This window comes from Cydia splendana, chromosome 5, assembly GCF_910591565.1.
Source record: "Cydia splendana chromosome 5, ilCydSple1.2, whole genome shotgun sequence".
NCBI lineage: Eukaryota > Metazoa > Arthropoda > Insecta > Lepidoptera > Tortricidae > Cydia > Cydia splendana.
Genome location: NC_085964.1, coordinates 14099996 through 14221891, shown reverse-complemented (window position 1 = coordinate 14221891; position 121896 = coordinate 14099996). Strand labels below are relative to the sequence as shown.

The 121896-nt window shown below is 36.8% G+C and overlaps 2 protein-coding genes across 7 annotated transcripts; one reads left to right on the top strand and one right to left on the bottom strand.

Moving 5' to 3' along the window:
• The first annotated feature begins 2038 nt into the window (after window positions 1–2038).
• LOC134790789 (sodium/hydrogen exchanger 9B2-like) lies at window positions 2039–72333 on the top strand. 5 transcript variants are annotated; one of them, XM_063761722.1, is made up of 13 exons: window positions 2039–2785; window positions 25362–25606; window positions 45152–45243; window positions 52677–52776; window positions 52874–53022; window positions 53133–53364; window positions 53730–53899; window positions 60359–60573; window positions 60911–61082; window positions 68601–68755; window positions 69210–69374; window positions 69660–69870; window positions 71064–72333. In XM_063761722.1, the coding sequence occupies exons 1-13, from the start codon at window positions 2510–2512 to the stop codon at window positions 71276–71278; spliced, it is 2397 nt and encodes a 798-aa protein (XP_063617792.1). In that variant the 5' UTR covers window positions 2039–2509; the 3' UTR covers window positions 71279–72333. The 5 variants fall into 5 exon arrangements, with proteins under 5 accessions (XP_063617792.1, XP_063617794.1, XP_063617793.1 ...); XM_063761724.1 differs by lacking the exon at window positions 2039–2785 and adding an exon at window positions 6567–7070; XM_063761723.1 differs by lacking the exon at window positions 2039–2785 and adding an exon at window positions 14432–14638.
• Window positions 72334–75911: 3578 nt separating this feature from the next.
• On the bottom strand, window positions 75912–113947 carry LOC134790760 (G-protein coupled receptor Mth-like). Of its 2 annotated transcripts, XM_063761682.1 has the most exons (9): window positions 112479–113947; window positions 108832–109085; window positions 107077–107257; window positions 102705–102783; window positions 89881–90065; window positions 84562–84754; window positions 83805–83995; window positions 82643–82669; window positions 75912–76244 (listed from the first exon to the last, which is right to left on the bottom strand). In XM_063761682.1, the coding sequence occupies exons 1-9, from the start codon at window positions 113419–113421 to the stop codon at window positions 76105–76107; spliced, it is 2193 nt and encodes a 730-aa protein (XP_063617752.1). In that variant the 5' UTR covers window positions 113422–113947; the 3' UTR covers window positions 75912–76104. The 2 variants fall into 2 exon arrangements, with proteins under 2 accessions (XP_063617752.1, XP_063617753.1); XM_063761683.1 differs by lacking the exon at window positions 82643–82669 and having other exon boundaries at window positions 75913–76244; window positions 112479–113946.
• Between the last annotated feature and the right edge of the window lie 7949 nt (window positions 113948–121896).

The following is a 121896-nucleotide window of genomic DNA, read 5'->3' as shown; positions in this document are numbered from 1 at the left end:
ATTCATAATATAATACGAGATACCTATTACCTATATTGGTATGTTGTCTTTATTTATTTTAAACGTATAGCAATAAATCAGTTACTTCGCACTTATCTAGTTTTATTTATGGCAACTAATGAAACCGTTGACTTAGTACTCCCATTTCTATTGTGCTGATAAGCTGTGTGTTTTGGGATGTTAATTTTAGATTGTAGGTAGCACAATATGAACTTGATGTAGGAAACCATACAAATTTAGTTTACAGGCTACATTGTAAATTGTAGCTTATCGTACTATATAAATAAAGGCGAAACTCTCCAATCTCTCCATGCAATGCACTTGGGCGGACCTACTTAATCGTATGAAAAGTTCATAACATTTGAGCGAGCATATTATAATAGCAAGGCTGGGGAGTAGCAAGATTTCTTCTTCTTCTTTATATTTAAGAGCTGTGCTCTTGTCGGTGGAGCAATCTCCAACTCGTCCGGTCCTCTGCCAACTCCTTAACCTTCTGGTATGACACGACCTGAACCTTTTCTTTTATTTGGTTGAAATAATTTATTCTCGGTCTTCCTCTTCCTCTCTTTCCCTCTATTTTTCCTTCTATGATGTTCTTTAGGGACATGTCGTGTCGTAGCAGATGTCCAATTAGTACTCCTCTTCTATTTTCTATTGTCGCTATTATATTTCTTTTCTCGTTAATCCTATCTAGAACCCTATCATTTGATATTTTTTCCGTCCAACTAATCCCTTCCATTCTCCGCCAACACCACATTTCGAAGCTTTCTAATCTTTCTCTCTCTCTCTTTGTGTCAGTGTCCACGTTTCGCAGGCGTATAAGGTGATGCTCCAGATGTAAGATTTAATAAAATGTTTTTTAGTGTTAGTAGACATTTTTGATTTGAAAATATGTTTAGCAAGATTTCAAGAAACAATACATTATTTTGATTTAAACACAGAAGGTATAATAGGTATAGGTATACTTAGGTACGTTGTCATTTCTATTCATTCTGATATTAAATCAGAAATCAGTAATAAGTTGACAGAGGCGTACCTACCTGCCTTTATCTTGGGATGTTTACTTTAATGCGACATTTTTATTTCTAAGATACGAGCCACGGCAGGCATGCATTTATGCATATACTCCCTATGTTGCCAGTAACCTACATTTTGAAAACAACGCCATCTACATCAGCCTTGTATAACTACATAGCGCCGAGGATGGCAGTAGAAATCAACGCCATCTATAAATTCGAGTAAAAAGTAGAAAGAACGAATGAATAGCTTCCTTACTCGAATCAAATAGTTATAGCTAGCTTTCAAATAACGCGTTGTCATTCATTTATGAGAGAGGGTGTTGTTCCACTAATTTAAAATATTTGTAGACTTAACAGCAGCATCGCAATATCATAAAATCATAAATAATAAAAATCGGCCAAGAGCTAGGCTAAACTTATGAATAAGTATCATGTAGGTACATTACAAGATTACAAACATAAGTAGCGCTATGTACGTATTTTTACTAAGAATCCAACGATATCCCATACCATTGGGTTGAAACAAAAATTAAAAAAAAAATATTTTGTATGGGAGGTACCCAAAAAAAAAATTTTTTAGTTTTTATTTCACCGTTCTTTTGTCAAAGTCATGCATGATTTATGTATCCATGCCACATTGCTGCTTTGCCGCGGACAGACAGACTGACATGGCGAAACAATAAAGGTTCGTAGTTGACTACGGAACCCTGCTCAAGGCCGATTTTTTTTTCATACATACATATATGTATTTATTATGGACATTTTAGTCTAATGTATAGGTATGTACGTTTTTGAACCCCAACCCTATATTACTTAATTGCGATAAATAAAATACAGTTACACCTGTGTAACCAGGACTGACCTAGGTATGTGCACAATGTTCTAATAAACATTAGTGTTAATGATCTTGACACAGTGAATCATATGTAGGTACTTCTTCTATCACAAGATTCCTTCAATTAATGCGAGTACGAAGCGATGGCTGCCGCGTGCCGCTCACGGAGCGCGCGCGCGGCAGTCCGATCGGACCCCGACGCTCGATTACACACTCGCGTGTATTACACAAAGTCTCAACCGACCTGCAGACATAAATAGTGCTCGTGTAAACACTGGATTTACTGAAACGCGGATCCATCGCGACAGTGGCACGGAGCCTTCCGCCCTCGAGCCGCCGTACCGTGCGTGCGAGCACTCGCGACCACCTCGCAGCCGCCTGCAGTGCGCCGAGGTACCTACTCGGCCCAACTTCGGTTGAAGGCCTTAACGTGACCGCGACGAGGTGCTAACATAAAGACCCTACAGAGTCACGTACTACAAGCAGCTGAGTTCTATGTTATTTTTTATCACTTCCCATTCACCTTCGACGCAAATCTTATCTGTAAAAGCCAAGAAGTACTTTTATTCTCATGTCGTTTTTCTATATTTACAGTAAGTAAATATATCACGAGATATTTGAATGGATTTGTTATATATTTTCAAATAATCTAACAATGAAGACGAGAGATCGTCGATTAAAGTACGACTCTCGGGGAGCAAAACAGGAGGTCAAAGGGACTAAGCAAGAAGTGCAAGGATCAAAACAATACAATTATGGAGTGAGTGCAGAGAACCGTGGAAAGAAGTCAGATGTTCGAGGGGACAAACGTTCAGCGAATACAGAAAACTCAGCTGCTCGGACGCGTGCCAAGCGGTCTGGGGTGGAAGCTGTCAAATTGCACCTGCAGGCTACCGGGGGCACGGGCCGATCATCCCGCTCAGCTACCTCGGTAAATTTGTTAATTTTTATAAAATTATTATTTCCACAGACCCGTTAAGTACTTAAAATGTTCTTACAAAGTTCGAGAGCAAAGTCATTACAGATGTTTTCACAGCCACATCAACAAATAATTTAAGTAAGTAGTCACATTTTGCGACGCGGTATAATCTATTTGTGTAAGTACTGTACGTTGAAGCAGGGGCTGTATTCGTGATACGTACCCACAGGTGTCTCATGATACTATAGAATGATATCCTCTCAGATCACATCACATGATTCACTTTATCTTATTTATCGAGATAGTGCCAAATAATAGATGATCACCGTTTCTACATAAGTGAATAGCCCATTGTAATCGGATAGTATTTTTTAAACCTTTCCTACGACCGAATCATAAATAAGAATAACTCAAGAGCGATAAAGCTTTAGGTGTAATAACTTTTACCCAACGTTCTGAGAAGTAATATCTTTGAATTATTGGAATTTACCTGTACATAAGTAAGTAATATAAACATATCTACACAATAAACCACTTATACTGGTCTGTCTATTGACAGACTAGTATAAGACGGTGGCTTTACATCTAAGTAATAACTTTGCAGCTTTTAAATTAAGGCTCGGTATCTATATGTACTTACTGGTAATTTTGTCAGTAGATTTATCTGTTTGTTCATTTACTTCGAAAGGGTGTTTACATTAACTATATACCATCGGCAAAGAAAAAGATTAGTTAGTGTATGATCTTTTAATTACAGGCCAATTCGAACGTGTACTGACATCAAACCGATTGTTGAATTATATTGGAATCGAATCAGTTAGCTGTCAACGTCATTCGCGCGGGCGTCTCGTTCGCACTAATAAGTAAGTACCTACGGACATGTCAGAGCGAAATAAACGCGCGAATGACAGCTAACTGATATGATTCCAATGTCATTTAAATATCGTTTTGATCTCAATGCACGTTTGAATTGGCTTGTTAAGATTGGAGCACAAAAAATGTGTAGAATTATGGGCTTAAAACCGCGAAAATGGTTACGAGTAGTACGGGTATAATCGTTATAAATTGTTAGTCGTCAAAATAAAATACCACCACCTATAGTTATATTAAGTTTATTGCAGTTTAAATTTGTCCACTGGTGCTCAAGTTTATCTTTTAGCTCTACTACACACTGTGACCGCGATGAACGAAAGTTTTTACCACGCATAACTAAGGTGATAAGCATTACTTAAGCAATGTTGTGAACGGTCGAATTATAACTATTATTTTTTTAATTCTTCCATTAATACATAATAAATATATTTATATATAAATATATTTATATAAATAAAATACTTAATAGAGGATACTTTTACCTCCAACCTTCCTATTACCGAGTACTTATCATCATCATCTTCCTCGTATTGTCCCGGCATTTTGCCACGGCTCATGGGAGCCTGGGGTCCGCATGGCAACTAATCCCGAGAATTGGCGTAGGCACTAGTTTTTACTAAAGCGACTGCCATCTGACCTTCCAACCCAGATGGTAAACTAGGCCTTATTGGGATTAGTCCGGTTTCCTCGCGATGTTTTCCTTCACTGAAAAGCGACTAGTAAATATCAAATGATATTTCGTACATAAGTTCCGAAAAACTCATTGGTACGAACCGGGGTTCGAACCCGCAACCTCGGGATTGAAAGTCGCACGCTCTTACCGCTAGGCCACCAGCGTTTCCACCTCCTTTTTACTGCACCTAGTGAAAGACCACGTTTCGGAGCCGTAAGTCATCACTGGTAACACACATTGATTAAAGACTTCCGTTATTTACATGATTGAGTAATAAACATTCAAACACCTTCTTGATATGTATCAACTATCAGCAATGGTTAAGTGCTTACAACCACTTGAAATTTAATATACATACCTACCGAAGGTTTAAGTAGGATAAATTCGTAGTTTCTATTGGATTATCCTATTGTATATCAGAATTTACGAGTACCATACAAATTGTCAGCAGATAAGGTAAACATGTGACAGCCGGTATAATCCTGTACAAGTCGCTCGTGTCGTGACGTAAGATCCATGACGACTCAAACTCATTTTCCTTGGCACGTAGTTTTCGTCATTTCCCTACTTGACACCAAACAAGCAGCTGAGTGCCAGCAATCATAATGTATGTACCTGTACCAGTTCGACAAACATTTTTACTGTGTAGTTATACAACAATGTAACACGAAGTCATGTATCAGATTGAATGTGCGTAACTTTGTATTATTTAATATATTTAAAATGTATGTGTGTTTATTTAACAATTGCGTTTATTACTTTTCGTTCAATTAAAACCTAATGGAAGTAATGGGACTTTAACCTTTGGTAAAAGAAAAAAAACTATATTTTTAAGATAACCCAAAAAATACCCAGTACTTTTAAAGTATTACAAACTTTTATTATAAATAACATTGCTGTCAATTGAATCACTTATTCCAATTCGAATTTATACATGAGAGAGAGATAAAATATGATTTTTCGTCTTATTTTATTGAAAGTTTTGATGTGGGTTTGTCTAAAACATAACTTATGATCTAGATAAGTTCCGATATGACACTGATCTGTCAGTGTCAAAAGTGATATTACTTCTACCAAAAACGTCACTTTTGACACTGGTCTATCAGTATCATTTCGGAAACAGATCGAATAATTTTAAATTCGAATACGCCTGTTAGACGTTCAAATCATATTATGGGTTCCTTGTATAGGTACGATTTAAACGACTAACTATTTTATCGGTGATTTCGGTGTTTGGTAATAAATATTTAAACCTACAGGAAGCAATATCTTAACATGCAGAATTTTATTGGATTCTCGTACAACTATAATGTTGATAGTACAATTTAAAAAACTCGTTGAATCAATCGTACCGAAGACAGTCCCTTCGAGAGAATACATTTTGACTAAGTTATTTTAAACCCCGAATGCTCAGCTTCATACATAATATGGCGAAGATGCTGAATTTTTATTTGCATATTCAAACACAATAATTTGTAACTGCCTTAAAAGTAAAAACTGGTACAATATAACCAACTTTAACATATGCAAGATACTTATTAACTAAGTCAGTTGTACTTTGTACTGGTATATCAACTAAAACATCTGACTGTACTGCATGAAATTGTTGCCTAAGTGGTTTTAAATACCCATAAGAACTTGAGCGCACCCCACGTTATTATTTTATCGTAGAGACGTCGCCTCATTTCCAAGTTACGGAATTTCATATCCCTGAAATGTCTCCTCATTATATGTTCCTCGGATTCATGTCACACTGGTGTCGTTCTAAACACTCGTGATGTCAATAATATTATATATCTATAGGTACATGTTTATATATGTATCTATACCTACTCATTGTCCACTTTTGAATAGCAGTAGGTAAGTTGACTATCAAGTAATCTTTTCAATTTGACCTAGGCCATTAGAGACTCGACAAGTTCCATTTATACATTGCAAACAATTTAGGGCCAAGGACTTCTTGAAATAAGTGTGTATTTTAAGTAAATTGTTCTCTTATTTACCATAACCTGTTTACTGCTCATGTCTTTTGTCAGTATTATGAATTTCACGTGACTCGGTAAATAAAATAAGACGGAAAAATTGCGAATAAACTAGTTTATTCCATCAAACATCTGCAGTCAGAGCATCGGATTTGTTTTAAACATAAATTGGAATTCAGTCCCGTGGCGGCGGTTCATTAACGCTATTGCTATAATCAACGAAACAAAGAGAATCCCTTATTTGCTACATGCTTGACGTCATTTCTACGATCGGTAGCCGTTCCATATTTTAGTAGAAGGGTGTTAAAACACGTGTTTTATGAAAAAAATTGGAGGTCGACGAATGAATAGTTACGTGAATTATTGTTAAATGCCCTTAGTCGGTTGGTCACGTAGATTACAGACAAGTCAGATTCCGCAGCCACCACCCGCCGCAATATCGCCAGTCGCCGACGTCCGCAGCCGCGTGGCGCTCTCATCTTACCCTTATCACCTATCAAGAGAAACGGTGGCCACTTGATCCGCGTGACTAGACCATCCTGATACCTACCGCTGTCGGTGACCGCGCTATCACAATCGACGATAGTTGAGATACTGCCTTTATTGTGTTGTGACGGTTTTATTGTTTTCGCATTAAAAATGTCATTTACGACTTCAACTGCTGTTATATAGTCGAAAACACAAATAATATCCACACTGTGGCTTACGCGGCACGCAGGTTTATATTGATGTGATCGATAAAACAAAACATTGGAACGTCCACTAATCGGTAAGTGAGCTGCTACAACAGCTATGTTTTTATCTGTTTAATATTTTGTTTTTTAATCGATACATCATGCAATAAGGGAGTTTAGACCAAAAAATAGTTAACGAAGTCTAAATTTCGGTTGTTTTGGATATAATATGCTTTATTTACAAGGCAATAATAGCTAAATGTAATCCGGAAGCATATACATTTATTTTTAATAGCTTCATTATCATTACTGAGGTTACTAGTCGCGTATATAATTTTTGTATACAAACTATAAGGTCTGTAAGTATTATGTACTGAAAAATAATAGCACATTTTCTTTAATTCATTATTAATGTTTTTTTTAGCAATTTGATACTGTTTAAGTAACATTTTTTTTACTGTGTTTTCAATCGTAGCCGAATGGACGTTTATCAATATTTGTTTATTGTGAGCATAATATGCATCTGGCAAACAGACAGACGGACATAGCAAAACTACGAGGGTTCCTAGTAGACTACCTGTTGCAAATCCAAAATTTTAAGACAAGTTGGAGCTAATTCGAAAATTCCGTCGTCCTAATCAGTAAAGTGTAATCTAGTACATTTTTACACAATTTGATGTATATTAACCACAGCCATGCCCCTTTGCTTGATTTTATTATTTTTTATAATTATTATCAGAGGTATAAGCATTACAAAATTTGTATGGAACTTGTTTTTGGTTTTAACAATTATAATTTATAATAATCAAAAAAAGTCAAACGAAGTCATAGCTATGTTTGATTTATATATATCAAACTGTGTAAACATATTTCCTTAATGTTAATATCCAGAGAGAAAACTGGGGCCTACGTGTGTGTATGAAGAGGTGATCGTTATATCCTCTTAACGAGGTATTAACATGCTTACCTGGAAAAAATCTTATAGGACAACATTACAAGTCGCACTTACGCTTAGGTATTTAAATCAAAATAATCGTCCTATGACTATTGACACATACTGCTTAGATACTGTTTTTCTGGATGGCCAAATTATTTCTCTTTTTATTCAGAAGTAGAGAATTTAATAGCGACTTTATTAAGTTTTACTCTCAATCCCTATTGGTATTGTAGAACAGGAAAAATCTAATAAAAGTATTAACCTTCATTTTAGTCATTAATATTGATCAAATACTTTACTACTTCGATCAAGCCAACGTTCATGATTATAATTATTATGATGAAGAAACTTCTAAGGTTGCTGATTTTGATTTGGGCTAACTGATCCTTTTCTGCTAAACCAAAATTATTTTAAAAATTCTTTTCTGCCCATTTTTTAATTAACGATTAAGGCTGCTGAGGCCCTCAAAACGCGGAAATACGAGGGTCTCGATGCCAATTACAACTTTGTTCCTTTCAGTGTCGAGACCATACGTCCGTGGGGCCCGGGAGCTTGTTTGCAGATTTGGCCAAATGGCTGGTAGATGTTACTGGGGACAAAAGAGCTGGCAGCTTCCTCGCTCAATGAATAAGCGTTGCGATTTAGCTAGGAAATGCTGCCAGTATCTTTGGCACTATGCGCCAGGGGCCCTCTTTAGATATAGATCTTTAGTTTTCAATTATTTTAATTTTGTATTTATTTATATTTACAATTTATTCACTTATATTACGAGGTCTGATCGAGAAGCTCAGCAACATGCATGTGGGTTGTCATATAGATGGAGTTAGCGTCAATAATATTAGCTACGCGGACGACATGGTGTTGCTGAGCCCCTCGGTATGTGCTCTCAGGCAAATGCTGAGAACGTGTGAGTCATATGCGAAAAAACATGGACTTATTTACAATGCCGGTAAAATTGAATATATGGTTTTCAGGTCACACAGGATGAATCCCAATGTGTACCATAAAATACATCTGAATGGTAAATCACTGGAAAGAGTTACACAATTTAAATACTTGGGACACATCCTGTGTGAAAATTTGAAAGATGACCTCGATATTGAAAGGGAAAGGAGGGCGCTGGCGGTGCGGAGTAACATGTTGGCCCGTAGATTTGCTCGCTGTTCTAAACAAGTCAAAATTACCCTTTTCAAGGCGTACTGTCAAGTATTTTACACGAGCAGTCTATGGGTCAACTATACTCAAAAGGCATACAACGCCCTCCGAATCCAATATAACGACGCCTTCAGGATGCTGCTGGGACTGCCCCGTTACTGCAGCGCTTCAGGGATGTTCGCCGCGGAACGAACTGATGACTTCTATGCCATCCGGCGTAAACGAATAGCGTCTCTGTTGTGTCGGGTGCGGGGCAGTCACAACAGTATACTTTAAGGTCATAGCAGAGCGGGTGGATTGTACCTTCTTGATATTTTGGGTCGATCTAATAATAACTAATAGTTATTTAATGTAGTAGTAGTTATTAACGTAGTTATAAGCCAAACTAACAATTCTATGGATACGAGTATAATTTATCTGAAATAAAGAATTAATAATAAAATAATAATTATGTTTATGCATTCTGTTCCAAAAAAAATAACGATGATTATTGTTTACAGATTATGGAAAAATTTATCGTTGTTAATTAAAAAAATTAGGATGGTCTCCAATACTGCCAAAAACATTTGATTGATTAATTATTTAAAAGTTCTTTCTATAAATAAAATCATGTGTTTGATGATCAAATCAATCCAAATCCATTTGTGATCAAACTTTGATCACAGTGGATGCAGCAGGCAAGAAAAAATATTAGCCTGTCATAAATTGTATTTTACAATCATTTTTAACACTAGCGCTAATAGAACTAAATAATATTTGTAGACTTTTTCTTACTTTACAACTCTACACTATTTACCTCTACACTACTTTTTCTGCCTTTCTCGTATCGATTGAGCCAGCAACAGCTTTAGGTACCAAAGTTATTTGAATTGAACGCGTACACTTGACACTTGTGTCGCGGCGAGTTTTCCATCTTCAAATAAGTTAAAGATCGCATAGTTTTTTTTTATGACGGACTTTCTAAAGAAGTGGGTAAATTAAATTACCCAATTTTTATATCAAAATTTAACTATTTTACCCGTACATATAGGTTTTGATTTTTTTGTGAATATCAAAGAAGTTATTCCCTTTAACGAACTTCTACTACTTATTTACAACGAAGTGATCGTGACGAAGTGAGTTAAGAGGTAATCTACTTTTTAATTATAAACAGCAACTTATTTGCTTTTTGCTATTTAAGACACGTTATTCGGATAAGAAACATCTGATAAGAGATGATTCTTGACATCTTTGTCTCGTAAGCATTGTTCTTACCGATATACCGATATGGACTGGACTCGAGATAACTATCTATCATGTGACAGTATCCTCTTAAGTTTGATCAAGGGCACTTCCCCCTTCAAGGGTTTTGATGACCTCCGCATTTATCACTAGAATCTCATAAGATGTATTTGAGAAAAACAAATAAGTAGATGAATGGAAAAGTACGGTCTTGGGTCAATCAACTTTTCGATCTACATTGTTACGAACCCGAAAAAAAGTGTTTAATAAATACTCGATAATTCTTCTCAAAATTCCTCATGGTAAGTACACACATATTCACTTATTCAGGTAACTTCAATATTGTTGATTCATAAATTAAAGATAGACCAAATATGATTTTTGCCGAACACGAATATTCTGCCGAATGGTTCGGATCTTACCGAACCGAATATCGGCACGAATTACTCGGTCCATATATAAATAAATAAATATTAGGAGACATCTTACACAGATCAAACTAAGCAAAGCTTGTACTAATGGGTGCTAGGCGACGACATACATACTTATATAGATAAATACATACCTATATACATAGAAAACACCCATGATTCAGGAACAGATATTTGTGTTTATCACACAAATAAATGCCCTTAGCGGGATTCGAACCCAGGACCATCGGCTTCACAGGCAGGGTACCTAGCCACTAGGCCAGACCGGTCGTCAGATATGTATAACATTCTTATAAAACTTACAAAAAATAATTTACTTAGCAGCTAGACCTAGATGTAAAGCGCTTTGTAGACAATTCTCTAGAAGCAACAGCAAATTATCAAAAAAACCCTATGGATTGTGCAAACACAACGGTAACGGTAACGCAACGGTAAGGCAAGTGACATTACTTAGAGAAACATCAGCATTTTATTATAATGGTTTGCGCATTTTAAAATTAAATTAATTATTTCGCCACGATATATTTTCCCACCAATATACAAATGGGAAGATATATTTTTCCTATTGTTATTCTGCCCCGACAGACAGGCGACAATATTGTAGCATAGTTTGTTACTAGAGATGTTGTAGCTATAATATGCTAAGTAGGTAACCTATTTTTTAAAGGGCTTAGAAGACATTTTCATACTTTTAGCTTTTTAAAGTGTGTTTTAGACCTAATAGTACGTGATTTCTTTCTATCGACCGAAAGTCAAAAAATCAGGATTAAAATCGATGAAGTCCCTAAAAAATACTAAAAATTGCTAATAAGAGTAATACGTTTTTGGTAACCGTATTGCGATCTAAAAAAGCAGTACCATTTTTCAAAAACTCAGCTCCCTAAACCTACGGCATCTTAAATACCATAAAACCAGGGTTTTAAAGGTGACCCAGGATACCGTAACCATGACAACAAGTGACATGAAAAAGTTGATTCACCCAAATACATACTTATAATATTTATAAGTATTTTATTTACAAGTTACTACCGATAAATACCGGCGCGACATTCCCTGCTAACATTGTTTTGGTTTAATACAAAACCCTCTTACTTCGCTCATATTTTACTATATTCTTTAAAAAATTGTACAAACGATAACACAAACGATATCGAAATCTAAATAACTTAATTGAAAATGCTTATCAATGATTTACTTATACAATAAAAATACTAATTCGAATATAAAATTTTATGATTATTGATATTATACTGTAAAATATTATCAGTTTTATTAACATTTCTAATAGCCTTGAAAACGTCACTGCGACTGTGACATCAGCACGGTACAGGAATATTAATTAGAGAGGAAAAATTATAGCGCCTCACGCATCATAAGTAGATAAACAGGACTTGCATACTGAAGGCCAGTTCTACTTGTTTGAACGATAGTCCGTAACATGACGCATTTTTGTTACATGTCCCGATGTCACGGAAGGCCAATTTCCCTGTGCAAAATGTGTTTAGGTATGTCAAATTCTCTGCTTAAAAGCCAATAGGAAATACCTACCCTATAAGTTTTTGTTTGTTGTTGTTCTGAAAAAATCGCACTTACTGCGATGTAATATTTTACACGGGTTCTAAAGTTTTCATTTTGCTACAAATTATTTTGTAGACATTGTTTCTTTTTTGCTAAATTTCACGCCCATGTTATGTTATAGGCTTTTAATGTTCGTTTTTGTATGAAATAACCTTTAAACGTGTAACATTGTATGTTATTCATAGTTTTGATGTTTGTTGTTGTATAGAGTTTTCTGTGTACCACTGGTTATTTGTGTACGTACCTACTACCCAACCCTAAATAATACTCCCATCATATTTTATACACTTGCACAGAGGCGTGCAGGCAAGCAATTCTATATGGCCAATTTACTAAAAAATCTATCCCATCAAAAAATATTACATACATGTAAAAAATCGGCTCTACTTTGAAAGAAAAAACTCTTATCTTAATTTGTCAATCAAAAGAAAAAGTGGTACCTATCCATGTATGGTATGCAAACAGAGTTACTGCCTTTCAACTATGAGTAGCAGTGACAGATACGAGATTTCAAAGTAGTGCCGAAATGCAAGTCTCTCAACGCACTAGTTCTGCAAAAGTGTAAAGGGGCCCACTGATTAACAGTCCACCGGACGGTATCGGCCTGTCAGTTAGAACAAAATTTTGACAGTTCCGAACAACTGACAGGCCGATACCGTCCGGCGGACTGTTAATCAGTGGGCCCCTTTAAACCCACCCATAGAACTCAACTGTCATAAATTTTTACGTTACTTATTACTATTAGCCCTTCAAGTGGCGGTCAACCCGTGAATGGTCGATGCGAAAACCAGTAAACTGTCATCCACCAGTGAGTGGTTAATGAGGTGTTGACGTATTTAGAGGTGAAATTGAACGCATTTACGTATAGTTACGCTCTTCTAGCGCCCAAAATTAGGTAGCGAGTTAGAGAAGGATAGCATACCATAAGAAACACAAAAACACTTCGTATAAAATTTGTTGGTGTTGACCATTGATTCGGAAGCGACCTCCTAGTCCGAGGTCAGTCTCGTTTTTTAAGAGGTTGTTTTGTAAAAGAAATTGTATGTTAGGTCTTTTTTACTGATTTAATCTTAAAGATAAAAGTCTTCCTTTGATAATTAAATAGCAATTACCTCCAATAATCTATTAGTTTTATGGTGGTAGTCATTTTTAACAAGGAAGCTGGAAAACTGTCATTCTTCCGGAGTTTGATTACGTCTGGCCAAATATATAAACATTAGAATAATTGGATTGCTATATTCAAATAGCCTATATAACGCTGATTCTAACAATATGTAATTTAATATACTTACTTTCAAACATAGAAAAGCTTAAATCGACGATTTTGTAAAATTTTCTTAATCTGCGCTGACCACCCACCGGGGCCCCGCCACTTGACTACTTTTCGCGTTTTCGGTGACGCCACTTGAAGGGTTAGGCATTTTTTAAAGAAATAAAATGAATTGTCAATCACCCGGCTACATAAACTAATAAAAATAATCTATTCTCTTTTTATTAGGAGTTGATAATTTTATCTACTCCTATTTGATTTGATCCTAATACATTCTAATGGCCATTACCGTAAGTACATTGAACATTTGGAATACTCCATACCAGACAGTTTACACGTGCATATTACATCGTATCAATAATAACATTACGTTCCATTGCGTCCCAATCCTTAATTTTTGCGTTTATTTTATTGACGTCACAGTTCAATAAAACAAATAGGCATTACTCGTATTAGCGGAATCGTAGGCATTAGTGGGCATTGCTCACGTTTATTGCTATCATGTGATTCTGTGTCATGTTATTTAATTTGAATTAATTGTTAAATTTAATACCTCCACATATAATATATTCCTTAGCAAAAACATGAGTTTCCTGGTTTCGTTTTTTCTTTGCAGGATTGGGCATACCTCAGCCTTTCAGGCAATCTCTTGCTCTGCGGACTTTGGCAGCAATTTTGCCACTAACGTTTGTTAATAAAATATATAGCAAACAAATATCTGCGTGACCATCACAACCCTTCTGATCAATTCCGCAATGTATTTTTAACCTGCAATGTGTTAATCACATGTTTGCGGTATTGATTGGAAGTACTCACGATAATTTACAATACTGAGATGTTGTATTCTAATTGACAAGACATTGTCATAGTCGCCGGGCTACGCGTGACGTTGAGTAGGTGCCACTTACGCAGGGACGTCGCGCCGGCCAGTGCGGCGCACTATCCTTTTAATGTCATAGTTATTATCAATATAACAACAGTAGCACACGCACGATAAAGAAAGCCACTTAGAGTGGCCACAGTTCTACTAGTGACAGTGACTAAGGAAGAAAACAACGTGTTTGCATAATGGTCAGGTTTGTTTTGTTTACTCTGACGCTTGTATACATTCTCTGTCAGTGTTTTCTATGGTCGGAATATTTATGTAAAACGCATAATATTTCATCTACATTTTTAAATGCTATCCATAAAATATTGATTGTGGTGTGGTTCAATTGTAAAGATTATTTTGTATAGTTCAACTCACAGTATTAATACCCTATCGTTTATAACACATATGTGTAATCGTATGTGCGACGTGCGTATAAATAGGTAGGTATAGCGTGCTCGTTTATTTATTAATCTGGTAAACAATGCAGATCTCTTTTACTTGAAAAAAGCATTAGCTTTTTTTAGACTATATTTTTCGCGTATTTTTATGATAACGCGTTATTTTACATACATATATAAGGACAAAGTTTGTATCTTTCTGCAGACATTGTTGTATTCGGCGTATTTTTCTACGAATACTGTGACATAGTTGCCCTATTCTGCGACCAGCTTTTTGGTTAACTAACCTGATAATAACTACTTACACAATAAAGTATATGTAAGGCTAAAATGGCAGCTATTATTTAAATCAGGATATTATTAGAGCTTTTCGAATCCTTAATTAATTACCCTGATTGCACTTAAAAGTATATACCGAATAATTAAAAAACATTGCTGTATTTTGATATGTTTAATGTAAGAAACCATCGGAAGTTTGTACAAAGTGTTTGTTAGTCACAGTTAGTCACGTGGGTAACGCTACTAACGCTCGAATAATAATCAAATTTGCTTCCGAGCGCTCCACTTATGAAGAACCGACAGAATTCCTTCCAAGACCCGTGACTAAGTACTATGCTAAACTAGAGATTAATACATTTCTTACCCATTGATTGACCCGAAGTGAGGCGTTCATGCTAACTCTATAGCGATGTGAGTATTTAATATAGTTAATAATTACAATGTTTATAGTAAATTAATCGATATGTTAGCATATTTAGATATTCGCTTAATGAAATGAGTACGTAACATATTTAACAAGTAACATATTTATACTGTTACAGTATTTGGTCCGCCAGGTACCTACGGTTTAACGTGGTCCGGGTGCCTCTAGATACCATACCCGTTACAACGTATAATGTAACTAACAGCCGTTATACACTCGGAAGCTACGGCCCTTATATAGATGCCTCCCTAGAGCTGAACAAGAATATTCTTGTCATTGCGTGAAAATAGAAATAGTGTAAGTGTGCATGAGAAATTACTCAAATAATGAAAAGCCTTTTTTATGGAAAATATACTTTGCTTTTAAGTTGAAACTGAATCCAAATTTTACAACATTTTTTAGATATATTAGTTTGTGACTTTGAAGGCAATATAAAATAATGAATAAAAAGAAAAGATAAATGTGCTTAAAGTTTCTTCACCTTCACCTTATCTAATATGTACACATTATGATTTTAATGCATTTAGTATAATTGTCTGACTTGAAATACATACCAGTATATACTATAGAAATATTTTAAGTAAGATCCAGTAACACCTTCTTCTTGTATCCACAGACAATGTTGACATAAAAATGTCGTGACGACGCAGTTAGATGCTGGGCGCACGAATGACTGTATGATGGCTTCAGCGCATCAATACCTTGGATCAGTTGGTCGAATGTCAAAACTACTTGCAAAAGACATACACCCTTTCGATTTTAAAGCTTATTTACTCCCACAAATATGCGCTATTGTTTATTGACAGCCACGGCTGAAAGATATTAACGCCGTGCTGAACGATTAAATGTCACTACATTAGTACGTTGTTCATAACACACGACTAATAACGACAGCAATTAATGCTTAGGTGTTAATATCACGTTTGAAAGTATTGATGTAACAATTAGTACCTAAATGTACTTAATACTAATGAGACCTAATGGCGAATAAGTAGGAGACAAATAACATTGTTTCATATTTAGTCGTGCAAACGTGGCCATGCTGGGAAATTTATTATTATAGGATATCTTTCTTTGTACGTCCCTTTTCCCTTTTGCCAAAAGAATGCGTATTCAAAACAACATACATAGCCAAATTATAAGGTATGTACAATAATTAATATGTACAGTCATCAAAACTATAAGCTTAGCAAACCCTCAAAGAAAAATGTAAAGTACGGTACTACATCTGTCGTAGTGCATATAATGATTTCCATCGTATTTTCACGGAAACGTACGAACGTGTCTTGCTATTTCAGTCAGTCTCGATACAAAACTGAAGTTGACTGACATTCGGCCGTATTCGAACAATGAGATACGTCAAATACTAGATATTGAAACGATATGGATTGGATATGTCAGTGTCAAACAACTGTCAAAATTGACCTTTCTTCAAGCAAAAACATCACCTTACGCGATATACACAACCTTTCTTATTTTTAAAGGATTAACGGTCAATGACATGGTGCGTTAAGATTGGTTGAATGTCAACCAATCAGTGAGTGTAAAGTAAAGCGTACTTACCTTGTACAACTAGTACACAAAAGACACTGTACACTTTTGGTTTAGGAGTACAACTAAGCGGAACTTTCTAGTCAAGATTTACATCATCTATTGCCTCATTTCCGAACAGGGGCGTGAAAAAGTTTTTTTGACAAACCTGTCAATTTTGTTGCTGACTGTTCTTTTTCCAAAATCGTTTAAGGTCAATCGTCATTTATTAAGACCAGTTTCGTTCATAAATAAACTACATATTATGTATGCAGGTAACTGACTTTTAATAGGTAAGGAAAGACACCGTAGTCCGATTATCGTTTTCCAAATATTTTACTCGTTTATAATAGTTATTTTCGCAAGTTACTAAACCTTCTTTGACACTTTTTAGTGTGTCCAAACTTCCTAAATCCTACAGTCAGTATCCACTTCAATTTAACTCGAACTTGGGCTTAGAAGCAAGTTCATCGTTAATGAATTCAAGAAGTTTTCCGGTGGGAGTTAGCAACCTTGTCCATTGTTTGGCGACTCTTTTTGAATAATAAATAAAATAATACCGCCATGTTTGGGCTTCATACTTAGATACCTATATAATTTTGCTCCAATTGCCCCTGAAAGTTATGTTAAATACGAATCTGAAAAATACAGATACTTACACTAACAAACTAACTAACACTAACTAACAAACGTATAAATATAACAAAGTCAACACAACAGTGTTCTTTGCTCAGAGGCTAGGCCTGGCGATTCGGTGGGGGAATGTCGCCAGCATTTTGGGGAGTTTCCCGGAAGCGAGTGGTTTTAGAGAGATTTTTTACATGTATTATTGTTTCAATTTTGTCTAGTTGTAGCTTAATTAGTAATAATTAGCTTTCAGTTTGATTTGTTTTTTTTGTTTGGAGGTACATAATTTTATGCACGAGTATTTAGGCTATTTTAATGTAATAATTAATTGATTTTAATGTTGGTACATTTGGCCAGACCTAATCAAATGACTGCCACCATAAAACAAATTGATGATTAGAGGTACATACTTAATTTTTATTTAATTATCAAAGTAAGACTTTTAATTTTATTAATAAAACTAAACTACAAGTCAACACTAACCTTGCCCTTCATTCCCATCAGACTCCGACAGAATTTCATCGCTCCAAACTGTAATCTGGGAATAAAGAGAATTATTTTAATTGTTATCACTAAATTATAAATTACAATACGTCTACCTACCTATGAATTTATATGATTGATCGGGAGTATCGGCCCCTGGGCTCCGAAGCAGTAAGTATCTGAGTTGAGATGATAGCTAGGTCGCTCGTATTAGCATATGATAGGCAGCAGTGTGAAGTATCTAGTTTCGGAACCCTCCATGAGCGAGTGCGGCTCAACTTGGCCGGAAACGTAATGCAATAATTTATAGTTTTAATAAGGATCAAAAATGGACACTTGTCATTTTTAGGGTTCCGTACCTCAAAAAAACGGAACCCTTATAGAATCACTTTGTTTTAATTATAGGTAGGAAACAGCCGTCAAGGAAGTTGATGATTCGTTGTTATTTCTTAATAATCATTACCTTCCCAGACTGGCTTATCCTCATTGCTAGAATAATGATGTAATCTTTTTTTTTACTGGTTGTATTTTTCTATTGCCACTATAACAACAAATAAAATAAAATAAATTATTCATCACTAGTAGACATTAGAGTCCTAGGCACTACCCTTGTCAAGTCATTGTGTTAGTTAGGTAGGTACCTACTTATAGCTTTGCAGTGTTGTACTTGTTTGTGCTCCTAGTAGGTCTTTTTTTCATAACCAGCATGAATCTAAAAAAGTATAATTTAAATGTGTTAAGGGAGTTTTTTTTTTATGTTTAGTGCATGTTTGCCGCGACATTACAAGTCAAAAGACTTGTCACCGATAGGACCTGTCATTTTTCAGCATGTTAAATAAAAAATTGACTGAGCAATATTTACCGATGATACATTTAATTTGTATAAAAATAACGTAAATAACGTTTTAAATAATGCAAACTCAGCCTACCCCCCTGTACCCTCAGAGTGGTCACTACAGACTAAATAAAATACAGTAGCGTAGTTATTCAATAGCAGTAAAATACAGTAGCGTCCATTCTCAAGATTTAGCCATCTTACATATACCTATGTATGAAAAATGTCATCAACATCAGTGCTGGTAAATCTAAAAAAATTAACTTCATGTTACACCGGATACAGTTAAAAGTATCTATCTATATTTTAAAAATAAAAACTTTGTATGTACCTTTGGTTAAGTAGGTAAATAAAGTTTTCTTTTAAAAAAACCACAATATCAATTAAATTAATAAAACATCAAGCTATTGGCGTACTTACTGCCTTTTCACATTTGGTGAAACTTTATTTATCTACTTAAGCAACGTGAGTCAGTTTTTTGAGGCTTTTATTATAAGATGAAGTTTTTTATGAATGCCAGTGAAATAAATAAATGATTGCAATATCAAAAAAGACACAAGTTAGTAACTGTGCCAAATTATTTAAACTTTCCCCGACTAGTAAAATCTACGATTCCAAACACTGTAGGGTAGGTGTAGGTAAGTACTCGATGGATATGTATATTGGGAAGTCAAGTAAGTATGTAATACATTCAAGTGTTCAATGTGTTTTTTTTATTATAAATAATAAAGCTACTGTTGCATAGTCAGTAAAATGTACATATTTAACAACAAAGAAGACACAAATAGAACTCATAAGTAAGTAATGGTTACCATTCTCGTTGAACCATTAACTAAATGTACAGTTGAGGTAATGTTATGTAAAGTGATACATTTATTCTGTCATTGACGGCTAAATATTGTAATTAAAAACAATGTGCCGCCATCAGATCACAATAACTGAGTTTATGTTCTTTTTTAGTTCTTTAACTTGAGAACATTATAACATTTGTTAGCCCTTTTAAACATTAAGGAATAGATAGGTAGGTAAACAGCTATCTATGCCTGCATTGCCTACGGTTATTCAAAAAAAGGCATGGCCTGAGTCTTACAAATTTTTGGTCAAGAGTCAATGAGACAATGTGTGCACGCCGTCTAACATAAAACATTTTTTTTTATTCTTTGTGTTGATGATGATTCCTGAAAATTGGTAAAACATTGGTATAGTACCTATTGTATCTAACTAATAACAAAGATGTTTTCATAAATTCTTAGAGACAACAAGGTATTCGAGTTTAGATACTTGTTTCTTTTGTAGAGTAGAGGCCATTATCCTTTTACGTTTAAATTGGAGTGTCACAACAAGTAAACCGTCACAACTAGCTTCGGGTGAGCAATCCAATTAATGTCGTTGTGGAGCGATAAGCGTGGCGCGGCCGATTGACGGCGCGGGCGCATGTACACAACGCAGCCGATGGGACTCGTGGTCGGATCCTCGTGAGCGATCACATGACTGTGATGAGACCACTTAAGCAAATAAATTACTGGAGTGCTACCCAACAACCACTTCTGTCAATAGCTTCATACATTTACTTTTTCAATTTAATGCCGATCGTTAAAAGAAACAACTGATAAGATGTTGTTGCACAGTACCTTGAGATTTTGGACTAAACCGAGCTTATAGTGATCTGAGTGTTTAAATGTTTTCGTTGTCGAACTTCGGTAAATGCATTGTTATTTAAATATAGGTAGTCAATTAATAATACCGATTCAGTAATTAAGTGTTAGTGGATGTGACATTTAGAAATACTTTGGCCAGTTATCTTAAAACATGTTACTTTATGTGTAATGTGTTTTTAATTTCTTATTTTAATTAATTAAAAGTAGTGCGTGATAAATTGATAATTTTTAATTTATTGTTAAATAGTAAGTAAATATTTGGCATTTATTTTAATTATGTGATTTATCATATATGCTCCAACATCTACATAATTATTTCTAAGTTAGTATTTAGAGCGATTTATACGCTTGCTAATAAACGGAAATACTCGAATGTATAAGAGATAGCTGCAGTATATAACTTTATCGTTAATTAATAAAGAAAAAATCTGAGTTTTGAGACACAACGATGTGGGCAGGAATGAAAATTAGGATAAGAAGTATATGTTAAAAGCGATTTTTTGTTAAATTTGCTCTAATCCAATTTACATCTTTCAAATCTTTTTTTTTTTGCAAAGCTATCAGAATAAAGTTGATAGGTATTTTGGGAGTTTGGTAAAATAGACTTATCAGTAGTGTCAACTATTTGAAATTTAATCCATCAATTTAAACAAAAAAGTAATAAGCAAGCTTGTATACATATACAACGTCACTATGCAGACACATAAAACATTATTTGTTTCTGAGACGGTCAAGGCATGTTATGACTTAGTCAAAGCCTTCAGGCTTCATAGCTGAAAGCGTGATGCGAATTCAGTCGCAAGACAGTTGTGTCTGTAACTGGACACCGCGCGTGGCCGCGGCGCGCGCAGCTTTTTGAGACCTATTGCGTTCGCGCAACACCGGCGGGTAGTGATTCAGGAGTTTACACCTAATCGATTTGAAAAAAGCTAGTAGAATGGCTACAAATGGAATGAGGTGCGTAATTATTTCAATTTCAATTATTTATTTAATTCGAATCCATAGATCCATAATGTTAGTATTTACAACAAACAACAAATCTTAAAATTGATTAAGGTTAGTGACATACAAAATAATAATAATAAATCTAAGGCGTAGGGATGTGACGACCCCATCGCCCGCTGGTTTTACCAGTGCAATCAGTCAACGCAGGGCAGCTTGTGGCGAGCTGTTGGGGATTAGCGACCTCACGTACCCGAGTGCTCCTGGAGAGTTCTGTTACCCGCAAGGAGGGTGGGTGGGACAGGATTCTCTGCCTCTGGCTTGCCTTAGCCGGCCGGCCAGAGTGGAGTCGTTAGAGCTATAAGCTCCAGGGGTGGAAGTGAAATATGCATAAGACGCGAGTTGGCACAGTGGCTGTTAACAGCCACTGGGTAGAAAGCGGCGCACACCTCTCGACACCCCTGAGCCGCTCACACCGGTGTTGCCCTTGAGCCATCCTAGATGTCGCTTTTTGTGGGGGCCCATCTTGTGAGGGCGAGTCACCGTCTGCCGGATATAAAATTGCATACCGTTTTATTAGGCAGGCGTCCGGTTTTTTACCCCATAGCTCAATTCTTAGTCCATCGCTTTCACCCAATAACCTAGTTCATTTTAGATTCCATCAACTCTCAATAGTCCTTACACCCTGGCGGGTGCTGCCTCTGCGTGCGTCCCATGACACGGGCAAGGGCAGCCTCCGCTCGGTGTACCCCTTACATTTCATTAAAGTGTCAAAAGGGCCTCTACGTGTTGGCTTCGGCTCCGCGCACGCCTCCCAAAGGTCCGGAACACCATTGTTCCGTGATGGGAAAGACATAAATCTAATAATATATCTACAAGTACTAAAAAAATAATATAACTAGGCAACCTAGATGCACCATTTCTCAGCATCTGTGGCTGCCACATGCAGTCCATTCCAGTGCATGAGCAGTGGTGCATCTATCTTACCTGCCAACGTTTTCAGGATGCTATTGGTACTGCCACACAGTCTCTGCATAAGTGACGCCGATCTGTTGCGTATAATTGCAAAAAAGTCATCCGTGGGCGCCTCCGCGAACATTCCGGATGCACTACAGTAACGTGGCAGCCCCATCAGCATCCTGAAAACGTTAACTATTACCTAGTATACGGTGGTTTGGATTTTGGATTTCTCCGCCATCGTCGATTATCGGATCGCATCAAATACTTTTTAAGATATGATAAAGGTGACATTCGGGTGGCGACTGCAGCAGCATTATTCTGTTGCAACGTTAATGCTGCAGCACTGTCAATTTTCGTGATAAAATGATGTGTCTGATTTCCATACTAAAAGTAAAAATGTAAAACTGTCTATCAAATTGCGTTTTTTATATCGATAAATTTTCGCGCTCGCTACGCTCGCGTTGTATTCGTATAGCATAGTACGCTCGCTGAGTATAGCTGGCCCACAGGCTGCAGATGTAATAAACAACAACAAATAACAATTATACACGGTGTTTTATGAATCGTATTGAAATATTTTTGTGGGATAAAATACGTTGGCTAGGTACTCGTATCTGTTTTCGTTCGTTCTCTACAACCATCGTAGTTCTTTATGACGGTATGACATATTTCTCTTATTCGATTAATAAAATAATCAAATCAAGAATCCGAATTACATTCGCCTAGCTGTGTGCCTAAAATATACTGAATTCAAATAAATTCGTGATGAGTTAATTGCCCAGCAAAAGTGATGATTAATAAAATTATTAACTAAGTTTTTACATCGTTACTAAGAAATTGTAGAAACTTACTATCTCCTAATTTTTACTATCTCCTCGATAACTCGTTAATTATTGTTTTACTTTAATAAATAATAATACTAAAATATCTTAGGATCATCTTATCATTTATTAATGTAAAACAATAATTATTTTTTAAATTTCCCTCTCTTTCCGCTTTACATTAAAACCATATTTAAATTGCTTATATTCTTTACACCGTGTTTTTTTTATTTCCGTTAATTTCAAGGGTGCATTCCTGAGCTTAAATCAAGTAACTTTCTCAAAGACACCGGTATTCTAATTAACTCCATTTCGGAGATAATCAATAATTGCTTATCTTTCTAATAAGGCACGCTGTACACGCTCGTAGGAACGAGCGTGTACACTTAGGCCTTAGGGCCTGTTTACTTATTGATTAGTGTTTAGTATGAGTTCATACATTTGCTGTTAAACATAAGTACTATCTTTTACTCGAACGATCGATGTTCGAAATGTCATTAAGAGCCCGTGCTAAGACAATGTGCACACTAGCGCCACTGCTAAATAATCCTGTATATTTAAATTTAACGAAAGATATTTAAAAAAGGAGGCCGCTACGGACTGTATTTTGTATTTAAGTACCTTTTGAATATATCAAACTAGTTTTTATGTTGCGGGACCATCCAGGGCACAAAAATGATTTGGAGGCCTTACGTATCTTGTAAGGACCAAACCTATCTGCCATTTTAATTTGGCAAGCTATGACCAAACAGTTCATATAAATATAATCAGTTTAGTTCGTTAATCTAAAGTGCATCCTTATTTTACAATCCTTGGTTCAGTCGAGACGCCAACCTATCAAGAAACTGCATGAAATGTCAATGTCTGGGGGCCGATTTTTGAATTTCGAGCGTTCGATTTCGTCACTCGAAAATCGGTGGAAAACAGCGAAATGTTTATTTTTGAAATACGAGCGATAGAAATTGGGAATCAAGTGGTATTGACCACTCGTTTTCAATTTTATTAGTAGAATTTAAATGCCGGTTACTGGAGATATTATTGAACGAAATACACGAAATCGAGCGGTCGAAATTCAAAAATCGGCCCCCTGCTCTCAAAACAATCGATTAGAGATCATTTCTATTGATGCCAGGAATTAGCGCATAATTACTGCATTTTTAGAGTTCTGTAGTCAACTACGAATCCTTATAGTTTTGCCATATCCGAATATATCGCCATATCGAGGTACTGTATGAAATGTCAATATCATCTCTCAGAACAATGCGAAGAATAATGTTATTTTTTATCGAACTCATCATTTACTTTTTTAACTAAAATTTACAATGCAATAACTATGAAGTGGGCCTAAGCCATATGTATAAAACACAAGAAAACGGAGAGCTATATATCGAAGGCCAATGAGACCTGGAAGCCCTTAAATATTCATCGCGATGGTCAAAGTGTTTTTTTTTATATTTTAATTAGAAAGAATCTCTGATTTTCCGTGTATGTTGGACTCGGTTCAAATTTTTAACGTAGATGTAGGCTTAGCAAGCACAGAAGCGCCGGGACAGTATCTCGTCCGCAAGACTAGACGACCCGTCTTTTTCTTACAGCACTAATTAGAGAGGGATACTACATCTACGTTGAAAATGACTGAGCCCAAAAAAAATAACTTTTTAATATTCGGTGAATACGAATGTATAGTATTCGTTTCATTAAGTACTACTTTTTACCGACCGCCTTAGTTAAACCTATAGCCGCTATTAAGCATTCCATAGATTTTCTAGTTAAAACTAAAGTATACTAACCACTTATAGGTTATTTTTGACAATTCCAAAAGGTTTCAGCTATAATTCAGTACTCTTTGTATCATAATAAGTGCGCTATACTCTTTTGAGAGTGATCCCTAGGTCTACTGTGAAAATAAGTCAATAGGAAAATGTAGTAGAAAGTGTGGCAATAAATTTTTCACTGTCACTTTCAGGTTCGAAAAACAAGCATCCGAATGACTGCTATCAAGGAGTATCCATTCGACCTGAGCGACCTTCAGAATCAAGAGGCTAACCCTCCCCCGCCGGTGTCCGAGCGCCCCAAACAGCAGGCAGCCCCACTGCCGCTACGGCCGTCTCTCGTGACCAACCCACACACTTCAAACCCGGACAACAAGAGAAAAGTCTCAATTATGGCCGACGAAAACAGCAAAGACAGAGAAAATGCACCTTCCGAAAGGTAACTTTTTTTATTATACTTAAAAGTCAAAATAAGTCTGGTTCCCCTTCATAAGTACGCTTTAGGATTATTGGGAATACGTACTGGTATATTTCACAGTCAAAATCATGGGTGGATGTGTTGGCCCGCTCTAAAACACAAACATGTGCGACAAATGACCTATTATTAAATCGAATATAATATTTTTAATACAGTTGCTCAAAAAGTGCTACTTTACGTAGCTGTTTAGCGTTCGCAAAGTTGTTTTTGCGAACTAGTGCTTTTTACTTTTCCAGCTTTTTTTTATTTAATTCTGACCGTATTCGATACGTCCACACCAAAGAGTTTGGATAGTCAAAAAAAAATTATTTTGGCATTGCACATTTATTACGTACAAAAAGTATTGTTACACGATATAAAGTAAATATTTATTTGTTATTATATAAATAAAACGTTATAAAATACGATATTTCACTAAAAAACTTTTTTATTATTTGGCTAAATGGAACAAAATCATTTTGGCGTTGGCGTTTGTCGTTAACAGAAAAAATGAAAAATTAAAAAGTAAAACCGGCGCCCGCCATTTTCACTTGAAATTTAGTTGTATCAAAATAATTATCTTAAATTGCAACTGTAAGAGTGTTTTACAAAAACACTCTTACAGTTGCTGTTAAATGAGTTATTGTGATTAATTTAGGCAATGTAAATCAACGCTGAACGTAGTTTATAGTGCTGAATAATATATAATATACAATATCATTCAAGTTCAAGGGAAAATTCGTAAATGTAAGTGTAATACTCATGTTACCAATATTTGTTTTATTGTGATTTTTTCGCAAATGTATTAAAAACCGTCGTTAAATGTACGTGTGAAAGTGTTACATACTTTCCACACTTGCATTGAAATGTACTATTTCATACTCTTAAAACTTTATCTAGATCCAATTAATTTTAAGCTGTGTAATATCTAAGGTGGACCGGGATAAATGCAACTATGGGGTTATTGCGTGTAGGTATTTGAATTATTTTATTAAACAACGTAAATTACAAGAGCTCCCGTCATTTAGTGATAAAAGCCGTAGCTACAGTTTGGAAATAAAACGTAACATAGAGGGCGTTCTGACCAATCGTATCAAAATATAAATAATAGACGCAATATCCCCATAGTTGGATTTATCCCGGTTGACCTTCCTTTCCTTTGAAAGCAAATAATTAATTATATCGATAATTTTAGTGAAACTAACGACCAGTCTGATGTCTGGTGTGTATTTTAGACAATGTAGCTAAATATAATAGATTGATATTGCATATAGGTAGGTACTTACTCGTACACTTACACAAGTAGGTACACAATACAGGCCTGGCATCCTAATTCAGCCATATTTTCTGTTCCACATACACACACAAAAATGTAATTTAAAAATTCACACTGCTATGTTTCGGTAAATTCATTATTTTTGTATTTTTTAAAATTGTCTCACATTTCTAATAATTTCGGTAGTTTTATAAAATTCTTCAAGAAATAATTAAGACGTAAAAGTTTTATTATTAAGTATTTTAGATTTCACGCACAGCGCTTAGATAGTTATTTATTTGCAATATTATATTTATATATTAAATAATTTATATGTAATTGACATGAAAAAACTATAGAATATTGATCTTTATGCGTATTGTTACCAACCATAAACAAAACCATTACTTATCTATGGTATTGGTATTTATAATAAAAAAGAGGATAAACATCTACTATATTTAGTTTTGGCCAAGGACCAGCTAAGGACTGTCTCATTTCATACATAATACATATATATATACATATAGAGACAGAGAATCATACTGTATTTGTCTTACGCTGGTACTAGAGTCAGACCGAGAAAAGTCTGCAGCGATTTTGATAGCCAATGCCATGCAAGTGTCATTTTAAAGTTTTTAAACGTCAAACTTCTATGAAATTATGACGTTTAAATAACACTTGCACTGCGTGGGCTATCAAAATCACTGCAGACTTTTCTCGGTCTATCTATTATACTACTTACTGGCACTCAAGAGATAAGCATAGTTTAGTACGATGGAAAACAATTATGCACTACATCATCTTTAATGATTACAGTATCAAAATAATTCATCTTAAATTGCAACTAAAATAAGAAGTCAGTGTTTTGGCATAAAATGAGTGATTGTGATTCATTATTGCAATGTATTGGTCTAACTCTATCATCGCTATTATAACTTATAAGTACTGAATAAAATTGACAATATCATTTAAGTGCAAAGGGAAATTCGTGAAATATATTAAATAGGTACCCAATTTCTTTTTATTGATAATAACGTTTTATTTAAGTAAAAACTCTTGTTTAGAAATTTTTACATCTTAGTGTCATCCCGTTTTCTAAGATTGATTTGAAAGGGAGCACTACGATGTTGCCACTTTTTTGTTTCTTGTCGGTCTATACAACTTAACGGCATTTATTTTTACCAGTGACTCGTTTCCACACTCACTGTCAAAAGTGACTTTTATGTTTGAAGAAACGTCACTTTTACACTGACATATCTAATCCATACCGTATCTAGACGTATTTGACGTATCTTAAAGTTTTAATCGGGCCGTCAGGCAATGTGCCTATTGATATTTAAGAGTATTGAATAGGTCTAAAATGGTTTACTATAATGTCTTCCTGGCACAGGCCACCTTTAGCTTTCTCCATAGCTCCCAGTTTGTGCCTAACCAATCATTTCTTCTGAACACATTCACCGCTGAGCTACGGTCGTAGCAATACGTCGTAGCCAATAACATGGGTTTCCCGGTATGCAGAGTAAATGTTCGTAGAGGCAAAACGACAACGTGTCGTGATTAGCGCTGAATGGGTTAACCTTGGGTTTTTACTCTCCCCTAATTAAATATATGTAATAAAACACTATAAATGTATCATTGATAATTGGGAAAAAAATCTATATTCGACCCAATTAAAAATAATAGTAAATAACAATTTGTTCCAAATTTGAAAACTTTATGTATTAGTGGCTAACCGGAGCCCGATTATTAAACTAATCAAATTTGGAACTGTATGCAATATATGTATGGAAGTTTAAAAAATCACTTACATTTTCAAAAACTATTTATTATTTTTATACTTATTTTTGGTAAGGCTTAGGCTATGTTAGCCACTTACCACCATACGGAACGTATGCTTGTTTGACATTGACGTAGTAAAATAATTTGATCGTTATTGGTTATCTGTAGCTACCAGCTGACACCGGTTATCTACAAATTTTTAACAATGCGGCTAACGTACCTAACTTAATAAAAATAAAATAAAGAAGTAGCTTGCCTGAGTGCATAAGGTTCCATATTTGCCAAACTGATAAAAAAATCACTAATACATAATGTTCCATATTAGTCCAATCCTTTTAGCTTGTAACGCATAGTGTTCCATTTCAGGAGCAAACTTTCACGACATCATACATAGTCATTTGTATATAAATGCTTACATGTTTTACCGTAAAATCTCGCGGCATCTGTTTTTCTAATACTCAACGCTGGAATGTATTTATTGCACTAAATATAACAACGAAAAGCTAATTACAAAGTAGTCAATCACACTTGCAAGTAAAATTGCCGGACGTCGGTGGAAATGATAACGTCATGTGGACCACCAACTAGTTATAAGCTGAAAACGTTCAGTAGTATTCATTGTTTCTACCTCTTACAAGTTCAGTAAAACAGATGACGCTTATATCAATCCACGAGGATAATATTATTACGTTCCAAATTTGTATCCATATGCGGTAAAGGGTTAATGTCATCTTCCCATCTTATTTTTGGTTTTCCATCTTTAACCACGTCTTGGATACCATTCTGTTTTGTTGCTATATTTCTATCCCTCTTGTTTCTACCATCTCGTGTCTTAAAATATGTCCTTCCCACTCCAATTTTAGCTTTTTACCGTTTTGGTCTTTTGATATGTAGGTACACCTCCTAACTAGTCCAAACAAAGTTACCGAGTCAAAAATTGTGTTCCTAACATTTCCCTCTATACCTTCTTATTGCTTGGCCTAGTTAAGTACTGATTTAACTTTGGATTTCTTTCTGATTTGAATGAACTTCACTTTGTCTTTCCTTTGGATGAATATGGTATTTGACTGTATTTAAAATAAATTATTTTATTTCACCTTGCAAGAAATAAAGCACCAGAAGATTAATAAAGAAACATAGACAGCAGTTATTTTTAGACACAATTTCTATTATAAAACCCGTATAAAACAATAAAGAGTAGGTAATTTGATAGTGACGTCACATGCTAGTGTTTCATATCAATTCCATAGTAGCAAATCGTTTTGACAGTTCGAAAAAAGAAACTGATTTAACTAGTAGTCAAATACAAAAATCCATCCTATAGGGGGATTTTTGTATTTCGTATTAACATACATATTCGGGATAGTTGTAACAATTTTTGATCGTTATATCCAACTATTATCTAATTAAGCAACAAGTTTACTTTTGTCTGATTTGCTTTTATCAAAACTACAGGCGTTTGCTTACTGTGTGTAATCTTCGTGGAGAGTTCGTGTCATCCACGATGACGCGCGGCGGATTTGTCAAATCTAACCTTTAATGACATGACAATAGAGTCAAATCCTAATGTCTCAATATGTGTTGCATTCTGTTAAGGGTTAATATTTGTAATTTTCATTATATTGTATGGTAATACAATATATATACTATTACTCATACTTTATACGAAACGTAGATATCAATCGACAAAGTGTGGCATTTGTTACTACAAAGTACTTAAATTAAAAATCGGGCAAGTGCGAGTCGGACTCGCGCACGAAGGGTTCCGTACCATATAAAAAAAAAACAAAAAAAAAGCAAAAAAAATACGGTCACCCATCCAAGTACTGACCACTCCCGACGTTGCTTAACTTTGGTCAAAAATCACGTTTGTTGTATGGGAGCCCCATTTAAATCTTTGTTTTATTCTGTTTTTAGTATTTGTTGTTATAGCGGCAACAGAAATACATCATCTGTGAAAATTTCAACTGTCTAGCTATCACGGTTCGTGAGATACAGCCTGGTGACAGACGGACGGACGGACGGACGGACGGACGGACGGACGGACGGACGGACGGACGGACGGACGGACGGACAGCGAAGTCTTAGTAATAGGGTCCCGTTTTACCCTTTGGGTACGGAACCCTAAAAATTGACGAAATGTGTATGGATCACTTTTAAACAATTTAATTTATTCTTATTCTTATTCTTAATGAGAAATTTATCACATTTCAAAGCTTCACATTAACGTTGGTCATAGTTTTATTTAATAACAACCAGGAACTTAACTGGTATTAGTTCATTTTGGTACCTATATCTAGATTCTAGGTAAAGTCTCGCAGGAGGTGTAAGGATACGTTCTAGTCCACCGTTGCGTTACTTAATAAGAGAAATACGCACCCAGTGCCGTCTTTATAATATTTAGCGTAGGTACCTTTCACTAGCAAGTCGTACACCGTTCGCAGTAAATTAGTCATCCGTCTCTTGCACACATCACGTGACTGCCTTGGGTAACCTAAGGAGTAAGGACCACGTATATTAGACCTCTCCCAATAGTAAAACAACCTTTATTAAACTAAATATTATGCCTAGAATCGAGGGTCTAATCGTCTGGGCGTGCTATTTGTATTAAACATAAGAAAAGACTGTGCCGTTCACATAAGGTTTATCTCTAAGCAATTTAATTTAGTCATATGATAATGAGACATGTTTATATTTATTTATAAATACGGACACTTCATTATGTATTAAGGTTACTACATTGGCTCATTGATTGTTCAGAGAGTAAATGATTTTGTTTATTGTAGCAATGACAACATAGCACAACATTAGGTACACGTCTCGATTATTTTCAAGGTGATTCTTCTGTAAAAATCCATAGTTACAAAAGTATTTATTTTCGTATTCTTTCCATAACGTTCAAAATATTGAAAATGTATATAATTACACAAACGGGTCTACCGCGATATAATTTAATTGTTTTTACCTTAAATTCCGACGTTTCAGCTGAGTTGCACCAGCTGTGGTCATGGAAAGACCACATATTATTATATTGAAAATGTTACAGATACCTAATACCTAAATTAATTAATTTAGTACAATGACGTGATTGAATGCCCCCGGTGCTGATTCAGGGAAATCTGGGACCTCCCAAAAGATTTTTTTTACCTACTTACATCAAAGCAAGTACCGCGAGCACATCCTGCATTAAAACTAAAATAAAGCCATAATTAAAAATACTTTATATCATCAATCAAGTACAGTAAGCTGCAGATGCCTAATACCTGCTGCTAAGAGATAACAAACTCCTCCTGAATAGAAACTTGTTTGCAGGAGGGAGGGTCAGTTTTCTTTTGGAAATATATAATTTGTTGAACACATATCATTTAGGTTTAGGCGTTCCGTTTCCTGCATACGATTGTTCGCCTTTGTACTTCCATTACTGTAATTTATTTTTGTAAACCTGTGTTGTGTACAATAAAGTGATTACTACTACTACTACTACTACTACGATTGTCAACGTGGCTAGGTTTGGCTCGGCTATGGTTTAAACGCCTACTTTCCATGCCGCGAGTCATTCATGGCTTTACCCAATGAAAATGTGGATGGTAGTAAATTTGCAGGCGCATAACAATAATATAAAAAACACGAATTTTGGTATACACTGAGACTCATTAGTCACATCACCATCAAATATCCGATAAATACTCATTTCTTTTTTGTGCTCTGCATGATGGGGGGTGAATGCCATAATCGCCACGCTTGGCAGGCGAGTTGGCTGGCGATCGCAGTCGAGTACACCGAATTTGAGGGACGCTGCTGCCCGTACCCATACCCGGGTCCTATGTTCAGCAGTGGACGTCTTATGGCTGAGATGATGATGATGATGACCAGACATAGGAATCCGCGGGGCAAATTGTGAATTAAGACTTTATGTTTGTGCACTTATGGTACTAATTACAACAAAATTTAGGCTGTTTTAAAACGATTAGGCAATTAAAAACTAATTTTTAACTATTTTGTTGTAATTAGTACCATAAGTGCACAAACAAAGTCTTAATTCACAATTTGGCCCGCGGATTCCTATGTCTGATGATGACTCATTTCTTATATTCATAATATTTATTTATTTCTTATATGTATTTATTTCTTACTTTTTGCGGGGTGATAACAATATATAAAAACAGTAACATTAATCTAAAAAAACATCTTTCAGTTTAATAATGGCTACAAATATAATGACCACCAAAAAATACTTTGATACCCTAAATAAAAAAAAACATGCTTACCAAAAAAAATTACTGAACACCAAAAACATAAGGCCTAAAAATACAAAAGTACCACCGTTTTAATTACGACTGCCCTTCAAATTGTATTCAAATACCAAATATATTGAATGACCACCAAAAATCATTAATGATCACCAAATCTTGAAGACCAAATTAATGCGATATTTTCACCTAAATAAACCACTATGATTACCAAAAAATGTATACATATTACCAAATAAAGTAAACTGATGCCAAAATTACTACCCCCTCTCGCTCAACCCCCCGTACCCCGCACCGCATACCTACCTAACCTAACGTACTTTTCTAGTAGCATTTCGTTATGCTACTAGAAAAGTAAGTTAAACTGCTATCAGTTAAGTGGGTTAAGTTAGGTTAGCACTGCGACCCTTACAGAAACGAAATGGTACTATAAAAGTAGGTTAGGTTAGGTTTGAACTGCGACCTTTACAGAAACGAAATGCTACTATAAAAGTGGGTTAGGTTAGGTTAGAACTGCGATCCTCACAGAACCGAAATGCTACTAGAAAAGTGGGTTAGGTTAGGTTTCAACTGCGACCCATACAGAAACGAAATGCTACTAGAAAAGTGGGTTAGGTTAGGTTTCAACTGCGACCCATACAGAAACGAAATGCTACTAGAAAAGTGGGTTAGGTTAGGTTTGAACTGCGACCCTTATAGAACCAAACTGCTATCAGAAAAGTGGGTTAGGTTAGGTTTGAATTGCGACCCTTACAGAAACCAAATGCTACTATAAAAATGGGTTAGGTTAGGTTTGAACTGCGACCCTTACAGAAAAGAAATGCTACTAGAAAAGTGGGTTAGGTTAGGTTTGAACTCGACCCATACAGAAAATAAATGCTACTAGAAAAGTAGGTTAGGTTAGGTTTGAACTGCGACCCTTACAGAAAAGAAATGCTACTAGAAAAGTGGGTTAGCTTAGGTTTGAACTGCGACACTTACAGAAAGAAATGCTACTAGAAAAGTGGGTTAGGTTAGGTTTGAACTGCGACCCATATAGAAACCAAATGCTACTAGAAAAGTGGATTAGGTTAGGGTTGAACTGCGACCCTTGCAGAAACGAAATGCTACTAGAAAAGTGGGTTAGATTAGGTTTGAACTGCGACCCTTACAGAAACGAAATGGTACTATAAAAGTAGGTTAGGTTAGGTTTGAACTCGACCCATACAGAAAATAAATGCTACTAGAAAAGTAGGTTAGGTTAGGTTTGAACTGCGACCCTTACAGAAAAGAAATGCTACTAGAAAAGTGGGTTAGCTTAGGTTTGAACTGCGACACTTACAGAAAGAAATGCTACTAGAAAAGTGGGTTAGGTTAGGTTTGAACTGCGACCCATATAGAAACGAAATGCTACTAGAAAAGTGGGTTAGGTTAGGGTTGAACTGCGACCCTTGCAGAAAAGAAATGCTACTAGAAAAGTGGGTTAGATTAGGTTTGAACTGCGACCCTTACAGAAACGAAATGCTACTAGAAAAGTGGGTTAGGTTAGGTTAGAACTGCGACTGTTACAGAAATAAAATGCTACTAGAAAAAGGTGACGAAGTGGATTAATTAATTTAATAGTATTTTATTAAATATTTGCACATTTTTAATAAAAATGTGGTTATAATTTTGGTGGTCATAAACTATTTGTGGGTTTACAATGATTATTTTGGAGTAATTTGCTTTAATAGGATAGCAAGATTTAAAAATGTGGTTATAATTTTACATTAAAATGGAGTTCTAATTTTGGTGGTCATTTACTATTTTTGGGTTTACAATGATTATTTTTGTGTCATTTTCTTTAATAGGATAGCAAGATGTAAAAATTTGGTTATCATTTCACATTAAAATGGGGTTTCAAATTTGGTAATCATTTACAATTTTTGGGTTAATAATGATTAGTTAGGTGTCATTTCCTTTATAAGGATAGTAAAATGTAATAAAATTGGTAATCATTTCACATTAAAATGGTGTTATAATTTTGGTGATCATTCATTATTTTAGGGTGGTAAAATATATTTTTTTGGTATTAAATTTTACTAAATCTGGTGATCAATTAAATAGCAGCCTTTAATAATTACGCAAGTATTACCCCTTACACTGCTTAAAAAACCTAAGAATTGTTCAGAAATCTTAGTTAAGAATTATTACTAGACACTTTGTCCATACAGGCCTATTCGGATTTCGAGATAATCACAAGATCTTGAGACGACTTAGAGATCAACTAGATCTACATTAGATATCGACTAGATGTGACTTGGATAAGTCATAACTTGTCGAAATCGTTCAAGAGGACCTCCAGAATCGCGAAAACGTCAAATTTGACATATCTCTCTTACAAATATCTTTAAATTATCCGTATCGTAACTTGTTGAAGTCTAGTAGAAATCTAATTCATTTTCCGAATCGAGCCGATAGAACTCGGTATACATCTGCTTAACCATTAAAATTTAATTTCAGAACCACATTCGCGCCATTCGCTATAATTTTAGGGTATGATTTTACGCCCCAAATGTCAGTGCTCGACCAAATGTCATAGAGGGACCCTGGCAGTTTTTGACGCCGCCATTAATTTTTTTTCTCAATATAGCCGACTTTTTTGTTTTAATTTTTTCAAGTTTGTCCTAGCGCGCTGAAATGTTGGTCACGAAATCTCGGGGTCCCCTAAATACCTATGAAAATTTTTTTTTTTGGAAAAATGCTACAATTGCGGGAAAACTGGCCACTTTTATTTTGTATGGCAACTTTTAAACGGTGCGTGATAGGTGGGGGGTGCTCGACCAAATGTCATAAAGGGCCCCGAGACAAAACAAACTGCATTAAAAAAAATCAAAATAGCCTTTTTTTTTTTTCAAGTTGGTCCGAGCGCGCTGAGATTTGGCATGGCGGGAGAAAGAGGCCTCTAGATTCCTATGGAAAAAAATTTTTTTGGAAAAAGTCCAAGATGGCGGAACAATAATTTCCATGTTGCAGGAATGTTCTGACAACATTCTCGAGAACGTTTCCGCTTTTTGGGAATGTTCTGCAATTTGTACATTGCTAGCCCCAACTAATGCAAAAAGTATTTTTTTTTAAGGTCCGCATTTCACAACTTATATAAATTTGTAAACAGACTTGGCAGTAATAGAGGAATTGTGAGTTTCAACAAAGCACTAATAGACGAACAACCTTATGACACAAACCTAAAATGTTTCTAACATCAGACTATAAATAATTAAGCGCATTAAGACATTTAAACGCCCGTGCGAAATCGCCTTTTCATACAAATGTAGCCCTCATTTTGCTCTCTGGATATTAACATTATTGAAAATATTTTGACACCATTTTTTGTAAATAATATCAACCACAGCTATGCCCCAACATTTTTTTTTTTCGGTTTTTTTAATTATTAAAAGAGTTAAAAGCATTTAAAAAATTGTATGAGATCTGTTTTTTTGCTCCTAATTTTTACAATCAAACGTCACCGAAAAAAGTCAGACGTAGGGGTACAGCTATGATTAATGTACTTACATGAAATTATGTAAAAATATTTTCCATAATGTCAATATCCAGAGAGGAAAATGGGGTCTACTTTTGTATAGAGAAGCGGCCGTCCCCTTTCTTCGCATCATCTATTTATATCTGGTTTGGTAGGTAAGTACTTCGCATGCATGATCTTGTTTTATATGTACATATTCCCATCGCGAGCTGGCGGCAGTGTAGTGTAATTGAGCTCACGAGTAACCAGTGAAACTGAAAGTATATATCACGTACTAAGCTGTGAATCTCGCGGTCATAATTACACTGGTTTTTACAGAGTTAATGTACCTACGAGTAAGCAAGGAATGAGAACTCTGATTCTGCATTTATCATGACCAGTTTTTTGTGTATCAGAGTCACATGATTTCTAGCGTGATAATTGTCAAGTGAATATTCGTACAAAGCAAAATTCGAATAACAATAAAACTCCACACGCTCTATTCAGTATATTTCGTCACGGACACTTTAGTTATTTCGTCATGGAGACGATTGATTTATTACCGATATATTCAAGCATTATTACACCTACCTATATGTATTTTGTTTAATGTGTGCAATAAATACAGAATCGCTAATAAATAAGTGCATTCCCGCATTTAGCTTATGGGGATTAAAAAAATTTGGCTGTTTCATATATTTTGGCTGGTCCATTTTCTATGGGAGGGTAATTTTTGTTTTTCGCGATTTCGGGGTTGGTCCCATAGTAAACGTTGCTCAGTGTAATCCAAATCTCCCTGGCAACGGGAATGCACTTATTTTTTGGCCACCCTGTATATTACTGGACTTATTGGAGTATTGGGTATCCATTTTAAGCACTAAGCAGAACTGTCTGGTAAAAATTATAATTTTAAATTTAATCTAATCCTAGCTCCGAACATTGTTTTCTTATGTTCGTCCGACATTTTTTAAGCAATGTTCTACTTTATTTTGCGTTCCAACTGTACCCTTTCTCAAACCACCAATTGATTTAACTCCAACTAGTATCTGGGTTCCTAATTGACTATATAACTTAAATCTTTAATATTTGGCGGGTTAAGTTTGTTTAATTAATAGCTTAAGTGTTGAATTGTCCTAAAAATATTGCATTCGTTAGACTGTATCGTTAAGTATAGGGACAGATAAAACCTGGTCTAACTGTTGGCATGTGTATTATTTTGTATTACTATGTTCTAAGAGTTTGATCTGAGGGTATTTTTAACCTATATCTGATTTAAGAAGGTTTGACATTTTTTTTTACTTTAGGGACTTTATGGTGCTTTTAACACCGTATAGCAAATACAGTGCGGACAAGCCTATCGAGCTGAATTTGAGACTATTTCACCGACTCTTTGGTACGATTTATAGTAACAACAGGTTAATAGGCTGCCAAAACATGTTATCTAAGTGTCCTCTTCATGACTATTCAATTGAGCAGCTGGGGAATAAATGTGGTGAATTTTTATTTTTACATAAAAACGATTTTTCACCCCACGTTTTGGAATCCCTTCAATTTCTGATGCAAGCGTAATGACGGAGACAGCTAGAAGAATAATCTTAAAACCAAAGCCTAACGGACATTCATGGCGTTGATCCATCGCTAGAGCGGGTCGATAGAAACGCTCCTTGATAGTTATATTAGATGTCAAAGTCATAGTTGTCGTAAGTAGCATGCCATATTCTCTAAAAGGCCACCATGCACAGATCCTAAACTTTTTTTTTAACGAAAAGAAATGCTTAGACTATGTCCAGATGTTTCGCTATACGAATCATGTGTAATTGCTGTTTCCATAGTACGATTTTTTTTGTGTGATATTGTCTTGTTCGCAAACCGCAAATTTTCTTCTAGTATTTGTCAGCACTCGCTATTGTTACTCGAGAGGATTGGGTAAATTCCGTCCAAACCATATGCTTTACGTCGCGCTCCCAGGACGAAATGTGTACCTTATTAAAGCACTAATTAAACACATGTGTGGTTTTGAAATAAAAATATAATACCAAAAAAAAAACGGCTAAGTAAAGTTGTCCCTATAATTAACGATACAGTCTTATTATAAATTCCATGTTAACTTCCTGGAATAAAAGTGACTTTTCGGATTAAATATCTTATAGTAACTACTCACCTCAACAACTCCGCATGATATACTTTATACCTATCTGACAGTTAAAGAGGTTTATCAAGATGTTTGTAACGATTGAGTACACATTACGGTAAAAATCTATTAGAAACATAAAGTAATGAATTGTAACCGTAACGTATGATTCATAGCATTAAAACACCGCGTGTCCTGTCAGAGGGCGCGAGGTTGCGATCGTGCTCGGGTGTGGGTAGTGAGTACCTCGCCAAAGCGGTGCGGGAGCCTCTGCTGTAGGTACCTACTTACGAGCGTTGTTTGGAACTCTCGTATCAACATATAGCAGACTTCCGCCGCGTGTCGCCCAACAATCGATGTATTTAGTCGTCGTCCTCGTATCGGCATAAACGCTGCTGTAGCCGCGGGCTGCGTACGCGAATTTCTATGGCACAGGGCTCACTGTTGTTCATAAGTGAGTTTTTTACATGTCGGCCAATGACCGGTCCGCCGGCCGGTGAAATTCAGCTGCGCTCGGCAGTCACGTGCCCGGGGTGAGGCGCGGTGGGCGGCTCAGCCGCAGCCGAACCTTCGCTTATTATAAGATGCACATTCGCCGCGACATAGGTATGAAGCGCGCTGGGCTCCACAGTATGCCTCCGCGCACACGACACTACCGCTAACCTCACGTCTATTGAACAATCCCCGAGTGCCATGTAGGATGTCTCACAGCAGCCTTAGTAATTGTCACTACGACAGCTACTTACCATCCGATTCATCCCTTGAGACAGAAGCTCTCACTAACCGGCATTGGTAAGTTTTATCAAAATAAGCGTTTTGTAGCTTTTCGATTTTATAACCACATCAAACAAATTTACTAGTAATTATTTATATTATATCACACATATTATAAAAATGAAAACTAATACCGTTATTAATTAAATAGAACATCATTTAATACGCTTGATATTCAAGAAAGCATAAAAGCGGGTAGTATTTATTTGTTAGGAAAAAGAGTTGTATATTATTCAATTACCATTGAACCTGATCACGTATTTTAAACTACCTACCCGTTTTCTTTTCCCTTAACTATCTTATCTGTTCTGTTTTTATCTATCTGTGTAAATAATTAAGTCAGGTTGCATATTATGTACTTAATCATAATTGGTAAGTTACATGCAGCTGGTGTTAAAAAACCGGCCAAGTGCGACTCTGACTCGCGTTCCAACTTCCAAGAGTTCCGTACATTACACAGTTTTTAACAATGTATTTTTATGTGAAACATGAGTGAAATGTCTTTAAAGTAATTAAGTTCGAATCACGCTCGACTGTACATTGCTTCTAAAACTTCTAAACTGTTTATCCTAAAATTATAAAAAAATATATATTTGAGGTTCTCGCAATGAGCTTATTTGATATGTAACACGATATAGTTTAAAAAATCTTTATTTTTTAATTTTCTCATTTACCTCCCAAAAGTGGCTCCCATGTTAAAATTCATTTGTTTACCTTACGTGTCCGTCTTTGGGTTACAAGCTTACATGTGTACCAAATTGGTCCAGAAGTTTCGGGGAAAATAGGCTGTGACAGACGGACAGATAAACGAACGGGTGATCCTATAAGGGTATCGTTTTTTTCCTGTTGAAGTACGGAACCCTAAAAATGAGTATGTGTTTATTTATAAAATGATTGATAAATGAAAATGACATTACAACTTTCTGAAATTCTATTAGTAATATTAGACGACTCCGCCACTCGAGTGTTTAAAATCCGATTTGCGATGGTAATCTAAACTTAATTTTATTACCAAAACATCAAGTTGTATAAATAGAGTTACAATTACATTAAGTAAGTACTTGAATATATTATATACAAATTATATTTAGACATGAGCACAAAAATAATTCAATTAATGTCAACTGAAAATATATTTTCTTTTATTAACATAATATTATTAGACTCAAAGACTTACTTATAACATAACAATAAAAAGCCGACTACAACTAAATATAAATAAACCTAAAACCTAGGTGCTTAAGTAAACTAAACTATGAAATCTCCTTAACTACTCGAACAATGCTCCATCGCTCCCGACTCAAAGGTGCCCATCACGCTTGCTGCGTTTCCGCGTTGAACCGCGATGGACAACCTCTATATACGCCAGGAACGAGGGAGACTGAGGTCGAGGCCCCTCTCCTGCAGGCGACGCTCTAGCTCCCCAAGAATAATATTACATTACTTTAATCAAATGACAATAGGTGGTAATTGTTTCTTTACTGACCTACATTAACTTCCTTTAAATACGAACTTACACGCATTCAATTGTTAATCTTAACCTACGAGTACCGTCTAATATTGCGTAGCGTACAACTCTATTACCTTAATTGCACAGAGCTTAACTCAGCATTGACCACAGCTTATAAATTAAATGCCGTATTTCTGGTTGTTGGCCAAATTCTGTTGAAACTGACCGGGTATGTTAAATATCTAGATTTCGATTTTGTAATTAGGTAACTGCCAAAAACTAGGTATAATATTTACAAAACGTTTACATCTCAAACGCAACACAAGGGACAAGTATAATTTGATTTCTAGATTGTGACATCGGAGGTCTTAGTATTACTAGCGAAGCGGTCAACGAAGGATTCTTAATAGGCACTCTGTTAGGTTCGGATTACAACCAAATTCCAAGACTTGAATGAGCATGACATGTACTGAACACGTGTAGGACGACACCTACCTACCTACTATGATAAAAAAAACAACGGGTTGCACTCCGGGAGTGCCGGCAGAAGTGAAAGCTCGATGACATTGTAACAGTTTTTCGATCAGGTCACGTGTCCGTCTTACGAAGCGTCTTACGTCTTACGCTGTCGCGAGTTTAACATTTTTTCCCCATCACAAAAAGTGCACAACGCCGCTAAAGAAGTTTTCACTTCAACAATAAGAGACCAATTCAAGTATTAGTTATTAGATCTCATTCCGATATGATACTGATCTGTCAGTGTCATATCGGAGTGAGATCTAATAACTAAAACTTGAATTGGACTGTAAATTTGAACTGGGCCAACAAAAAAATGTTACTCGCTTAGAAAATGAAAGACCAACGTCAAGTAAATGCGCATTTCACTTTTTAGAGTACGCCATTGTATGTGTCACGCGTAACCACTACTAAACGCTTTATGTTATGGCCTCTAGGAAAATTAAAATAAATTAAGCACGCCTAATGTTTTAGGTTCAAGCTTACCTAGATTTCAATTATGTACTATGTTACCCGTCGCTGACGACTTGTAAAGTTTTTGACGAATGACTCTCAACCCACATTTCATAAATCACGACTGATATGATCTCCTAGGTAGGTACATTATCATTTCGCACGCACGTTCAATTGTTAAATAAAACATAGACGCGTTTGACTATTACGTCATCTTCGTAATCAAACTTTCCTATGCCAATATGTCAGTGTCTTAGCACTCATGTGGTATGCTCAATTGATGTATTTTAAGAGTATTTTCCTGTAACTATTATGCGAATAATACGTTCTATTAATCGTTCGCACAACCATGACATTTACGACTTATAATGGCGCGACAAACGATAATCTAAGCCATAACTGAAGCTTCTTAAAGGTGTATATGGTGTGGTCGTGTTCATAGGTATAACAAGTACGTAGTGCCCAATGTGACCCACATAGGATCAACAATTCACAAGCTAGCACATGACGTCTCGCGGAGGCTTGCCGGCTGCCGTGCCGCGACCCGCGACGATCGCAAAACGTAAGATCCCCGTACACGATCATACTTTTTGTGCAGTAGATATCTATTTTCCATCCCGTGTACAGTTTTAACAAAATATATTTATTGCATTTATATAATGGAACTCTATTTTATATCGTAGGTATGATACATACCTATAATAACATAGACGGTAATAGATATGTAAGTTCTTTGTTGAAAATTTCATTTCCTACACAAGATTTTATCGCTGACTGTACTTTTCCATCAATTCTTATCACTCATCTTCTATACTTATAGAGACGCTAAATGTCTGTCTCTACGTACTTTTACCCTGAAGAATAATTTACCTACCTACCTTTTTTAATATACCTACTCTTATCCTCAATTGTCTACTACCAGGAACAAGGAAGACAAGTCTACTGACTTAGGTACAGGCCAATTCGAATATACACTGACATCAATCCGATATTAGAATGATATTGGAATCATATTAGTTAGCTGTCCTTAGCGCGTTCATTTTAGTGCGAACGAGACGCCCGCGCGGATGAAAGCTGATTCCAATATCATTCTAATATCGGTTCGATGTCAGTTACCTACATAGCCTCCTAAGGCCCAAGGTCCTACCTATAGTACTTCTTCAGTTCGATAAAATTTAAACCATATTCGATTGGAACAGAGTTGCATTTCTTTTGTTTCATTAAATTTTCAAACAAATAAAAATCAACTCTATTTCAGTATCAAGTTTTGGGTTTTTCATTTGTATGGTTGGACCTAGGACTTAGGAGGATAGATGGTAGGATCTAATAAATGTACTATACGCGTGCGTCCGTGAGGCACAAAACATACGTCCACCTAACCGTAAACCATATTAAATTTACGGTAAGGAAATAAAAAAAATGTGAGACTGTGACGAGGACAAACAATACTCATAATAGCACTTTCTACTGAAAGATATGTACATAAGACTAACCCGTTCATCAGTTCCCCCCACCCCTCATGCCTGATCCATTTAAATACCTACTAGATTCATGTTGGCCTATTAGTTCGATAAACCTACTGATTTAAGTTTCAATATTCTTTTTAATTTATCACGCAAAAAAACGAATTCATCTACGGGAAGCCTAAAACAAGCATTCCGCCATCGCTGCGGCCAACTCATTCCTCTCTACACGCCTGAACTAAGGTCGATATAACAACTTGATAGCGAATAAATCTAAGAATTTTATAATTACTTATCTACGTACATGCTCATTTGCTCAAAGATATAGTAATTATCAAACTAAATAGAACGACAATATTTTTAACAAACTTATAAGTGTTATAAAATTAATATAAAACTAAAATTAACTACAATTAATATAACTAAAGCTAAAAAAATTACCAAGCAAAGTTTTGCGCCCTTGGTAACTGCCCAACGACAATATCAGTAAATATTAGACTACTTCAACGTTAAATTTACAATCACTTCCGGCTCGGTTCGGGAAATGAATTAGAGACTCACTAGATATGAAATAGTAAAGATATGTGACGTTCCACTACAAAAGGTACTTTATGGCGGCTAACGCCGCGATTCGGGAAACGAATTAGAGATTCACTAGATATGAAATAGTGAAGATATGTGACGTTCCATGGAAAAAGGTACCTTATGGCGGCCGGCGCTTACGTCGTATAGCGCCGCAATAATATTGGAGCGGCGCTAATAATAGCGTAAGCGTCAACCGCCATAAGGTACCTTTACCCGTGTATATCACATCTTTACTATACATATCTTTACTATAACGTATCTAGCTAATCTCTAATTAATTTCCCGAATCGCGCCGTTATTGTCGGTTGTTAAAAGACGCTACTGCTCGGTAACTTCAGAGGTATCAGCATCGCTCATCTCATTCTTTTTCGTTTATTTCTTATTTTGTATCAACATGCGTCGGCGACGAATGGGTAACAATAGCCAAAGACAGGGAAATGTGGACTAAAATGGAGGAGGTCTTTACTCGTCAAGAGGTCTTAATAATAAAATTACTAAATTATTATATAGAATTATTACCGGTTGAAACATACATGTAAATTAGATTGATAACAATTAACTTAATTCTAATGAATATGTACATTAATATGTACTATAATGGTATTATTTAGGTAATAATTTCCTGTCCCTCTCAGCAGAAAAATGACAAAAAGTGTCCTGCAAAAGTGAGATGTAATATGTTAAATATGTATGTAAATTTTAGTGTGCAATGCTCGTCCTCGGCCGAAATTTCCCATTCATTGAATGCTACCAATTTAACTAACACGATATAGGTGTATTGCACACCATGATAAAGCAAATATCAAATTTAGGAAACACAAACGCGTTTTATGTATCAAACTTGCCGAGCATATCATATGTATATAAATTTAACCAAAGTATTACATATCTGGATTCTAACAGTGCAACCATTTTACGTGAGAAATTTTAGATCGTGAATAATAAAACTTTCCGAAATATACAAAATAAATTAATTTATGACTAACTAAGCATGTGCCTGTTGACTATGTTAAGTATATGTGATGAGTATGTTAAAATTAATACTGGCAGCGTATTTAACTAATTTAATTATTACTATCCGTCGTCAATAATCCGATTAACCTGCCAATGTGAAAAAACTTACATTAATGGGCTTCTTTCGGGAGACTTAGCAAATTTAATTGTAGTGTAGCAAGAACCTAATTTATATAACTTTAATTTTTAAAAACACGCCTACGAAGCATTGTTTTACATATGAACACAATAAGAGCTAAATTTCTGCTTCAGTAAAATGACTTAACTTTTAATTTGTTTAGTTGAAGAGTTTAGTCTAAATGTTTGAAGAATGAATACGTCAAATTAATTCTTTTTTTAATATTTAAATAATTACTTAAAATTATCTTTTGAAAAGGAATGGCCGCGTGTCAAGTCAAGCGGAGGGGCCATCGCGGCGAAAGAGCAACCTCCACAATGCTATGGCAGGAGACTTGGATACATCTTGGGGTAAGTAATTTGTTTTTAATAATAATTGTAGCATACTTGCTGCCTTGTATAGTCCGACAAAAAACTGTAGAAAAAAAATGAGGGCGCCACTTCCTACGTAACTGTCACATTTTTGACGTAAAATGCATGGCAACAATTTAGTATGGAATTATTTTAGATCTATTCTATTTAATTTCTACTATTTGATATCGCACTATATGTTATATCAGATGCTAAATAATTAAGCTAAATAATTGCATCTTTGGGTGCAATTTTTATATAAGCTAACATGAAAGGCAGTGAGAGATAGATGACGAGTTAAGACTTAGGTACCTGACTTCTAAACGTTATATGACACGTAATGTACCTACGGTCGAGTTTACAAACATCTTTACAGGCCAACGTTCCAAAAATATATTTACACCACCTTATTGTCGGTGTTATATAGGCGTGTAATAATTATTAGAAAAGTTGGCTTGTTAGTCTGTTCGAGAAACGGAAAACGGTGAAAAATAGAGATAATACTCCTAAAAATACGTGTGATACCTCATTAGATTCGTAATGATGTCTAGAAAAATGTATTCGAAGCGTGTATCAGCACACAAAAAATATCAAAAGTTATAAACAAAAAAAGGGGGAAAAAGTAGATATTTTTTAGTTCCCTAATATCTCAGTAAGTATTAATATTTAAGAAACCAAAATTAATATTATAAAAGAGGAGAATATTTACAATCAAACATTCCATACTTGCAGAGCTGTATCTCCATTATTTATACTTTTTATTCAACGCTGAACACAGCCCTCCGCGCCTCATTTCCGGGAAACGCGTGCGGCGTGAATAAGCGATTACGTAACATTAAATATAATTTTAAAGGTATTAAATATTCATTGAAAATTAAACAAAAAATATGGAGTATTTAAAACATGTCAAGAAATGTAATACTTCTAGAAATTTATCTTAAAGTTATTTTTTCAACAAGTTAGGCAATTTTTAATGAACAAAATTTTGTCGAATTTCCTGCTTTATTGAAAATGAAAAAAAATGTATAAATAACTATTGTAAAATTTCCTCACTTTCTAATGCCCTTCTCATATATATGCTTAATAAGATCACGTTATAAAAGTTTTGAAAAAATTAATAGTTTGGTTATAATATTGTTTTATATTTTACAATTTCACCTTGATGTTTCGTTTTTCGTTAATTTTCTATGTTATTCTAAAACTTATTTTAAGCAAAGTATTAACTTCATTAAAACTTTTATAGTGTGATCTTATTAAGCATGTATATGAGAAGGGCTCTAGAAAGCGACACAATTTTACAATAGTTATTTATAAATATTTTTTTTCGTTTTCAATAAAGAAGGATGTTCGAGAAAATTTTGTTGATGAACTATTGCATAACATATTGAAAAAATAACTTTAAGATACATGTATACAAGTAGTACATTTGTTAATATGTTTTAAATACACCATAATTTTTTAAAATTTTTCAATTAATATTTAAATAAAACATTTATTTACATACAATATATATACAGTGGTACTACTAAACGAAATTAATAACTAGCTTAAATCTAAAATAGGCCCTTGAGGCATTGTACCAAGGATGCTGGCGGCATTTCCTCGCTGTATCGCAATGCTGATACGTTGTGCGAGGTAGCCGCCAGCTCTTCGGTCACCAGTTACGTCAACCAGACGCTTCGCGATTTCTGCGAACAACTTATGCGCGCTGGGACCCCATGGACCTAGAGTTTCAACACCAAATGGTACAAAATGGTACTCTCTACCGAGGCTCTTATATTTGTTACGTTTTAGAATTTCGGCGCTTTCCGCCGCTCCGCCCGCATTTACAGTAGTCCGTTGGAGGTGGGACGGTGCCAGTGTGTCTACGAAGGTAGCATCCCACACCAACATCCGTCCCAAGCTCCAAGGAACTAAGGACACTCCATCGGGCCTCTTGCCATCATCTCTGATAATGCCAGTCGGCTCAAGAAGAGCAGGCACATTGATGGTGGCAAGAGACCGACGGACTATGTCATTAATTTTTAATATCTTTAAAATTATATTTAATGTTACGTAATCGTTTTTTCACGCCGCGCGCGTTTCTCGAAAATAAGGCGCGGAGGGCTGTGTTCAGCGTTGAATAAAAAGTATAAATAATGGAGATACAGTTCTGCAAGTATGGAATATTTGATTGGAAATATCCTTCTCTTTTACAATATTAATTTTGGTTCCTTAAATATTAATACTTTTTGAGATATGAGGGAAATAAAAAATATCTACTTTTTTCCCCTTTTTTTTGTTTATAACTTTTGATATTTTTTGTGTGCTAATACACGCTTCGAATACATTTTTCTAGACATCATTACGAATCTAATGAGGTATCACACGTATTTTTAGGAGTATTATCTCTATTTTTCACCGTTTTCCGTTTCTCGAACAGACTATGTAAAAATGTTTGTGGACTCTATAGTAAATGCCTATGCTAAGTATATCGATACTTAAAAAGATACACCAACTAGCATATTGTAAAACTGTTTGCTTTACTGAATAAAATATATTTTATGTTTTATTTATTTAAGCTATTAACATTCATATCAGTCAAGTAATAAGAATTTCTAACACCGTTTGTTGTCTCAGAGTAAATATCTATGGAGTAGAGACGCCCACTAATTTCTATCTGAAAAATTCTGTCGTTTTTGGCGCGGGGGACGAGGTAACGCACACAAATAATGTTAACACTAATGCATTTTTAGCATGCGTCGCTACACACGCACACGACAAAATTATCAAACACTAACAAAAACTATATTCACACAAGTACAAGAACAAACACAGACAACCCTGTCCGTGAACGAGATGACGTCAGTTTTAAGTAAACCTAGATAGTGCGAGGGACGCGCCGATAATATTGTCGATATTTTATTGACAATGAATTTTAATTTCTGCTTTTATCAATTATAATAATATTACAATATCAAGTCTTTCTACCAGCATTTTACTAACTTTCAATTTTTGTATTGTTTTTAGATGTTGTTCTAATAGTTTGTCAATTTGTTTAGGGCGAATCTTGCAAGCTGATATAGAATGATTTTTTATTATCAGTTCATTAGTTAATATTTTACATGTTGGTTTACTTCTGAAAGCAATGCAATATACTATTGAGCATGCAGATCTGATGACAGAGATGGAACGCGGCCATAGGATGTCATTTAAGGGATATTGAGTAGGGGATAATTAGTATATATATCGGCGGTAGATCGTAAAATCGGGCATATCGAGATATTCCTAGGCATATCATGAAACTCCGCCATTTAATAATCTGCCTTTTGCATTTTTTGCCACTGCTAGTGCTGCATTCTATGTGGCATTTGGAGCAGAATGCGTAGGTGCTAGGTAGGTACTAAAATCATACGCTACCCAAACACGTACTATAAGTAGGCTGTCAAGCCATTTCAATGGTTATCATTTGCTAAAATGTAGGACATCCTACTTATTCGATATGCCTAAATGTTGAGGTTTGCACGGTATGGCTGGTGATCACTAGTCAGAACATGACATGCCGGCGTGTCACGATCTGCTTAGGAATATCACACCTTGAAGTTAGCACGATATGGCTGGTGGTCACTAGGCAGATCATAATCTGCCTAGGAATATCACTCCTTGAGGTTTGTACGATATGGCTGGTGTTCACTAGGCATCATGACCATCTGTATATTATTCATTATGTTTATATCGATTTTACCGATATTGGTTTTTATAGTGTCCCATCACTAATATTGGTACGGTGATACCAGAGTAATAAATTAAAAGTGCCTATTTATGGAAAGTGACAGCCGTAAATACCTTAAATTAATAAAATATTTGACATGTTCAATAAAAATATATAGCTGGTCAAGCAAATCTTGTCAGTAAAAAAGGCGCGAAATTCAAATTTTCTATGGGACGATATCCCTTCCCGCCTACATTTTTCAAATTTGCCGCCTTTTTCTACTGACAAGATCTGCTTGACCAGCTATATGTAGAAACTAAAGGAAAAATTAATTTTCAAAAAATAGTCTATCGGTAATTTTACGTTATTTAGGGGTTGTGCACAAATCACGCGAGATGTTTTCGACTACTTTTTGATCCCCCGTCCCCCTTTTCTTTATTCTTATAGATCTATTTATTTGATTAAATAGATTAGGTTGACATGAAACTAAGGTGTTATATAAAAATAATGTGTTACATAAATTATATACAAAAAGCAACGCAAATAGGGCGTATTACTGCAATGTTCTGCCGCCAGAGTGTAGCACTAAGCTAGCTAGTAAATTTTCTCTTTTCTCTTTATCGCACAAATATGCAATAGTGATAGAGAGGTTAGATAACGAAATTTAATATTTCTTGTTCCGCGGCGGACCCCCAGATTGTGATGGATTGTGGTAGTCGCGCCCCCTACGCAGCGTTTCGCATAATATTTCCTATTAGAAATTCTACTCGTACCTAAATAATATTTAGAAAGTCTTCTTTAGAATTACCCTAAATTAGATCTAATACCATATCACTGGTATCACTGTCAGATTGACAATGTTTTTTAGTTATTTGCAAAGTTAATGCACTATTTGATAATATTTAGATGTAATAGTACCTACATATGATAAGAAACGTGTTCTTTTTGTAGACTAGACGTTTTCGATCTCATTTTGAACGAGAAAACGCTGCAATTCGGCATTTTCGGCTCCTATCATTCCGCTTAGACTGACGTTTGCTGAATGGCGTATGACGTGTGGCAACTAGTTTTATATAACCTCCTTGACCGGCGGCCGCGGACTTTTTGCAGAGGGGAACGCCTGTTAATGGCCGCTCCATAGATATTTACTCCGAGTTTGTTGTATTAAAACATTGTTGAGTTTAATTTTCAATAAATTCCTTTTCGTAATTTAAACCGTAATTAAATTATAAACGTAAAATTAACAGAATCTTAACATGTCAAAAATAATAAACATTCATTTTTATTTTGAAAAAAATAACGCAAATTTGATAAAATACTTACGGCATCTTAATTGATGTATATTTTATTAGAAATGGGCAGATATTAAAAACCGTTTGGATTTATCTCAAGTCGGACATTTTAAAAACATAAAAATAAAATCCATTTCTAGAAACCCATATCCAATGAAGCTGAACATAACAAACAACGGAAACAATGCGTGTACTGGCTGACCGCAGCCACTGAACAAAGACTTCAATAACATGTAACTGAAATTACTTTTGTTGAATGCTTTAATATATTTTTACGATACTAGTTCCAAAACGACTTTAAAAGGGATAAAATAATATAGACACAAATCTCTGTTTTAACATTTTGCTGGGACATCAGTTAGTCGCGACCATGACCAGTGAAACTTGTGTCGAAACGTCGGAAATAAAGGTAACAAAGGAATTCGAAATAGATCCGGATTTGAATGTTCCCTCAATATAACACTTTAAACTCTCGTGTTTTGTACACATATTTAATTACACAAACGGGTCTACCGGGATATAATTTTATTGTTTTTACCTTTAATTCCGACGTTTCAGCTGAGTTGCACCAGCTGTGGTCACGGAAAGACACCACACCACACACCATACTCCGTCCGTGACCACAGCTGGTGCAACTCAGCTGAAACGTCGGAATTAAAGGTAAAAACAATGAAATTATATCGCGGTAGACCCGTTTGTGTAATTAAATATGTGTTCCCTCAATTCCTCATGGAACCTATCGTCATAACAAAAATATTTCTAAGAGCCCTACTTGCTTAACAAAGAAGATTAAATAGCCAAACGTGAAACGCGTCGTTGAACAATTCCGTTGGTCTTCATCAGCAGTTCCACTTTCTGGCATTAAAAAAAATGTAAATTGCTTGATTTGTTGATGAAAATCAAAAAATCGTTATATGTATGCCTTTTACGTTTGAGTAAAATAACTTAACGTATACAAAAATACGAGCGAATTGATTTTTTGAAGTCGGTTAAAAACAGATACTTCACTTAGTAGCATTTTATCTAGAACAGTGGTAAAGTAATTTGATGCAAATTTTGAGTAGTTTCCTCATGTTAGCTGATAAAATGGAATATCAAGTGATGACTTTGAATGATAAATATTATATAATAATACAGCTAGTCCCCTCGCCTTGGGGGCCGATTTTTGAATCTCTAGCGCTCGATTTCGTCACATCGGTGGAAATCAGCGAAATGCTAATTTTTGAAATACGAGCGATAGAAATTGGGAATCGAGTGGTATTGACCACTCGTTTTCAATTCTATTAGTAGAATTTAAATGCGGGTACTGGAGATATTATTGAACGAAATCGAGCGGTCGAAATTCAAAAATCGGCCCCTTGGTGTGGTGAAACATATTGTGATTCACTTGGTAACAAATTTTGATTAACTCTCGTGCCTTGCAACGCACGTGGTTGAATTTTATATTATATATATTCTTAAACATACTGGGTTATCAATATTAGTTTAATCCACAACTTATCCCCCTTGTAGAACAATAATTAGTTATTTGCTTTTAATTTAAAATGGGTATCCATAGCGTTGCAAAGGTTTCAAGGAACAATGGTTAAACTAACTTTACTACGTAGTAAGACACAAAATTTTTCACCACATAATTCTAAATGTAAAACAATAAAAATCAAATCCAAATGAACGCTATTAAATAGTTATCATTCGCTAAAATTTAAAAATCAATTCCACCAGTCAACACGAGGAAACAACTCAAACTTTGCATCGCATTACTTCGTCGCTCTTGTGGATAAAATGCAACTTAACTATTCATCAGTAATATTTTGGTCCTCATCATCGCTTTCAATAATGACGACCCTTAAAAAACCATTATAGACGTTATCTATCGTGAGCCCTAATATGTATAGCTGGCTAGGCCGAACTTGGAAAATAATTATGTTCCAGTATGCTAACTTTCAGAAATAGAAAAGTTTACTTTAGCTTCTAATGAGTTTACTTTATTTTCCACAAATCAATCACAGTTAATATAGGTATGCAACAAATTATATTTGAATGATTTGTTGCGTTGTCCTTCACTTTGGATTCTTACAATAAGTATTTTGTATAGTATTATTCATAAAATCCCTAGTCAACCTGTTCAAAATGTCCAAAGGCCAGGTAAAACCTATAAGTATATAGGTACTAGTAAATCTTACTGAATTGATCCGATTACTTAATCGAAAGTTGAGTGAACAGTCAACTTACACGCAAAGTTTTAATCGTTCTTAAAATAAAGAACGGGTTCCGAGTAACGGAGCATTACTGGAGTTAATAACGGCTGCGGGTGTAGGAACGAGCAGATGTCTTTGACGACACTTGACGGTTCACATGACATGAACAATACGACAATACTATATTAACTGTATCGATTGCTATCACTGTATTCGCTTTAGTCTCGAGTAACGCTCGTGTCTGCTCCTCAGATCGACCAACGCACATCGAAGGAAGATACAAGAAATATTCAACGACATCCTCTATTTATTCCAAAAAAGCATTATCCCAGCAAAGTGAACACATAGAAAGGTGAGCATGACGCGTATTTTCACGGTGAATATTAACAGTGACTTATATTCACTCACTCAGTTTTGATTTTAGGCTACAACGTTATGATTGCTTTTAGGTCGTGGTGGTACGCTTGTTGTGCAAAGTGTCATCAAGAAGACTCCGGCATTCCCTCGTGGGAACCTCCTCATTGGCAGAAGATATGTCCATATCCGCTATGTCCATCGTACCGGCAGTTCGCGCAGACCTTATCAGTATTCATCATTGGTAAATTAAACCTTTACGATTTATATGAATCGATTAATACTTAAGTACTTACTTAGAAAGTTGTATGAAAGTGTGGTATTGTAGGTGGTAATATAAGTGTTTTGGTGCAGGCATACTGGTGTGGGCGGGTGTATGGATCATCATGGGCGACACCGTGGCGCCCGGCGGGCAGCTGTTCACGCTGACTGTGCTCACCATCGCGGCCTACTTCGGCGGCTGGCTGATGGTCAAGATAACCACGCTCCCGGCGCTCATAGGAATGCTTATCGTAGGAATTATTATGAAAAATGTTGGTTTTGTCCACTTTGATGAAGATTACCAAAAAGTCTGCTCGTATATAAGGTTCGTTAAATGTTACTTACAATAAGTGTTGATAGTCTTAGCAAGAAACAATCTTTTTGCTGCATTGGTAACATTATGTAATGAAATTGGTAATCATTCCAGTGCAAAAAGATATTGAAGAGCAGGCGTATTTTATGATCCTGCTTGTCGCGTCGGTAACCATCATTTATTTAGATAGAGCACTCGTCTCTTAAATATTACTATCACGCAGTGTTAGAAAGTAACGTTGGTTTTCTTTATCTTTATCCATATTGCATAGCCATTTAATATTTACGCTGGCAGAATTAGCAATCTAATTTATCTAAAAAACATATACCTATATAAAGACAAATTATAATAACTTATCCCATGTTTATCCATTGCAGGAAAATAGCTTTAACAATAATTTTAACACGAGCCGGCCTGGATCTGGACCCCGTTGCCATGAAAAAGTTCTTCTTTACTGTAATCAAACTAGCTTTGATACCGTGGACCTTCGAATGTGTTCTGTGCGCAGTGTTGGGGCACTTCTTGCTGGGGCTACCTTGGGATTGGGGTACGTCACTCATGATTACTCCTAATAATTTTAAGTACCTGATATTTGCACCATTGCAAAATAAACTTCATAGATCTTTTACACGTTCGCTATAACCATGACAATCCACTGAACCAAGACATTAAGCCAAATTTGACAACATAAATTGTTATATTTAATTAAATGGACTGGCCCTTTAATAGGATTACTTATCTATATTATAGGTACATTTAAACGATGCCAATGTTGAATTAGATTGAGTGAATTGTCTCAGTAATTGTCCTTGTGTATTACTTTCAGTCAGACTCCATATAAAGCCCTGATTTCTAATTGAAGGATTATGTAATTATATAGTAGATGTAATAGTCATAAATAAGCATCGTTTACTTGACTGACTGATTTATTATTATTTACAATAAAATTTAATTTACATGTTTAACGTAGGTATACATAATATACTTACGTGGGCTATGGTCCCATTTGATAATATGGACTCTATGACTCTTCTGGACTTGTGAAAAAGAGTAAAATGTTTTAAATACCTCCAACTTTATAAAAGCAACCATCACATCCACACCATTGACAGTTGAATATGAATAATAGATTTGATATGCAATCGATTTTACATTACAAATAGGTACATTAACCATAGCAGATTCGGAATGGAATTCATCTATTTATACAATTCTAATTTTGTTTAGGTTCATCATCTCAACCAAGTGTAACCTTTGAAGGTTTTTGATATTATTTTTAGGGTTCCGTACCTCAAAAGGAAAAAACGGAACCCTTATAGGATCACTCGTGCTTCTGTCTGTCTGTCCGTCTGTCACATCCTATTTTCTCGGAAATAGACGTGTGCGCCGCGCCGGCGCGCCGCCGCCGCCGGGCTTTTTGACCATGTTGCCGCCGATAAATGATCGGCGTGAAATCGGCGTGACCTTGAGTGTTGTTAAGGTGCTACGCGCCGTTTTTGGCCGTAAACTCTTACTTTCTAGAGTATATATCTTCTTAACGGTTCAACAAAAAATTATGAAAAAAATATATATGAATCTACGTTTTATGTACAACATTTTTAACGTTTGACTTATTTCCTGTGACTTATAATTTTTCGAAAAAAGGAACATTACGAGAGGCCGTTTTGCGACTAACTTTGCCTATTTCTACTAAACGGTTTATTCGATTAAAGTTATTTTTAAACTAAAATAAATGTTTTAACCGACACTACAAATGCAACGTAGAATAATGTTAATTAATCATTTTTTTTTAAGAAATCGAATATTTTTCAACATTTCGTGCGTATGTAGCTCGAAAAAGGCGTGGCCGGCAGTCGTGTGCTAGCTTTGAGACGAGGAGGCTGTGTCGCTCTTCGCTCTGTGCCTTCCTTGTATTCTGTATGCTTGTGCTGAGCCCAAGTGCAATAAAATTGGAGTTATTGTGGCCAAAGATTAAATAACTGCAGAAAGTTGATTTGGTTGTGACGCGCTTTTAGCGCGCGCAACACGGTGTTTCGCAGCCTATTATTACAAACCTAATGACAATATTTCCACTTATGTTTGAGAAAGCTTCATTTGAAATTTATAAAAAATGTTTTCGAACATGCGCCGACATATTACCATTAAATATTAACGTATTTAATAATGTTCGATTCCTAAAAAATTATAATTATGTAATTAATCAACATTGGCAACTTATGTTGTAGGTATATACTATATAGTTTGATTCAGAAACCATTACATTTTTAGCATTGTTACCTATTAAAATGATGTTAGTTTATTAAGTAAATTAAGTTTACGTCACCTTCCCACGGGACGGGAAGAAAATCTCACTTCCTGGCCAAGGCAAGACGTAAAATTTTATACAAACCACGGGCTTTATACAAGCCCAAATCGCATATTTATGGCAACAACAAACACCTGCGATCTGGAGCATTTACGAATTTACCTCCCTAGGTATGTAATGTACTATTTCTCAAACATGCGTGGAAATATTGTCATTACGTCCCGTCCTTATTTGAACTTTTATAAGTATTTCCACGCATTTTTTGAGAAAAGTAAGTATACATACATATTATTTCAATCACGTTAACATTTACCGGCCTTACGTTCATAAAATATAATTTCTTTGCTGTGTGTTTAATATCATACTCGGCAGGCATAATAGGGGTATCCCGGCCATGTGCAAATATTAAATATCTTCTTTCGAGAAATGTTTTTAGGGTTCCGTAGCCAAATGGCAAAAAAACGGAACCCTTATGGATTCGTCATGTCTGTCTGTCTGTCTGTCTGTCCGTCCGTATGTCACAGCCACTTTTTTCCGAAACTATAAGAACTATACTGTTGAAACTTGGTAAGCTTTCACACAAAAATAGAAAAAAAAAAACAATATATTTTGGGGGGTTCCCCATACTTAGAACTGAAACTCAACATTTATTTTTCATCAAACCCATACGTGTGGGGTATCTATGGATAGGTCTTCAAAAATGATATTGAGGTTTCTAATATCATTTTTTTCTAAAGTGAATAGTTTGCGCGAGAGACACTTCCAAAGTGGTAAAATGTGTGTGTGTGTGTGTGTGTCCCTGTAACTTCTAAAATAAGAGAATGATAAAACTAAAAAAAATATATGATGTACATTACCATGCAAACTTCCACCGAAAATTGGTTTGAGCGAGATCTAGTAAGTAGGTATTTTTTTTAATACGTCATAAATCGTAAACCGCAATTTTATTATGTTACTTGCTGCTACGGAACCCTTCATGGGCGAGTCCGACTCGCACTTGGCCGCTTTTTTTATCTGATAGTCGGCAAATGAGCCGCCTGATGGGAAGCGGTCCTCTGATACTACTTTAATACTGATAATACTTTAAACACTAAAACGTCCATGCGTTATTGATTTAGTGTAATTACGCCACAACAACCTTTTGGCTGCACTTGGGCCGAGCACAAACGTAAACAGTAGCAGTAGGTACTAGGTACAAAGAAATCACGGAGCGACATAACCTCCACGTTCAAAGCTACCACGATAGGCTCAGCTAGAAAGTCGTGGAGTAACTGACTGCAACTAAATATGGGAGCGATAGCTTGCACTCCGTGGTCCATAGCGGTCAAACAGATGGCGATGGTGTCGCATTCTTACGCCGATAAGGATCCGATAATAGATAAAATAGATAATTTTAGATATTAGACAAAACAAAAAACCTAAGGTAGGTAATAAACACATTAGAAAATGTTGGCTAACGGCGTATTGCATAGAGTATCATTATATGGAACTTGCTAACTATTTTTTTTATTTATTTTTTTTATTCATTTATTTCAAGCTATAAGGCTCATAATTGGTTGTCAACAAATGTCAAAAATAATAATTTAAAAATTCCTATTAATTAATACTAATAAAATAAATATACCCAAAAATTAAAATTAAAAATTTAAATTGAATTTAAACTTTCTAATTTATTCAATGAGGTCATTTCATTTTAATAAATATTAAATGTGACAGTTAGTTTTAAGAAAGATATCTTACAGAAAGTGAATACAGCGTATAATATAAATGTAACCTAAAATTAAAACTACATACAAAACTAAACTTACATTAAAATAAACCTACTTAAAAATTAACAACAATAAAAAAATTAAACTATTAAAATTGGAATAAATAAAACAATAAATAATATAATAAAAGCTACAAATTACTTAGTCCCTATCCTATCCTATCCCAGTCTTAATTACATGCCTGTCACAGCAACTATGTAAACAAAAGTTACTAGTAAATTCATTCATTCATCAAGTTTGATTAAATAGATAGCAAGTTTCATAGAATGACACTACCAATACGACAGTTTTGTTAATTACACAAACGTGCACGGCGCGTAACGGGATGAGTAAGTAATATATAATAAAAATGTAATTATATTTGGCGTATTAAGCGGGACGCGAGTCGTATTAACCGTGAAATGTAATTTACGACCTCCACTAAATGCATGATCTACTAATACTCAAACAACAAAATATCTGCAAACAAAAGATTATACGAGTATAGCGCCAACTGCGCGCCTCTGGGCTGTATCTTATTCTTTGAACCTCGTGGCGGTGCAGCGATACAAAATTCACGTACGATCGCAGTGAGCGGGGTAAGCGGGTGGTGCGGGGACAGAGCGCTTAGCTCCACCCAGACGCTCAAGGGCATTGGGCCTACCTATCGTCTTAATTAGCTATCCCAAGTTGGTTTTTGGATTACAATATGGATATTTTTGTATTATTTATGTTACAGTTGTCAAATATACATCAATTATTAATTAAATGAAACTGGATAGGATAGCCAGTTGCAGAAACTATTTGACACACCAATTAAAGTAACTGAGTAATCCTAAGTATTCACCGTCAACTGTTAACTAACGAACGAAGACTGCTGCTAGTGCTGCTTATACCTTGGACACCTAGGAGAACAAACCCCTCCATTCACAAAGAGCTCTATATCGCCTCTCGTGCCATGGATGAGCCCTTAGATTCTTCGGACATATTATCCAACGCATGATGTGAATTTAAGCCGAATGAATGGCAAACGTGCTCGAGTTGGAGCATTTGTGAGATGGTCGAACGCTATGAAGAAGTCGGCTTGCGGCAGTTTGCACCATGCAGTCCATACGGCTTATGACCGCACGAAATGGAGACAAATTACATGTGGTCGCGAGCCTCATCAATGAGAAAACGAGAAAGAAGATACGTCTCAGTGAGCCTGGTGGTTTGGTTGTATGACAAGAAAACCATTAAATAGAAGCCATAGCAATCAACTATGTCTAGCAAATGTCAAGGATATGTGGAGTTGTGTTTTGTTAAAGTGCGTCATTTTTAATAGGATAATAAGCCATGGAAAGCTTGAGCTAACGGAGAGTTACAGATCGGATCGAAGGTCATTGGGACCAGGTAACCTCTTCATGCAAGCCAGTTACTAGGGAAATCAAGTTATTATATCTATGCTATATTCATTTACAAACCCTATTTTACTCACAGCATATTCAAACTATACGTAGTTCACTGACCAGCAACCTGCATTGATCAAATTTCAAGAAAAACAACAAATTAATGAGTTTTCTTAAGAAACGTGAAAATCAAGGTCACGCCGATTTCACGCCGAAAACACGCCGCCGCCGCCGATTTTTTTGCAAACGCCGCCGCCGCTCATTTTTTAATCGGCGCACACGTCTACTCGGAAACTACTGGACCAATTAAGTTGAAATTTGGTACATATATGTAAATTAGTGACCCAAAGACGGTCATGTAACGTAAATAAATAAATTTTAAACATGGGGGCCACTTTTCTCATTTACCCCCCGATAAATGAGAAAATTAAAAAATAAAGTTTTTCAAACTATATTGAGTTATATGTCAAATGAAAGAGCTCATTTTGAAAATTTCAAATATATTTTTTTTATAATTTTAAAATATACATAATTATAGGTTAGAAGTTATTTAAGAAAATTGCCAAAAAATGACCATTCCCCGCTTTATCTCCGAAACTACTGGGTCAAAAATTTTGAAAAAAATACACAAATTAGTTCTTTACTTATAGATGACAGGAAAACCTATTCGAAATATGCAGTCAAGCGTGAGTCGGACTTAATGTACGGAACCCTTGCAACGCGAGTCCGACTCGCACTTGGCCGGTTTCATGTATTATCTTAATACCTACCTCCCGGCATATCGGATGTGATACATCCATGATCTCAATTGATTGATTCTGAGCAATTGTAGAAAACTCGATGTTTTCTCAGAAAGTAAGATTTCACGTTTTGTGGGTAGGTCTCAAAAAGATTTATAGCTAATGTAGCTATACGTAGTTTGAATTCGGAAACTTCGTTTTTTACTCAATACACATTAAAAAATCGGCAAACTGGGAAACTCCTTTTTTTAAAAGACGGTGAAAATTTGTATCATCGATACTCGTGTTCCTTGAATGATCCATATTGCATAGAGATAATATTTATTTAGGTACTAAATGGTCCGTTTAAAATGTAGCTATTTATATTTTTTATGTATGTTACCGGCCAACCTATTTTAGGACAAACTAGTTTTTTCCTAGGCTAAAACAGTTTATCCTGAAGTGTACTTATGTATTCATATTAGGCTCAACCAGGCGGCTTAGCACGGTCGCGTTTTTATCCCTTGTCACCATGCCTGTCACGTTCTAACAAGTATGTAAGTGCGAAAGGGACGCGTATAGTGATAGTCGATAAAAATGGAACCGTGCTGAGCCCGCAGTTCAGCCTAGGTTAAACAAGTTTCTCCTATCGGCCTTTGGACTGACCAGTTTAGCCTAGTTTGTACCGGTTTATCCTATCGCATACACTATGATCTGTTTTGGCCTAGTAAAAACTAGTTTCTCCTAAAATCGGGTTTGGCCTGTAACATATACATAGAAAGAATCCACTGTTACAAAATCAAACTAAAAAGCTAATTTTCATAGACTTTGTTGTTTCTCTTGCAGCATTCCTTTTAGGATCGATAGTAGCCGCCGTGTCACCCGCCGTGATTGTGCCTTGCCTATTCCGACTCAGAAACAAAGGCTACGGAGTATCTAAGGGCATCCCGACCTTGGTCCTCGCCGTGTCCGGAGTCGATGACGCTGCCAGTGTAGCCGTGTTCGGAATTGTCTCCTCCATCATGTTCTCTAGTGCCTCCATGACTATGAATATTATCCAAGTACGTGTCACTTCAAGAATAATTTCTTAACTATTGTGAAATTAAATTATGGGCAGAAAAAAAACAGCATACGTTTTTTTTTTTATTCTAATAACAAGAATTCTTGTTTCACGAATTATTCTCTCGCAATTTTGCATTGTTTCGAACCGGTATTTACCAAAAATAATTCTAATCTTAAATATACATTCTAGATTACCCGATTTTTAAGCTTGAAAGGCCAGACTCAAAGTTGTCAATTAAATGCTTGTTACGCTTTACTTCAGTTACATAAACTTTGATCAAATTTTATGCGATTAACATGTAAACATGTTAACATGTAACATGTTTTACTTTCCAGGGTCCCTTGAGTATAATTGTTGGAATAGTGTTCGGTGGAGCTTGCGGCTACTTGGTGAAGGTAGTGCCGGAAAAGAACGACGCCTTTGTCGTGCCTCTTCGAGTGCTGATGTTGTTGGCGGGTGGGATAGTCTCGGTGATTGGTTCGGAAGAAATCGGATGGGGTGGCGCAGGTCAGTAGTGTGCGTCAGAAGCACAAAATTTTTACTTAAGGGGCTACCCGAGGTTTTCATCGATTTATTGACTAGTTTTGAATCGTATCTCCTTTTTTTGCACTACAGATAGAATTATAAGACAAACGGTTATCGATTTTTCCATCTTTAATCTCCGGATTTGTCCACCGGATTTTGAAAAATATGAATACTTATTTTTTTATGAATTTTTTAAACATTGTCTAAAAAAACACTTTTTCGTATCTAGTTTGCAGTGAAGGATCTTACATGTACGAAATCTACATATTGGGTTCGTCTTTGACGTCTCGAAAACGTGTACAAGGTTTTAATTTTAAACTAATTAACACAAAATTTATGGCCAGAAAACCAGTTTTTAGCCTAAAATTGTTCAACTTTGATGTCAAATATCTCGAAGACAATGAACTATGAAGTAAATATGGGATACTATATTGCTTAAAGCCGTTGCTGTTAATATAATAAGCTACAAAAAACATTAGAAAACTAAGGAATTCAGATCGAAGGTCATTGGCGTGGGGTAGCCCCTACATATCAGATCGAAATTGTTTGGCGAGGCGCAGATCCGTACTTTATTAGAAAAATAGAGAAAACTTGAAGAAATATGTGTTTTGAAGTGAAGCCATAAGAATAATACGGTGTGAATATTTAAGTACCTGTGTACCTAACGAGTAGAATCTAGAAACAATGTTTGAAACTTTGTAGTGGTGATACTATTACACAAAACTAATAAGTATATATTTTTTTCGGTGTACTTTCGTTTGGGCCAAATACCTTTCGCCAAATTTCACTTCCCAACAAACTTATCGCAATAGTTTCATTTCCCAAAGGAACCTTTAGCAAAGTTACACTTCGCATATAATTTATTTGGTCAAATTATCACTTGGCATGATTTTACTTTGTCAAATGTTGTTAGGACAAAAAGTTATTTAGCAAACGTTTTTTATTGGCTAATATTATATTCCAAAAAAGCCGTTAAGTGGGTTAGGTTAGGTTTGAACTGCGATCCTTACAGGACCGAACAAAAGTGGGTTAGGTTAGGTTAGAACTGCGAGCCTTACAGAAACAAAATGCTACTAGAAAAGTGGATTTGATTAGGTTCGAACTGCTATCCTCACAGAACCGAACTGCTATCAGAGAAGTGGGTTAGGTTAGGCTAGAACTACGACCCTTACAGAAACGAAATGCTACTAGAAAAATGGGTGGTTTTACCTCCTGTTCTACATAGTGCACCATCTACACCGGCTCCCATAGAAATCGGTTTTTTTTCTTAAAAATTATATTATATGTTTATGGTTCAACTAATCACATCCGTAGGTATGCGTAAAACATAACCAAAATGATAAAACAACCAAGGTCGGGATTAAGTATTTCAAATAAAAGCAAAAATAAAAATATCTATTGGTATGTAAATTGTTTGCCATCGCTGTATGCCATGGAATATGTTATGCTTAAGGCGCGGTGTGTACTAAAATGCGCTTTTTTGTCACCATATTTACAGACTTTTACAAGGATTTCATGCATTATTTTCTAGTATGTATAACTTCAGTCCTTGAACTACGTTATTGCTGGTCAGAAACACGCCGGCTCATTATTTTCTCGATAGAATCTTAAGTTGAAAACATGCCTAACACTGTCTTTATTTCCTTATGTCAGAAGTACTAGGACGAAAATGTATATGAAACTTACTTAAGTCGATAGCTTTTAAGTAAATCTTCATTATTGCTTGTCCTTTTATCGATACGTTAATTTTTTCATTCATCATTTTATGAATTCAACATTTTGCCTACTAAATTACACCCTACGCGGCAATACCTTGCGCCCATTCTTCACGCCAGTACGCCCGTGACCACTGTCGGCGTCGGACCTATGCTAGTTTAGCGGACGGTTCATAAATATGCAAATATGTTATACACACAATGTTTTTCAACATACTTACGAAGAAAAGCAAAATAATTCTTAAATACGGTGACATTTGAGACATTCGTCCGTCATATTGTCTTTTATAACAAGTTGAGCAGCAAAGGCACACACCCATCTAACCAATCCGGAATTCAGTCACGATTGATAAATTGTGTAAACATATTTTAAAAGGCTATTAAATTAATCAATTAATTGAATAATTTTTAAACATAGATATACAGGATTCAAATAGTAGGAGATCCCACATATTGTTAAATCTGGCGTAAAGGAAACTATGATGAGTCCATATGAAGAGTATATTGTCGAGGATTAGGCACTGATACAAATTTAGTCTGGTTAGCAGCAAGGTCGAAACGAATGTGACGGCATCACGCACGCGAACAAAAGCTGTATATTTATTCAAACATTTAAACTTGTTCCACGTGCGTTTATGCAGTTACCTATAAAACAAGATTCTTTAAGTTTACGAAGACACTTTCCAACACTGGCCCTTAAACCAAAGCAATCTTGTTTAAACACACAAACACAAAACTTAAATAGTGACTTACACTTCACTATAACATTAAATTAACAAAAACATATGCACTGAACTTTCGCTACACCTTATTAACAAAGTTCAGTTATTCACATTATGAATTGTTATTCAATAAATGTTTATAAAATAAACAAGTCTTTTAATTTCATGTAATCACTATCATGTTTGACTAAACCAACAAATAACCATGATGGTAATTACATTAAGAACACAATTATTACATAGAATACATAGTTAAATGTATTTACCTATGACAGTAATGTGAACTGTCTCACAAACTTACTGTGTTTAACTTTACACAACGCTTTCGTCAGTATATCTGCCAACATATCATTAGTATTTAGATACTCAATAGTAATCTTATTCCTATTAACAAGTTCTCTAATAAAATGATGACGTATATCGATATGTTTGGTCCTAGCATGATGTAAAGAGCTCCTACACAATTTTAGCGCTGACTGATTGTCATTGAAAATTGTCGGTACAATTTCTTTATTTATAATTTCTTTCAGAAATGTACTAATAAACAAACCCTCTTTACAAGAATTAGACAAAGAGTAGTATTCGGCTTCGGTAGAGCTAAGGCTAACTGTTTTTTGCTTGCGACTTTCCCAAGTAACTACTGACTCACCTATTTTAAAAACATAGCCCGTGTACGACCGGCGGTCTACGTCGTCACTGCCCCAGTCTGCATCCGCATATCCGGTGATATCCAGCTGCTGCTTGCCTTTCTTAAAAGTCAAACGGAGATCCAAGGTACCTTTCAAGTAGCGCAGGACTCTTTTGGCTGCTTTCCAGTGGGTCTCTGTAAATGATTCATTAAATTGACTCAAGTAGCTAACTGCGTATGCGATGTCTGGTCGGGTACAGATAGCAATATACATAAGAGAACCTACAAGACCTCTATAATCATAGGTATCATCTCTTTGATTGCCCCTAGGTAACTTAAGTCCAGTTTCCATGGGAGTAGGCGAACACTTACATCAAGATGTTCAATCTTCATACCGTACTCAACCGCCAAGGCTAACAAAGTACGTATAGTGGAATATCTGACAACCGGTGAATACGTCTCCTCATAGTCTATTCCATATTGCTGCGTGAAGCCTTTAGCTACCAGGCGTGCCCTATATTTGAGTAGTTCACCGTTCAATCCACGTTTCACTTTGAACACCCACTTGCATTTGACAGGTTTTTGTGACTCTCGTCGATCTGTCAGTGTCCAACACTCGTTCTTAATAAATGAGTTGTACTCACAAGACATTGCTTCCCTCCAATTGTCAGCATCTGGACCACTCAGTGCTTCTCGTACAGTCCGTGGAGCATCTGGATCGCACGTGCCCGCTAGGAATCCAAAATGTGGTGAGCCCGATGAACTGTCATATTCCGAAGTATCCGTACTCTCCTCCTCTGGAATATAAGTTGCATCGGCCGGATCATCACATTCACTAGAGCTAGACGAATCATTTATTGTGATCGTACTCGTTCGATCGCTCGTACTCTGAGAATTTTGTGTTAAATTGGCATCATCAGACGTACCGCTCACTACCGATATCTCTGGTTGTACAGAAGTTGGGTTCGACAATTCGATTACAACATTTTTATTTCCATTATTTTCAATTGACTCAATGACATTGTCAATGTCATCACTTGATACTTTTTTAATGAACGTATTTTCTAAGAAGGTTACATCTCTGGCTTTGATGCATTTTGTTGGTTGTTCCGGGTCCAAGAGTCTATAACCCTTTGTATGCTCACAATACCCAACAAAAATGTACTTTTTGCATTTCGGATCTAATTTTGAACGCTTCAAAGTCATCGCATAAGCCACAGAACCAAAGATACGTAAATGACTTAGAGATACCTTTTTGCCACTCCACTTTTCTTCAGGAGTGCTCCCCAGTACAGCTTTCGTAGGACAGCGGTTTTTGACGTAGACGGCCGTGTTAACAGCCTCCGCCCAGTGTCGGAAGGCCCATAAGTTAGCTACTAAATTAGGTACATAATACACATCACTTATAGTCTTTACAGTGCCATTACGTTGTTCCACTTGAACATTACCTCGCCCGGCCGTAAATAGTTTGTCTCCGTTAGCTACAGTCACTTGCAACGATTTCTCTGACTTCATGTCACTCATCATGTTCACATCAAGGAATTGGACATGATGAGTCCATATGAAGAGTATATTGTCGAGGATTAGGCACTGATACAAATTTAGTCTGGTTAGCAGCAAGGTCGAAACGAATGTGACGGCATCACGCACGCGAACAAAAGCTGTATATTTATTCAAACATTTAAACTTGTTCCACGTGCGTTTATGCAGTTACCTATAAAACAAGATTCTTTAAGTTTACGAAGACACTTTCCAACACATATATGGTCGACCTTCACCAATCTGTCTGACGGATGAAACTATGAAAATATGAAAGAAACTATGTTCCAGAACATAAATAAATAGGGTTGCCTAAAGAAATATGGTCAAGGCTATTTTTAATAAAAAAAAATTAAAAAAAAATTTTCGGCAAATTTTACCGATTTGTCTGACGAACGAAATAAGTTTCAATGGAAAGTATACAACTTGTACAACATAAATCAACTAGGTTGCCTATCTTTTTCCGGTCACTATTATGTGGTTGCCGTGTTTAAAGAGGTGATTTTATATCGATAATTGCACTCATCTGTCTGACGCTTGAATTATATATCAAAATGATGGTAATTTTATTACAAGTACAATGGTATAGGGTTGCCTGCGAAAATCCGGTCACAAATAAGGGTTGCCAGGCTTTTAATTAAAATAAGAAGGGATGACTTTTAGCGATAACTCATAAACAGCTTAACAGATCAAGTTTGTTTTAATTTTATTTGATTGAGTTTTTTAAGCACTATTTTCATGATTTTTTTTTTATATTTTTTGGACACATGGTTCAAAAGTTCGAAGGAATTTTTTTTTTCTTTCTAAACGATTATTTCCGAAATGATTCACTTTATCAAGAAATGTTGTTTAGAGACCCCTATTTATTTTGAAAGGCCTATCCAACGACACCCCACACTATAAGGTTGAAACGATAAAAAAATTGTCACACACATTTTGTTTCTTTCAAAGCGATTATTTCCGAAAATATTCACTTTATCAAAAAATGTTCTTCTAAAACCCCTATTCATTTTGAAAGACCTTTCCAACAACATCCCATACCATAGGGTTGACACGAAAAAAAATATCCTCACGTACATTTTGTTTTTCCTAAAATAACTATTTATTTTAAAATACCTATCCAACGACATGTCACACTATAGGGTTGAAGCGAAAAAAAATTACATGCCCACTTTTCATATAAGGGAGCCACTACCCTATTAAATATTTTTTCTAGTTTTTATTTTACGACTTTGTCAGCGTAACTGATTTATATGTATATTCTTGCTTATTCTAAACTAAAAAATTGATTTGTGATGAACAATTACGAAAAAACGACGTTTTCTTAAATCGACTTTTTTATATCTTTAACAACCCTAAATTATTGATCGTAACGTAAAAATAAAAATAACCAAATTTGTAGGAGTTCGTCTTTGTACTAATGATGAATGTTATTGTTCCCGTTTTGTTTTGATTTTTGTACAATAAAGTGTTTTGGGGGGGGTGGGGGAAATTTTATGTTAAAACTTTTGTTATTGTTTTGTATGCTATTCGTACAGATATTCGAGATATGAGCAAAAATATGAAAAAGGTACCTTCACCCCCCTCCCCCCTACACCCTCAGCACACCCGCTAAGCTCGAGGACTTTAAGTATGTTTATCTGGACACTACAAGGTATATCTGTGCCAATTTTCAAAATTATACGAATTATTTCCGCAGTTTTTTTTTATTTTCTTGAGCTGTTAACTAACTCGAATGTCTACAAACTTTAAATGCTTGACTTTTACTCGTCAATTCAAAATTAGAAAAATAGTAAGTAATTACAGTTAGAGTTATAATTTTTTTTTTGTGAAGATAGCTAATTTTATCTACTTATTGGAGCTATGCATAACTCAATAGTCCCACAAATTATCTTAGCTTTACTAGTATTCTTCCTTATTTTCACTACCTACTTACCCGAAATTGACTGCTAGAGTTAGACCAAGTCTGCAACGATTTTGATAGCATAGGCAGTGCAAGTGTTATTCATAATTTCATAGAAGTTTGACGTTTAAAATAACACTTGCACTGCGTGTGCAATCAAAATCGTTGCACACTTTTCTTGGTCTAACTCTATTACATTTTTAAGGTCTATTAGTAAGTACTAGTTTCTGTCTCATAATAATTTGGCATCATTTGATTAGATTCTCAGTTTGTCGCGGTATACACTCATATTGTTTATAATTAATAATTATTTACACTCACCGTCTTACCTACCATTTTTAATTTCATTAAGTACTCATGAAAATACGAATTTGCTAATAAATCTTATTCAATATTAATTGCCGGAAAAAATCCCGGAACTGACAATTCAGAATACCGATGTCGTCAGAATAAGGACGTAGACGTGCTGCGCGGGAATGGTGCGGTGCGCCGCGCGGGGCGCCCGCCTGCCCGTTCTACCACTCGTCTGCTTCACCCCCTTGAAAACGTAAAACTCGAGTATAAGAGCGCCTTAATGATACATTTGACTAAATAATATTTGGTAAAATGAAACTTGTCCAAGTAATTATTTGCTAAACAATAACTTGCCAAAAAAGATTATTGCTAACTGGAAAATTGCGATATGTTGTTTTGCCAAACATTTTTTTGGGAAATGATAATTTGGGAAACATAGTTTGGGATGTGATACTTTGGAAAACGTTTTTGGCCCATTCGTTAGTAAACCATTTTTTTCACCTCGCCAAGTAGGAAAAGCGCTTTTCATTGCTCAAATATGAAATATACTCGCAAAACACAGAATCTAAGGTTACTTAAAAATAGATTTGGCTATGATACCTATCCTAAGTTTAATGCACAAAATAATATTTAATCGATCGATAATTTTTAATCGATTTGTTGTGTTACGTATTACGTAATATCTTCGTAAATTTGCAGGACCCCTAGCGGTGATCGCTTTTGCCTTCTTCGCCGGTAAAAACTGGTCGGAACAGGGGTGGGAGATGGAAGACAACCCCGTGGCGACCGCCTTTGAAATATTCTGGATGCTCTTCGAGCCCATGCTATTCTCCGTTACTGGCGCTCAAGTTGTGGTATGTTATTCAGTTCTTTTATCCTCAGCTACCGTATGAAAACCCTAACATACCGATTGAGGCATCGACTAGCTGTCTTATTTCAAAAACTATGAAATACTGCTCCTGCTCTGACTGCTCTGGCCTTCGAACCTAAAAGAAAAACTTGACTCAATAATTTGGCTATCTTAATCATTGCTTCCATAAAACTACTACTTGGGATAACCGTTAAGGCGCCTTTATCAAATATACCTTTTGTAAACAACATTGGCTATGCAAGTGCTTAAAAGTGTTCTAAGGAGTGGAGCAGATTCACTCCCATAATATTAGTTCATTAATATATTTAACTCAATTCCAATTAACGAAATCGCTATGATTTATAGCGAATATAATATCATCAAATTAACTTCCAAAACAAACCAATGATTAGTAACAGTAATTATAAAATACTCATACTTCGATTATAAATTCACAGATCGCAGACCTGGAACTCGACTTGGTGTGCGTCGGTGGAGGTATTTTAGCTGGATGCATGATTCTTCGCGCCATGCTTACTAGCGCATGCGCTGTGAGAAGTAACCTCAACATGAAAGAAAAAATATTCGTGGGTCTTTCTTGGATGGCCAAAGCCACCGTACAGGTACAACGTCAACTCAACTACCTATTTTATGAAGTTCTTAATTACTAGATCGATAGAAAGGATATTCGATGCATATATATTTCATGAGGTCTCAGGTTTACAATTGGACCCTGTAGCTAGCTGTAGTTCGCTAAAATCGCGTTTTCAATAACGCTAAATCGACTTTTTTTAATTTACTTATAATATTTGAGTGGATCCTTATCCTTACATAAATAATAATAGTAAACCTAAAATTCTGGAAAATAAACTAAATTAAGATCCAAAATATGTGTCTTTCCTTAACAGGCTGCGCTCGGACCAGTTGCTATGGATTCTGTAAAAAAGATGGCGGAACTCGCGGGTACACCCATCGATCCCCAGTTGGAGAGATACGCGGACATTGTCCTGAATATCTGCATTCTGTCAATCGTGATCACCGCTCCTCTCGGCGCGATCGTCATCACAATCACTGGCCCTCGACTACTCACCAAGACCACGAAACCGCCTGTATTAGAAGGTAAGCGCGCGTATCATTCTGTTTTGTTAAACCAAGTGGACGGCTATTTTTATGCTATTTTAGGCTATTCCTTGCAAACATAGTCTTCTGTGCCTCTATTGGCATTATTCGATTTTTTCGCATAATATACTTCTACCAAATGCTTCCAGTTTATTTTTTTATTAGTTTAATGTACTTTTTATAGATCACGATGGAATAAAATTCTCCCAATTACTTACTTAGAATTCACAGAAATTCTGGTTGGGGGGTTATGAATACAAACTGCTGCTTGGGGCTGTTATAAAATAACAACCCAGCAGGTAGACATATTTCAAGTAAAACGGGGCGGCTGCCAATTGCCATTTTCATGGTTTATCGAATTTACCTCTAAGGTAGCAAATACCTACAGCTGTTCAAAATCCTATTTTCCTCAAGTTTCGATATTCTACTATCCTCTTAAATAATAATTATGCACTACATGGATACTGACTTCTTCGTATATCCCGTGCAAGGCACCGCAGCCAGATTAGAATTCAGAGCTTAATTAAAGCTTGAAGTTAATCTTCTGACTCATACATTCTGAAACAATTTAATAAGATCTGGTCACGGAAATCTGTCAGATTAACCTGAATAGGATCTAAATTTATCAGAGCTAATATACAAATCAGACAATCATGCTTTGAATTCACGTGTGTCTGCAGTAGCCCTAAGAATGGAACGAATATGAATTTAAATGTTTGTCACAGAACGGGGGTCCTGGCGCGCTGTCACCTTAACGAATATCTCTGTACATTAGCTGATGTGGAAGTATATAAACACCGCATTTCTGCGGGAATTAATAATAAAACGTGACCTAACACATTTTTGTTTCTTAAAACAAAACTCTGCCATGAGTTACCTTAACAGGATAGTGGTGGTTTATGGTGGTGGTCGTGGTCGTAATCAATTATTAAAGTTTGACCTTATAACTAAGACGTTAAAACATACCTATTTCTATTCGTCAATATTTTATAAAAGGATGCGATATCTCCTTTGGGGTATTTCAATATAAGTCCTTAGCTCGTACTAAGCAATTACAAATACATGCCTACCGCTTACCTCTGTCTATTCGTCTATATTGTATAAAAGGATGCGATATCTCCTTTGGGTTTTTTTACAAATCCGGTGGTTTAACTTTGATCACCAGCTAAAGTATGTTTTTAATCGTTCAACAGGCTGGCGTCGATCGCACCGTCCGTCGATCCGTGACATTTCCATCATCGACGAAGAAGAAGTGGCGGAGCGCGACGCGGAGGCCGACGCGCCGGTATCTCCGGAGCCGCCGGCGCCCGCGCCCGCGCCCGCCTCGCCCGCCCCCACCCCAGCCCCCGCGGCCGCCAGCACGCCCGCGCCCGCACCCATCACCGTCCAGCCCAACAATCGCACATGACCGATCGACTCACTCTCTAAATAGCTACTTTTTCGAACGATCGATATCGTACTTAGGTCACATTAGTGATGAAATGTATAACGATGAATTATTTGCAGTCTTTACCACCCAGACGTCGCCGGTTTCACCGCCGGCAGAGATTGGTAAGGACTGGAAATACCCACAGCATGGTGATATATCTAATTATCTACGAAATATATTTTTGGAATTTACTCTTGTTATACCATCAAATACTTATTCCTATAATTCGTTACTTGGAAACAAAAACAATAATTCATGTTGTATATTTTATAAGATAAAACATAAAGAGATTTTAATTGCAACTATTTTTGAAGTTATCATAAGTATATGTATAGGGATGTTTGAGGGTATCTATACATATATTCAGAAATGTGTAAAATCTTTATTTTTGTAACAAGATAAAGATATTTATTACATATTTTTTAAATGTAGACCTCGCTTTTAACAATGTTTAAAGACATCAAGTACTGTAAGTCTCTGTTTATTTTGTTTAAGAATTAAGTATAGTTATAATATTATCTATTTATTATTACATACCTAGATTCAAGTATAGGGGCACTATTAAAAATGTAACCACCTGTGTAGGGGCCTAATGAAGAAGTATTTTCACAGTATTCATAACTGTATTGTAGATAAAAAAGGAATATAGAAATACAATTTGAATATGTACAAAGTACCGTTTAAGTGTAGAAATATTTCATCACGCTCTTAAAACGTAATGTATAATTTAGTGAGTATTAAACTGTGATTTGAGAAATGGCTTCAAAAACCGACTTGTAAATAAACTACCATTAAAGTCATAATTATTTTGATGCATTTGGTACCAATACGTGTCGTAGGTACTCCTTAAATTATAGTGATATAGAATAGAAGATTTATGGTAATATGTACCAATTATACATTGTTAAGGGACCATATTGTACTTATTTATATAATTCGTATTATTCGTTTTTGTAGGTAAGTATTATTTGAACTGTTACCTACGGAAACTTTACAGTGATAATAACTAATTAGAAATATATTTATTGAAAACAGTTTTTGAGTTTAATTTTTTAATTGAATAAATTTAATTGAAGCGCTGGTGGCCTAGCGGTAAGAGCGTGCGACTTGCAATCCGGAGGTCGCGGGTTCGAACTCCGGCTCGTACCAATGAGTTTTTCGGAACTTATGTACGAAATAGGTATCATTTGATATTTACCAGTCGCTTTTCGGTGAAGGAAAACATCGTGAGGAAACCGGACTAATCCCTATAAGGCATAGTTTCCCCTCTGGGTTGGAAGGTCAGATGGCAGTCGCTTTCGTAAAAACTAGTGCCTACGTCAAATCATGGGATTAGTTGTCAAGCGGACCCCAGGCTCTCATGAGCCGTGTCGAAATGCCGGGATAACGCGAGGAAGAAGTTTTTGAGTTTAATTTTTTTTTGATAGATAAGGTGGTAAATTAACCGAGCATGAAACTGGGTATTGTTGCTCTTAAAGCCTCCTTTCTTCGGAGCTAGCTTTGTCTATTTATGTCATACTCTCACCTTTAGACTCAGTTTAAACTAGTTTAAAGGTGTATTAAAATAAAAACATTATTTTTTCTAGCCAAAGCTTTATTGTGGTCTCATTACATTACATATAATAGTATTGAACTTAACCACTATGCTCCTAGGTGGATAAACTTTTTCTCGTCACACGTTGCTATATAATTATATATGTACTTAGTTATATTTTCCTGGATCCCTTTCGTAAATCATAGTTTTTAAAGAATTCATATGACTAAACATACATTTAGCGGCTTTCTTAAACGATACGATAAGATATACACGCAAATAATTTTATATGACATGTTTTAATGCTAATATGTAAACCATTCATATAAGAGGCCATCTACTAAGCATGTTAGTATACCTAATGACATTTTTTCTAACAAACTGTGCTAGGTGATGGAATATAATGACAACTATAAATTAATGCAAATTTAATGTCACGATCATGAGTTATGACTAGGTATACCTCACGTGTCCAATGATCCCTATGGCAGTTCATTTTGTAAGTACAATATGGAGCAGTTGTCACATAAAAGGTTTGTACATACCTAGACATTTTTTGGTATAAAACATTAATTTATTTACTGTAACTGTATATAGTTTAGTTATTTTGGATAGCAACTGTGTATCTCATAACCAATATTTTATATTAAAATTATAGCATAACTGACAACACAATTACAATAATTATTAATGTCTAAACTAAGCACTCAATTAAGTCAATACATATAATTGCTAGACAATAATCACTTACATGTAAACTACTTAAATTATGACTAGAGTAAATGCCACTAAATGCTAAAGTTATACCTAAATTTTATAATCTGCTGAAGCAGTTGTGGCAAAATATAGTCAAACCCATAATTATTAAACGGCCAACTTAAGGTACCTTTACGGACCTGTACTTAGGTAGGTACTAACTTACTAACTATATGCCATAGCTTCATTTGAATACCTATAGGTTACCAGACCGCCGGAGGAGGGTTACTTTTATCGCACATATGTAAGTGCGAGTAAGTTTGTCTAATTCTTTAGCACGACCTACAGCCTACACCGATTGACGGATTTAAACTTTAATTATGTAGTTTCATCTTAGTTAAAATAAATAATGAAAATGACAGATTTAGGGTCTAAAATGTATTTATCAGTTGAGTTTTTTTAACTCCTTTAATTCAGATTTTTCATCATAATTACATATGTGATGTGATACGTCCAAAGTACCTACGTATTACAAAGTCGCAAGACGTGAAATGCTAAGTCCGTTTTACGTATACGAACTATAAGTATAAGTGTAAGTAACTATTAGTATTGACGTAGATGTTTATAGGTTTGATTATAATTTGTCTGGTTATTTCAATCAATAAAATTAAAGTTAAATGCAGAAGTTTACATATTACTTACATCATACATTCGCAAATTTATAAATAAGAAATTTTTAAACAACTCTATTTTCGGAAATTATGGAGCTTCAGTTCTGATCGCAACTAAATATCGCCTAAAAAATTACAGAAAAATCCAAATTGGACACAATTTCTATTCAATATCTCGAAAAGAACTACAAAGAGAAAATTTTATTCAGTTGGAAAAAAGAAGCTGGTATGAATTGTCAGTCAACATCCCTATAGCGGATATTTGTTTTACCAATCAATGTTCTTTACTCATACCTACTTAGAAAAGAAAATATTCGAACGAAAAATGTGTATGACGTATGACCCACCTTACGTTATGCGCGCAAAGCCGCAGACAAAAGCTAGTAGGTATTTATTAAATATCACAAATAATCATATAAGCGGCATTACAGAAATGTACCTACTACTGTATGTATTTAGATTTAAGACATACTCACGTAAACTTTAGAGCCACTTAACATTGTAACCAAGCAGAGATACTTACTTTGCACATTAATTTTATTTTAACTTCAAAGGAGGCAGAAGTGAGACATAGAAAAAAATACAATTCAGATTTCTACTGTCTGGCAGACATCAATCTCTGTTATAAACATCACTCAAGTTAATATACGTAAAAATAGCTGGTTTGTTAGTGCACACCGTTGTATGGGGACCTTGCACTTTGAGACTATGCGCTGAAACTTGGCACAGTTGATTGTTAACCGGGAGACGCCGAGAGCATCCTCTCATGTAGTCTAAGTTCGATGCTGCGGCGCTTCACTTGGAGCAATATTTCTCTAAAACTATACCTATTAGGGCATGTAATATAATTATCATTTTCGGATAAATTAAGGATGATGAATCTATTTTTAGAACAAAAACAATGCACTTTCCAACAAAAAAAAAGAATAAAGTAGATAAGACTAAAAAACGTATTTTTGATTTTTTTATAATCACCAATTTTTTTTAAAGTATAGAAGTAATCTGAAAACAAAAAATACAGTCGTAAAGCCCCTATGATCCTAGCGAAAAAGTTTGAATAACCTTTTTTGTAGGAAATTTTATGTAGATTATTCATGTAATAAAACATTTTTTGCTATTGGCCATCGTTTACGAGTTATTTACGAATGACTAAAAAAGGGGACCTTAGAATTTATTTTCTCCCTTCAATATTTTTTTAAATATTGATCCTAGCGAAAAAAAGTAGCACTTATTTTATAAGAAATCTGAAACAGATTATTTACGTAAAAGATATCTTTTTGCTGTGCTACCGTTTACGAGTTATTTACGAAAAACTAAAAAAAAAACGATTGTAGAACAAATTATAAGTAACTTTCCACCCTTAATAATATTTTGCATTGATATCACTCTGACCCACGCTTAATATTATTTTTTATCTCCCATTTATCAACAGGTTTTGTATAATAAACTATATGTTTTTTTAAACGTAATAAGTGTAGCTTTACGACTGTATTTTTTGTTTTCAGATTCCTGCTACACTTTAAAAAAAATGGTGCTTATAAAAAAAGTACGTTTTTTAGTCTTATCTACTTTATTCTTTTTTTTGTTAGAAAGTGCATTGTTTTTGTTCTAAAAATAGATTCCTCATCCTCAATTTATCTGAAAATTATATATTACATGCCCTAATAGGTATAGTTTTAGAGACATGTTGCTCCAAGTGAAGCGCCGCAGCGTCGAACTTCCCCCCTTCCCCCCACTAAATGAGAGGTGGCTCTCGACGGCTCCCGGTCTGTATCTGCTCATGACCAGCTAAGAATCAACTGTGCCAAGTTTCAGCGCATAGACACAAAATGCAAGGTGTCGTGCACTAACAAACCAGCTAAAATACTTATGTTCGTAATTTACACATCGGTGAGTGTCGCAAGTTAGGCTTTTTTAGCACATTCGGGCAGTGAAGTCCTCAAGTTAGTGCGCTCATCAGTGCTGATGGTCCGTGAGAGGAAGGTGGATGACGTGCGACCGGACGACGAGGTGCCGTTTTTCAACGCGCCGGGTTTCTCCAGTCCTGTTAATATTTGTGCCGGTTAGAGAATGATGATGTAAGCTCAGGTGGTAAATAATTAAATATACAACAACAGTTATGCAAATTAGACATGTGAATAGCTCATAATTAAAGTTTTTAGTGGTGCCAAAGAGAATTAATTGTAATAGAGAGGTAAAGTCTGTGAAAAAAAAAGTCATCCTTAGTTTGACATCCAAAACAGATGGCGCTGTACTACTCAGTCAATATATCTTTGGTGTTGCTGAAGCATTAATAAATTAGCCTATTCAATTAGTAGTCCAAGTACAAAAAAGCGTAAGCTGCAACTACGAGTATTTATGTTTTTTTTCTTTAGTTATTTTGGATATGGATATTGACTCCCATAAAAATATAGGTAAGTATTGACTTTATTAACCCGAGATCTAATGAATGTATAACTAAGTGTATGCTAGTAATGCAGGTAGAATTACTTGACCATCCCACATCAATTTAATCACACAATAATTACATTATATTTCAAATAGTGTTAATTGGACATAAACAAAGCGTTCATCACTGATACTGGGTAGATTTTCTTGAATGTAGATAATATATATAAAAGGACAGAGTTCTGAGAGTATAAGACTCTTTTAATAAAAAAAAAACATTTCTAAGTCCGCGCCTATTGTGACGGACAAGCATTACAAGCAACTACGGAACCCAACACTGAGCTTGTAGTCCGGTGGCCGGCTGCATGAAACAAACCTCATCAAAAAATAGAATATACCTACCCTGTAGAGGTACCTGACATTTAGTAGCTTCCAACGCACTTGGTCGGCCTAGGCTTAACCTGGCAGATTTTGTACAAATGGCAAAAACGTTGGACAAAAATTCATCAAAAAAAACCTCATCCAAAAATAGAATGAAACTTGTATGGTAGGATACCTGACCTTGACGACAGTAAAAAAAAATTGGTCGGCCTCACCTTAGCCTGGCAGTTTTTGCAGTCCGACCAGATTTATTGGGTCACGTGAGAGCTACAATTTACCTCATCGAAAAATAGAATGAAACAAACGGATTATAATAGCTAAAATAAGCCTGTTGACGTATGTCTTGGTCGGCCTCACCTTAACCTGGCAGTTTTTGCAGTCCGACCAAATTTATAAAAAAATCATCAAAATTTTTTTATCGAAAAATCGTATGAAACTGGTATGGTACGATGGCTGTCTTTGAGGACAGTAAAAAAAAAGTGGTTGGCCAAATCCTGTGTTAGCAGGTTCCTGTGTCCGACCAATTTTGTGGTACCACATGAGAGCTACAATTTACCTCATCGAAAAATAGAATGAAACAAACGGATTATAATGGCTAAAATAAGCCTGTTGACGTATGTGTCTTGGTCGGCCTCACCTTAACCTGGCAGTTTTTGCAGTCCGACCAAATTTATAAAAAATATCAAAAAAAATTTATAGAAAAATCGTATGAAACTTGTATGGTACGATAGCTGCCTTTGAGGACAGTAAAAAAAAAGTGGTCGGCCAAATCCTGTGTTGGCAGGTTCCTGTGTCCGACCAATTTTGTGGTACCACGTGAGAGCTACAATTTTACCTCATCGAAAAATAGAATGAAACAAACGGATTATAATAGCTAAAATAAGCCTGTTGACGTATGTCTTGGTCGGCCTCACCTTAACCTGGCAGTTTTTGCAGTCCGACCAAATTTATAAAAAAATCATCAAAATTTTTTTATAGAAAAATCGTATGAATCTTGTATGGTACGATAGCTGCCTTTGAGGACAGTAAAAAAAAAAGTGGTCGGCCAAATCCTGTGTTGGCAGGTTCTTGTGTCCGTCCAATTTTGTGGTACCACGTGAGAGCTACAATTTACCTCATCGAAAAATAGAATGAAACAAACGGATTATAATAGCTAAAATAAGCCTGTTGACGTATGTCTTGGTCGGCCTCACCTTAACCTGGCAGTTTTTGCAGTCCGACCAAATTTATAAAAAAATCATCAAAATTTTTTTTATCGAAAAATCGTATGAAACTTGTATGGTACGATAGCTGCCTTTGAGGACAGTGAAAAAAAAAGTGGTCGGCCAAATCCTGTGTTGGCAGGTTCCTGTGTCCGACCAATTTTGTGGTACCACGTGAGAGCTACAATTTACCTCATCGAAAAATAGAATGTAACAAACGGATTATAATACCTAAAATAAACCTTTGACGTATGGCTTGGTCGGCCTCACCGTAGCCTGGCAGTTTTTGCAGTCCGACCAAATTTGTGGTACCACGTGACAGCTACAATTTACCTCATCGAAAATAGGATGAAAAAAAAATTCACAGATTTCGTGCCTCACACGACTATCGAGCACATTGGAAATGAATCTACGGAATTCGAAAAAATATTGTCGCTGGGCTACGAGAAAGTCTGGATAAGGAAAAAGTTACAAAATAAAACTATGTACAACGTTGAATGATAATTATTTTATTCTTAGACTAACACAAGTATCCTGGACATAACGCATGTGAACAAACAAATTGCAAAATTTCCACACGCGTATCCAAGTTTGAATAATTGTCGCCGCGGCGCATAAGTATAGGTACATATTTCATTTTTCGATTAATAAGCAGGATATATTAATGTTCAAAGTACACGAAAATTATTACACGGCAAATCCGTAGTCAACTCGAGAAGTGGTGATCGGCAGCGGCCCATTTGCTGCAAGCTATGAAATTTTCTTGACAGCAGTTTGACGCGACGAGAGAATACCATAACAGCGTTTGTCTATGTTGCACCAAACCTGAGTTCCAATAGGTACTACCAGGGTTCAGCATCAGCTATCTTGGGTAATGCTCTACCATGTGCTCATCATGACGAATCGGGTGTCCAAAACAGCGTGTGCCTATGTTGCACCAAACCTGAGTTCCGCTAGGTACAACCAGGGTTCAGCATCAGCTCTATCTTGGGTACTACTGTCCTAAGTGCTCATCAAGACGAGTCGGATGACCAAAACAGCGTGTGCCTATGTTGCAACAAACCTGAGTTCCTTTAGGTACAGCCAGGGTTCAGCATCAGCTCTATCTTGGGTACTACTCTCCTAAGTGCTCATCGAGACGAGTCCGATGACCAAAACAGCGTGTGCTTATGTTGTATTAAACCCGAGCTCCACTAGGTATTGCCAGGGTTCAGCATCAGCTATCTGCTAGCAGCCGCCAGCAACATGCTGAGGTGAGACCATTTCGTGGCACTTTTTCTTTTTTATGTTTCTCTTTTATTTTGTGTCTCTCCCTCTCCCTCTCCCTCTCCCTCTCCCTCTCCCTCTCCCTCTCCCTCTCCCTCTCCCTCTCCCTCTCCCTCTCCCTCTCCCTCTCCCTCTCCCTCTCCCTCTCCCTCTCCCTCTCCCTCTCCCTCTCCCTCTCCCTCTCCCTCTCCCTCTCCCTCTCCCTCTCCCTCTCCCTCTCCCTCTCCCTCTCCCTCTCCCTCTCCCTCTCCCTCTCCCTCTCCCTCTCCCTCTCCCTCTCCCTCTCCCTCTCCCTCTCCCTCTCCCTCTCCCTCTCCCTCTCCCTCTCCCTCTCCCTCTCCCTCTCCCTCTCCCTCTCCCTCTCCCTCTCCTCCCTCTCCCTCTCCCTCTCCCTCTCCCTCTCCCTCTCCCTCTCCCTCTCCCTCTCCCTCTCCCTCTCCCTCTCCCTCTCCCTCTCCCTCTCCCTCTCCCTCTCCCTCTCCCTCTCCCTCTCCCTCTCCCTCTCCCTCTCCCTCTCCCTCTCCCTCTCCCTCTCCCTCTCCCTCTCCCTCTCCCTCTCCCTCTCCCTCTCCCTCTCCCTCTCCCTCTCCCTCTCCCTCTCCCTCTCCCTCTCCCTCTCCCTCTCCCTCTCCCTCTCCCTCTCCCTCTCCCTCTCCCTCTCCCTCTCCCTCTCCCTCTCCCTCTCCCTCTCCCTCTCCCTCTCCCTCTCCCTCTCCCTCTCCCTCTCCCTCTCCCTCTCCCTCTCCCTCTCCCTCTCCCTCTCCCTCTCCCTCTCCCTCTCCCTCTCCCTCTCCCTCTCCCTCTCCCTCTCCCTCTCCCTCTCCCTCTCCCTCTCCCTCTCCCTCTCCCTCTCCCTCTCCCTCTCCCTCTCCCTCTCCCTCTCCCTCTCCCTCTCCCTCTCCCTCTCCCTCTCCCTCTCCCTCTCCCTCTCCCTCTCCCTCTCCCTTGTTTTAGGCTCAAATTGTAGCTGACTAAATTGTCCAGAGCCGTTTTTCTCAAATTTTTGATATCATTCTTCGTTTCCAAATTATCGAGCACCAAAATCAAAAATTCGGAAAAAATTGAATTTTATTTTCACTATTTCGACCATAACTTTTTTTGTTTTTGACTTTCTCGAATAATTATTTTTGCACCTTACAGCTCTCGTGATTATGCGTCTTTTGAGCCTATTTTTTAATATCATATCTTCACAACTTTCCGAGATATAAGGGGATCGCACTTTTTCGTGAAATCGGACCGTATACTGGAGCGAACGAAAAGACATTTCCAATGTCAAAAACGAATTATAATAGCTAAAATAAACCTGTTGACGTATGGCTTGTTACGGACGGCTTTCATAAATTCAATGTGGCAGTGTGCGGCAGAATCCACTTGCATCAAATTTGATGCAACACATTGTGGCTGGACATTAAGAGATGAAATGTATAAGATCAAATGGTTTGAAGGACACATAACGCCTTTGCGAGTCGAAGAAATAACAATAGATAAGTCGGAGTCTGGGGAAAGTTCGTCAGACTTCAACTCCGAAGATGATTAGTAGTTACCACCAACTCGGTTTGGTGGTACCTACTGGGAATTTTTATTCCCAGTAGTTACCAGTGGTAAAAGGTGGGAAAATAATTCCCAGTAGTTGCCACTGATAAGAACTTGGTGGTAACTAGTGGGAATAACCCTTTTATAGTTAATAATTACTGTTAATCATAATCATCTTCGGAGTCGAAGTTTGACGAACTTTCCCCAGACTCCGACTTATCTATTGTTATTTCTTCGACTCGCAAAGGCGTTATGTGTCCTTCAAACCATTTGATCTTATACATTTCATCTCTTAATGTCCAGCCACAATGTGTTGCATCAAATTTGATGCAAGTGGATTCTGCCGCACACTGCCACATTGAATTTATGAAAGCCGTCCGTAACAAGCCATACGTCAACAGGTTTATTTTAGCTATTATAATCCGGTTTTATTTTCATCCTATTTTCGATGAGGTAAATTGTAGCTGTCACGTGGTACCACAAATTTGGTCGGACTGCAAAAACTGCTAGGCTACGGTGAGGCCGACCAAGCCATACGTCAACAGGTTTATTTTAGGTATTATAATCCGTTTGTTACATTCTATTTTTCGATGAGGTAAATTGTAGCTCTCACGTGGTACCACAAAATTGGTCGGACACAGGAACCTGCCAACACAGGATTTGGCCGACCACTTTTTTTTTTACTGTCCTCAAAGGCAGCTATCGTACCATACAAGTTTCTTACGATTTTTCTATAAAAAAATTTTGATGATTTTTTTATAAATTTGGTCGGACTGCAAAAACTGCCAGGTTAAGGTGAGGCCGACCAAGACATACGTCAACAGGCTTATTTTAGCTATTATAATCCGTTTGTTTCATTCTATTTTTCGATGAGGTAAATTGTAGCTCTCACGTGGTACCACAAAATTGGACGGACACAGGAACCTGCCAACACAGGATTTGGCCGACCACTTTTTTTTTACTGTCCTCAAAGGCAGCCATCGTACCATACCAGTTTCATACGATTTTTCGATAAAAAATTTTTGATGATTTTTTTATAAATTTGGTCGGACTGCAAAAACTGCCAGGTTAAGGTGAGGCCGACCAAGACATACGTCAACAGGCTTATTTTAGCTATTATAATCCGTTTGTTTCATTCTATTTTTCGATGAGGTAAATTGTAGCTCTCACGTGACCCAATAAATCTGGTCGGACTGCAAAAACTGCCAGGCGAAGGTGAGGCCGACCAATTTTTTTTTACTGTCCTCAGTAAAAAAAAGTACTGTGTCAGGTATCCTACCATACAAGTTTCATTCTATTTTTCGATGAGGTTTTTTTTGATGAATTTTTGTCCAATGTTTTTGCCATTTGTACAAAATCTGCCAGGTTAAGCCTAGGCCGACCAAGTGCGTTGGAAGCTACTAAATGTCAGGTACCTCTACAGGGTAGGTATATTCTATTTTTTGATGAGGTTTGTTTCATGCAGCCGGCCACCGGACTATTGGCCCAACATGCTCTTGGCCGCTTTGAGTTTTATTTTGAATTCTAAACAATAATTGTATGGGAGTCAAAGAAACCGCGTTAGTTTGTTATAGCAACATATTACTTGAATCCTTAGTTACAAGCTACGATAATGGTAGCGTTAACGTAACGAAAATGAAATAAGAAAATTGACAATAAATTCAATATATACTTGTATCAATCGGTATCCGTGAGCAACCTGAAAGAACAATATATCCTGTTTTATATCATATCATTATAATCAGTATAATCATTGCGTATGTACACCTAGGTACATATCCGACTCATTTGTCGATTAAAAGGCACTTAGTTCAAATCAGCGCCGAATACATTGATGATAGATACGTAGTATTAGTCATATCATCGTCAATATTGTGATAACCAGATAGAATATCGCTAAACTAATACACCCGCAACGATATTCATTCATCTGGAAATATTCTAAACCTGGCATCTTTTTCAAATATAAACATAATCTACTTAACTAAACAAACATGTTATTATATCTTTAATTTATCACAACATTATAATCACTAGAACCAACCAGGTAGGAGCCATGAGCCAGCTGCTGAAAACCTTGCTGCAGATGCTTGAGACTTGAGACCCATTTAAGTCTAGCAGCAAATTCCACAGGAACTACACAATAACTGACCATAGTTGCCATAAATATTACGGCTAGGATATATACTAACTAGTCTATGTTCCACCCGCCCTTAAGGCTGCGTTTCCACCAAAACTGAGCGGGTGACCGGTACGAGGATGTGTAGCGACGGTGTGTAGCAGGCTCTTTTCCAATAAGCGAGCGATGTGCGGTCAGGTGGGAGCAAAGCTTTTTATGTTTTTCGCTTTGCATCCGTACCTCGTAACAGTCGTAACGCATTCCTCGCTCACATCCTTCAATTGTTTTGTATGTACAAAAACCTCATTCCGCTGAGCTACATATTTCCACTAGAGCTACGCTGAGCGAGGATAGGTAAATGAAGTATTTCTATTGGTTCATGACAAACACATCCCTCGCTACGTATCCTCGCACAGCTTTGGTGGGGACGCAGCCTAAGACTTAGGTAGGTCCATTTATAGAAAATTTATATCAACTTTTAATACAAGCTAAAGGATCTTTCTAATAAAAGATGTTAACACTTGTATCGGTGGTTACAAGCTGCTAAGAAACGGGTCTCTTAACAGGCGTATGAACAATTACCTACCTACTGGTGCAGACTGAGATCTTAGAAAGTCTGCCAACTTTTTTTGTGCACTAATATTGAGGCATACCATGGATTGTCCTAGATGTAAGTGACCATTGCTATCTGCCCTTTTAATTCGGCGACTCTTACCTAATCTCTTCCTCATCAAGTAATAAAGCTTCGGCTTCATGATGAGGATGAAGAATATGAAGACTCCCTGGAGCTCGTTAAAACGATCGATGATTTCCCAAAACCACCTCGGGTTCGTGGTTAGGGTTGACAGCATCTCGACCAACCAGCCGGCGCCCATCACAACCCACAGTTTTCCAGTCAATATGTATCTGTAACATCGTATTACCTAAATCTTAACATGGAACGTCATGACGTTACCTATATAATTACAAATGTAGTGAACTTTTTTTTGCCATCGCATTTTCTCGGAAACGTTCGTATTTGTCATGCTACTTCAGTCAACTTCAGTGTTTTTCGTACTGAGACTGACTGAGTATAACAAAAAAGATGAATGGTATGAACATTAAGCAACAAAATCAGATTGATTCGTAGGCAATGAAATAAAATATGAAAGAGTATTTTTTGTGCTCTTTATCAATCCTTATGTATGAGTATAACCTATATAGATAGGTATAGATAGGACTTAGAGATGTAGTGACATCCTTTATCCAATGATATTAAGTATATAACTCTATAGTTATATACTTAATATCATTGGATAAAGGATGTCACTACATCTCTAAGTCCTAATATATCAATATCAATGATATGATATCTGGCAAACTCGATCTTGCAAACGTGTAAGAATATTTTTGCGGTGCAAAAAACGGGGCATAAATGGCATAATAATCCATTAGAGGTGATAACTATAAGTTCAGAAGTTCTGTATACTGACTTTGCTCTATCATCGCGAAAACGGCGCTTGGCGCGGTCGCCGACGGAGCCCGCCTGCAGCCGGTGCACCTCAGACCTGACGCGTGCGCAGTGTCGCGCCGTCAACACCCACAGCACGAAGTTTATGCACGTCACCAGACCCATAGGGATCACGAAGAAAATGTAGTGTGGCCAGTCCGATTTAGAATTTTGTACTGAAAAAGTAACAATAATTTAAAAATGATTAACCAAGCACTCTGTTACGGAGATTTTCTACTAAGGTACGTCTCTGATCTACCTATATGGATATTTATTTTAGAATTAAGTATTCTTGCCTAGTAAAATTTTTACCAGTAACATCATAAGAATCTGAAAACACATCTTTTTTAGGGTTCCGTACCTCAAAAGGAAAAAAACGGAACCCTTATAGGATCACTCGTGCGTCTGTCTGTCTGTCTGTCTGTCTGTCTGTCTGTCTGTCTGTCTGTCTGTTTTTTTTTTTTTTTTTTTTTTTAAGAGGCGGAAAAATACATTTGCGTATCATCAGGATCATGCCCGGTATGTCGGACTCAGATGTTCAATACCGACTAAAAAACCTCCTCTTTCTCCGGCCTCTGCTTTCCCCACGGGATCCACCGCTAGGCATTACTTCGTGGGGAGAGGGTATAGCAATTGCTCTTCCTTTATGTGCTTGAAGTCGCTACTTCTTTCCTTCTGGCTCTCTCTCTTTCTATCGAACGCAAGTCTTGAAGAACTTTAGTTGCAAAAACATTCGTCGCGTCCCAGGCCGTCTTTGATATAAGCATTGCTCCTATTAATGTCTCTGGTTCAATCGTTTGTTTAAGGACAGTCTCCAGAGCATTTCGTACTAGGTTGAAACGGGGACACGCAAAGAACACGTGCTCCGCGTCTTCAACAACTCCAGGACAGGTCGGGCACTCCGGAGAGTCATCATGTTTGAAACGATGAAGATACGCCCGAAAGCAGCCATGACCCGAAAGCATCTGTGTCAAATAGTAGTTGACTTCACCATGGTTCCGACTCAGCCAGACATTTATCTGTGGAATAAGACGGTATGTCCACCTGCCCGTTGTTGCGGTATCCCACTGTGTTTGCCATCGGCGTATGCTGCGTTGCCGCTCTTCAGTTCCCAGTTCATCAGGGCTCGACGTAGATGACTCCCGTCGTCTGTAAAGCGCTTGTCTTTCCTTGGCTAGCACAGCGATAGGCAGCATTCCAGCTATGACACAAACCGCTTCCTCAGACACCGTGCGGAAGGCACTGGCTACTCTCAGGGCACTGAGCCTATATACTGATGCGATTTTTCTTCTTGTTTTTTGTGTTCCGAGGGCGTCAGTCCAGATGGATATTCCATACGTAAGCACTGACGTGATGACTGACGATAGTAGTATCCTCCTGGTCTGTTTCGGGCCTCCAATGTTTGGCATCAGTCGTGATAGACTTGCCCTCACTGCCGACGCTTTAGCGCTTACATGCTCTACCTGCTGCTTGAAATTGAGTCGGGCATCAATCATTACTCCCAAATATCGAATGAATGGCTGTGACGTAATTTCATGTTCTCCAACTTTAAGTTTGATGGTTTCCACCTTTTTCCTACTAGTTATAAGCACTGCCTCGGTCTTGTGTTCAGCTAGACGCAGGTTCACCGTTGCCATCCACAGGTTAATTTTTTCAAAAGTCAAGTCAAAGTGGTAATTAATCTCAGCGAGATATTTCGCGACGATGACAACGGCCACATCATCCGCATACGCCACCAGTTTGACATTCTCTGGTAGTACTAGTTCGAGTAGGCCATCATACATGATATTCCATAAGAGCGGGCCCAGGACCGAACCTTGTGGTACACCTCCAGTTATTTTATATTCCTTGGGGCCGTTTTTCGTGTCGTATTTCAGGAGCCTATCTGTGAAGTAGCTCGTAACCATTTTCCGCAGGTATCCCGGTACGCTTTTCCTTTCAAGGGCCCGCATAACGCAATTCCAATTGGCGGAATTGAAGGCGTTTTTTATGTCTAAGGTAGCCACCAAGCAATACTTCTTTGTGCCACCCTTCCATCGAGTCCCCGCGATTGCATCTTTGGCTGTCGATACGACTAGATTGATAGCATCTAGGGTTGATCGTCCTTTTCTGAAACCATACTGGCTACTGGCAAGAAACGGCTCAACTGCTGCTTCGATCCTCTGATGGATTATCCTTTCCAATATCTTACCCGCCGTATCTAGCATGCAGAGTGGGCGATAGGAGGATGGTTCATTTGGTGGTTTCTTTCCTTTAGGGAGTAGTACCAGTCTCTGCTGCTTCCACTTACGGGGAAAAGTGCCTTCTTTGAGACATGTGTCGTAAACTTCCATAAACAATGCCGGTGCTGCCCTGATCGCTGTTTTTAGTGCACTGTTTGGAACTCCATCTAGTCCTGGGGCTTTATTATTTCCGACTCGGCTACACGCTTCCATCAGTTCGCGCTCCGTAATAGGCGGAATTTCTTCGATTTCGCACTGAATTGGCGGGTCACAATATTCTCTTTGCCGAGGGAAGAGCGCCGTGACTATCTTCTCTAAGAGATTAGGGCATGTTGGTGTTAACATTGGCTGACTTTTCAGGCGGGTCATGACCACCTTATACGGCCTGCCCCATGGATCCTTCTCCACTTCATTGATAAGATCCTCCCAGCATTTTCTCTTACTATCCTTGATGGCCTTTTTCAGTTTTCGACGTGTCATTCTGTACTCTGCCACCAGTTCCTCAGAGTTTGGTCGTCGATAGCCACGCTGAGATAGTCTTCTTTTCCTGAGGCACTCTGTACGTAGAGCACTGATATGCTCATTCCACCAGTGCACCGAAGGACGCCGGTTTCTGTCTGTCTGTCTGTCTGTCTGTCTGTCTGTCTGTCTGTCTGTCTGTCTGTCCGTCTGTCACAGCCGATTTTCTCCGGAACTACTGGACCAATCAAGTTGAAATTTGGTACACATATGTAAGTTTATGACCCGAATACGGACATGTAACGTAAACAAATGAATTTTAAACATGGGGGCCACTTTTGGGGGGTAAATCAAACTATATCATGTTACATATCAAATGAAAGAGCTTATTGTAAGGATTTCAAATAATTTTTTTTTATAATTTTCGAATCAACAGTTTAGAAGTTATTCAAGAAAATAGGCAAAAAATGACCATTCCCCCCCCCCCCCCCCCCCCTTATCTCCGAAACTACTAGGTCTAAAATTTTGAAAAAAATACATAAAATAGGTCTATACCTATAGATGACAGGAAAACCTATTAGAAATGTACAGTCAAGCGTGAGTCGGACTTAATTACAGTTTTTAATCCGACCCCTACGGATTTTTTAAAGAGATTTCACTCACGTTTCACATAAAAAATACATTGTTAACAGTGCCGGATTACTTAGAGTAGTAGTTTTCTTAGAGTAATTGGTGATAATTTTCTGATAAGATAATCATTTTATAGTACATTATTGGCGAGGCTCGGAAGTAGATACTTGCAGGCTGAGGATTCGTTTTAAACGGACGACCTTGGGAGTCCGTTTAATTGAATCCGAATCCAGCAAGTAGCCTTGCAGCCGAGTCATATATAGTGCTTTTCTCAAAAATGGTGGAAGAAATATAAATATCATAGAAATATTTTACAAAAGCAATGTTGTTACGTATATATTTTCACAGAAGAAAGCCCTTGCCGCCTTTTTATTTTTTTAATAAAAAAATAGAAGTGTATTTTTCTGCCGAAAATACGCCAACCTATTTGAGACAACTAAATAGTCGCGGTACTAATCATCTGTTTGGCTGTTCAAAGGGCCTGTGCCTTCAATTGATATGGCCATTTCAACTTTTAAAAAGTTTGGAACTCGACAAATAATGGAATTTGTATGCGACATTGCAGTCCCAAAATCGAGACTGCAATGTTTTTAACTTTTTAATTTTTGACTGACCATAAACTAAGCGCTTCGCGACCTATTTTTTAGACGGCAAAGTCGACTTTGCCGTCCATTTTTGAGAAAAATATTTAACGGTCTTACCTACTTACGAGTAATTGTAAGGTCAAATTAAAAAGAATGTTTAAAAAAAAATGTTAAATTGAGAGCTAGCTTAAAGTTTTTTGTACTCGTCGACTTTAATGGTTGAATTAATAAAGACTTTGTAACCAATAAGCAAAACAAGCACGTGCTCACCACGTTCAGGAGGGGCACCAAAATGCCAGGTTGAAAAAGATGAACAAATTTTAAAATTAGGGACAGACACATCGTTTTTACCACACGATTTTTTTTAGCTGTCCAAAAGCTAATTTGTAAAAATAATGGCGCGTAATTCTTTGGGAAACAATCGGTAGCAGTAGAAGAGTCGTGATTACATGCATAGATTCGATTTCAACCCACTCTTTTGCGGTTCGGCGTTAGGTCTTATGCGAGGCCTTCTGCCTTAATTACACTTGGGCGTGGATCCAAATCCTAAAGCTTTCCTCTTTCGCAGCTAGGCCTACTGCCTTTCTCACACTTCGCCAATTCAATTCCAAGCTCTGCTTTCTTGCATATTTTATGCATGAAAACAACCTCGAATATCGAAGCCTAAGAAATATCGAGCCCTATGCGAAGCTAGGCTGATAGAAAACTGTCCCATCCCTTCTCTGTATGAAATCCTGGATTCGCGCCTGGTTGGGACTAAAAGTAAAATTGCGTTTGTATATCGAAAAATTTTCGCGCTCGCTTCGCTCGCGTTTTCAATAACTTTATGAGGTATGATAAAGGTGACATTCGGGTGGCGACTGCAGCAACATTACTCTGTTGCAACGTTACTGCTGCAGTACTGTCAACTTCCGTGATAAAATGATGTGACTGATTTCCATACTAAAAGTAAAAATTTACAACTGACTATCATATTGCGTTTTTATATCGAAAAATTTCCGCGCTCGCTTCGCTCGCGTTTCTATTACTTTCTAAGCTATGATAAAGGTGACATTCGGGTGGCGACTGCAACAGCATTAGGTACTCTGTTGCAACATTACTGCTGCGGCACTGTCAATTTTCGTGATAAAATGATGTGACTGATTTCCATTCTCAGCTGTAACGCGGCAATGAACTTCTCTCAATTTACCAAAAAATCAATGTAATCTTGATGACCCGAGGGAGAGGGGGCACCTAGAAATCCTTAGGGCATCAACATATCTTAATCCGGCACTGATTGTTAAAAATTGTGTAATATACGGAACCCTTGGAACGCGAGTCCGACTCGCACTTGGCCGGTTTTTTGTTAGGTAAGTAAAATAAATAGACTTACCTAACTTATGACAGAAGTTTTGCTTAAAGACTTACTTGTCCCAAACCAGCAAAAGTCCACTCCGATGTCCGCATCCAAAACTGCAGCCACGGGATACTTGTCCAGCAGGAACATGGCCAGCGTCAGAAGGATAGCGAAGCTCCACGCGTACAAGGAATACCATAGGAACCGGCGACGGTCCGCTCCGGACTTACGCAGTGGATGCACGGTGCGAACATTCCTGCAAACAAAGTAAAATACAAATACAGAAAGTCTCACAACAGTTTAAATTCGAATACAGAAAGTATTTACTTAAGAGCCAACGGGAGTGGTCATTTCTCCATACAAACGTACTCCTCGTTTTCCTCCGTGGTTTTTGAAGCTAGAGCAAAGAGCTGAGTTTTAAATATTTTAGGTAAATATACCCGTCTCGCTAACGGAAGCGGCACCTAAAAGTAGTGCGATAAGGACAAGGTGAAAAATCCTGCGTAAAAATCTCAAAAATCGAGGTTTCGTACTCCTCTGTTTCCTCCTCCAAAACTTAACCAATCGTAACCAAATTTGGAAATCTAAATGATTATGAAATTATCTGTGTCGGACCGTTTTGCTTTTTTGGCTAATTGATATCAGTTTTGAATGCCGCGCCTCTCATTGCGGCATAGTCAATTAGGCCATTTTGGCCATTTTTGAAGGGCTCTAGCGCCTTAAAAAACAAAAATATCAAAAAAAGCAAAACGGTCCGACACAGATATTGATAATATTAATCTGTGTTGAAAAAATCATTGCTCTAGCTTCAAAAACCACAGAGGAAAACGAGGAGTACGTTTGTATGGAGAAATGACCACTCCCGTTTCGAGTAGGGCTCCCGGTATCCGTGTTACACGCCGAAACGAATACCCGTGTTCTTAAGACCGGCGGTGCTAAGAACACGGTTTACACGGAACCGCCGGGATCCGGATACGTATCCAAGAACCGTTCCCAAGAAACGTTTCTCAGATACGTATCTCCGTTTACACGGGTACTTAAGACCGGCCCGAACGGATCCGAAACAGTTTGAGCCAATCAATGCTCTAGCTCTGGGTATGCAAGGTCTAGTATTGAATGTTGACTTCAGATGAACTCGTTTAGCGTACGAATTTTTTTTAAATTATTTATATCAGTTTTAACACATGTGTTAATATAACATATTTAACCAACTATACAATACAGGGTCATTTTTGGACCGTTAGCCATATTGTGCGAGGTGATTAGGTAGGCCATACTGAACAACTTTTTGTATGGGACCAACTCCGAAATCACAAAAATTTTTTTGGCCGTTTCATACATTTTGGTCGAGTGGATGTCGATGTCGACGTTTTCCATGGGAAGGCCAAATTTTTTTTGGGATTTCGAGGTTGGTCCCATAGAAAAAGTTGTTCAGTATGACCTACCTAATCACCTCGCACAATATGGCTAACGGTCCAAAAATGACTCTGTATATGAATGGAAGTAGGTGTCCCTATTCTATATAGTCTACTATTTTTAATTTTGAACTAACTCGTCCCTAGTTTAGAACCTTAATTAGGGTTCCGTACCCAAAGGGTAAAACGGGACCCTATTACTAAGACTCCGCTGTCCGTCCGTCCGTCCGTCCGTCCGTCCGTCCGTCTGTCACCAGGCTGTATCTCGTGATCTGTGATAGACAGCTGAAATTTTCACAGATGATGTATTTCCGTTGCCGCTATAACAACAAATACTAAAAACAGAATAAAATAAAGACTTAAGTGGGGTTCCCATACAACAAACGTGATTTTTGACCGAAGTTAAGCAACGTCGGGCGGGGTCAGTACTTGGATGGGTGACCGTTTTTATAGATAATGGTACGGAACCCTTCGTGTGCGAGTCCGACTCGCACTTGGCCAATTTTTTTTACTATTATTGCTTTTAAGTTAATTTCATTACATATTACATTTCAATCAAAGAAACACATTTTATATATAATGGTGTAAGTTATATAGTTTCGCGAAGAATAGGTATGCAGACAAATACTACCTACTACTACTTTGTGGTTATTTGTTATTTTTATCAATTACCTAACTGTTAGATTAGTTACTAATCTACCAACGAAGCAAAAAAAGTACAGCGGCATTTGAAACGCAGGATTTCACGCGAGAACCATAAAAACCCATGCTACCTTGGTTACCTTGCAATTATATTGCTAAATACATTAAGATAGATCTCAAAATTGGTAATCATTCATGTTGACTGGAGTCACTTTCACACTAGTGCTCAGGTAATAAATGCTGGCCGGTGGCGTTCCATTCATTAGAACGTGTTGTTTTCCAATACCCTTTTGTCTGATATCGCCGAAAACAAGAAGTCCCAAACCATTATCAGAACTGCCATAGCTAATTATAAGCTTTATGTCGGTGTAATAAGGAGAACCTGTCTACACATATATGAAATTGTAACAAATGCAGCGGCTAAAATTAAAGAAGCAAATGTATCTAAGCAAATGAACACGAAATAAATATGACTTTTAAGATATTGTGTTTAGGTAAGTAGGTATGACTCCAGTTCGCCACTTAGTCGGCCAATTCGTAAAATACAGTCTTTCCAAGTTACTTTAATTTAAAATCGTTTTGTTGTTTTGTTACTAAAATTGTAAATAATATTTATTAGTACAGTCTTAAAGTTCATTTTATATGATAATAAGATAATGAATTTAAGAAAAGTCTTACTTTTCATAAATTCATACTAAATTATATTAAAAGTTGTAAATACATTCAAATTCAAATTCAAAATTATTTATTTCATGTGATTTAGGTACACACATAGCAATACACAACAATAAACAATAAACTTACAAGAATTACACATAAACACAACATATACACATTAAAATTGACACAACATATACAGTGCATTACTTATTGGCAGATACACATGATTACAGTGTAAACTCTTTATAACGTCACTCGTTTTAACGACAAACTTAAAATGTCGAAATTGCTTGACTTTGGTTGGTTTACCTTGTTTTCTATACTTACAGTAATACACTCTATATAGCGTCACGCTCACTCTATTTAACGACAACAATACGGCATAATACATCATTAAGAAATACTTTCTAAGTTGCCGAAATTGATAAAAACTGCAGCTGTGTACGTTTTTTTGTTTGCTGTTTTGTTGTTTTATTATCTAGCACGTGTTTACTTCGACTGACGTACCGGAGATTCTAAGAAAATTTGTCTTTTGTTTTTGTATGATCAACTTGCACATGTTTACCTCGGGCACTAGACTTTTGACAAGATGTTACACGTTATAAATTAATAGGCGTTGTTATTTGTACGAAATGAATGTTCTTCTTGTGCAAAATGTGTCCTAAGTATATTATAAACAGATACATTAGAATATTTAGAATAGTAAGATGACCTTTTTATTTCACTCCATTTAACAACCGCTCTCTATACTTAACGTCGAAAAATCCGCAGTCCCTTCAGTGTCGTTAATGTCGTTATATGGAGTTACACTGTATTTATTAATTTTTACATGGTTTACTATAATATTACTAAGATGTCTGGCTTACGTAACTTTAAAAATAATTAGATTAAAAAATATACATTTCTTATTGACAGAATATATTCGTAAAAACTCACCCATACAATATACAGAATACAAATTATTAAAAATATAAGAACTGTTTAAAAATATGCAATTGGTAAGAATATTGTATACTTACCTACCACCACCTACCAGATCATGCATGGCCAGATTTTAACGTAAAGTCTTTATACTCTTTATTGCTTTTAATTTTTTTTAAGCACTTTAATTTTATTGCTATCAAGTTATATTAATAAACCATAAAGTATTAGTATTTGAAGTCTTATATAAAATACTATTTTGATAAGTAGCATAGGTATACTGTATTTCTAATTTTCTACTCGTATTGCAACATTGCAAGCAAAAACTACCTGCTCAGAAACCGTTTATTGAATTTCGACTCTATGAACCACGGAATAAGGTTAAATATGACGGAAACTCGTCATGAATCTTGCGTCTACTTGTTTTTAACTCTTGAGTACGCCGCGCCGGTTCGTTCCTTCGCTACTCTTCAAGGACGTGTCCGGAGCCACGGGTAAATAAGATCCGTTTCTCCGAATACCCGTTTATCCGTGGAGACGGATCTTAATTACACGTTTCTTAATTACACGTGCGGAACGGGCCAGAAAACCGTGTACGTGTTATTCGGAAACGGGTATTCGAAACGTGTAAACGAAACACGGACTCGACCGCGAGCCCTAGTTTCGAGCAGTATATGTAATATTTTCTTTTTATTTGGCAAAGCCTGTGTAGGAACCAGCTCTGTATGATAATGTGGAATGATTATGTTGTGTAAATAAATAATCTTTAATCTTAATCTTTAATTTACAGATGTATAATCGGTTTGAAGGACCAATACCGTTTTGTCGCCTAAATAGTGTTTAGTTTTTTAAGTTTATAAAAATGCATAATGTTAATCTGTAAGGTTTTTCTTATAAGGGCAGGCGTGGCTTACTCCGCGATTTCGTCGCGTCGCAACAAGTAGCTACAAGTACATCCGTCCCACACCAATTTTGGTGGCTAGCCATAGGCCGCGCGTGGCGCTTGCGCCACCTAGCGGTCATATCTGTCCTAATCGTAACAGACGCGTTTTGTTAGAGAGTGAATCTTCTGTACCTAGTACTATTATTTATTCTGTGATATGGGCCTTGTTGCCTGATTTAAAATGTTAAATAAATAAATAAATTACATTTAACACTGCTTGCTAAGCGAGCGTCAAATAATTTATTCGCGTATTTAGGTAGAGTTTTTTTAACTTTACAAAGTTTACTTACTACTCCTACCATTATGTAGGTACTTTACATCGGGTTGCTAACCAAAGATGCTGGTTCACACAAACTGTAAGTAATTTTCTGGTTGACTGTCGTTAATGAAACAGTCTAGTGAACAAACGGTTGAGAAAACAAATAATCACACTGTTTATTTACGTTCAATATATCTGTCCTCCGGCCCGGCCCCAGCCCGGTCTAGCGTGAGTCATCCTTAAGGGCACCTACTTTTCATTCCAGAATGGGGTAATAGGCTTATGAAATTAGCAACGGGAGTACTGCGGGTTTAGGTTTGTCAGTTTTACGACTGTTACTTGCTGTTACGCAAGTCGCGGGCAGAGGAAAGTAATTGATCATTCTCTGAGAATACTTATGTCTGTGGTTGTGTCTAATTACCACAACACTTTTAGACCGCAGACATATGTTTTGAGAAAGACCCATTTATATAAATCTGTATAACATAGACATTAATTTCTTTCACTAACCATTAACATGGCAAAAACCATTTAGGTATGTATGAAGAATACGACTCCATTAATAAAATTTTACTGCTGCCCATTACTGTTCAGGTCACGGGGGATTGGGCCGCTAATGGGGGATAAACTTCGGTGACGTATTATCAGATAATGGCAGTAATTAAGCGATAACAATAAAACTCTTGATAAAACAAAGGACAAGTATGTTGACAAACAAAGCAACCGAACATTACATAATATTACTCTAGTTTAGAGTTAGTTTGGAGTTAACGATTATACATTAGCTACCCCTCAAGGTAACTTCGTTCGAAGGCGGTTAACATACTGGTGCCGCTTCCAGAAACATCATTGTGTGATCAAAATCAGTGTGTTAGCCTCCTTATTTGTTAGATAGTTATTTAGAGTGATACCTAGTTCATATTTCACAGTTTTTGGCAATTTACTCATTATTGTCATAATTCTCATGGAACTCCATGTGACTTAGCAAGTCGGTAGTAAGGTCAAATAAAATGTATTTAAAAATTAAAAAATCGAAATAAATCATCAAGAAATTGTTGTTGAAGACCCCTATTCATTTTGAAAGTCTTATCCAACAACACAACACTACGGTACCATAGGGTTGAAACGAAAAAAAAAGTTTCTTTACGTTTTTTTTTTAAATGATATTTTACTACTTTGTCGGCATGTCATGATTGTGTTGTACCTGTATCGGATGTATCCTTATGTCGAATTGCAGCTGTCTAGCAAGTCTAGCACTAACGATCACGGAGCAAAGCCTCGAACGAACAGACAGACGGACATGGCGAAACTATAAGGTTCCTAGTTGACTACGGAACCCGAAAAATCAAAGCTGCAACACTAATAATATGTAAAACAGATGTGAAACAATTAAATATCAAAGTTGAACTTTAAAAAGTTACTTAAGTAGATATTTAATGCTTTTGACATAAACAATATACAAACATACAAAATAAATATCTTAAGCAAAAAATTACGAAATCTTGATAAGCAACTGCGAAAGACTGCGACTTTCACTTGACCGACTTTTTATTGTAAACAATTAAAGACTATTTCAATATGAAATACACAAACGGACAAGTGACATGTTACCTACTTAAATAAATAAGATATTAACTGAGTCAGCAGTGCCCAACCTTTAATGGATATTGTGAAAACACGTATGTACCTACATAACATTAACTAACGCAATACAAAAGTGACGCGTCTGACCAGACTGACACAACTCACACATTATCGTGCCCCACTGAGACTGGTATATGGGAGGCCTAATTAGGGCCTCGCCTTACTGGCCTACGATATGACTCTATTAACTACAAAGCGCAACTTATACTGGTAATTTGATTTTCATTAAAAGTCAATTTAGACAATGTTATGTCATGGCCTTGTCCGTTTAAATTAGCGAAACCATCACTTAGGAGTTTAGGTACCTGTGCAAATTACTGATATTTATTTAATCCACCTACAGTTATATTCAGAGATACATAAATAAAACTGACGTATGCGGGCGTGAATTTAATGTGATGTTTATTGATTGTGTCGTTCTATTATAAAGTAGCTGGTATGTACATATACCTACTGTCATTTTACACCATGTAATTCTGTGTAAGTAATTAAAAGTATACGCCAGACTTACACTGCTCTAGGGAAATAGTTTTCTACTTAACTAGTTTAACTAAATACAGACTGATCATGAAAGAATTATACCTATTTAAATCAAGAATTGAGGTACTAAACATCCATGTGAAGAGTTTAAAAAAAATAGGTACCTACTTACATACATATATTCGAAACAAAACCAATAAAAAATTGGATTACATATGAAACACGATTTTTGTCTATGTATGTTAAGTCAACACATACAACTGTTTACCCCAATTAGATCAGATAGGTGCGGGGAGACAACGAAGAAATGGCGAACCCATCTACCTGTGTAGATAAAGATATCGACAAAATTAAATTCGATTATCGACGTATACATTACTCTCATATATCTATCTGCCGTTTTATTATTTATAAGAACTTATCGTGATATGCCTGGACATTGGACAAGCCTTAGGCATATCATGAAATGGCGGCACTTCATGATAGGCCCAGGAATTTGATGCTCCAGCGCATTTTACGATCCACGACGATTATTTAATATTTTTCTTAATCCTTAAACAGGCCTGACGCATTTTTTACTTTTGATAATTGATTCGGGTAGGTAATAGCTTAAAAAGAAAAGTAATTACTTGATTTTTTTTTATTACCCCTAATTCAATAAAAAAAAACCCGGTGGTTTTTATATGCCCACTGCTCGTGACCAATGGTGCTACGTGGTCCTTATATGGCCACTGCCTTGTTAGCCATACAGAGTAGTTTTAAGGGCAAGTCATGTGCACATCACATTTACACTTACGTCACAAATTGCACTAACTGCCAGCACTTTCTTGGCTCGCATTGATGTCGTGGCTCGTAAGATTGACCGTTGAATAAATATTTAATTTAAAATCAAAGGAAAATATATTACTTTTGTACTATGAGGGTTCATTCATAGTAATGAATCTTACCCTTAAATGTCATGTAAACTTCCTGCAGGGCAGAGGCCACTTATAAACCACTCGAACGTGCCCCAGACGGGCAGAGGTTTCATACGAACCACAAACTTTTAGATCGAATATTTTATCAAAAAACAATAACTATGGTAAGTTATGACTTACTACACATACATTATCTAATAATCTACCATAAAAATACAAAACAAAATACTTACAGTACTTTTTTTGGGCGTAAGGAACTTATACAGCGGGAGAAACGTACAAAAACTGCCATTTGTTGTCGATTTGAACTTGACAACTAAATTTTCAAAGAAATTTGTTTTGACACCTGTCATTTTTTTACGTTCCGATATCACCCACTTAATAGACTTTACGGCAATGACATTTTGCGGTCGGTGTATTTACAGAGTTGGGCAGATTAAGTGTCCTAGTTTAAAATAGCCATAAAATTAAAACAAAGCTTCAAATCTGAATATTAAACTTGTTTTTATTTTAAGCATACTCTATATTTACAAAATTAATTCATTAGCTCAAATCGCTCTCCTTTAACCTGTATAACTTTACGCATTCTACCATAGAATGAGTTGCACGCGGCACGCACTACCTCATCTGTTATATCCTCCCATATCTTGATCAACCGATAATTGAATGAATTTAAATTAATTCCCTGTGTGCTTCCAATCCTGCTGAGCATGTATCCCCATATAGAAAAGTCCAACGGATTCAAGTCTAGTGAAGATGCAGGCCATTCTTGCCACGGTATAAAATCTGTCAAATTTGTTCGACACCAGTCTTGTGTACGTTTAGCTTTGTGAGATGGGGCACTGTCTTGATGAAAGCAATAATAGTCATCCCCAAACAACTTTCGGATATTTTCTAGCATGTGACCCTGCAACACGTTCTGAATATAAAAGTCTTGGTTAATTTTTACTCCCCGATCAATGAACAGCAGTGGTAGTTTGCCCCTAGGTGATATGGCACCCCATACCATGCCAAGCTAGCAAGTCCCTGCATTTTTTCACTCTAGCTTTTTACTGGACTTCTGTCATTTTTAAATTTTTGAAGGCCTTCAATCCAAGATCATGTCGTAATATACGCCTCATTGATCGTCGGGATATTTTCATACATTTAACGAGTTAACTAGCACTTTGGGATGGATTTCGCCGAATACGCTCACGAACACTTTTAATTATATTTTTGACACAAACAGATGGTCTTCGACCAGGTTTGGGCCTGATTCTTGAAGATCCTGATTTTTTAAGTCGCTTAATGGTCCGAGATGTGAACCTTACATTAATATTCTAAATGTTTTCGCTTCTTAAATATCTCGCACGGTCGGAATTTTTGCTTGCATAAATTTACAACGAGCTGGCGTTTCGCGTCCATGTTGATAACAATATAAAAACAATAGATATCAAGCTGACATCTAGAAATCATAAAGACGCATAAATTCTCGATTAATAAAAAATTATATAGTAAAAAAAAGTTGGGCTATATTTAAGTAAAATGACAGTACAAAACTAGGACACTTAATATGCCCAACCCTGTACTCAGCTCGCCAAAAAAAATCATTTACTATGTGGTACTTATAGATACACAACCTGTTTAAGGGTTAAATAAATGGCTCCAGAGTAAGGACACAATATTATTAAAATTAGGATTTATTGTGTGAAGATCGGTCGGGATAATTGCAACCATGAGGCAAGTGTGCCTAAGGCACGAAGGACGAGCTTGTATGTTGCGGCACTGCTTTTAGTTAAATTTTTATTCATAATTCCTTTAACTCTTCCATTTTTGTAACGTTTTCATTGCTCAATATGAATGTTATTAAAGTCTCCAAAATCTCAGCCCCTTGCCTGTGTATGTTATATAATCCTCGAAGTGAGCAAATAGGGCCATCAAACAAGTGAAGTGTTATTTCTGTCCAATTTATCTAATTTGCATTTATGGAAGTTTTCATCTCGCCGCATTTTATTGGATTTCAAAACATAAAAGTATAGGTACGTACAGGTACAGTCAAGTGTAAAAATATGGGTGCACAAATTATCTCAAAATATGTCCCATAGCTCTTAAGTCAGCGAATTAGGGTCTACGGGGCATATTTTTGGGTAAGTTGATTTTTACACTTGACTGTACTTTAATCAGTCTGTAAAATGTACTGTTGTTAATGTTTATCGAAGTTTTCCAAGATTCTTACGATGATGACACGCATAGCTATTTGAAGGAATAGGTATGGCCGAAATATACGCATAGCCGAGGTTATTGGCTATTTAGAAAATTATTAATGAAAGTTTTTTGAATATTACTACTATCTACGCTATACTGTATTTACTTTCACCTGAGCAGCTCGAACAAGAATACTTTGCTGCTTAACACTTTTTTTATATTTTGATTTTGCTCACTGTTTTTAAGCAGCAAAGTAGGTGTATAGAATAAGGAAATAGTACTAAACTAAGGTGTAGAGTTTGTGAAGTTATGGCTTGTAGAGTTAGAAGCTTGGCTCTATGACATCTGATAACTTTTTGACAATGCGAACCTTATGGTTTCGTCTTGGCAACATTTTACATGAAAATGTTTTTGGTGGGATTATATCTTTCACTTACACAGGACTCAAAATAAGCGCTCGAACAAAAATCGAACTTTGCTCTCTTGTTGTACAAATAGGTACTCAATTGTTTTACAAGCGGGGAAAGTTGTAGGTTAACTTTCCGTGCTGATATTGATACCCGAATAAGCGAAAGATTCCAAATATTGAACCACGGTTTGGAAAATGAAATCTAGAGCGTTGGGAGGGTTTCAAGGCACGATAGCCTCTAGGGTTACCTACCTAGTGAAACACAACATTTTTCACCAAACCAACGCCAGGAAAATACTAACTGTACAATATTACAAATCAAATCCGAGTAATCCAAATTATACATTTATCATTCAAAATAAAATTATCACTTAAAAGTCAATTCCACTTATCTACATGAGGAAACAGCTCAAAATTAACGGTAAGTAAAGCAAAATTGCAAATACAATCATTCAAAGTGGATTATGTACATATTGTTTTAAGTAAAGGATGAGCCGTCGCAAACACTCCGAACGTAGAGGGCAAATAGTTTTGTAAAGTAAACAGATTGATACCAGTAATACTTGCAGAACTAATATTTATCACCATGCGACAAAGATTTGACTAACATAGATTTATAATAAGGCATGCGGTTTTCATCGAGGCGATTCATAAATAACTAGTAGTTCGCCCCGAACTGAGAACTCGCGGTTCGCTATAAACTATATAGTGTAGATTCATAGACATATATTTCATTTTCGACACGATTGAATAAAAAATGTTAAATTCAAGATGGCTGATACGCCTATTTCCTCGCGTACCCACCACAATTGACTAGACAACGATCCACTTACCCTACAAATGTATCTAAACTATGGCCACTCATATTTTCTTGCAAAAGAGTTGACCAAAATAGCAAGACCCCTCAAAAATAGCTTTTGGGCCTTCTAGGCTCTTCTAGCTCCATAACCCCGTGATCGAGCCTGCTCATAATTTAATGACTAAAATATAATGCCCTCAACTACATGTTTACCTAATATAATTTAAATTAGAATACATATACTTAAGTTATTGAGTATCAAACTATCCTCTGATAGATCAGCTTAAAAACATCGAAATGCCGGGACGTGCCCCTAGCCAGCCGAATGTTTCAAGTCGAATGTAAGAACTTCACTTCGCTTCGCTCGCTCGTTCGAATATACCTAAAATATTATAAGTTAAGAACGTAAGAAAACATGCCTCCCACTAGCGTTGCTGTTTATTCTATATTCCGAGACGAACATTAGTCACATCACACCAAACCGAATGTAGTTATTATTACATATTTGAAAAATGGAAACTTCAAAGTCTGCTATTACGCCTCTTACAGATTGAATATTTTTACTCAGACAGCATTACAGTACGGATCATGTATATGTATGTGTATTGGTTATTATTGGCGGAAGCGTTAGAGAAGGTCAAACTGATTTCGTATGTCCGGACCTCACGAAATTCAAAAATCGGCCCCCAGAACGGAACTCCTTAACGACAAGTAAATAACGTCTTTTAGTTAAGTAATTGTAATTCTTATAAGATGTATTGTGGTCGTAAATAATTTTAGTGGCATCTCAAACTACGTTATGAAGTCGGTTTTTTTTAACTACACATACCTACACGCATACACACTTTTTTAGATATAGGTAGTTACTCCACGACCGACATCGCCAGTTTCAAACCGTTTTATAATGAAATTATCAGTATTATCACGGATAAAGCAAAATCTTAACCCGATTCCGTGATTACATTAGGTTTTTAAGAACTGCGTCAAATATACTTGGAAAATAACGTAACCTACCTACTCGTATTAACGTATTTATCTTATTTTCACAGTTGCTTACCACCTACGCATGCAGTTTATTTATTTAATGACCAGAAACATTTCGCTCTAAATTCGTTAAGATTGAGATACGAGAAGTGTGAGTCACTGGGTAGGTACAGGTATCAATATAAGGACTTCATTATCAATTTCATCATGAATGTTGTGCTGTCATATGAAACTAGATTGTAATGTTATCGTCGATTGAAACGAACCCGTCGGTGTCGGTGTGTGTACAACAAACAACTTAAAAATAACTATGTCACCTCAAATATACGCCATATTTGACGTTACAAATAGTCATTTTCAATCCGTTTGTTGTACAGCGACCTGCAAAAGTGCATACCCACATTATGAATGGAATTCATTCATAAAGCGGCTATGCATTTTTGTAGCTGGGTGTACGTACTTGTAGTTATTAAAAGGTTCGAATAAGGTGCAGTACCTACATGGTTAACTCTACGTGACTGTACTTAACAAAATAAGGTGTAAGTAATAGATTATTATAAAATCGAGCCTAACAAAAATCTTTTTTACAGTCTGTACTAAGTTTTGGCATATGATGTAAAATATAAACATTGACTTACCCAAATGTCCACCAGATGTCCAAACACATGACGTTTAGCCAAGCGAACGCAGCCACGAACCCGAAGTAGATCATGTAACCTGAACAAAAATCAAATCATACTAGTTTGCTTTACCAGGCTTAGTAGGTACATCTCTCAGTAACGATTCTACATACAGGATGGCCCAAAAATAAGTGCATTCCCGTTGCCAGGGAGGTTTTGGGATTATACTGAGCAACTTTTATTATGGGGCCAACCCCGAAATCATGAGGAATTGAGGGAACTCCTCAAATCTTAACAAAATTACCTACTTATAGCGGTATTTTTAAACCTAATCACCAAGCATTTAAACAGTGCTATTTGGTGAAATGGAACATCTCATGAAGACTAGAATGGAACTCCTCCACGACAAGTATTTTTACGTCTTGGGGCTAATTGTAATTATTATGAGGTGCATTTTGGTTGTAAACGATTTAAATGGCACTTCATGAAGTTTTATGAAGTCGGTTTTTCAGGGTTCCGTAGTCCACTAGTAGTACAGTCACCTGCAATAATATGTTACTATTCAAAGGCCGCAAAAATATGTGACACGCTCTTATGGCTCTACAAATAAGATAGTGTAAGATATTTTTGCGGCCTTCGTTGTGTAACATATTATTGCAGGTGACTGTACTAGCGGTTGACCAAAATCAGCTGCAAATGGTTAAAGGTATGAAAATCGGTATGATTAATCTTTAGGCCATTTGAATCAATTTGACCCGTAGCACCAAAAAAAAAACAAACGGAAAGGAGTTATGACGTCATCTTTTTTTTGTATGGAATAAAACAAATTTTTGTTCAGAAACCTATCGTGTGTGGTATTAAATGAAAGGGCATTTTGAGCTGGTTCTAAAAATATATCACATTATTCTATTTCCGTCACTTGCATTCAATTAAAATAAAAATAATTTTCAAAACATACCAAGTTTGGGCTCCTCCAGATACGAAATCGTTGAATTATTTTTTGTAAAATATACCTCAACTAATACCCAATATCCTCATATCTAACCCCAAGAAATTAATTTCGAAAATATATACACATATATACAAGCCCGGCGGTAAGGGCATTTATTTGTGTGATGATGATGATGAACACACAAATAGATGCCCTTACCAGGATTCGAACCTGGGACCTCCTGCTTCATAAGCAGGGTCACTATTGACTAGGCTAGGAGGCCGTTTCATTGATAGATTGATAGATCACAACTTGTGATCGTATCGTACCCAAACTTGGTATGTTTAGAAAATTATTTTTATTTTAATTGAATGCAAGTGACGGAAATATAATAATGTGATATATTCTTAGAACCGGCTCAAAATGCCCTTTCATTTAATACCACACACGATAGGTTTCTGAACAATTTTTTTTTTCCATACATAAAAAAGATGACGTCATAACTCCTTTACGTTTGTTTTTTTTTTTTTGTGTTACGGGTCAAATTGATTCAAATGGCCTAAAGATTAATCGTACCGATTTTCATACCTTTAACACCATTTGCAGCTGATTCCCGAATTTCAGGCTGTACCGCTATCTCTATAGGAACCTATATAGTTTCGCCATTTTTTATATAGGAGGCAAACGAGCGGACGGATGACCTGATGGTAAGCGATCACCGCCGCCCATGGACACCCGCAACACCAGAGGGGTTGTAAGTGCGTTGCCGGCCTTTAAGATGGGAGTACGCTCTTTTCTTGAAGGTTTGAAAGTTAGAGATTATTTTCGCTAAATCATTACCTACCTATATTTACCTACATACGAGTATACAAATGGGTATATGTACAATTACCTATGTAGCTAGACATTATATATTTACTTATTCGAATAAATATTGTTTGCATTAAAAGTTACAGATTATTTCCGCGAATTCATTACCTATATACGAGTATACAAATGGGTACATGTACAATTATGTAGACATTGTATTTATTCGATATGATCGAAAAACAAAACTCTAAGAGGAATATTATAAACAAAAACAGCTGGGGATTCCACTTACACATATAGGCAACCTGCTATATATCCATAAACTAAAGGATGACTTACGCTAGACCGGGCCGTGCCCGGGCCGAGGCGTCCGACGGTCTATGACGGCTGACGGCTGATCGGTCGATCGTGGTGCTTTCCATAGAAAACGAAGCGCCGGAAGCTCCGGCCCGGCCCCGGCCCGGTCTAGCGTGACTCATCCTTAATATTATATTATACGAGCCCTTGAACTATTAACAGATCCTGTTTGTTTTTTCCATGAAGCTTCGAACTAGAACGTTATGAATGATTGTGAACATTCCGGATGAGGTAGGTGTGAGCTATTTTTTACATGCTCCTACTTAGCTATACATATTAGATAGGTACCGTAAAATGGGGTGAGTAGGGACGAAATCGTAGTTCAAACCTGGATAAAAGTTTGTTTTTATATGTGGAACATGGATTTATATACCTACAAAAAAGGTGTTCCGGATGTATGAATTTTAGTTTGTCAATGATAATTTGTTATTTCATTTCATAACTTTAGAGATAAACACGAAATAGTAGGAAATCCCAGCTCACCCCGTAGTTGGGGTGACGAGGGATTTCCTACTAAGGTGAGTTTTGAAAGTGTTGGTTCGACACTTTGGGATTATGAACATTATAATAGCTTGATTTGTTATTAGAATATATAATTTACGTAGCAGTAGCCTGTAAAAGCCAACTCACCCCTCTGTCATCCCTTCTCACCCCATTCATAACCCAACTGCCCTCGTAATCCCTACTCACCCCATTTTACGGTATGTAATTTTATAGCCAATAAGTGTACATGATATTCTGAATAAATTAGCTTATGTACGTCACTGTAAATGAAATGGTTCATTAGAAGTTAGTGGAACTACTCTAAATACATTTGTTAGAACAATGATCAATAAATTAGTTCTTACTTAACACGGTCGACGACTTATATTTACGATCGAACCATCCTGCTTTCCGTATTAATCATTATAGTACCTCCTTACTTTGTATATCCACTGTCTTTACTGGCTTAAATTAGGCCAGAAATAGCTTAAAGCCGACCACTGACTAACAGGCCGCCGGACGGTATCGGCCTGTCAGTTAGAACAAAAATTTGACAGTTCCGAACAACTGACCACAACGGACGATACCAGTTACTGACCGGCCGATATCGTCCGGCGGACTGTTAGTCAGTGGTCGGCTTAACATATTAGGTAAAAAATTAGCTAAGGTTGTTTACTGTTTACAAAAACATTAACATTGACGAGTAATGCTGTGGAATATTTATGAAATAAGTAGACAGAATTAATCAAACTTCTTAGTAAAGTAAATAATCAGTTAGGTACCCAACCTTACGTTATATCACAGATTGAAAATACGGAAAGACCATCCGAAAATTTTACCTCAACATTCAAACGGAGCTTTAACTAACAATAACATTTATGTCTGAAAAAGTTGTGACGTGATTAAAGAAGGTAAATGTGTGATATAAGTGTCTGTTATAAAGTAGGTAGATACTTCCCAAAATGATTAACGACCTAGCTTGTTAAACACACACATTACCAGACTTAAAAGGCTTTTTAAGAATTATAAGATATTTATTTTCTGTATTTTTATTAATTGGATGGAGAATTTATTTAAGGTGTTATATAAACATAGAAATAGAAATAGAAAATATTTATTTGGCATAAAAACATACATTAGGTACAGCAAATTAAATAAGTACAAAAAAAAACGTACACCAAATTATAAATTTAAAAGGAAGTATGCTATCTAATCTACTCTGCCACTGACATCCTTGATGTGTCTATACAATAGGTATAATCAAATAGGTAGTAAATTTGATTCATTAATAATGTCTTAACCTACGTACGTAGGTAATACTTGTCACGTCACTTAAAATAAACCCCGCTGTAAAAACCGCTGGCAACTTTCGTTTCACCAATCACATCATTATCTATCTAATGCCTTTAAACGAGCAATTTTTGTTTATTTACATATGTGTATATTACATATTTGCTATATGGGGGTTTTCGGGGGTGATAAATCGATCTAGGTCCTATCTCTGGGAAAACGCGCATTTTTGAGTTTTTATATGTTTTCCAAAGCGTAGTTTTTGAGCAAAGCTCGGTCTCCCAGATATTAATTATTATACATGTTAACTGTCAGGAAAAGAAAAGAAAAATACACTAGAATATCAATGATATATACTCAGTCAACCCATTTCCGTCAGTAGAAAAGAGCAGCAAATTTAAAAAATGTAGGCGCGAAGGTATCGTCTCATAGTGAATTTGAATTTCGCGCCTTTAGGTATCTACTGACAAACACGTTTGACTGGCTTTAATCATATTATGAATCAATACTTGAACTTACCAAAGAAGACACAAAGATGGTCCTCCACCCTGTCGTACTGGACCCTGGCGAGGAACGAGAATGCCAGCAGCATGGTGCCGGAGTGGCAGATCAGGGTGCGTCCGTGCAGGTTGCGCAGCTCTGGCAGCGACACGTACACCAGAAATGTCAGACCCAAGCAGACCGCGGATATGGTAATCAGCTGTTGGTCAATTCAATTAGGGTAAACCGGGTCCAAGTCATGGTATAATAATATACTCCGCCTGGTACTCTCTTCCGACCACGTGACTGACACAAGCCTACGTCATCATGCGACAGCGCTATATGATAATATGCAATAGCGCTATACAAAGTGGCAATGTTATTGTGACATAGGCTTGTGTCACTCTGGGAAGAGAAGACCATGTTTTATTAGATTATGGTCCAAGTGAAACACTTGTGAAATAACCTCTTATGAATCAGAATCTAAAGATACCAAGTTAAATCGTATTCATCAAGCACCAGTCTCGGTAGGAGAGACTGGAGGCCCAATTCTAACAATGCTTATAAGATGTCACAGCGACACGATACCAATCCGTCAGTGTCAAAGGTGACGTTTTTGGTTGAAAAAATTTCACTATTGACACTGACAAATCGGTATCGTATCGCTCTGACATCTTATTACACATCTTAATATTTTTCGATTAAAAACAATGAACTACTGAAAGTACGAACTATGAACCTACCATAGAAATAGTTCTATGGCTACTACGGACCATATTTTCACGGGTTCGGATCGGATTCGGATCGGACGTAGTGCGAAACCGCTCTTACACAATATAATTATGTGTTGTTCGTTGTTTTTAATGGAATACGTAAACTCGGTTTACCTTGACTCAATGGAGGGTAACTTTGACCCACATGAAAATTTCATTTAAAAGGGTGTAATAAAAAACATAAAAACGTCAAAGGTTAGCTAAAAGCAACCTCATGTCATAGTCTAATAAAACATGGTCTTCCATTCCCAGAGTGACACGGGCCTACGTCACAACAACATGGCCGCTATATATAGCGCTATCGCATATTATCATATAGCGCTGTCGCATGATGACGTAGGCCCGTGTCAGTTAGGTGACCTAGAAAAGACGGGAATGGAGTACCAGGCGGAGTATATTATTATACCATGCCTCATGTCATATTTCCATAATTAAGTGCAATATGTATAAACTGGACTGAGTAAAACTCAATGGCCAAAGTTATCCCCCAGGACTAAAGTAACCCCGACTTCACGGTATATAAGAATAGATAAGAAGACAAGAAGGAAAAACTAACACAAACTTAAATCTACGACGCTGCTTAAGATACGTAAATGAGATACTTCACGTCTATATAAAAACTTCAATAGAACGAGGAAAAAGTATTCAAAAATACAGTTGATAAAAAAGATCCAGTCGAGCACATTAGGAATCATTGGATCTTGTGTAGTACGTAGGTACAATGCTACTTGCACCTACATTCCTACAAAATACATGTCCACGAGATAGTAGAATTATAGGTAGGTATTATACAGGGTGGACAAAAAATAAGTGCATACCCGTTGCCAAGGAAAATATCGCGAAAAAAAAAATTACCCTCCCATAGAAAATGGACCAGATAAAGTGTGTGAAACAGCCAAATTTTTTTTCCGCGATTTCAGGTTTGGTCCCATAGTAAAACTTGCTCAGTATAATCTCCAAACCTCCTTGGTAACGGGAATGAACTTATTTTTTGGCCACCGTGTATATAAAGGTATCTTACCACAAATGACAGGTAGAAGTTTTTCTCAAGTTCAGGCGCGCCTAAGAAGCAAAAAACGGCTGCGACCTCGATAGGGTTGTCATCGTGGCAGTGCCGTCTGTCGAACTCCTCTACGCAATAATTGTCTTGCGCCCTGTTTCCTACTTGTTGCATAGTACCGTCCAGGTTCAAGCTGTGCTGGTCCTGCCAATTTTCTTTTCTGGTCACATATTTCCCTATCTGACATAAGATTGATGTACGAATTCCCAGCAAATCTAAAGAAAGAGAAAAACAATATGGTGATTTATGGCGTACTGGGTTATAGATAATGATTTAAAAACGTGAGGAAGATTTTATAATGTACTCTAAGGTGGTCCTTATTTCGCTTAATGTAAAATCTACTGCTAAAAAACCGTTGTATTTTTTTTTTTCAGATTTTGTAAATACATTTCAGGGGTCGCAAAACGTATTTTTTATACTTCCTTTTTGTGGGACGATGAGTCAGGGTATTAATGTCAAATTTAACATAAAATTGCAAATATTTTAATATTTTTTTTATTTGTTTAAAGGAACGGAAAGTATGAACTAGAACTTAGAATCCCTAAAATAATTTTAAAAAATCAGCCGCGTTATAAGTTGTACATTAATACATCCTGACTCATCGTCGTATAACGAAAGAACGAAAAAGAAAAAAGAAGTACATTTTGTATGGAGGATTCAAATTTTCAAAGTGCAGTAGCGTCCCCTAAAAAGTATTTAAAAATTCTGAAAAAAAATACATTGATTTGTAGTAGTAGATTTTACATTTAACAGAGCAGGTGCCCCGTAGAAAAATATTATCATCATAATCATCATATCAGCCAGAGGACCTCCACTGCTGGACATAGGCCTACGAAAAATAGAACTACGACGAAATAAGGACCACCCTAATGTACTCGTAATGCAAGATACCTACATATTTAGAAGTGGTGATTTTAAATGACTGACTGAAACCTACGCCTCGTTTCAATTTTGAGTACCTAGTATTCAAAAATAAGTAACTATTTATGGGGCATTTTACACACAATTTGGATATCTTGATTTTTTATCACTCTGCCTAGCAACATGTCCCGCCCAATTCCATTTACGCTTGGTATTGACAAGACATTACAAATTAATTAACTGAGCTCTTGATTAATGGATAAAATATAAAATTAGTTCATAATTAATTGATAATAGATTTCATTGATTAATCAATAATAAGATAAAAACATTAAAAACTCTCCCTTTGGCATTTTTACTTTTTTTAGGGTTGCGCACCTAAAAAGGACGGCAACCTTTTTTTGCGTAGTTTTAGTAGCGTAGTTAACGATGAGTAAGTTGACGCGGGCCGCACTTTGTTAATATTTATGACTATCAGACATTGTCGTTTCTCAATATTACATAACCAGAGAGGCTCGCAGGCCGCAAGTGACAGTTTCACGACCCGCATGCGGCCCGCGGGCCGCAGGTTGCCGACCGCCACTTTAGAGGATCAGAAAATCACTAGTGCGTATATATTGTTGTCATACTTGCTCATAAAACGTGGTATTTCACGCAGGTTTAGCGGAAGTAATACTCTATTTTATTCCCTAGAGAGTAATTGTTGTTTTTTTTACTAGGTATGTCACTGAGTTAAGTAAGTATACGAATCAAGAAGTTTATTATAAAATCAAGTTGTAAACGAATTTTACGTTAAAAATACTGATTCTTATTATTAAATTTATTTTGTTTTTTTATTTATTTAGAAATTTAAATCAGGCTACAAGGCCCATATTACAAATACCTTACAGACTAACATATTTACATATGTATTTCGTAAACTTAAAATAAATACTATTTAGTCGAAAATACGGAGTGGTTTATGATAAAAAGAATAAATTTGTTATAGTTGGACAAAGTGTGGTAATGTCATAATTAATATCAATCTTCTGTGAAAATTGACGTTTATCTCACTTTGTTCTGTTTAAGTCGATGCAAAGTTACCTTAAGCCCCCCATTCACACTCCTACCGTGTAGGCCGCCTCGTAGTCCGCCTCGTTGGGTAGGATTGTGTATGGGGGTTGCGGACTACGAGCCGTCCTACCGTTTAGCCGTTTGTACTGACTCTAATTTAATGACAATAATGACTGTTTATGAGAAAAGGTGACGATCGCTTCTCCATACAAACGTAGTCCATATCCTCTCTGGATAATGGCCATATTTAGGCTTACTTTACCCGTACTAATATGAAAAGTACCTAGGTATGCTGTTTTTGATAATTATGAGTGTTAGAGCGAAAAACAAATTCCATACTTAGGTAAACGTAGTGCTCGACATGCCCAATAGATGACACCTTGCTGTCACCTCTATTGACAATGAGTTTCAAGGTGACATGTACTGGGACCGCGTCGAGCACCAGTACGTTTACCTTATTTTTTAATTGCTCCTAACTCTTATAATTACTTTATCTAAAAAATCAAACGATGGGGCATATATGTGGTTGATATACCTACATCAAATTATGTCAAAATTTTTTCAATAATGTTAATATCCATAGAGGAAAATAGGGACTACGTTTGTATGGTGGTATGGAAAGACGGTTTATTCGGAGAGGGCGGTCGTCCACTTTCGTCTTAATTTTTCATAATCGTGTCGTGGCTAAACTTTCTTGTTTGTCATGCTTTTACTTCAAACGATAAACAAAATGGTGTACGACATCTGTTTATTTGCCTTACCTATTTTACATATATTTGGTTCGCGTGATCCTGATCAAAAACGTTTCGTGTATCGTGTATCACGGGAGGTGTTAAAATTGTTGTGTGTAAAATCCCTCCGCCTGTAGACATCGGGCTTATACGGTATTCACTCTCGTTAACAATTTTGGCCAAACCTCCCCTTATTACTATGCGGGGAAATGCGGCCAGTGTCCTGGGGACTATGCCCCAGGTGACATTAGGGTTCGTCAAAAATTGATTAAGTATCTATGTAAATATTGTAAATATATATTGCAATGTACTATGCACTTATTAATTAACATAAACTTTATTTCTAATTATTGACCAAATATATCAAATAATACATTTGGTATATTTAACATATATTTTTTAAAAACATCAACGTGATTATCTATTCTTATTATTTATTAAAACAGAGATTAAACAAATGATCATAAGTCTTCAGGTCTTAACCTAAATTAGCCTAAGGCATTGTTCACAGGACACTGGCCGCGTTCCACCTCTGCACAGTGAATTAAAGATGAAACATCAATGAAATAATAAGACAACCTTAAAAGTGGCCCGATCTTTTAAGTTTTAGCTGAAAGATTAGCTTAAACTACTGCCTGCGCCACTTCCAATGATTAGGTTGTTCTAGCGGACTCCGGCCTCCCTTAGGATGCAACCCGAAAAACGCTGAGGCAAAAGATGAAGAGATATAATAGTAAGTAAATTCCTTCAAATGTCTTTAAGATATCCAGAGGGCCTACCGCGGACACCGAAATTCGCAAATTGCGGGCAGAGAATGACTCTGTCACTCTAATTAAGTAATTTTACGCCTTAATTGGAGTAAAAGAGAAATATGCCCGCAGTTTGCGAATTTCGGTATCCGCGGTAGGCCTTCAGCAACAACACAACATTACGATGATGATACAGCGATAGAAATTTACTTACCAGGAAAATCCTTGTACTTTTCTCTCAAAGGATCCAGATATATTGACATATTGAATGTTATTTCGTAATCGGTATTAGGCACACATTCGCTCCTTGTAGATTTGCAGTCTCTGACTTTATAGTGCTCGCCTACTGGACAACACTTTCTGATAGGGTATGCCCCGAAGAGCGTTGCATCGTTAGCACAAACTCTAGCAACTAAACCAGTGTTATCTTTTCTACGATCCATACACCATTCTCCTTCTCCCAATCGTTGTTCTTTGGTCATCGTTTTTCTTAAAGCAAACAAACTGCTGCCATAAATATGCAAAGAAAATTCTTCGGACATCAAGTCTATCGAAAACTGTGTTGCTTTACAGTGAATTCCAGTGTCAACTTCAAATATACGCAGGTCTGCGCTTTTAATTTCTCTTACTAACCATTTCTCATCAATATCTTCATTAATACGTGTACAAACATTATTGATCGTGTCATAAGCATGATTTTCTGGACAACATTTTCTAATGCGATCGATATGTAACACAGATTCTGTCGCGTTTTCAGCTTCATTAAAATTACATTTTAAAACTACTGTTTTCGGAATGTTACTTGTTAATTCGCCATCTCGTATTTCTAAAACTATTCTATCATAACATGAATTGTTTTGGGAAGTTGACACTACCATGCCCTCCGTTTTAAGTTCCTCTATATCTTCTTCTTCACATTCAGCAGGCATGCCGTAACTTACTTCTATGTCATCAGAGATAATTAATGGTGAGGTAGATATTTCATATTTTAAATTAGTGGATTCACGACTTTCACACTGGAAAATTGAAGATTCATTTACATTAGTAATTTTCACGAGGCTGTGATTCTCCGGACAACACTTATGAAATACGGTTAATTCACTTGAAACACGTTTTGCACTTATTAATGCGAATAAACACATAATGGAGAGCCACATTTTTGTGCCTGCAATCCTTTAAAAATATATTAAAGAATAAAGTTCACAACAGGTGGTTGGTGTCGATCGTATTCGTGGGCATTGTTTATGTTATAAATCGAGTTTGCCGGGCGGAGCGACGAGTTGCGAGCGCGGCACGGCGGCGGCGGCGGCGTAAACTGGAGTGGCCCGGAGCAGTGTCGGCGGGATGCCTCTGACCAACACTGGAGGCTGTTACGCCCTTGAAGTAACCGCGCGACCGGCCTTTTCGTGTCTGCCTCGCAAACACCCACCGCTTTTGTGCTTTCAAACTTAACAAAAACCACGCGGTTCGGGGAAGCGAATAACAATGGACTGAGCAATTTTTGACTGCACTGAATCAAATTATTCATCGACAGATCGACACCATTTACGTTCACAACATTGAGTCAACTTAAGATTGTCCGATTGCTATAAAGACAGCGATTCAGGAGTTTTTATCAGCAGCTGATAGTGATAACAAACTCGACACTGGAAAATGATTACGCAGAAGTTATATTTAAATCTACTTTTTTTTATCGAATCAATGTTTATAAGTGCTGCGCTGATCATAAGCATAACACTCGCGCGTACTACCTGTAAACAAAAACAGTTTTTTTTTTTCATACATACAGTTTATTCATTTTCGTTGCTCTTTTTGTTGTTAACCATTTTATATTAATATATGTAAGTAGTTGAAACGAACGGTGAAATAAAATTTACCAAAAAGAAGCGTAGCCAAAAAAGAGGGTTAGGTATAATGCTTAAGTATACTTACTTATAATTTGTTTGACCTGAAACTCCGACCCTACAATCTTCATCGCAGTCGGCTAAAAAGACATTAGAAAAGCAAGCTACTATACGACTATATTCGAAACGTAAGTGGTAGGTACTTATGTATAAGCAGGGTAAGTCATCTATTACTGGCCATCTTTCACTACCACGCCGCCACGACCACCACACATTATATTAAAATGGCTAAAATACGTATAATTTTAAATTTTACTGGGATTGTATGAATATTAAACATAATCTTTTTTAGTATAAGGTGTCAACTTATTGGAAGGTGGCTATTAAAGACGATTTACCATTAGATTATTACCCAAATTGGTAAAATTTTTATTTAGTGCAAATCTCCACGTGATTGTAAGGCCAAAATTGTCACAAATATGTACCTACATATAATTTTCATTATTTTTTTTATAATAAACCGATCGGCGATTGTCCCCAGTAGTCACACCTGATGGAAAGTGAAGACAGAGCCTAAGGATGGAGCTCACCGATTCAGTTATTAACCGTTTCGGTTTGGTTTTGTATTATGAAAGTGTATAACAATTAGTTATTTCAAAAATGAATTAATTTTTCTTGAATTATACGAATAGAAATTATCCTAATCCTCCTAATCCTCCTAATCCCTGAATTATACGAAAATGTATAAACTTGCCCTCTAGTTGCTAAGAGCAGGAAGAAATATAGCATAGGTAGATTGGACCCGGGGGAACCGACCCTTTTCCCCCCTCTTTTTGACCGTCACGCCGACGTTGAAATGACACAAACTAGTGATAGCGGTACAGCCTGAAATTCCGGAATTAGCTGCAAATGGTGCTAAAGGTATGAAAATCGGCACGATTAATCTTTAGGCCATTTGAATCAATTTGACCCGTAGCACCAAAAAAGAAAACAAAACGGAAAGTAATTATGACGTCATCTTTTTTTTTGTATGGAAAAAAAATATTTTTTGTTCAGAAACCAATCGTGTGTGGTATTAAATGAAAGGGCATTCGGAGCCGGTTCTAAAAATATATCACATTATTACATTTCAGTCACATGTATTCAATAAAAATTAAAATAATTTTCAAAACATACCAAGTTTGGGCTCCTTCAGATACGATACCGTTGAATTATTTTTTGTAAAATATACCTCAAATAATACCCAATATCCTCATATCTAACCCCAAGAAATTAATTTCGAAAATATTTAGTTTAAGTTTTTTCTTTTTATTATTACAAATTGTGATCTATCAATCTATCAATGAAACGGCCTCCTAGCCTAGTCGATAGTGACCCTGCCTATGAAGCAGGAGGTCCCAGGTTCGAATCCTGGTAAGAGCATTTATTTGTGTGTTCATCAAATTACCACACAAATAAATGCCCTTACCAGTGCTTGTATATATGTGTATATTATATATATCGTCGTCTAGTACCCACAACACAAGCCTTATTGAGCTGTAGGACTAAGCCGATCTGTGAAAACATGTACTTTAATATTTATTATTATTATTTGTACCTCCATTTTGGATTTCACGGGCGTTTAAATCCCGGTCTTTTGATAGGCTTGCGTGGGGATATAGATCCATCACGTAGAGGCCCTTTGGAGAGCTTTAATTTATTATCAATTAGTAACTATCAGTTTAAATATTAGGATTAATAACATTTTCAACACACACACTCGTTGAGAGACCCCGAGACAGGCCGCCTCGCCTCGCCGTTAGCCGTCTTGCCGGCTTAGCTGTACATGCTCGGCGAGAGGCTCTCGCCGAGAGTCTCTGGCGAGAAGTTGTCGACGAGACCATGTACACACTCGTTGAATCATTTAAACCGCGGATGACATAGAAACTGTTGCTGCGATTTGCCTCTGTGCTGCTAGCGACTATAATTATTTAGGCGTATATCATAAAAAAACATTACTAAGCCACGGAGAAGAAGGAGGTAGTGGATGGTTACTATGCACCGCAAAAGAACCCAAATCAATTAGCTCACTTATTCGGACCCAAGCATCGTAGATATATTCCTTATCTTTATGTTTCACATCTTTTGGGTTCCATAGGACTGGTTCCATCTGGTAAAATTCTAAAAACTGCAATTCAGTCTCGTTGGACCACATTTTAACGGCTGATCACCAAAACGCGTCTTTACAGGAAAACACCGGGTAATTATTGATAATAATATTTAACACACGTGTGGTGGTATGGTGATAATTTGCATTTGTGTCGTCTACCCCCAATACCCCCCAAAAAACGAGACAAGGAAGACCGAGACAAGACGAGAGCAGTCTGTACACACCCGCCCTCGGCCTGTCTCGGGGTGTCTCGCCGAGAGTGTACATCCAGCATCTAGTCTCGCGCTTTTCCGATTCGATCAGAGCGGCACCGAGACTCTCGGCGAGATGCTCTCGACGAGTGTGTACAGCCGACATTAAATTTGCCGCTTTTTTCTACGGGCGGAAATGGCTTGACAGACTATATTTCTTTGAGCAGCATAGACAGCCTCATTGACCATAGTCCACACCAAAGAGTCTGAATGTTCAAAAATATTGGACCACACAAGAAACGCACAGGAAAGTGTGTAAGAGTTGACGCGGTGTGGTTGTGCTATAGACTGCCAAAGGAGATCGTGCATATGCAGACGCAATAAACTCCCTTGTGCGCCTATCTGCAAAAAATGCAAGGGCAACTGGCCGCGTAGCCAAGATGCCAATCGCTTACGCTCCGTAGCGATCGAAACGCAACTGTCACTGTCGCGCTAATATGGAAGAGTGATAGAGAGACATAATGCTCTTCGTTGTCGAAGCGATAGCGATTGTAACCTTGGCTAGGCCCGGCAGCTCTAATAAAAAGTCGTAACATTTCCTCATCCTTTTTCTTACCGAAAGCGTCTTACCAAAGAAACGTGTCAACCAAGTTTCAATACTCCGGGAATTATTTTACTCGAATGACATTATACTCGTATTGAGTAATTCGACATCACACTTTGTAATAATGAAAAATTTAAAAAAATACTTAATCTAAATATTTTCGAATTTGATTTCTTTGGGTTAGATATGAGGATATTGGGTATGATTTGAGGGTATATTGTTGGAGGTTTCATTCATTTGTAAAATAGGATGTACTCCTTGCTGTAATCCTGGCCGACATGACATGCATTCAAATATGTGATTGACGTTATTATTGATTCCTGATTCTTGTTTTTTTTCCTTGTGCTGAATAAACTCTGCTTATATATATTTGATAAAATATGTGTTTAAATTAACATTTACAATAGGTTATGGTCAGCGAAAATAGTTTACCGTTGTTGTGAATATGTCGGAAAGTAACAATAATAATTTCTCGCACGAAAAATTACGTGGACGTGAAAATTTCGTTGAATGGAAATTTGTTATAAAAAATGCTTTGATACACGACAATTTATGGACCTGTCTAAGCGGCTACGCTGAGGGCGACACAACAACGCCCGAGGTAAGAAATAGACGTGACGAAAAAGCAAAATCAAAGATTTGTTTGAGCGTCGAGAAGTCTTGTTTCGTACATTTGATGTCGGCAAACACGGCGAAAGACGCCTGGGATGCACTGGAACGTGCGTATGATGATAAAGGTCTCGGTTCTAGAGTGAGAACTCTCCAGAATTTGTGCGCTGTCAAACTTGAGAACTTCAACAGCATGGAAGCTTACGTCAAAGAGATTTTATCGCTAGCGCAGCAATTAGCGAATATGAACAAACCAGTTGATGACGAGTTTCTTGGTGCGCTGATGCTCAAAGGTTTACCAACGGACTACGAGCCCATGATCATGGCACTTGAGCATTCGGGAGTTGTCATTACGGCCGATCTTGTCAAATCCAAGCTGCTACAGGATCAACGGTGGACTGCTCGTGGAGATTCGAGTGAGTGCTTGTCTTCGATGAGAAAAGGCGCTACTACGAGTGACTCCTGGACGAGAAAAGCGGAACAGCACAAGACCGAGTCTAAAAAGAAGGATATTACTGGTCGTAAGAGAGAGCCGTGGTGCTGGAAATGCAAACAAAAAGGTCATCTGAAGAAAAACTGTCGTAACGACTTTGCTTGTTTAGGATACTGTGACTTGTCGGCATATAGCACTGAAGCGCGCTCTGAATCTTCGTGGTATGTGGACTCGGGAGCAACGAATAACATGACTAGCAGGCGCGATTTGATGACAGACTTTGGATCGCAGAGTGGATACATCACTGTTGCTAGTGGAGATAAACTAGAGTGCACAGGTATAGGTAATGTTAAGTTGTCGGATAATACGATGTTAACTAACGTGCTGTTTGTACCTAAACTGTCTGTTAATCTCATATCTGTTTCTCAAATGATTAAGAATGGTTGTATTGTACATTTTGATACTACTGGTTGTACAATTTCTAAGTTGAGCGATGTTTTGATTAAGGCAAATGACGAAGGAGGTGTGTACAAACTTCAAACCTGTAGTCTAAGGGCGAACGTGACTATTAGCTCTGCAACTTGGCATAAGCGTCTTGGCCACTTGAGTGGCAACAATATGAAGCTTTTGAGGCAGGGACTTGCTAATGATATTAATTTTCAGGACGACCCTTGTAAAGATGTTGCATGTGAGGTTTGTTTGAAAGGAAAGCAAGCGCGTTTTCCTTTTGTCAGCAATCCTGAGAAGTATGTGGCTGCAAATCGGTTGGATTTGATTCACACGGATTTGTGCGGCCCGTTGCCGGTGAAATCACTTGGAGGCAAGAGGTACATCCTGACATTCTTGGATGATCATACGAGGAAGGTGTTCGTGTATTTCCTGAAGCATAAAAGCGAGGTGAGTCAATACACGAAAGATTTTATTACTCTAGTTGAAACTCAAACTGGTGATAAAGTGAAAGCCCTGAGATCTGACAACGGGACCGAGTATGTGAACAGAGAACTTGACAACTTTTTGAAAGGTAAGGGGATAGTCCACCAGGTGACAGTGCCGTATAGTCCCCAAATGAATGGAGCCAGCGAGAGGCTCAACCGTACCCTTCTGGAAAAAGTAAGATGTCTGTTGTACTCGTCAAACCTAGATCACAAATTTTGGGCTGAAGCTGCTCGCACGGCAGCGTATTTAATAAACGTGTCTCCTTCAAAAAGGCTCTCGGGGAAGACTCCTGAGGAGGCCTGGACAGGGAGGAAGGTGAACTTGAAACACTTGCGTGTCTTCGGCTGCGAAGCTTATGCTCATGTTGATAAAATAAAGCGGAATAAGCTTGAGCCAAAGAGCAAACGTTGCATTTTTCTCGGTTATGAGAACTTAGGATATAGGCTATACGATTTAACAAAAAATGAAGTTATTCGTAGTCGTGATACGTTATCTTTAATAAAACAAATTTTCCAGGTGCCACCGGTAAACGGTCTCTGGAGATATTCTTCCCTATAAGTGACGGCGGAGCTACCATTGAAGAGAGTAGGACGGAAGATCAGCCTGTGGTTGAGCTTGAGGCGGAGATGCCATTGCTACCAAATGTAGAGGTTCAGGTTGAGGCGGAGAGGCCAGCAGCACCTGAAGTTTGGTTTGAGGCGGACGCGCAGATACCGAGTTCATCTACTGATGCAGGCGGTGCTTCAAGGGAGCCGCATGGTGACGGACCAGCCTATAATTTACGGCCAAGATTACCGAGATGCAATGTTGCGTCGGCACTCGAGGTAGAGGCATATGAGCCGACAACTGTTAAAGAGGCTTTGCAGTCGAGTGATAGCAAGCTGTGGCGACAAGCTATGCAGGATGAGATCGATTCATTTAATAAGCATGAGGCTTGGGAGCTTGTTGATAGATCGGCGGGCAAAAATATTGTGAAGAACCGGTGGCTATTCAAGATAAAACGCGACGCTAATGGGAAAATAGCGTGTTATAGAGCACGATTGGTTGCAAAAGGGTTTACCCAAAAGTTCGGAGTCGACTATATGGATACGTACTCTCCTGTTGTTCGACATGGTTCGTTGAGAATGTTGTTGTCTCTTGCGGTCGAGTTAGATCTGAAGATTGATCACCTCGACGTTAAAACTGCCTTCCTGAATGGCAATTTGAGTGAAGAAATTTATATGTCACAGCCAGAAGGATTCATCAAACAAGGCAATGAGCATAAAGTCTATAGACTCAAGAAAGCTGTGTATGGGTTAAAGCAGGCGTCCCGCGCCTGGTACGATAAGGTAAAGCAAGTTTTACTCGCAGAGAAGTTCACGCAGAGCAAGTACGAGAGCTGTATCTTCAGTCGTCGTGTGGGTAAGCTAACCATTATTATCGCACTTTATGTAGATGATTTTTTCGTTTTTTACGATTGTGACGAGCTTGCAAATAAGTTGAAAACGTCACTGAAGTCTCACTTCACATTAAAAGATTTAGGTGAAGTTAAACATATGCTAGGCATTAAAGTAGATCGCACTAGTAGTGAGTTGAAGCTGAGTCAGAAAAACTATATCGAAAAGATGCTCGAACGTTTCGGTATGAAAGACTGTAAAGTTGCAAAGACGCCCTTAGACTTAGGTCTTAAGTTTTCTGACAGTGTTACCTACGATAGTAATCTACCATACCAGGAGTTAATAGGTTGCCTGATGTACTTGTCTGTGACCACTAGACCTGACATTTCATTTGCTGCAAGTTTTCTTAGTCAGTTTAATAGCCGTTTCACAGCTGAACATTTTGCTGCGGCCAAACGTGTATTGCGTTACTTGAAAGGCACAATGAATTTAGGTCTTGTGTACAGGAAAAGTGATGTTAATGATAAATTTCGTATTTTTGGATTTACTGACGCTGACTGGGCTAACGGGGCGGATCGTAAATCATACACGGGGTATATATTTAAGTTAGGTAGGAATGTCATTTCCTGGGGTTGTTACAAGCAATATTGTATCGCACAGTCGTCTACCGAGGCGGAGTATATAGCTTTGTCTGAAGCTGCCAAAGAGGCGGTATACGTCCGTGCGGTTCTTGCTGAGTTGACAGGTTGTAGTAATACTGTTACTTTGTATAGTGATAACCAGTCTGCTGCTAAACTGGCTACTAATCCAGTATTCCACAAACGATCTAAACATGTGGACGTTAGATATCACTATATTCGTGAGACTATTGAAAATAACGTTATTGAGTTGACTTACATGCCTACTGAGCAGATGACTGCTGATGTACTTACCAAGGCATTGCCACATTGTAAGCACGAGTCTTTTGTTCAAGACTTGATGGAAGTCGTCCAAGATTAAGAGGGCGTGTTGGAGGTTTCATTCATTTGTAAAATAGGATGTACTCCTTGCTGTAATCCTGGCCGACATGACATGCATTCAAATATGTGATTGACGTTATTATTGATTCCTGATTCTTGTTTTTTTTCCTTGTGCTGAATAAACTCTGCTTATATATATTTGATAAAATATGTGTTTAAATTAACATTTACAATATATATCTTACAAAAAATAATTCAACGGTATCGTATCTGGAGGAACTTGGTATGTTTTGAAAATTATTATATTTTTTTATTGAATACAAGTGACTGAAATGTAATAATATGATATATTTTTAGAACTGGCTCCGAATGCCCTTTCATTTAATACCACACACGATTGGTTTCTAAACAAAAAAAAAAATCCATACAAAAAAAGATGACGTCATAACTCCTTCCCGTTTTTTTTTTTGTTTTTTTGTGCTACGGGTCAAATTGATTCAAATGGCCTAAAGATTAATCGTGCCGATTTTC

Coding starts and splice junctions, on each gene's coding strand:
- LOC134790789 (XM_063761722.1), top strand. CDS start 2,510: ATGAAGACGAGAGATCGTCGATTAAAGTACGACTCTCGGGGAGCAAAA. Junction 53,365..53,729: donor AAAGTCTGCTCGTATATAAG/GTTCGTTAAATG, acceptor TATCCATTGCAG/GAAAATAGCTTTAACAATAA. Junction 60,574..60,910: donor TGACTATGAATATTATCCAA/GTACGTGTCACT, acceptor TTTACTTTCCAG/GGTCCCTTGAGTATAATTGT.
- LOC134790760 (XM_063761682.1), bottom strand. CDS start 113,421: ATGTGGCTCTCCATTATGTGTTTATTCGCATTAATAAGTGCAAAACGT. Junction 107,258..108,831: donor ACTTCTACCTGTCATTTGTG/GTAAGATACCTT, acceptor ATTGACCAACAG/CTGATTACCATATCCGCGGT. Junction 82,670..83,804: donor CTTGATGAGGAAGAGATTAG/GTAAGAGTCGCC, acceptor TTGTTCTTTCAG/GTTGCTCACGGATACCGATT.